The sequence below is a fragment of the Lotus japonicus genome, chromosome 1 (genome assembly GCF_012489685.1).
Source record: "Lotus japonicus ecotype B-129 chromosome 1, LjGifu_v1.2".
Taxonomy (NCBI): Eukaryota; Viridiplantae; Streptophyta; class Magnoliopsida; order Fabales; family Fabaceae; genus Lotus; species Lotus japonicus.
In genome coordinates, this window is record NC_080041.1 from 12,689,529 (window position 1) to 12,833,707 (window position 144,179).

Below are 144,179 nucleotides of genomic sequence, written 5' to 3' on the forward strand. Positions count from 1 at the left end.
TCAAAACATTGTAACCACAAGTCATGTGGGAGATGAATCCCAACCGAACCTGTCAAGCAATTCTGCAAAGATAACAACGCGTGGTTTCTAACCTCCTCTCTCTGGTCCAAACATAGTATTCTTAGTGCCTGTAAAAGCCTCAACCACATGTCCCCAATATCCTGCAACATCTTTGCCACTTCCTCTTCTTTCATTGCTTGCTTAGCATCATTAGCCCACTTCTCTAAGCAATTGACAGATCCTGCCATAAGATCGAGCGCCACTACAGACCGCTCTACCTGTCCAACACGAGATTCCGCAAACTGCTTCGCAGCATCTATACAGAGAACATAGTTAGCTGGGAGCAAGTAAGCTCCATCTGACATTATGAACAACAATGCATCAAATCCAGCCTCAGATGATTCCAGGTGTCTAGCAGTGATGGAAAGAAGAGATGTAATTGTCCGCCATCCTAACTGAGATCTAATATGAGAAGCATTTGCCTTTACAAGGTGACTAACATCCTGTGTAATCTGCTCATAGTATGTGTCAGCAACACGTGCATCAAGCTTCAAGACAAGTTGTAGGGACCTCAAAAGTTCATCAGTCATGTTCTCTTTGTAGGGAAGCAAGCGATGACAAATCCTTAGGAGTCCAAAAACAGCCTTCTCTACCAGTGCACAAGGCATAACAGTTGACTGCACAATGTTGGAAATATGCTCATAAACACCCTGCCAGAGAAGTTCAATTCTATCCCTGTTATTCAAAGTGATTGCTACCAGTAACTCCAAACAGAAAACTGAAGTATCTTCATCCTCAGGTGTGCTGTGCCCTTTCTTAGGTCGCACTCCTGCACTATTGAGTGCTTTTACTAGCTGCAGTAGAGATTCAGCTTGCAAAAATTTACTTTCAGTGAATATGCTGTCAATGTGACACTTCTGAATTGTTTCAAAAGCGGACTGCTGAGCAGCATGTTGTTCTTCAGATGGAACTGATCTTGACTCTTCTGTGCCAAGATATAAGAGTTGGCTAAACCGGCTCATTAAACCTAAAGATCTTTTCGGAGTACTAACAGATGGAACATGAGATGAAGATAAAGAATTAGCACTACGCTTCCCATGCCCAGTTTCTGAGGAAAGCTCTGACTCTTCAGCCGCATCATTGGCCATACGAGCAGGAAGAAGACCTAACTTTTGAAATTTTAAGATACAATCAAGAATATTCCTCCACCCTGTGCGGATGTAATCACCATATCTATTTGCAATAGTGAAAATTGTCTCAGTTGCCATTCTTGTTTTTTTGTCATCTACAAAGGCTAGAATCGACTCCTCAACAAAAAATGGATCCAAAATTGTAACAAACTTACAAAGTGACACAACCAAATCATCCAGTATATTCTCAAGATGATAGTAAGCTGATATCTTAGCAACAGCTAAGAATCCATCCACACATGTTTGGTAAACCTCTTCATTTTCAGCATTATCAAATACAACAGAAATGGCAGCAATAGTTGGACCAGACAACATAGCAAACATATCATAATCAAGGTATGCTCGACAATCAGAAACAATGAAGGGAGCAGTTTCTTTTGACTTGTGCATGAGATAAATCCACCGACTTGGGGTCATTTCAGGAAAACCAGAACCTTGCTCAGGAGTTGTCCGGATCTCATTCTTACAAATTGAATGGAACAGTTCTGACAGGAATTCTCGAGGCAGATCATTGCCACCATTTATTCGCCTGTTATTTCGGATAAATTCCTCTTCTGTCATTCTCTTTTTGACCTGCTTATTGTGCTGATCTGTGTTAAGTATTATAATTGAGTAGGATAACACCAGAGCAGCATCCTTGTCAGCTAGGATTTCTTGTGACTGCTCATAATATCTCTCTGAGAAAGCTTCAACCACCCTTTGTATCTTCTGTGCTTCTCCAGGCAGTCTGAAAGTCTCCAAAAATAGACGGAGGGCAGTATCTAATCTCATGCCTTCAAAATCAAATGTTCTAGCGAATTCATGAAGAACCTGAACACAGAACTCATCATGGTTTCCCAGGTAATCACCAATGAGATTCTTATCCAACCCAGCAGTGTGTCTGAGAATGATGGCAACACTTTGGGGATCAAGTTTCTCAGGCAAAATATGTATTCCTTGGAGAAACTGAAGACCTTTCTTTATGTCACGATTAAAATGATCGGCTCCAATCAACAATTTATTTTTGAAGTACTTTCTTCGACAAACAAAAGGAACCCAATTATTTGGATCACTGATATTTTCACACTTTTCCAGCCAGAATGGAGTATACTCATCACAGTTCACAGGAGAATGACCTGAACTTAAAGATCCATTGCCTATCCTTTCAGCCATTCCTTGCATGACAGCAATAAGACCATCCAAAGCAAGAATATGCATGGAAGACAATGGACTGTTCACCGGAAATGCACTTTTGGACAACAAATTAGCAATGTCTTCAAAGATATTATTGCAAGTTATGTCACAGTCAAAGTTAGCATACATCTCCACCATGAATGTTTTTTGCCTGCAGAAGTCGACAAGGGCCTCCATGGCAACTTCCTGTTGCTGATATGAAGCACCATATTTGCTTTGTGCAAGCCTCAAAATAACACAAGAAAAGAATGCTTCTATCTGTAACTTAAGTTCTGTTCGAAGATGGTGATACAAATTTAGAACAATGCTACATACCATGGAAAGTACAAGGGGGCTCATTGACAAACCAAATTGCATAAGGTTGCAGAATAATTCATCCTGAATTAAGCTCAGCAATCTAGGGTGTCTGTGAAAGGAAGGCCCTCCCAACTCTATAGCTGAATTAATCAAAGTCAAGGCAAAAAGAGGAACGTCTTCATCAAATGCTATTGTGTTTGATCGAGGACTCATTCCCATATGCTCAACGACATTCAACAAAGAACACAAGAAGTGAAATATTTCCACCATGCAGGGAATCCCATACGGTTCATTCATGAGATGCAACTCATTCAGATCGGTCTCCTTGGCAGTGCTAGGTAAAGCTGTGTTTTCATCCACTATAGCAGCTGTCACATCATTCACAGTACTGGAAGTAATTCCTGTGGATAAGGATTGACCGTCACTTGCAGAACTCAAGCTCCCATTTTCCAATTGTCTGTTGGCAGAATTATGCTCATTATTTAGCCCATCAGTCTGTCAAAAAAGCCTATCAGTGATTATAAAATGTCATGAACCAATTATTCTAAAAGCTTAAAATGTTGGGTAAAAGACTGAGTGATTTCATATTATATTTTTAACACAACCCCTCACTCAAGAGTCCACTTGGGCTTGAAGCGTGAACAATGCACAGGCTCACCTACCATGTGCAGAAATTCCACTTTTTTATTAGATTAATGGGGTCAACAAGAGGATCGAACTCTAGTCCACTTAGTCATAGAGGCTCTGATACCATGTCATAGACCAATTATCCCAAAAGCTTAAGTTGTGGGGTAAAAGACTCAAAATGTTTTATATACATGTCTAACATAAAAGTTTGTACATGTACCCACCAGAAAAATAGTTTATTTCAGTAGAAAAAGTAAAAGATTGCCTTTGAAAAATTGCAGCATTGACTGTAAAAACATCAGTATTTGAAATGATGCATGAAGACAAAATCTCTACCTTCCTGAATAATAACAACACATGAACAGTCTCTCACAATTATTCTCTCTTTCTCTCTCATGTTTTACCCTTTTGTTAGAGGTGCAACAAGGAGATACAATAAGACCAGGGGTCAGTTATTGTTGGGGGGGGGGGGGAACTCGCACATACAGAGCACCAAAATGGGAACACGACCAATACGTCTTTCTTGTACCCACAGAAATGCCTCGACTAAAGTATTTACTATCATAATTAAAGATTATAAGTTCCCTGACAAACTTAAAAGCCCATCCCATACAAGGGTTTTTTTTCATTACAAGTTCTTTGCCAGTCTAGCATTATTACACCTACACAAGGGTTTTTTTTCTTAACAATAATAAAAAAATACGTACATAATGGCTTGCTATGTGTATGATGACATACAATTACATTTCACTTAATATCATTCCTACTAAATTTCATGGTTTCCTGCTAAGCTCTAGAGGATCCACCTAAAAGATCTCTAGGTCCTGTGCTAAAACAATAAGTTAATAACTAGCCTTAGTAAGGCAGGTCTGAGTTCATTGGTCGTCATACTATAGACTTAGATGCCAAATGTAATCAGGTGACCAAACACAATATGGCATCTAAAAGTCCAAGATTGTTGCCATACAATTTGTTGGGAGTAATATGATTAATGGAAATTGGAAAGTTGAAACAAGTAATTAACAGTAATGTGAGCAGAGAGAACAAGTTGAGGAATTATTTCCATACCAATGATTTAAGGTTTTGTCAGCTGATATCAGTGAATGAATAAGAAACAATTGCATAACAAAATTTAGAGCATGAGTTTGAATCATATCCCCACAAGGTCCCTTGATATAACTTAGACGCAAGAAATTATCTTTATTGATAAATTCCACTTGAGAAGTTCTTCACCAAGATGGTGATGAAATCCTAAATGGGTAAGAATACATCTACAACACAATTTCTGGCTTTCGAGAGGCCAGATCTCTCCCAGTTACAAGAATTCCCACAAAATGGCATAACCCTCTACGATACACTGTTGTTCTGTTCATAATAGTCATAACTAACAACAGCTAAAAGCCCATTAACAAATATCAACCCACTAACTATAATTAGTTTTAACTAACTAGGGAATGGGTCTATCCTTTTCCTCCCTAGCAACTCCAAAACAGTCACATTCACACACATAAGAAGACAAATAAGATGGCAACCAAAAGGACAAAGGTAACAGAAACGCTATACCTCTTGCTTTAAAGCAGTGCTCCCATTTACCAATGCATGCTCTGTATTATCAATATCCTGAAGGTGAGAGAAAATACAGCGAACAAGTTCATGCATTGTATACCGTGCTATCCGCTGCAACAGCTCACTTTTGGTTCCTGCTTGATGAACTATACGGAAACAAGTATTCACTATGGTGCAAATATGTTGGTTACTCAGCATTAGAGATGCTTTAATTTTCACACATGCTAGAAGAACTTGTAATATCTTCATTAATACCACTTCTTCTGATCCAGGATCAGTCACCTCAAATCTACAACTTGTGACAGCATCAACCACCAAGTGCATGGCATCCCCAACGTTGACAGTGTTTTGATCAATTACATCCAGGGTTAAGATCTTGTAAACAGATGACAAAGCAACACCAGTAATTGGTGCGCCGGTTTCATCTGATTGAATGACATCCAGAAAAGGCTGGAGATACAAGGCAGGGTTTATGACATGCCACGGACTCTGCCACGAAAATATTTGCCTCCTTAATGCCTTCAAAGACTGAACAAGGGAGTGCTCCAGCTGATCATCATCTGACATATAATGAACTCCCCATCTAACATTTCTTCGCATGACTGCCAAAACAGAACCAATTTCTGCATTGATCATGCATGCTACAGTAGTTTTGTTAGGATTTACAGCATCACACTGCTCAGTTTCCCCTTCCATTGCATTGATACCAGTTTGCGTTTGCAACTTCAGATGTCCCATTTTGCCAAGCAGACCTGCTTGACATTTACCAATCGAATTGGCTGGGATGAAACACAGCCCTGGGCAAAGCAACGATGAAACAGACAACCAATACAAAGTTATTAGGGCATCCAAATGTCAAATTGAAGCACAAGTAACACAAATATTCTAACTTCAACACAGTTACAAACATACGAACACGACTCGAAGGTCTACTACAAGTCTACTACAACTCGAGAAAAATTCATCATGCCAGCATTTATATGGTGAATTGGTGAGTAACACACGAGCCAACCGTATAAACAACAGACATAGATAAGCTATTCAAAAATTTTATCAGCACAACTCCATCATTGATCCCATTGAAAGTACACATAGTTGGCAAAAATTCCAGCCACCATGAACAAGCTACTCTTAGCATCAGCTACCACTCACTGATTGATTCCTCTGCCAAGATTCAACCTTTGACACAAATTCTCTAATTTAGCACAACCACAATCCACCCCAGTCCCCACCCACCTAAAAAAATCATAGATCTACAATCAAAATTGACCCTTTTGATTGAATCAATTTCGTTGCAAACTAACAACGATCTAATCCATCTGGGCATGACCCATTTGGAAGATTGAACTCAAATCCAATATAAGGGGTCTTAGACAGTATATTAAGCCTTAGATTGCAACAATGGCATGAAGAAAACGAAAATTGACATTGAAAAAAACGATTTTTATTTCATTTGAAACACAGAAAGTGGCAATGAAAATTGAAGCAGATTGAGATTGCGGTGGCGAAGAGGAAGAGGGAAAGCTTACCCGAGATCGAGTGTGTAAGGGCGTAAATCGGAGCTGGTTTGTCACGTTGAAATCATATCATGCCTTGTATATGAAATGAAATCTTCCTATGAAGTTTCTCTCTCTCACTATTTGCATAAAATTATGACAAAAAAGTCACTAATTTAATTTTATTTAATTTTTGGCATTTGGCCTCTCTATAATTTCTGCAAGAACTTTATTAGTTTATTTTGTATATACTAGTTTGGTACCATTAGCATTGAACTGACCGTCCAATAAAAAAAAGGTTTGAATTATTATTTCATGTTTTCATGTAAATCATTTGATATACAATAGTCAAAGTAAAATTTTTATAATGATTATTTCCCTTAATTTAAGTTAATCTAAACATATGAGTAGATAACCTATACCAAAAATTATATAAAAAATAAAAGTTGATTCACCAAGATAATACATGGAGTCATGGACTCTGAATTAGATGTGTTTTTGGTCATAGTATTTCTTTACGACTTTGATACTATACAATTTATATTTCATCTCAATTTTACATTCTTTTTGTTTATGTATATTTTTTTTTTGTGGAAAAATAATCTCTTCACACCTCATTCCCACCATGTTTTTGTCGATCCAAATAGTTAAAAGATTTGATATCGTATTGGTCGGCCTAGAGGATTCACATTCAAGTGAACGCCGTGTTGGGTGACGAAGACGACCAAATTGAGACTTTATCTCGTCTAGTAATTAGTCCAGATAAGACAAAGTTGACACGATTAATGATCTAAGGGTTGCTCAAGTGTAGTCATCGTCTGAGAACCTACTCACGATGACTTCACTAAGGCTAAGTGTTCCCATTACAATTCATATCTCTATAAATACAAGTTTGTCATTTTAATTACATAACCATTACTCATTGTTTTTTATTACTCTTCTTAGACTCTGAGATTTTTTTTTCTCTTATCTAAAACTGACATGAGCGTCGAAGTGCCTTCTCCGGATATCTTTCCCGCCATGGACATTCACCACACCACCATGCATTTACCTTTGCACCACCTATGTGTGACCATAGGTTCACCATATTCATTTTCTAAGAAGAGCATACCATACAATTAGAGAGATATATGAATAGAAGATAGAGAAGTGATGGATATGATGGTTGATGTGAGTGGAAATGAGATAAAAGAAAAAAAGTATGTGAGAAGTTCAAAATTGTTCTTCTTTTCTCATCATATTATTTATTGTATTTATTTTTTTCCTCACTCCAATTGTGGGTGAAAATAGGGTATCGAGATAACATTAGTAACTTGGCGTAATCATACTTTTACTCCTCCACTTTACACGAATGTTCAAACAAGGTTTCTAAACAAAAATCTTTGTTTTGGTCCCACATGTTCGATGTCGTTTGAAGTTTTGATCTCGTCGTCTCTTTTCCGTGAAAAAATTAATGTTTTTTTTATGATGTAACATTTTTAACTATAGTTTGATTTTAAAAAACTCATTTTTTAATTAGATAGTGTGAGATGTTGCACTTTTGGTCCCCACCCTATCAGGCATCAGTCACCTCACCCTCTCTCCCTCAACCGCCACTAATTTACCAAAAAAAACCGCCACAATTAACATGATTTTTTGACGTGATGTTTCAGGAAGCTCCATTCAATTCTATCATAGGTTATAGACATGTCCAACTTTAACGCAGTATAATCTTTCCTCCTTTTTTTCTTCATATAATGAAAAACCTCAAAGCTTGTAAGTGCATTATCTATGATAAGATGACCTGGAATAAAAGTGGTTTGATGTTCTCCTACCAATTCCCAAAAAGGGATTTCCATTAGTTATCCGCTTATGACTAGTTTCATGATTATGTTACATAGACTAATTAATAGGTCTTAAATCCTTAGGACTTTCTAGCTAGTGTTTTAACTTCGGGGATGAAAATAGATAAATGTTTGGCTAATGCTTCACAGGTCCTGACCATAATTGATTATGGACAACACCTTCTTGATTACCTCATCTCCTACAATTTGCTAGTATCTTTGATAAAATAGAGCAAGAAAACCATCTCTCTTTTCTTTTTCTTTTTTTAAACCCAGCAAGAAAACCATCTCGCCCAAGTGTTTTGAGAGGATGTATATGGTTTAGAGCTTACTTAACTTCCTCCAACAAAAAATGTCTACCTGGCTCCTCCACCATTTCCTGATCCAACCTATTAGACAAGTTTTGGCATGCGCATCATGTATGGTTGTGGGCTGACTACTCTGAAACACGTTTTCAAAATACACTCACTTGGATTGTTTTTGAGATCCTCTCTTACTATACACTCTGATTATTGATAAAGTTTTTGAAATAAATTCAAATTAGTTTATATGTAGGCATATATGCTTATTTTTAAGCTAAGATGAGAACAACATATAAGTATGTCTTAAACTATTTTGATAAATTTATCCAACACTTATATAAGTATTTATGGTATAAGATAAGATTAAGTAAATTTTTCCGAAGAATCATAGAATGAAAGATGTATTTCGAGTCTCAAAATGAATAGAACACACTTTTACTCAACATAACTATGACTATATTTTTTCTTTAACAAGACTTTTTTAAAAAATTACTTAAAATAAAAAGTTTACAAATACAGTTTTACTCAATGCAAAAAATACAAGAAGATGATAAAAGCATGGTAGTCAGTATCGTGCGTATCGCACGATACGTATCCCGATACGATACGAAAATCAACCAAACGATACGTATCCCATGTATATATCTTTTTGTGTTCGTATCGTGACCTATATCGCACATATCGCATGAGTATCGCACGATACGTATCCCAATACGATACAAAAACAGTTTTTCAAATGCCGTTTCATCTTACTCCCCTAGAAAAATTAGGGAGTGGGCATTTAATTTCATTAAAAATTAGTAAATTGCTCTAAAAAGTGATGTTTTCTTTGATTCTTTCACCCTTTCACGTTCAACTTCACTTCAGCAGCCCTTTCATGTTTCACGTTCAACTTCAGCAGCCCTTTAATGGCTTGGAATTAGGGAGTGGACATTTAATTTCATCTCTTTGATGTTTAGTACTTTAGTTTGGCTTATGGCTTGGAATTAGGTTGAACTTGAACTTTGTGAGACTACTTTTCTACTTATGACTTGGATCTTTGATTATTTTGAACTATATTTAGATGATATATTAGTATATTATTTAATTTATGACTTAATTTTTTTTGTGTCCGTATCTTACGATACACGTTACGATACGATACGCGACACAGAATTAGGGTCTAACGATACACGATACGTATCTCGATTTGACTACCTTGGATAAAAGTTACTATGAATTTAACAAGAATAATATTTTGTTGAGACTTCATAGACACCAACATTTAGTGAAGAAAGGAAAGAGAAGAAAGATGTGATTGATGGTGTAATAGAAAGATGTAAGAGGAAGAGGAAGTGAATTGAATGTGAATACTCTGTTTTCCACATGATATTGCAATAGAAACACTCTCATTCCTACCTTGCTTCATTTTTCACATGTATGGTTTAGATCCTTTGATGGCTAAAAACAGAGGGTACACCCTGTCTTATCCACAATACTTGAGAAATCTTAGTTCTGACGTGGCCTTATCCAAATCCATCTTCTATTTATGAAACCAAGCTATGTGTCATCGTTGATATCCAATAACTCAAAACAGTTTATTCAGTTCTCAGTTCAATTCTCACTTTCCAACTCTTACCACATTCTTCACTGTGAAAAGACAATTTGCTTGGAAAGATCATGGCATCCCTGATTCCCCTGCATACTATCATTCCCAGAAACACCACCGTTTCCAAAACTGGACTCTCATCTGCAGGCTTAACTGGTGTGCCATGTAGCAGGATTCAGAAGAACAAGAATAGAACTTTAACAGTGGTTTCTGCCGTTGGAGATGTGTCTGCTGATGGTAACACTTACCTCATTGCTGGTGCTATTGCTGTGGCTCTGGTTGGAACAGCATTTCCTATCCTCTTCTCTCGCAAAGACACGTATGTAGCATCATCTTTACCAAATACCAACCTTTTATAGGATTGATTTAGATTCAGTGCACGCAGTCACTTTGCAGTCAAGTTTATTTTATGGGAACTGCAAAACTTGACTGCAGTGACAGTAGGAACCAACACCAAGAGTAAATCCAAATTAGATTGTTTTTCATGCCTTCAATTGCTCTTTCATAATTGACCAGTAAATAAATGATTGTATAGTGTAATTGTAGATGATAATGAATTTTGAAATTAATATTTTAGTGATTGACAATGAGATATATAGCAACACAACCCTATGAATTATAGAGATGACATGAGAGAGCTATCTGCTTTTAAATTGTAATTTTTGTCTCATAGCATGTATGGATAATTTCTTTTTCCTCATAATTAATTCTGAAATTCATAATTTACTCACAGAAGTTTCTCCTCAAAGTTGATTCTCCCTTTAGAACTATTTATATTAAAATATCCAAGCATACACCAAGGAATAGTTGTAGACTTGTAGTTGCATTCATTCTTAAAAGCTTGATGTTTACTCTTGGAGAAATCATTTGATAGGCATTGTGTATTATGCACTCAAATACATGTGGTAAGGCATTTATAGAGATAGTAGCAGTTTTAACATGACTTTATTATTTATTTAAGCAACTATAATAGGTTATTTTTATCTAAGAACATCTTGAAGGATTCCGTGTCTTTCATTGATAAACAACTGAGTATTTATATACAAAGGTTCTAGGCTAATAGTTAACTAGAGAATAAATCTAAGAGAGAGATTACATGTGTAATTACATCAAAATAAATCAAGAATAAATATTATAATATTCTATTCTAACACATCTAATCTTATTCTCATGTAAACATTTTTGAAATTGACAGTAATTTAGTATGCTTAGTGATTCTAGTTTGGGATGGTTTAAAATTGTCAAAATTGAAGATACACAGTATGTGCGTGCTGCTGAGGGTGATTTACAGCGGATCGATTTTTCTTTTCTCAGAATCAATTCTGAAATGTAGAAGCTATTCAGTATTCACAGACGTTCCCCCTAAATTGATTGTGACTTTAGAATCAATTATAGAAGAATTTCAAAACATGCACTTATAAATGATATGTATGTTGCAGATGCCCTGAATGTGATGGAGCAGGGTTTGTTCGGAAGTCTGGGAAGACATTGAGAGCCAATGCAGCGCGAAAGGATCAAACTCAGATTGTTTGTGCTAACTGCAATGGTTTGGGCAAACTTAACCAAATTGACAAATAAACAGATTCACCTGCTTTTCTCTTCTCCTCTTGTTTTCATTTGCAGTTATTAAAGGTTTTGCTCCCCTCCTTGTATTTATTCCCTTGAGATGAACATCATAAGTGTCATGTTTGGAGGGAAAGACACAATTTTCCTTGTTCAGAAGCTGAAACTTTGCATTACAAGCCTAAATTGTTTTTCTCTCTCCCAGATCATGATATCATGGTGTTCCTACAAAGATTCCAATAATTTTTTACTATGATCTTAAATATGATCTTGATGTTCTTTCGCCTATTTTTGACTGAGATCTGATTAAAATAAATTCTATATATTTTTAAATAGAATATTACATCTATAACACTATTAGTGTGTGTGTGTTTGGATATAACTTGAGTTAATGTGAAAGCACATTCATCTCAATCTATCAATTCAGTTCTTTTCACATTTTGACTCGAACTGGGTGTTAACATGAAGGTATCCAAACATACTAACTATATAGGTATGAATATGTGCCTTGATAAATTACATTCAGGGACATACCCCAAACCAGCACATAGGAGAATCTAATACCCCAAACCTTGAGGTGGCATAAAGCAGGATGAAGAGAAGGATCTGAAGAGTCAATGGCAAAACCAACGTAGAGGAAAATGAACATGCAAGCAAAACAAAGCAATAGAAGAAGTTGCTGAAAATTAAATTCTACAGTCTCCAAATAGTAGTTTTCTATTTTTTTTTTCTTCATCGGAAAGTGAGTAGTTTTATGCTAAAGTGGGCATTTCGTAAGATTTCTATGCTAAAAGTACTTAAAATCAGAAACATTAAAGCCATAATCCTATAAAATAAGCTCTTGTTTCAATAAGGAAAGTTCCAAAAAAGTGATACTGATAACCCCAATTTTGGGAGGTAAATAACCAAGTCAATATAATACTAGTGTTCTTTACCCGTGCGTTGCACAGCGATTAAATTTATTGTAAAGATGAATCAGTAGAAATATGTTTTAACTTAGTTAATTAGGCTCTTTTTAGTAAGTTGAACATATATGAAACCGAACATATGTTACAAACATGTAGATGAGTGGACCACAGTAAATATATTAATTTGATGAGGTTGTATAGACCTCATAATGGCAACACTTGAATAGTAATAAGAACTCAGTTTTTAAGGAATGCATTACATTGAAATTGAAATAAGATAAACATAACAATGATAACAACATGAACCCTTATTAGAAGTTGTAGTCCATGATTAATGATAAAAAATTTATAACCAATCTTGTTGTCAATAAAGCATATTTGAGCTATAGAACCTGATCAATTGATGTGTCCTTGATAGCGCATAAGCAAGACTGGGTTATAAGGAACAACAAAACCATTATCGAGAGGAACTCCTTTCTTCAAAATTGTAATCCCAGTTCTTCTTCTTTTATAAATTGGATAACCATAATCATCAACTATTGTGCAATTCTGAATTTTTTTTGAAAAGTGTTTAGAACACTTTCCATCGACCATGCAAACTGACTTAGGGTCAACAACACCACATGGACCATGCATCATGTATGATGATATTGCCTTGTATAAATTTGGATAAATTTTAGGATCATGAAGCTCTGTAGAAACATGTTTGTCTATATCCTCAATTTTTTTAATTTTGTGTTGAGGTTGAAGCCACAAAAGTATGTGTGGGGGCAGCTTCTTCTATGAGAGGATTAAAAAGAACCTTTGTAGATCCATAAACATTTTGGAGACTTGTCTTACCTGTAACATAAAAATTATGAATGCTTTCAAAAAAATTGTCACTGCACTTTAATTATTTGACATCAGATGAAAGTTTAAAATACCTTTAAAGGACTTTACTTTGACACAACTCACAACAACAACAACATTAGTTGCATCAACATATCCAAGATAACCAACGATCTCATCAACATACTTTCCAAAAAAGGCGCATTCAACCCGAGCCCTATTAAGACGCATGAGAAATTATAAAACCGTAAAAACTTAATAATTAAAGATGTATAAAATTTGAATAAGCTTTGAACATTGGGTGTACCCATCTTGGTCAAGTTCAATAGTAATTCTTTTCTGCTTCCCACCATCTTTTTCGAATTCTTGTTCAGCACTTGCACCAGTGAGAATTCCAATCACATCTGCAAAATCATAGAAACATTAATCCAAAACCCAGAACAGTAATTTAAAAATAAAAAGGTACAAAAAGAGTATATACCAATAAGAAAATACGTATCAAGATCCTTGAACATTATATCAGATATTGACAAAAAATTGTACGGGCTTAAGTTGATGGCCTTGTTGGGAACCAAGCGCACAGATGTATGAATATCAAAGTTGATCTTGAATGAATGTGAGGTTGGTAGGAAATCACGACCGCTTTCACCAACACCAAAGAACGAAATCTAATATACACGTCCTTCACTTAGCAAAGATTGAAATCGGTATATCAGAGTCTTCCTAATCGAAGCATGAATCTTAACACCCTGAAATTCAATAAAAGAAGAACATAAGCGATTTATAGTATAAGCAAAAGAACGTAAAACATGGTGTTTATGTGAAAAATTGATTTACCTTGTCATCCATAAGAATCATGTCCATGGAAAATGGAAGCTTGGATCCATATAAGCTCGGACTAAGCCACAAACGGTTCACCTTTGCAACAATAGACCAGTTCTCTTTGGAGGCATCGATGGTGGCGAGGTCGTCGATTGCCATTAGAACACGGTATATTTCAAAGCTAATAGTTGGTGGGAATAAATGATGAAGTTGAAGAATACCATGAGGTGTTTATATAGGAATTTGAGAATTAGGGTTACTGGTATATTCATCTTAAAAAGGAAAAAAAAAATAACGACTGATGTTTATTTGAAATATGCGTAATCAAAGCTTCATCTTCACTCTTGACTTTTTTGTAACGAATAAACGCAAGGCCCTTTAAAATGACGGTTCATGGTGGAACGAAAAATATCAAATTAATGTGTAGATGCAAACCTTTCATGTAAACCTTTCATTAGAATTCTTGACTTTGTGAGAGTATTAAAACCAATTTGTTGACTACTTTAATCTCTGATTTTGCTAACCTTTAAGAGTATTAAAACTGATTTTAATTCTTGACTTTTTGTAAGAGTATTAAAACCAATTTATTGACTTTTTTGTAAACAGTAATAACACGAATTAAATGCACCAAATGCCTTGCGTGAACTACTCAATCTGATTCCCTATTAAAGGAAAATAGGGAATGCAATTAATTAGGGGAGGTATTTGAATTTTTTTGAAATAATATAGTATTTAAAAAATTAGAGCATTTATAGAAAATTATGCTTAAGCATGAAAATAGCTGATTGTTGTTTTTACAATGTAATTAGCATTAAATGTATATTTGAACGGATTCGAATTTTCCATTCTTACACAGAAATCGAATTTTCCATGCAATTAATTAGGGGTCATAAAACTATAAAAACTAAATCATCATTCTTTGAATAATCATTCTTTGAATAATGAGCCTCCATTAAAAAACTGAAATAAAATTGGGCTTCTAGTATTTTGGTCCAAAACAATCAGAATGTGACACTTGTCCTGTAAAGAAAGGGGTGATTAAGAGTAATTCTTGGAGTGTCAAGTCATGGAGGTGAGGCTCACAGCCTTCCTCTTTTCTAAAGTATATAAATTTGAGCTCTTTACCTCTCTATTCCCCCATTTCTACGCCAAATGAAATGGTAATTGATGTTTGGAGGAAAATATGGTCTACCTACAAGACAACATAGTTGGACTTTTACCCTGGCTTTTTTCATTTGAGCAATGATACACTTGCACTATCATTTACACCCTCCGGTCACTATTATAAGCAAAAGTTAGCTTTTAAGATTAATTGAATAAATGATGTATGTGATCATTAATAATGACTAGATACATCATTTATTCAATGAATCTAAAAGTTGATTTTTGCTTATAATTGTGACCGGAGGGTGTATCTTTCATTTTTTTTTCACTCATATTTTCCTATTTCACTCTATTTTTTATCACATCATATATCATATCATTGAATAATGTTTGGTTCACACCTTAAAGTAGAGGTGGAGGGGGAGTGAGATAGGAAGAAAAGAGAGAGAAAATATAAATGTGATAGATGATTTGATTGATAAAGAAGAAAGAAATAAATCGAAAATAAAGGTGGAAAAGAGGTGAAAAGTGTGAATGTATCATAACTGCATATCATTCATTTTTCTCCCTTCTATTTCTATCTATCTCTTAAAAGTGTAAGGTGTAGATGTGTTAAGAAAACATTTTTTTTTATTGTCACTATTTATTTAACCAAACAATAGGAGTTATTGTCCACACCACTCTTTTTATTTTCTTTGGTTATGTTTGGCATGCCTAACTGATAAGCTAGCTAAAAGCTGAAAAACTAGCTGATAGCTGAAAAGCTAGTTGAAAGCTGATAAGCTAGTTGAAAGTTGATAGCTGAAAGCTGAAAAGCTACGTAATTTGAACAAAAGTGTTTGGTAAAACTAGTTGTTGAACAAGCTGAAATTGTAAAATGACATAAAAGGACATACTTGTATAATTCTTTTTATATTTAACATTACTTTATTTTCACATTAATACCTATATGATATTAATATTAAAATTATTATAAATATTTTAATTTCACTCAAGTTATTTATCATCTGAAAAATATAATATTAATTTTTAATTATTTATTTTTCTATATTTTTATTAAGTTAAATAGAATAAAACAAATAATTTATAATTTGTAATATAAAATTATTTGTTTTATTCCAAAGTAGTAATTATTTATGTGCGGGAGAGATGTGCATATGAGACAAGTGTGATAACTGATAAATACATATATTTAATAAAAAACATAAGACTAAAGGTGAAATTTTAATAAAATAATAAGGGTAAAAATGAGAATATATTTAATAAGCTGTAAGCTACCTGAGATAGCTTATAGCTTTAAGCTTTAAGCTACTGAAATAAGCTCATTTACCAAACACTTTTATAGAGCTTTTAAGCTAGTCAAATAAGCTATAAGTTAGTCAAATAAGCTATAAGCTAGCTGAAATGACATGCCAAACATAGTCAAATTTCTTATGTTTCTACTATACTAAACAACTTTCAAATCTTCTCTGTTATACCATTTTTTTCTTCTCAGATTTAGACCTTATACGTTCTCTCAATTATCTATCTCTAACAAATAGACATGAATTTTTTAAATTTAATGAATTTTTTTTTGATAAATCTTATTGATTACAAAAGTCCTCGTATGATAGCTCAAGTGGTAGGAGCCGAGGAACATATGAGTTGGGTAGGGGGAGGTCCAGAGTTCGATCCTGACATATGCAATTTATCTTTCCGATGTCCCAAAAAAAAATTATTACAAAAATTAATGGCTATGATTGTGCTATAGAGAGATGGAGACAAATAAATCACGTTGCAGATAATCCAAATTGTCTTTTCTCTTCTTGTCTTTTCTCTTCACAATTTCTTTTAGAGCATCTCCAATGGGGGTTGCTTAAATCCAGTTGGCAACTTAAGCAACGTTGTTTATTTTGAAGCACCACTGGAGCAACATGACGTGACAGTTGGGTTGCTTAAATTTAAGCAACGGTTGCTTATTTAAGCAACGGTTGCTTATTTTCTCTCTCCTTACTTTTTGACTAAAATTCATATTTTATCTTTCATTTATGTACTTGTATAGTGTCATTACCTTGAAATAATATAAATATAAGAGGTATAATGGGACCCAACTTAAAGTAAACTAAGCAACCGTGGTTGGAGCGAATTCTGCTTGGGTTGCTTAAATCCTATGTGTCAGTCTGGACCCACCGAAATAGTTTTTAAGCAACCCAACTAGCAACTATGCATTGGAGATGCTCTAAGCAACAAAGCAAAATGTAAGAACATCTTCAACGAGTGTATGTCATGTCAAATACATACTCCCACATATATCTATTACCATTGGAGCATATTCTTAATTTTAACATGGTTAGTGAGAGTATGTGAGAGTAGATCATCAATTTAGTTATAAAAAGTGTGTTTGCATTTATTATTGCTTGATGCAAAAGGTTTAAATAAAACTTGCAATTAATAAAATTATTTTTTTAAATAAACTTTTAAGAGTTGTTGGGTTGAAGTAAAAATTAATAAAATGATGCAAATGATGTGGCATTATTGGAAGTCGTAAAAAGTAAAATGTAAATATTTTAGTGAATATCATGGTTAAAGATGCTCTAAGAACCACTAGTAAACTTTAATGAGTTTTATTCACCTAGTCTCTCTTCATTAGGGGTGTTGTGAGACGGATTGAGACAGATTATGTTTGACTTTCACTCCGCCCTAAATATTGACTGAGCCAATTTTAAATCCAAATTTGTTTCTAAGAAAGATTGGACCACAAATTTCCAATTGTATTATAAATTATAAAAGAAGCTACACATATGTTTTAATTACACTACAATGCATTTAATATAAGTATTCATGAAATAAAGTTGGGACATATATATTGTGTTTATCTTTCACCGGGCCCTCTATATTAAATAAGATAATTTTCTAAATTCGAACTCATCTATACATCTAAAGAAACTGGTTAAATAAACTTGAGCTAAGAAGAGTCAAAAGACAATGTTGGACTCTTGTACACCCTTCCTTGTCATGGATAAATTGAAATGATGATTATTTGATCTTTTCCTAAATTCAAACGGACCAGTGGAATATAAACCGAATCGATCATCATAAAAAGTAAAAACAATGAAATTTGAAATCTTGTGTGATGGACCCTGCACGTTGCGTATTGCCTTTTATGTGTGTATTGTTGACTCTCTCAATCACTTTCGTTTTTCCTTTTCGGGGCCAATTTTCGGTATGCACTCACACAGGGAACACTTTTTACTCCGCATGGGGTTGGGTGTGTTGTCTCAACTCTCATGTTGCTATCTCTCTTTGCCTGCACGTGATTCACTTCAAAGGTGTGAATATGGCATTACAATAATACACATGACTTAAATTATAAGTTCCCAAAAGATTGTTTTTAGTCCTAAAAAATGTAATGGGGGAGGCCAGGATATGAGGTAAGTGAAGACGGAGAAGTTGACAATTGACACAAGGAGATCAAATTGACAATTGAAAAATTAAGTGCCACTTAAGTGGGCACATTACCCCTCCCATTTGGCAAAGTAGAGACTAATATATATAACCCGTAATATATCATTGTCTGGAAAACAGTTGCATGTTCATTTCAATAAATGTATTATCTAAGATTAAAGCTTATAATCTTATTCTTATAGTGATCAGTGGCGGATCCAGGACCCTAAGGTCAGGGTGTTCAAATTTTTCAAATGAATACATCCGTAAAAATATAATTAAAAACAACTTTAATATGTTTATACATCAGAAATTATACAAGTCATAGTTTTCCTCTACGTGATTTCATATTCTGAAATCGTTGAACATTAAGCTCAGGGTCAATGTTATTGAATACATCACTCTTAATGTATGTAACTAAACAATCGTTCATCAATGTATCTCTAATTCGGTTACGCAGCATATTCTTCACAATTTTCATAGCAGTTGCTACTTATTTTCCAAGTTAGCGACTGATTAAGGAGGTAACAAGACACTTAGTACTGTTGTGTTGGTGCATACTAATCACGATCAACAAAGTTAATGACATACAAGGCATAAATTATATCAGGAATATAGCCCAAAATAGTAAGAAGCAAGCAAATGATGAATTCAACGTGCATAAAACCAATCACAATCACCAATCTGTCATAAATAAATACCAAATCCAACAAACTAATAGTCTAATACTATCATATAACTTCAGATTGGTCAATTAATATCCAATTAATTAAGAACTCAATTTATTTCACAGCTTCCATAATTTTAATTCACTCAATATTCAGATCAAAACCCAGAAAGGGGAAAACTGTGAAAGAGATAAAAAAAAACCGATTTTGAGAATGGAAAAAGGAAAAACAAGTCAAAGGGGTGTTGATATGAAAAATTGGGACATATTATACATCCAGTGCACAACAACCCATGAAGATCGACGAGTAAGGAGAGTGGGAGGCGCAGCGTGACGGGTGAGGACGAGGAGGGAGGCGCAGTGGATTGGTTTGGTGGCTTGGTGGGTGCTTGGGTAGTTGGGTGGGAGTCTGTGAAAGACTTAGGATACGCCGTACGCGAGAGAAAGAGAGACAAAGTGATAGAGTGAGAGGAATAAGCGAGTGTGAGTCTTTAGTGCAAATAGATGCAAAATTTGGTATACTAGTATAATTTAAAATTTTCAAGGGTTCAAAAAAAATGTATATACAAAAAAGAATATTTATATAAGGGGTAAGTGCAATTTTTTTGTTTGTTCAGGTCCGCCCCTGATAGTGATCTATAACTTACTTACCATTAGACTAAAAAGGGACTAAAAATACTTTCTAAGTTCTAACTCTATAAACATTCACACTTTGCTTTTACTCCATTATTTTTACATAAACCTAGCTCTTAACTCTATAAACATTCACACTTAGCCAATCATGCTCCCAGATTTTAATAGGAGAACCATCCCCCACATGCCATTTCAAGCCATCCAAAAAAAATTTAGGCAACTCTTTAATTTTTCCCAATTTAAGCTCAATTAAGCTTGCCTATCATCCAATTGTGGTCTTTTAATTTCCCTATCATTCTCAAACTAGATTCAAACCCGCACGATGCGCGGTGGAATATCAAATTGATTTCATTTTATTTAAATTAATATTAATGTAAATATTATATGTAATTATTTAAAAAAATAGTTTTTGTATTGAAAAGATGGAAAAGAATATGTGGGATGATATTTGTTAATAAAAATGTGAGTAAAATATGTTCATACACAATATTTTTTTCGGGGGATAGACATTTTGATGTCATTATTGTTTTTATGTTTGTCCACCTTCAAGCATAATTTAGTGAACTTGTATTTTAGTTGACACGGTTCTCCTTAATGTTGATATATTACTTTGAAGAAGACATTCTTCATATATGTTCTTTTCTTAATAGATAATTCTCGTGCTTCTATAAGATTAACATGATAAGAAAATTCTTCCATATGATACTATAATCAACATACAACTATGGTTAGAAGTTATTGGAAGTCTGAGTTGTAAATAAGTAACTACCTGTCAACTTTCATGTGTGGAATAGAGCAAAAGGATAGTAAAAGACGACATAGGTGGTGCCATGCACCAAAAAAACAGGGACCGGAAAGGTTGAGGTAAAACTTAAACATATTTTCTAACTCGAAAGTACTATAAAATTTAGCACGCATCAGTTATGCTTAGGCACCCAAAAGAACCACTTGCTCTAGTTTTGACATTATTGTCGTTGTTAGATATTGCATCAAGCCAACAACCACAACAGAGATGCTAAAAATAATTAAGCACTAAAATAGGTCGTGCTCACATGCTTTACCATGATGGTATCTCCGCTATGTGGCTGCAATTGTACTGGTCTTGTATCTCATTGAATTTCATCCCTCCCATGCAAAACTTCTTGAAATATTTGTAAAAACAACTTTGCTATGCAATTCAATTCCTCTGCTGCCGTTTTGTGAGATTGACTGAAAATAAATATTGCTTTGGAGATGTTAGGGGTTATATAGCATTTAAGAGGGATGGAGAGAGGATGCTCATTGTGAATGAGTATGAAGGGTTGAGAAAATAACTGTTCTGTGAAATGAATGAGTGTTGAAGGTTTTAATGCCTAGTGGAATAATGGCTTTAAATTTGTAACATAAAGGAATAAAGGAACAATAGTGGCACAATATTAACGGTATAATTAAGTTGAGTTGGATAGGTGTGTGGAAAAATGGAAGATGGAGGGAGTGTGTGGGATTGTAACCTTTTTGGATGCTAGAATGGAGAAGCAGAGGATGGTGTTGCAAAGATACAAATTGATTTCATTGAAGAGAAAGTGTCATGTAACACCCCGATTTCGGTGACGTCACTTTAGTAACCAAAAGTAAACTTAATGCGGAAAAACGTGAAATATTTTTTTTTTCCGATAATAACTAAGACAAGACTGAATTAATTAAAACCCAAAAGCGAAAAGTAATAGAGCTAATATACAATATATAAACAGCCCCCGCTGTAAGTAACAACCTCGTCACGAGTAACCTCCAGTGACGGAAAGAAAAGTGTAGCGCCCGAAGGCAAAATGTACAAACCAAATCTAAAGGTAAGTGTCCGCAACACTATCCCTCAAAACTGAGAATAAGCTGGCCCATCGGCCTGAAACAAGACCTCCTAAGTCCAACCAACTCTCTGTGATTCCCGTAAAGAAACCACACAAAAAACTATAGGTGGGAAACTACCCTGTCCCGAATGAAACAAATAATGTTCAGAGCTAAGACTCTACTCCTACACTAATCCCATCTCGAGGAGCTCACACTAACACTCAATCCTACATGCTGGCATGATCGTCGTCCGAATTCGAAATCCAGAACGACCTAGTCTATGTACACCATCCGTCCTCCGCTCGCTATCGCGATGGGCTCCTGTTCCAGCATCCCAACTCTAGTTTCCCCCGAAGGGTGAACCGTCGTGAACCAGTCCGCCAAAGACATCTGACAAAGGGCGTTTGTCCGCCAAAGCACACACAGAAGACGCGAGGGTCAACTCCAAAGAATTACATAAATAATAGCACCAATAGATATAGATAAGTGAATAGCCACTTAGGCTTATAGCTAGGGATAACATCCTAGGGTTGCATTTTCCATAATGAACTTAACAGCAATAATAACAATTAACATGTTCCAAATAGGATTAACAAATAACAATCACACTCGACAACTAAATCAGTATGCATGAATGCAGGATGATTAGTCAAACAACGTCTCCGACTCTCACTCGACACGTCGCCACGTGTTCTAGGTAAATTAAAGTCTCTAAAAGCTTACCCTAAGGTAAAGTCGATTCTGCGACAAAAGACACTTCTTCACATCAACATAGTAACTCATGATGATCTCCGGATCATCCGACTCATCTCAAACCGATGGTCACAACTGCTCAACAAGCAAAGAGTATCACATACTCGGAAACTACCGGTTTCCCGGACTTATCCCCAGGATAGCCAAACAATTAGGCATGTCAAGTCGATCCAACCCCTTGGGTTGAACATACGGACTCGCACACGCAACTCCCACAATTAGGCATGTCGAGTCGATCCAACCCCTTGGGTTGAACATACGGACTCGCACACGCAACAAATGACAACGCCAAGTCGGTTCACTCAAAAGAGTCGAACATACGGACATTGCGCGTGTCCAATGACTATCGCCGAATCGATCCAATCCATCGGATTGAACATACGGATCCGCGCGAGTCGAAGGGTTATCGCTGAATCGATCCAATCCCTCGGATTGAACATACGGATTCACGCGAGTTAAAATGGCAATCGCTGAATCGATCCAATCCCTCTGATTGAACATACGGACTCACGCGTGCCTGAGTGACTACCGCCGAATCGATCCAATCCATCGGATTGAATATACGGATTCGCACGTGTCGAAAAGTTGTCGCTGAATCGATCCAATCCCTCGGATTGAACATACGGATTCACGCGAGGTAAAATGACAATCGCTGAATCGATCCAATCCCTCTGATTGAACATACGGACTCACGCGTGCCTGAGTGACTACCGCCGAATCAATCCAATCCATCGGATTGAATATACGGATTCGCGCGTGTCGAAAATTATTGCCGAATCGGCCCAACCCGTCGGGTTTGGACATACGGATTCGCGCCGCAAAGTCGAAGATACACCCAACAACATAGCTGCTCCAACAGCACAACCACAATAGCTGCTCTAACAGCACAACAACAAACGCTGCTCCAACAGCACCACAACATCTACATACTCGAAGCCCCTCAACTTTCTCAATGCTGGGATCCGACGACACTTCTCGTTTTCCAAAACTATGATTTGCATCCAAAGCTTCCTTCCGAGATTATTACCATTACTTAAAGATTTAGAGGTTGTTTAATGTCTTATGAGTTTTCTTTACAAAATAATTATCCTTTTAGTCTTATCGCGAATCCTATAAGTTCTCGGGATCTCCTAATCCCCAAATGACTCCAGAGAATGTCTCGATCCATACAACACCACAACAAGGCCCGAATCTCATTCGTCCTTTCAAGCTTTCTCAAAACTCTCAAAATAAAATCGGCATGACCTGCCCGCTTTTCTCACCGTTCAGAAACTCAGATTATAGTGCAAAAGCAGAATTAACTCATCATAATCAATCAACATGTCATATGTCAATATCTTAAGCAATAACCACATAGCACCTAGCATATAAGGCATGCACCACACATCCTAAATTACCCAATTAGCACTTAGCATGTCATTCACTCATCAAAAACATTCAGTAGATGCATCATCTACATTGTCAGCCGAAGCCTCAGAAAACATTTTCCAATCACACACAATTCCAGTGCATAAACAGTAAACAATGTCGAAACATCGACCCTAAGCATTAACTAGAGATTCAGTGAGAAGCCCTCACCTGTAGATTCTCCAGGACGATCTCCTAACACTCGTTCACAATCAAAGGCTTGCTCCTCTGGGAATTCCTCAAAATCACCTTTAGAGCAAAACCACAGAAATACTATCAGAATCTATCGAAAACTAAGTTATCGATACTTACTAAGGTTACTCGAAGTAATCTATACTCTAAGGTACGATAATCTAGCGCGAAAGACAAGTTTTCGGAAAAAGAAATTTTCCTCCTCCTCCCCTATAGGGCTCGGCCACTTTTGGTAATTGTGGGGCTCGATTTTTCTTCGATCAAACTTGGTTCCTATGCTTTCATAAGCCGTAACTAAGGGTATTCTGAACTCGGAAAAATTATCGGATCAAAAACTGTCGCAGGGGTATTTTGGTCATGATTTTTAACTTAGGATTTTCAAAACTGAAATCCCAAAAATAAAATTTTGCAGGGACGTCACCAACGACGTTTATGACAACTAATCCTACTAGCACTAAGCTAAGGCGATAGTTTTCAGCCTAAAGGTTGAAGCTTTACACCAAAAACTCCAAAAATGGGTATTTTAGGCTCAAATTGATTCCGGCGGAATTCCGGCGACATAACGGAAAATCTAATCCGGCAGAAGTGATCTTGGACGCATAAGGAAGAGGTTTAGAATCAGAAATGAAAGATTAAGGATAGTTTTGCAAAAACCCATAAACTATCCGCTCAGAAAACTCTACAGAAAAGCTATGGAAAAAGCGATCAGAGGTAAGGATTAGCGACTATACCTCGAAGCCTTGAAGTAGCAACTGATTGATCGACGATCAAGCAAGAAATGAACAAAAGCTCTTCTTCCTTCTTCCTCTTAGCAAATTCGCAGGTTTTGGAGAGAAATGGTGGAAATTTGTGATATTTTCTCATTTCTTGGCTATATATAGAGGTTGGCAAAACGCGGTAAAATGAAAGTTTCGCGAATCTGATTTTTCCGGCTTCATTCTCCATGAATTCTAAGATAGGTTTTGGCGAAAGAATTCCAAAACTAAAATGAGGTCTCCTTATATTTTAGGTGACTAATGCAAAGTCGGTGTAAAACTATTTTACCCGATAAGTTACTTTTTGCATCGAATGTCGGAATGGAAAACTTCCTTCTGAAGAAAGATTGAAATCATCAAGAGAAATGGGTGTACGCGTGTAGAATCTTCATTTGAAGCTCTGAATAGAAAAAGTCTTCATTGACGGTTGATTCTAGGGTTTTGAAAAACCAGGGATTCGGTTTCGGCAAACTTCCGATGATTGGAATCGGACGTTCGTAGATCCTAGAGTTTCGCCTCGAAATGATTGTGATATATGGAAAAAGAGAAGTTCTAATATTTCTCTAAAGATTTTTGGACTAAATTCCTACAGTGTTCCAAAGTTGGAAGTTTGTTGGAAATTATATTCCTATAGTGTTCCAAAGCTGGAACATAGTTTTGTTTCCTAAGGTTCTTGTCCTAGGTTTTAAATGCGAATATTAGTCGTGCTATAACTTAAATCGACTTCGATACAATCCTTAGACTTTTCCTGAACTTTCTCCTTCATACATTTATTTCATTTACTAAACTCTTGTTCAGGTTTCCCTTCGCCATGCATCAAACCTTTTGGTGAATAAGAATTTATTCACTTGGTATAAACTGAAAAACTTGGGCCTTACATGCCACGTAAGATAAAAAGCTGATATGACAAATTTTAGAAATAGAAGGAAAAATGAGTTGGCAGCGTCATATTGCGCGCTTCACAATTCCTATATTATAATAGATAGATGTTATAGCTTGTTCGCTAAATTCTTCCAAAAAGGAGAATTGACTTGCAAAGAGCTTATTAGCCTATTTGTCTCGCTGAGTAGTTGTCCATTACACACTTCTCCAAGCATAATTTGGATAAAACCTCAAATTAGCATCATATTAGCCAATTTGATTCTTAAAGACTATAGTCATCATCCTCTATCAAGTTCCCCTAGCGATTTTGACTTTGAAGGGCATTACATTGTGATAGTAAATGACATCTTCAACAATGAAGACAGTTTAATCATGGTCTTATCGGAATAGAGGCATCTGATTGTAGCCTAAGTATGTTTTCATGAATGAAAGGAGGGAATACAATAGAGAGTCGTATACATACATACATCATTTTCCACTTGATTTCTTTAGCAACAACGTATTGGATAACCAAATGGCGTACCATACTTCTCATATGTATGTGATCATGCAATAATTCTTTCACATTCTCTTGGATCGTTAATTGCCTTTCCAGGTTGATTTCTCTCGTCTTCTCGACTAATGGCTTAAACCTTGGGTTGACGAGTAACCTATGGAAACTTTTGTTTTCATCGATCCCAGACATTTCGACTTTTGTTCAAGCAATTAAGTCCATGTTGACTTTGAGAAATTGAATAATCACTACAAGTAATCACATAATTACCGACTGCCTAAATGTCATCGATAACATGTTAATTTTTTTTTTTTATAAAAAAGTGTACCAAAGAGTCAAGGCCGTAAGTATTTCAGTAGGATTAGTTACCGATAACTGATTGACAACTAAGACCGTCAATATTCTGAAATGATCGTCTAATTATCAACAACCTAGGTCATGAGTAAATTAAATAAATATATAGCGTGTTTGAGTTGACCGTGGACATATAATTCAAAATTCTAAAAACTATGCTTTATATAGGGGCTCTCAATTATATACAAGAGTCTTCATTGGTTTGGGTTGATGTGATGCGTCGATGATCTAAATGTAACAAATGTATTTGGTTCAAATTGGTTTAGTTACTCGGTTCACTTCACTTTAAGTTCGAACCTAACCAATTGTAGTTCAGTTCTCTGATATTTTTTTAATTTGAACCAACTTGATCCCCCAATTAACTTTTTCATAATTTTTATATATTTATTATAGTACATTAGAAAGAAAAATTGCACCCTCCAAGGATTGATCTCTGAACCTCTCGCACCCAACCACATGTCTCATATATAGCTCTTACCATTTGAGCTACCATTCATGAACAATTTTCATATATTTATACTTCTTAAACTTTATTATTTACGCACTTTGAACAACTCATTTTTAATTTTATCATTTTGGTTTTCAAGTGTCTAGTTAATAGTATATTAACAATACCAACAAGGTCTAACACAGTTGGCGGAAAGCTGAATTTGTTAAGTATGTAATCAACGATTCGATCTCTAAACATGGGAGAGACCTACTCAATACTCACTTAAGGTGATATCTGAATATCGAGGATTAATCTCATATTGCCGGATGTAGGATACCTTGGTAAAAAAATTTGCATTAACCATTAACTAATGAATAACACCAAGTTATAATTAGTATAAATTAAGGCATGTTTGCTGTGCTGTATAGTCTAAGGCCTGATAGTATAAGACCTGATTGTATTAGATCTGATAGGATAACGTCTGATAAAATATTAATACTATACAACGTTTGATCATACATTGTATAATTTGGTCTCGATAATGGTGGTGGTACATGGTGGTGACGTGCGGTGATGGTGGTAGTATTAGTAGTGACGATGGTGGCAGCGATGACGATATTGGTGGTGGCGGTGACGACGATGGTCGTGGAGGGTGGCGGCGGCGGTAGTGGTGGTGGTAGTGGCAATAATGATGACGATATCAACGATGGTGGAAGTGGTGGTGGTGGTGGCGACGACGGTAGTGGTGGCGGCGACGGTGGTGGAAGTGGAGGTGACGGCAGTGGTGGAGCGTGGTGGTGGTGGCGGCGACAATGGTGGTGGCAGTGGAGGGTTCTAGTGGTGGCGGTTGATTAAATATATTCAAGTAGTTTATACAACTATGTGAGCTACTCACCCCACCCTCTGAAGACACTTTTGGTAACTAAACCAATGACACTCTTTGTTGCAATGTTAACTTTAAAGTTTAAACCAAACGCGGATAACACGTTAGCCCTGAGGATTCGGATAAAAAGTAACGAGAAACGCTTCCGCGTTCAAACTCAACACACTTCACCTCACCTCTCCCACGAGGTACTCGAGCCACTGTCTCATCCCATCATCATCAGATATATAAGGTCCATAGTACACATTGCCACCAACTCATCAGTTTCATTTACCCACTATTCAATCCAACTCATCCATTCATTCATTCCCTCTGTTTTTTCCTTCAATCATCATCATATCTTCACGCAACTTGGCCTAATCTTCTTTCCTTATCAACCAGCCAGAGTGTGCTAGTCACTCATAAACTTTGAACCCAACAACACAAGAACAAGCATAGAAAACCGCACCATCATCCCCCATTTAGCTCAAAAACGCTACTAGGATTTCATAGGATGATGCCCCTCCAACTAGGCCTCAAAACAGGGGTAGCTTAGCTAGCAGCAGAGAAAAAAAACGCTCTCTCCTCTGAGCCTTGGAAACAACAACACCCCACAAAACGTTTTCATTCATTCTTGTCAAGCAGAGCTGGTTTTTTTCATGTGAGTGTTCTGTAAGACGGTTTCTTTTTTTTGGGTATTGTGTTTGGTCAAGATTTACACGCAATAAACCCATCTTGGTTTCTGAATCATGCAGGTTCCTTGAGGAGTGATATAAATTTGGATAAGGTTTTGGGTTTGCATCACTTGCATTCTAGAGTGTTCTCTCCACTAGTGATCTCAATGAATATCCATATTAAAGACAAGTAGGGACAAAAAAAGGTTGAGAGTTGAGACACATGCTGTAGTCCATTTCACCTTAAAAGAGTGAAAACAAACTTCTCAAAAATCTTGTTCTAGATTTGCTTGCTGGGTGTAGAATATGGCGGCGAATCGGTGGTGGGCTGGGAGCGTGGGGGAGGGGAATCCTTCTTCTCCGGCGGAGGAAGAACCGAACAGGGTCGCGTCGAGAAGGGAGCAAGAGTTGGTGGAGAACAGCAACAACAGCTACAGCAACGGCGCACCGTCCAACAGCGGCAACAGCAACACCAACGGCGGCGGAGGGGATGATGAGGAGAATAACAACGACGAGCACACTCCGGGAGGTGGAAGGCGGCCGAGGGGGCGTCCGCCGGGGTCGAAGAACAAGCCGAAGCCGCCGGTGGTGATAACCAAGGAGAGCCCCAACGCGCTTCTCAGCCATATCCTGGAGGTCGCCGGCGGCAGCGACGTGGCGGAGTGCATCGCCACCTTCGCCAACCGCCGCCACCGTGGGGTTTCGGTGCTGAGTGGTAGCGGCGTGGTGACTAACGTGACGCTCCGGCAGCCGGCGGCGCCTAGTGGGGTTGTCAGCCTGCAGGGGAGGTTTGAGATACTGTCGCTCTCCGGCGCGTTTCTGCCGCCGCCGAGTCCTCCGGAGGCAACTGGGCTGACGGTGTATCTGGCTGGTGGGCAGGGGCAGGTGGTGGGTGGCACGGTGGTGGGGTCGCTGGTGGCTTCAGGGCCTGTGGTGGTGGTTGCTGCAACATTTGCTAATGCTACTTATGAGAGGCTGCCATTGGAAGATGAACCAGGGGAAGAGGAGATGCAAGTGCAGGAACAACAAGAGGTGAATGAAGGTGTAATTGCAACTAGTGCAGAACCTTCTTCTTCTCAGGGTTTGGCGCAGCAACAGGTTGCAGTGTACAATTTGAATCCTAATCTGATGCCAAATGGTCAGATGCCTCATGATTCTGTGCCCGTTTGGAAATCTTTCTACAATTAGTTCTAGAGTGGGAATCAATTTTAGGGAGGAGTAGCTTCTGAGTTTCTGAATTGATTCTGATTAAAGAGGAACTGATATGAACATGTTATTAGGCTTGTCTTAGAAGTAGCTTATGAGTTTCTGAATTGATTCTGAGAAAAGAGAAACTGAGCTGAACATGTTATTAGGCTTGTGGTAGAAGTAGCTTCTGAGTTTCTGATTTGATTATGAGAAAAGAGAAACTGATTAGAACATGTTATTAGGATTTCTCTTAGAACTTAGAAGTAGCTTCTGAGTTTCTGAATCATGAGAAAAGAGAAACTGATTCGAACATGTTATTAGGCTTGTCTTAGAAGTAGCTTCTGAGTTTATGAATCTTTAACTGGTTCAAACATGTTATTATTAGGCTTGTCTTTCATTTTGTTCAATCTTTGATCTTAACTCACTTGTACTTGTGCATTGTGGTGCTGACAGTTCCTTGTTCTATATATCCTTGCAAGCCAGTTTCTTTTCTTAACTCACTTGTCCTTGTGCATTGTGGTTCTGGGCTTCTGGCATCATATTATTAGGATGTTTAGTTGATATTTAATTACTCTTGGTGAACTTTTCTGATTGTCATTGTGTAGGCAAGGGGGGTGATTGAAAAGTTAATGTATGGTGTTAAATTATGTTGCAGTCTATGTCATGAGTAATTGTTAGTAATACTAAATTAGTCACTCCTCATATTCCTCTCCTCAAGGTTGGACCCTTCATTGATTAATAAAGAGAGTACACCATGGTCCTCTGAGTTAACCCTTCATCTTCTAAACCTAGAAATTTAACCATTTTCTTTATCTTCAAAACCCAGGCACCCATAATTCCCTTCATCTTCTTCTTCCTTCTTCTCATCCCACTCCCACCCAACACCACCATCACCAGCGAACCCCCACCGCCCCCCCCCCCCCAGCACCACCACCGCCAACCCCTCTCACCCAACACCACCAGCAGCTCCTCTAAAACTTCCCAAAACCCAATCTTCTGCCCACCCCAATTTTTTTTAGCAAAACCCATCTTTCACACACAGATCTAAGGTGTCTTGCCCTCTTTTCTCCTCCACAAATCCAAGCCCCAAACCATGAAGCCAAACCAAACAGAAGATGAAGTCAATCCAAACAAATTCAGACCCAAATCAGAAAAATGAGATGAAGCATAGGTGACAGAGGGATGGATCTAGAACTCGTCTTAGTGGCAGAGCAGATCGTGAAGGAAGAAGACTATGATGGAGGAAGGGAGATCGAGGGTGAGAAGACCCACGACCACAGTGGTGGCTCCGGCGGAGGCGCGACACCCCTGCCGTGGCGTCGCGGTCGAAGCTCGGTGGTGATGGCGGTGGAACAAGCAGCGGTAAGGAAGAATCTCGATTCATTCTGGTATTGGAGTTTGGAGTTGTTATTCCTCCTTCATCTCTTTTCTGATCGTGGCTTTGAGGATTTGGTTGAGGGAATTTTATATAAGAAGTCAATTTTGGTCAACTATGATTGGCGCCTACTCCAGGGAGAAGAGTTGGGAGGAGGTTGTGGACCTCTTTTATGACATGGTGCAGCATGGTTTCTTGCCTGATGAGCTTTTGCTTTCGAAGATCTTGCAAGTGAGGGAAGTGCGGGGATTTGGAGACCGGGATGCAAGACTGTAGCAGGTTCATATAGGTGCCCCCATCTCATCTATCTTCCTCCTTTAATTAGTGTATCTGTTTGAAATGTTTGGATCTGGTATTATTTGGCTAGAAAGTTGGTGAAAATCAATAATTGAGGATGAAGGTGATAACTTCTGGATGAAGATGATGATGAACAGTTTTTTTGTTGTTGTTGAAAGTGATGATGTATCAGATTAGTGAAGATAGATTAATTAGATGAAGGAGAGATTTTTTTAATTTAAATAAAAAAAATTATTCCACCTGGCGTCATTAATCTGACGTGGCAATGCCACATGGGCCACCGGAGCTCCGGTGTTGACCCAAAGCTCCAGAGGGACCAAAACCAAACCTTTTGACAAAGGTTAGGGACTTAAACCCACCTTTACTTCGGCAAGGGACGAAAACCAAGCATTTGGTAAAGGTTAGGGACCAAAAACTTATTTAAGCCTTTGCAAATTTTATCTGCTATATCTTGAAGTAGGTAAAACTATATTCTTTTTTTTTTTTTTTTTGAATTTGGTAAAACTATATTCTTGAGTTAACTCATCAATTGTCAATTTTCTCACCATTGTAGGATGGATTCCTCATATTTTTTCCATCCATCATACTTCTCAATACAATATCAAGTAGGGCAGGACTCAAGTTAATGTTAGATGTGCAGGACGCAGTATACTATTAATAATTAATAATGCTGAATAAAAAGTGATCTCAAAAAGAAAAATGTTGAAAAAAGTGAGAGACAGGAGAATGATAAAATGAACGGTGATAATTGAATTTATTGGAGGGTCGTCTATGCAAAAGTAGGAGTGTTAATTATATTTATGCAGGAACCATGATGGCATGATGTACCCTCTCAGTTTTGGTGCAAGGGTAAACTGTACTATTGTCTACCTAGTTGTGACCCTTCTTGTCTAGCTGTATTCTGCATTTGGCATTTCATCGTAAGCTAATAATTGAATTGGTTGAAACTCATTAAAGTTCAGGTTTAGGCGAGACCATGGTATTTTGTTGTTGTGGTAATTTGTTCTTGCAAATCTGATCAGGTGTGGTGAAAGTTAAAGGTTTTCCTAATAGTACAATTCATAAGGATCCAAATTTCAATTAAGGAGTTCAAACTTCAAACCATGATCTTTAATCATTACAAAGTACGAACAATCGGTACCAGGATCGCGACCAATCTTCTGATTTGCGTGGGGATTCATCAATACGAGAACGCTCCCCACGCCCCTCTCCATCGGTGGCTTCTCATGGTGGGGGAGGTGGTTCGACCTCTGCTCCAATTTTTAAGCCGGTGGCTCCTTTGGCTGAGGGAGACCCTACTAAACTCCCGGTGAAGCCTCGCTGTGGTGGTGATGACCAAGGTGAGGACTCTGGTTATGGATCAGTGACGCTGCCTTTGTCTAAGAAACGTAAACAAATTGCTGTTGTGTTGTCTGCTCCTGATGGTAATGCTACTGAGAGTGCACATGATGGTTTTCTAAGGACTGGTGCCAGCTTAGGGGATGTTGGGTCGGACTCTCTACCCCCTAGGAAGATTCTCTTTGATTCGATATCGGCGGACGCTGCGGGACAGCGTCGCCGGGAACAATGAAACTCTTATCGTGGAACTGCCGTGGGCTTGGGAACCCAGAGGCAGTAAGGGCTCTAAAACAGCTCATCCACTCAGAAGGTCCCGATATGGTTTTTCTTATGGAGACTCGTAGAACGGTTGCAGAATGGCAACGTGCTCGTGGCTCTTATGGTTTTCCTAATCACTATGCTGTGGATTGTAGAGGTATGGGTCGGTCTAGAGGTGGTGGTTTATGTTTGTTGTGGAAGGAGGAGATGGATGTCACTATCATTTCCTCTTCTCCGAATGTTATTAATTTTCATGTTCCAATGGATGATAGGACCTCGCATGGGCAGATATCAGCGGTGTATGGTTATCCTGAGTTGGCTAGGAAACACTTGACTTGGGCTTTGATCTCTTCTTTGAAACCGGCTGAGGGTGTTCCATGGCTTTGTTGTGGGGATTTTAACGATGTTTTATCACCAGAAGCTAAAGAGGGAGAGGATCCGGTTGATGTGGGTCGCCTTCAAGAGATCCATGCTTCTCTAGCTCTTTGCTCACTGGTGGATGTGGGGTTCTCAGGGTTACCGTTTACATGGTCTAACAAGAGGACAGATCAGAGTTCTATTCAAGAACGGCTTGATTATGCTCTCGTTAATCCGGCTTGGATTGAGGGTTGGTGTCAGACTAGGGTGGATCACCTTCCTCGCCACCAATCGGATCACAATCCTATTTTGGTTTCTTGGACAGCTGGTTTTGGAGTGGACATCCGACGGCAGCGTCGACCTTTCCGTTTCGAGCAACTGTGGTTGGAGGATTTTGAGGATTGTGAGGAAACTGTGACTGCAGCATGGGCTCAGGGTTATGGTTCTTGGATTTCTAGAGTTGACACTCTTGGTGAGACCCTCCGCGAGTGGGGGAAGGTGAAATATGGGCATTTTATGCGTGATATTAAGACTTTGAAAAAGAAGTTGTTGGACCTTCAGCAGATGAACCAGTCAGAGGAGGTACTTTCTGATATTTTTAATACTGAGAGAGAATTGGATAATTTGTTACACATGGAGGAAATTTGGTGGTCTCAACGGTCCCGTGCTTCATGGTTGAAACATGGTGATCGTAACACACAATTTTTCCACCGAAAGGCTTCTCAGCGCCAAGCGAGGAACTCTATTGTGAAGATAAAAAATGATGCTGGAGCTTGGGTTCGGGACTTGAGGGGTATTGAGCGAGTTCTGAAGGGCTACTTTGTGGATTTATTCTCTACTTCTCAACCCACTAGGATTGATGAAGCTACTGATTTGGTGCGTGGTCGTCTCTCAGACAACCACAGACTCTTTCTTTCAGACCCATTCACGGCTGATGAGGTTGTTTGTGCGTTGCGTCAGATGCACCCTACCAAGGCTCCAGGTAGGGATGGTTTTCCAGCGGTTTTTTATCAGAAATTCTGGCATGTGGTTGGAGATGACGTTCTTCGGTTAGTTCTGGGCATCTTGAATGAGGGTGCCTCTCATGAGGTTATAAATCAGACATTGATTGTTTTGATTCCAAAAGTGAAGGATCCGATGTATGCGAGCCAGTTTCGTCTGATAAGTCTTTGTAATGTGGTGTTTAAGCTGGTAACTAAAACGATTGCTAATAGGATGAAGGTTGTGCTGCCTGATATAGTGAGTGAGTCCCAGAGTGCTTTTGTGCCTAATCGTCTGATCACTGATAATGCCTTGGTTGCTTATGAGTGCTTTCATTACATGAAGAAGAAGGCTACGGGACATCAGGGGACTATGGCTCTCAAGCTTGATATGTCGAAGGCCTATGATCGAGTGGAGTGGGATTTCCTTGAGCAGACTATTGCAAAGATGGGGTTTCCGGATCATTGGGTCTCTCTCATCATGGGATGTGTTCGCACTGTCTCTTTCTCAGTCATGCTGAATGGCAGACCTACTTCGTCATTTCGTCCGCAGAGAGGGCTTCGACAGGGTGATCCTTTGTCTCCTTACCTGTTTATTCTCTGTGGGGAAGTTTTGTCAGCTATGTTGTCTAACGCGTGCGCGGCTTCCAGTTTACATGGGTTGAGGGTGGCTCCTGGGGCACCGGTGATATCCCATCTGTTTTTTGCTGATGACAGTGTTATTTTTACTCGTGCTTCCAGGGAGGAAGCAGCTATGGTTTTGTCTATTCTTGCTTTCTATGAGGACTCTTCAGGTCAGAAGATTAACTTGGACAAGTCTCAGCTTTCCTTGAGCCGAGATGTGCCTACTACCAGATCTATTGAGCTATCGAGGCTGTTGAGTATGAAGGCAGTGGAGAGCTTTGACAAGTACTTGGGTCTTCCGACGATTATGGGGCGATCAAAGAAACAGGTTTTTTCTTTTGTGAAGGAGCGAGTTTGGAAGAAGTTAAAGGGTTGGAAGGAGCGTGCTCTCTCGAGAGCAGGCAGGGAGGTGCTTGTGAAGGCGGTGGCCCAAGCGATCCCTACATATGTTATGAGCTGCTTTGCTTTGCCTGGATCTTTGTGTGATGAGGTTGAGCGGATGATTAATCGTTTCTATTGGGGTGGTGATGTCGCAAAGCGTGGTTTGAATTGGGCTCGTTGGGACCGTCTTGCACAACCCAAGGATCATGGGGGTCTTGGTTTTCGCTCATTCAAATCCTTTAATATAGCTTTGTTGGCTAAGCAATGGTGGCGTCTTATGAAGAATGATGGATCCTTGCTAGCACGTGTTTATCAAGCTTGTTATCATAAAAGATTGCCTTTGTCTGCTGCAAAGTTGGGCTCGCGGCCAAACTTTACTTGGTCTAGCATTTTTGGTGCAAAGTGGGTAGTTGAGAGAGGAGGATATTGGCGCGTTGGTTCTGGTCGTAGAATACGTATTTGGGATGATTCTTGGGTCCCTTCGAGTACTGGATACAAGCTCTATTCTGGTCGTCAGTATCAGCAACAGTTCACGCATGTTGCGGATTTAATTGATGAGCAGCGAGGTGTGTGGAATACTCACTTGGTTAAGAATTGTTTCTCTGCCTATGAAGCCTCGTTGGTGCTGAGTATTCCACTCTCCCACTCGGTGGTTCATGATGTGTTCGTGTGGGGCGGAACAGATGACGGAAAGTACACCACAAAGTCAGCCTATGATTTTATTATGCAGTTTCGTGCAGGGTCAGTTCCTTCCTCATCTGATGTTGGTGTTCCGCCTGGGTTTTGGAACCTGTTATGGTCTTCAAAGGCTCTTCCGAGGTGCAAAGAGATGGTGTGGAGGGCGTGCACGGGGGCGTTGCCGTCGCGACGATCGCTGGCTCGCCGGGGTATGTCCATTGATGTGGCTTGTCCGTTCTGTGATATTCAGGTAGAGTCTTCAGTTCATGCTCCTTTGGACTGTCCTGAGGTTCGTTGCATTTGGTTTGGATCCTCTTTATCGGTGATGCCGCCGTATGATGTGGTAGGGACTGCTTCTCTTTGGGCGTGGCTCTACCAATTTTTTAAGCTCAAGGATGATGCACTTACTGAGCAAATCATTACGCTGCTGTGGGCTATATGGTCACGTAGGAACAAGTGGGTTTTCGAGCAAGTGAAACTGTCCCCGGAGCAGACTTGGCGCTTGGCCTCTTCGGTTCGTGTGGTGATGGCCACTGATGCGGGTCCACTACAGAATGGTGCTCGAGCTGGGAACGAGAGAGCTCGCCTGGCTGCATGGAAGCCACCTCCAACAGGGGTGGTGAAGGTGAACACAGATGTCTCTCTTTCAGGATCTGGTGAGTGTGGTATGGGACTCGTTGCTAGAGATTCTCGAGGTCGGGTGCTTGCTTCAGCTGCTGCTCGACAATTTCATTCTCTCACTATTGCTGTGGCTGAAGGTATCGCTGTCAAATGGGCAATTAGGTTGGCTTTGGATTTGGACTTTAAGGATGTGGTCTTTGAAACTGATAACATGCAAGTTGTTGGTGCATGGTCTACGTTTTCCTCTAATTTTTCGTATTTAGCGTCGGTAGTGTCGGATTGCGTAGCTTTGTCATCTAGTTTTAGTTCTTTTAGTTTGAGTCATGTTTGTCGCGGTGCGAATAAGGCCGCTGATTTTATGGCAAAATATGCCTTGTCTGGTCAATGTTTTGTTTGGATAGGTGATGCTCCTTATGCTTTAGAGAGCATTTTATCCATGGATGTTGCTGCTATTTCTTCTTAATGAATTTGACCTTTTATCAAAAAAAAAAAAGAAAGCAAAAATATATTAGGGTCCCGTTACTGTGGAGCCCGATTTTTCGAGCTCTAAAATTGGAGCCTTGTTTTTGACCAGACATCTCGCTTCATTTAAAAAAAATGATTTAATTAGAAAAATGTAATAAACAGTTTAAGTTAATAACAATCTCATTTGGGAAAAAAAAAAGTTAATAACAATCTCTTCTTCCTCCTCTTCCACCTTTATCTTCATCCCCAAAACTCAAACCCAGAAAATCATCAATGAATGAATGAATCTCCAGACCCATAAAATTTTTGCTTAAAGGAAAAAAAAAAGATGAATCAGATCGAGATGAACATAAAGATGCTATCACCATATCGAAATGAACACTAAACTAACAGAAAAATCAAATCTTTTTAATAAAATATCAAATATGGGTTTCATCATATCTGAGTTCCTCCTCCATCTGGGCTCCTAAACCGCGAAGACGGATACGAAACGGTCAAAGCGAAAGACATTTAAGTTTCATAGCAGAAACAAAATGAATATGGTTTGCTTCAAAATAAAGCTAAACTCCCATTTGACACATCAAAACCAGCATGACAATAAAGTTCAATGCTTTTAAACTCGAAAGAAATACGCAAACGAACTACAATCAATACAACATTAAATCCCCAAAATTTTCCAATACTCAATAACAATAGAAACTTTCCCAAATTCCTGAAGCTCGGAAGAAACTAGTGTATCACACCCATCTCCTTGCCATATCAATCACGACTCAAACAACTCCTTATTTAGTAGATCTGGACCAAATCGAGTTGAATAGGATCAAACACACTGAAGAACAAACCTTCCTCTTGCCCATGGAGTTTCAGATGCGCCAAGACCACAACCTCTCCATAGCAGCCATCAAATTACCTTTGATCCAACCAACTACTGCCACTCCACAAACATCTGAATTCCTCAACCCTTATGGGTTTCATCAGATCTGAGTTCCTCAACGGCGAAAACGATGACGACAGTGAAGGTGACCGCGCAAGAGACCATGCGCCGCGACGCCGGCCTGAAGCCTGGTTCGTCAAGATCGTTTGCACCGTTATTCATCAACATCTTCATCGTGATGTTCATCTTCAAACCCAGAAGAACTCCTTCAACCTAGAAATTCGAACCATCTAAACCGAAAATCCCAACCCAGAAGCTCCTTCAACCATCAAATCCAGAAAAGAAACCCAGAAAAGAACTCACCCCATGAAAGATCTGTGAACCCGAGATCTAGATCTCGCGCATCCATTGACAAAATCGACCTCATAATCAAAAGAAGAAAGAGATGAAGTTTGATCCCTTAAAATCAAAAGACAGATCTGTTAGAATCAAGCCTCAACCAATCGAACCCATGACATATCTGTGAACCCGAGGTCTGGATCTCGTGCATCCATCCTCTCGATCTCTTCTCTTCTCTTCTATCTGACGGGTGATAGCGGTGGTTAGATCGACAATTTTTTTTCTTCATGTTCAAGAAGATGAAGTTGAAATGTAGTATGCCGATGAAAAAAAAGTAAGAAGATGAAGGTGTTGGGTCAATCTAATCTAATTAAATTGGAATTTGTTTATTAATTAAGTTTTAATGTAAATTAATGAATTTGGAATAAAAAAATTGAAAAATAAAATTACAGGTGATCACCGGTCAAACACAGGGCTCTAAAATTGGAGCCCGAAAATCGGGCTCCATGATATCCGAATCCAATATATTAATATAAGACTCAAGGTAGGCAATTCTTCTCAAATCCAGAAGAAAAAAAATGAGGACAACCCAAAGATATCAACTCAGCTTAACACCCACAAAGTAAAAGGCACAAGAAAGGAGTTGTGGTCATGGCAGAAAAAAACGTTCAAAGTAGCAGATCAGGAGATTGCTAAACTGAAATTCAAATTACAACAAATACAAGCAAGGCCTCACAGGTTTATTGATTGGGAAGAAGTCAGCAACCTGAAAAAGCAGATTAATGATTTGTGGGAACAAGAGGAGAAATTTTGGGGTGCCCGCTCTCGCCTCAAATGGGCCCAATATGGAGACCACAACTCCAAGTTTTTCATGCGCCAACCATTCATAGACGTAACAGAAACATAATAGAGAGAATCAAGGGGCCACATGGAGACTGGCTGGAGGAACACCCCGAGCATCTCCAATGCTTTCACAAACTACTTTAAGGAGATCTTCATATCCCAAGACCCTCAAAGAATTTCTGAGTGCTTAGAGGATGTTCCCTGCAAAGTAACAGAAAACATGAATGAGACACTGACAATGGAGATAACAGAAATAGAGATAACTGAGGCAGTAAATATTTTAGGGAGCATGAAGGCTCCAGGCCCTGACGGGCTGAGCGGGTTGTTTTTCAAAACTCATTGGGTTGTGATAAAGAATTCTGTCTGCAATGCTATCAAAGACTTCTTTGACTCAGGAAATATCTCTGATGAGGTGAATGAAACGATTGTTGCCCTAGTCCCCAAGATTGCCAACCCTGAGGAAGTCACGCAATTTCGACCCATCAACTGCTGCAACTTCATATTCAAGGTCATATCTCGCATCATTGTCACAAGACTCAAGAGCTACTTGGACCAACTCATCACTCCCAATCAGAGTGCCTTCGCGGGAGGTAGAACTATCCAAGATAACATCATCGTAGCTCAAGAAGTCTTTCATGGCCTTCTTAACCGAGGGAGGGAGCTAAAGGATTATCTTGCTATTAAGCTCGATATGAGCAAAGCATATGATCGCCTGGATTGATCGACTTATGAAACTTGTGAGAGGTGCTTCATACAAGCCGAAAATAAATGGGCATCTTAGCCGCAAGATCCTGCCAGAAAGGGGCCTGAGGCAGGGGGATCCTCTATCCCCCTACCTCTTTGTGTTAGCCTATGATGTTCTTTCATTTATGCTCAACAAAGCCTGCATTCAAGGGAATTTGGAGGGCCTCAAACTTGCGGTTGGTGCCCCCACCTTGACACATCTTTTTTTCGCTGACGAGTCCCTTCTTTTTGCCAAAGCTTCTCCACAAGAAATCTCTCAAATCATCCAGATTCTGAACCTCTACTCCACAGCGTCAGGTCAACAAATTAATGTAGCCAAATCGGGTGTTATCTGCTGCAAGTTCACTCCCAGCAATGTCAAGCGAGAGCTTTCCCGAATGCTAAACATGCCTGTTTGGGATGACCCAGGATGCTATCTAGGACTGCCGACTGTTTGGGGCAGAAACAAATGCTCTTCCTTGAACTGGATAAGGGATCGGGTCAAAGAAAAATGGAGGGCTGGAAGGGTGCTCTTCTCAACCAGGCTAGTGCTAATTAAGGCCGTAATCCAAGCCATTCCTTCCTACGCCATGGCTATTGTGAGCTTCCCCAAGACCTTCTGTTCTTCGCTGAATTCTCTTGTGGCAGCCTTTTGGTGGAGGAGTCATGGCAAGAACGAGGCATCCACTGGAAGAGTTGGGGGAAGATCTCTGAGAATGAAAACAAGGGTGGAATTGGCTTCAAAGACTTCAAGTGTCAAAACTAAGCTTTCCTAGCTAAACAAGCCTGGCGGGTGCTCACAAATCCCTCAGCTCTTTAGGTCCAAGTCCTCAAAGCATGTTACTTCCCTGATCACAATTTCCTTGAAGCACCGATTGGGAATAAATCTTCCTGGATGTGGAAGAGTCTTGTAGAAGGCAGGAATTTTATCAAAGAACATGGAAGGTGGACTGTGGGTAGAGGCCTGGCCATCAATGCTTGGAAAGACACTTGGATTAGCTCGGGACTCAGACTTACACAACAGCCCCATCACCATGACTTACAGGTCTCGGATCTCCTCCTTCCTCAGAGAGGGGGCTGGAACAAGCCTTTAATCACACACCTTTTTCCCCCACAGATTGCCTCCCAGATTCTAAAGCTTCAGCTTCCTGGATGCTGACGATGTGCTTTACTGGCCTCATGAGAAAATGGGACATTTCTCAGTAAAGTCTGGCTACAATGTAGCAAGGGCCAATCACAAGTAACCACACCTTCTGCGACAAGCTCCCATGTAGTCCCTGATGACTTTTGGAGCTTTATTTGGTCATGCAAAGTGCCCCAAAAAATCAAACTCTTTCTCTGGAAAATCAGTCAAAATGCATTAGCAGTCAAAGATAATTTGCACAAAAGGAAAATTGCCACATGCAACCTTTGCCTGATATGCAAAAATGCCCAGGAAACCATTGAGCACTTGTTCTTCCTCTGCCCCTAGACAAGGGTTGTCTGGTTTGGCTCCTCATTCCAGTGGGCCATCCCAAGTACGGGTCTCCCTCCGGCTGATGTCTGGATCTATGAGAAATTCCAATTCCTCAAAGCAGTTTCCCAGGACTTTGACAAGGACTCTGCTACCTTAGCTTGTACTCTTTGGTGCCTCTGGAAAGGGAGGAATAGAGCAGCCTTTAATATGGAGATCCCCAATCCTTTTATTACCCTGGAACAAATCAGAAGAACCCTCAGCACTGCAGTACTAGCTCATACAGGGAAGAAAAAAGAGACAAGCACAAAGAACCCAAAATCTAAAGAAGCTACCTTATGGGCCCCCCCCCTCCGGATACCCTTAAGGTAAATGTGGATGCAAGTTGGGTACCTGGACACCCCTCCTCCTCAGTGGGTATCATCATCAGAGATAACTTTGCCTCTGTTTTAGCTGGAACCCACAGAAGACTCTCCTCCCCATCTCCACTAGTCGCGGAAGCCATGACCATCAGAGAAGGACTTGTGTTAGCGACCAACTTAGGCTGTACCAAGATTATCCTCGAGTCAGACAACCTCCAGTTGGTACAAGCGTGCAGATCATGACACACCCGGAGAGAAGCAAGCTCGATCCTCCTGGACATCAAGCAACTTATGTCGATGCTCCCATCTTGTAGCTTCCACTGGGTAACAGAGAGAGGAATCAGACATCGCACTTGATTGCTAAGCTCAGCTTTGAAGAGAGTCTTCCTCAAGACTGGACCTTCAACCCTCCTTCTTGCCTCCGTGCTGCCCTTGTAGAGGATGCGAAAGTGGCGGCGACCACCTATGGCTTCCCTACACCGACCACCACACTGTTGTAATCTTTGGTGCGGCGGGGAAGCTATCCCCTTTGGGTCTGTTCAATTTTGGTTTCCTTTAGGATTCGTTGATTGCAACCCTAGTTTAGGCAAAGAGGAAAGTTATGCTCTTTCTCTCTCCAGTCAGATCATTTTCTTTAAAAAAGCATTTTGTGCTTTACACTAAGCTTTATTGTACTCTTAGGATTTGATGTTGTATTCCTCGGGCCAGGCCCTTTTTCCAGTTTAATCAAATTTCCATTGACCAAGAAAAAAAGCTTAACACCCACAAAGTAATAGAGATAGCAAACCCCCAAAGCCAAACCGAACAAACAAAATAGCAAAACCCCAAAACCACCTATAAAAAACTTCAACCAGATTCTCAGTAAAGAACATGATACCCGTTGGGATTAGCTCATTATCTTATCAGTTATTTGAATTTTGATTTAAGGGGATTGTGATATAGGTGTTGAGGGATTCTATCTTATCCTATGGGTTTAGATAAGACTCTATCTTATCTTATGGGTTTAGATAAGATTCTATCTTATCGTTTTAGATTATATTATCTTGTAATACTAAATTTAGTAGTGTCTTATAAATAGATAAAGTCCCTAACCCTAAAAGTGTGCTAGTGTGCACCAGGTGTGTGCGGAGTGCGTCACAATTGGGTGGTGTGCAAGTGCACCGCAATTCGGCGATGTGCGAGGGTACACAACAATTGGGTAGTTGAGAGAAACTGCTATTGTAAACACAATTGATTATTGAGAATTAATAAAGGGAGCTATAGCTACTCTATAGCCGCAGAGGTAGGCACAATTTGCCGAACTGCGTGAACAAAGCTTCCTGTGTGGTTTCTTCGTCCTTTCTCACTCTATCGTACTGTCTGAATCAAGTTGTGCATTTTTCCGAACAATTTGTATATGAGCGCCTGGCTCGCGGGATCGAGGCTGGTGTACCGAAAGTATCCCTTGACGGTGTGGTCAGGTGGAGTGTTCCGTTTCTCACGGTGGAGCAAACGACGGTGCAAGGTTGGATATCTTCCGCTGCGGATAAAGGCCATGAGGATTGCAGAAGTCATCGAGAGGAGAAACTGACGGATCTAACAGACACAGGACAGGGTGTTGAGCGAGGTGGAGTTCGAGTGTCAGAGTGCAACAGACATGTTGACTAAGACAGTCACCACCAATCCCGAAAATCAGAGTCAAGAAACTGAAGCAACAGATCATCACAAGGGAGTTTGGAATTCGCCAAGGTGGAGATTGTTAGGAATTTGCTCATTAGTAAAATCTTGGGCCCACATATTTTATTTTGAGGCCAAATATTCAGTTTATTAAGATTTGATTTAATGGGGAACACAACCCCGGAAATCATGATTTTGGAGCTGACTAGTTGATTTCACGAGGGTTCGAGAATTCACCAAGGTGGAGATTGTTGGGATTGGCTCATTATCTTATCAGTTATTTGAATTTTGATTTAAGGGGATTGTGATATGGGTGTAGAGAGATTCTATCTTATCTTATGGGTTTAGATAAGATTCTATCTTATCGGTTTAGATTATCTAATCTTGTAATACTAGAGTTAGTAGTGTCCTATAAATAGATGAGGTCCCTAACCCTAAAAGTGTGCTAGTGTGCACCAGAGGTGTGTGTGGAGTGCGCCGCAATTGGGTGGTGTGCAAGTGCACTGCAATTTGGCGGTGTACGAGGGTACACAATAATTGGGCAGTTGAGAGAAACTGCTATTGTAAACACAATTGATTATTGAGAATCAATAAAGGGAGCTATAGCTACTCTATAGCCGCAGAGGTAGGCACAATTTGCCAAACTGCATGAACAAAGCTTCCTGTGTGGTTTATTCATGCTTTCTCACTCTATCGTACTGTCTGAATCAAGATGTGCTTTTTCCCAACAATACCAAAGAAACAAAGCATCCCAAAGCCTTCCAAAAAGAGACCAACGAAAGCAAAGCCCAAGGGCGAAACAAATCATAACGTTTCAAAAGACTCCAAAACACCCTCAACACCCGATTGCGTTGAATGCAATCACACCCAAAAGCAACAAACAAGTCAACTCTCTATTTTTCCTCAACGTAATTTAACATCGTAAGCAAGCGACAAAATGACCTCCTCTCCATAGCACTGAAAACCACTCTAACCTCATTCCCTACAATAAAAAATGCGCTTAACTCTTGTCAAAACACCATAAGAGAAATAGGCCTCCGGCAAAATTGAAGGGTTATCCATAGAAGGAGAAATCTTTGGTGTCTCTGATGGATCCGAAGCCACACTACATACAAAGCTAACCTATGAAGAGCTGAAACGTTGGGATGCCTTGACTATGCCTCCAAATCTTCCACTTCAAGCTCTTAAGTATTTTTCCATTTTCTAAATGTCTAAATATGCAAGAGATGTGAAGAAGTGCCATGAATTCGAGTTTTTGGCCTTATATAAGCTTTTTAGAACCCTTGGCTTGCTTGAGAGAGCTTTGATCACTTAGCGAGACCTTGCTTCCAGCTTGGGTTTCCTTGCTGGCTTGAGTGAGTTTTAAGATTTTCACTTAGCGAAAAGGCTCTTTTCAAATTATTTAATCACTTTAACCTCGCTTAAGCGAGGCAAATCTCACTAGAACGAGATCATTTCTTTAAAAGTGGGTTTCCTTAGTATTTTTATGCTTAGATCTTCTTGCTTTTCTTTGAGCTTCAGACCTACATAAAAAAAATTAGGAATTAGAGTTAAATTTACATATATTCTTTACTAAAATTGTAAATTTACTAAAGTACTCAATTGATGGTTAAAACAATGTACTATTGAATGTCACATGTCACATAAGTGTCTAGAATGATATTTAAAAATAAGTAAACTTAACACTTATCAACCCCAACTAACACTTTCTTTATTCTCAAACAAAATGTATTGACTGTCATCAAGCATGGATGTATAAATTTTCAAAAGCTTCGATTGCAATATTTCTAAAAAATTGAAGAAATTATCCGGAATAAAAGTATGATGCCCACAATAAAATTCACAACAATGATACAAGTGCTTATCTATTATGAAACTCAATAGGGTTGTAATCAACTACCATCAATCCATCAGGGAATACTCAATCACACCATGATATAGGTAAATGTTTCACTCAATCACACCAATGAATCATAGGTAAACCAATAGTGTTTAAAATGGTTTTAAAAAATAGTTTTTAAGATAAGTGGTTTAAAAAATACACTCACTTTTTACTTGAATTTCTATAAATAGTACTATTAGAGCATTTCCAATGCAAGGTTCTTAGTTCTTATTTTTGAGTTAAGAACTAAGAGCATCTCCAATGCTAGTTCTTAATTCTTAGTTCTTAGCACTATTCATGTGGGCCCGTATTGCCACATATGCTTAAACAACTCTCAAGCAATTTTGCTCGGACCGGCCAGTCCGACCGGTTGAACCGGGACTCGGTCACCTGGCCGGTCCGAACCTCATAACGGATCGGTTATGCAGTCAAACTGGTGGGAACCGGTACGGCTCGGCCGGTTTAATGATTAAACCGGTGACTCGGCCGGCTTTTAATTGAACCGGTGAGTCACCAGTTTTTTTTTTGCAACAACTATTTATTCTTTAAAAATATTAAAAAGGGAACCTGGCCAGGATTCGAGCCCGTTCCTTGGAGGAAGAAAGCAAGGAAATCCACCACTAAGCTAGACAACTGGTTTGGTATAATTTTTTTTTTTGAAATCTGGTTTGGTATAGTTATTACAACTAATTATATATATAAAATAAAAAATGAATAAATTAGTAGCAATAACAGTATAACAAAATCTCTTTTACGAAAAAAAAACACTATAAAATCTTTTGAAAAATATAGATAAGTATTGTTTATCATAAAACTAAAATCACAATTCCAAAAGTGACAATATTTACTTGTGTCATTTATTTTAATGTAAATATTTAATAACTATAATTTAAAATAAGTTATTTGTATGCTTTTTACTATTATTAAAAAATGTAGAACCTATTTTTAATTGATACTTTAAACTTATATGTAATATTTTGTTGTAGTTAAATATTTCTTGTTGGTATTTTAATTAGGTACTTGTGTGATGGGAATGAGTTTAAATTTAGAGTATGGAGTTAATAATTAGTCTTAGCTAGTATATTATTAATTTTTTATTTTTTTTAAAATACACCGAGTCAAGCAATCGAATCAGTGACCCACTGGTTCGACCAGTGACTCAATGACTCGGTACCCCGACCGAGTCGATGACCGAGCCGAGTTTTAAAACACTGGATGAGTGAAATAATATTTTTTTATGCTAAGAACTCAAAAGTAAAACTCCTTATATAAGAACTGAGTTCTTATTTTTAAGAACTAAGATCTTCACGTCATTCTCTCCAATGGTTAAGAACTCAGTTCTTAGTACTTAACTCAGAAATAAGAATTAAGAATCTTGAATTGGAGATGCTCTAAGAAGTTTTACTTTTTGAGTTCTTAGTATAAAAAATTATTTTTTTCTCTCTCATTCATTTAATTTAAATATTGAATTAGCATTTCAATTTAAATCAAAATTATATGAAAATAAAAAATTAATATAATGGTATTGTTGGACCGGATGAATAATGCTAACTAAGAACTCATGGTTGAAGCAAAATTTGCAAAAGAATTGTTTAAGCACATGTGGCAGTACGAGACCACATGAATAGTGCTAAAAACTAAGAACTAGCATTGGAGATGCTCTTAGGCCACTTAGCATGGGTTATACATCCACTTAAACTTTATAGTCCCAACCCATTGCTAAAAGATTGGCTATAAAAGTTTCTTGATCCATCCATTCACCATGTCCCATGTTTCCACCCGAGACAAACCCTTCTTTTTTCCCGTTCATTACATTCCCTTCATACCAAATGCCAAAGCAGCCAGCATATTAGTCCAAAAAGAAAAGACGATTGAAACTAATTAATTATTAATTTTACATAGTAATGATTTTCCCAAATTCCAATCACTTTAGTTACAAACCTTTACAACTCAATTTATATCCGTTGATTTGCTAAACATTCTACAGTGATTTTGTCTTTTTTTAATTGAAATGATTGCGCGAGTAGCATATTTTAATCTTACATATACAGTTACAAATCTTACCTAGGAACTTCATGAGCAGTTTCAAAACTCTTACCTACGAACTTAATTATATTGTAAAATACACATCATACAAAAGTTAATTTTCCAGCAATCATAATCATGCGCAACATGTTTTGATTTCCGTTCAAATCTTCCAGAATTAAGTTCACTACCACAAAAGCAACTAGAAATGGCTTCTCCTAGAATCAATTCTTCATTCAATCTGAAAATCTATTATGTACCTAAACATGCATGCACTGAGCCAGGTCTAGCAACATATTTAACATTCCTGATCGGAACTTCCATTACCTAAACATGTACCTAATTCTTTATGTCTATCCATTATGTTTGAACCAGGGGTGGTGCACGAAGACCTCTTGGTCAATTCCTGATAGGAACTTCTCAAATGGATTGGAGTTGAAATCACCAAATAAAGGCTCTTGTAGTGCATGTGCATTAGGAGGAAGCTCTGTTTCCATCTGTGAGTTTACACTTTGGTATACTACTGAGGCACTTCCTTCTTGTGATGAAAGAAAATTAGCTAGTTGATTTTGATGATATGGTGTCCTTATTGTAGCATGATCATGCTGCAGAAGATACTGTATTTCACTGTTCAAATTCACTGGTACTTGGACACCGCCACAATCAACACTACTGACAAATGAATTTGCTATTTGACTTCCAAGTAAATTATCTATTTCCTCTTGCAAGCTAGCAATCTGCACACAGCATGTTTAAAAGTTATATAGGAAACACAAGACTTATTTATTGCATGTTTTGACAAACATCATCAGAATAAATTGTGGATATAATTGATTTTGTTAAAATTAATTTGAAGAGATTTATATTTACATACATTTATGTGAGAAAAATGATTATGTGTATGGTTGAGTTTGTGCTCAGACGGGGAAATGCAATATCTGAATACTATTCTACTAAAGAAGTTTTCTCTTGGGGGTTGTTCGATTACTTGTGGTTCTGTCTCAAATACTATGTCTACGGCAGAAACTAAGATTTATAGCTTCGTCGTAGACTTAATTTTAGAACTAGAATCAATTATGAAAGAAACATCCAAACACAAAAGATATTGATCTGGTGGAAGAATCAATTCTAACACTTGTAAAAGATGGTAACAGAGATGCCCTGTTACATATTATTGTGTGATATATCAGGTACAGCATAGAATTTAAATAACCTGTTGATGCAATGCGTAGATATGAGCAACACAGCCATATATAGGATCCTGCATACGAGCCAAGGCTTCATAAGAAATGGTGATGGCAGCATCACTTCTACTCTGGATTGGAAGATGTGAAAGTAGCCTGGATACATTACTGGCACCATAAACCTTATGCACCGCTGCAAAATGGGTTGCAGCCTGGTCATAGGAGAAGTAAGGAGCAAAAACACAATCACTTGCACACTTTCTCCTGAGGAACTTGCATGCTCCACATGATGAGCCAGGCCCTGTCATTGTGTCAATAGTGCAATAAGAGTAGTACTAGTTTGGTCTAAGGAGAGAGTATGAGGTTCTAACACTTTATAGCCACCACCTGGGAGTGTACATGTGAGTACTTTTGTTGTGTTCAAGGACATTCCCACCTTTACTAATAAAGTCTTGGTTAAAGTGGAAAAAGCACAGGTCTCTTAGAGCATTTTTTCAAGTTTTTACACCAGTTCTTAAGATTAAGTGATGGGGTTTTTTTTTTTTTTTTCCATTAAAGCACGTTTGTGTGGAGTTGTTTGCTGCTTAAAATTAAGTAATAGTTGCTTCAACAATGTCCCCGTAGGATAGCTCAAGTGGTAGGAGCTTGGGACATATGATTGGGTAGGAGGAGGTTCATGGATCGATTTCTGGTGGTGCAATTTATATTTCCGTCGTAAAAAAAAAAACAACAATTGCTTAGCCAATTCTTTAAAGTTCTTTATTAAAAAAAATTCTCTCACATATTCACAATTCAGTCTCTCTTTTGCATTAAATTGAAATATAAAAACATAAATATATGAGTTGTTTATGGAAAAAATTTAAGAATCACCATTAGAGTAAAATCTACGTGAGTTGTTAAATCTTATGCGGCATCTGAGACTTATAGAAATAGTGTTAGCAACCACATTTGTGTATACTTTTAAGAGGTTGTCTAAATAACCCATGATAAAGTTTGAGTTAAATAACCCATCATCCAATCACATTGGAGATAAATGAGTTGGAAATAAATTAATAAATAAAATATAGAAATTCCAACTCACTTATCTCCAATGTGATTGGATGATGGGTTATTTAACCCAAACTTTATCATGGGTCATTTAGACGTGTGGTATTGTGTTCAATCTTTGAATCCATGTGTATGGAAAAACAATTCGGAGGATCCATATTTTAGTGTTTAATAGGGTGCCTAGTAGGGTGGACCATTCATATTTTGGTCAACCAATGCACCATAATTAAGAACCATTGGATTTTAGAATCTTGAAATATTATTTAGTTGGACGGTTAGAATTTATTGAATACTAAAAGGGTAAAAATGTAAAGTGACCCTTCTCTCAGTACCTTTCCCTTCCTATCGAACCCCCATTCAACCACTAGCCTCCATCATCAAGACCTCCATAACGACCATAAAAAAAGACCTCCATAACTACCCCAAACTATGCCTCCTTCAATTGCCCCATTCAACCTGCACCCTTCAAGAACCCTGCCTCACCAACAAGCTGTGACCACCTCCCATCAAACTAGCCAACAAATTTAACACACCAAAGCAGGGCCGGCCCAAGGGTAAAGCCACCCAACCAAGCGCTTTAGGCCTCCCAAAAAATATTCTTTTTACTAAGTGAAAAATGCCTCAAATTTTTTTTTACTAAGTCAAAAAAATGCCTCAATTTAAAGTTTGCTTTAGGCCTCATTTAGTGTTGGGTCGGCCCTGTACCAAAGCACCATTTTTGCCATCAGATTCATCAACATCGGAACCCCGGACCACCATATGGCTCCTCTAAAACGTCATCGTTAATGTAACTTGCACTGTTATGGGACCAGATCAACACCGTTTTTGAAGGTGCGAAAAACACTAGAAAGGGGGGGTTTGAATAGAGTTTTTGTACTCGGTTATACTTTTGGCTTTTTCAAAACTCAAAGATAAAAACTAAGTGCTGAATAATAGAAAGTAAAGCACACGAGTATTTTATCCTGGTTCACTTGAGATAAAAGCTCAAGCTAATCCAGTCCACCTGTGAAGGTGATTTCTTCCTTCTTCTGATGAAGGCAATCCACTAAAATCAATGAGTGTTACAACTGCACTTTGCAACCTGCTAAGTGACTAACAGTACACTGATTTTCTCACTAGTATCCTCTTAAGAAGCTGATCTACCGATCCTCTTAAGACTAGCTAAATACTGAATCAGCCTTGATTCAGTCCTCTCAAGATCCGACCAACCTTGGTCTCTTGATGAACTTTACAATATGATGTAAAAGGTTTCGGGTTTACAATGAGTGCTTCTAACAAGCGAATAGTAAACTCAGATGTTTAAGAACAGTGAAGAAATAATGCTAAGAGAATGGTTCGTTTGTGTTGAATATTTTCAGCAAAGTTTCTTAGCCTCTTTCTTCTTTCTTCAGCCTTTATATACTCCAAGACTTGTGATGTAGCCGTTGCTAGGGTTTTATCCGTTAGAGTGGCAATTCTGTAATATCAGACTGCTAGGCTGTACAAGGTAGGTGGCGGACAGACTGAGACTTGTACGACGTTGTACTGTGATAGCGACCTGTCCTTTCACCAGTTGACTTGTGATGAAGGAGCTTCAGATGAACGTTGATGAAGCTTCTGATCATCGTCAGATTGAAGCTTGGATTCTTCTGACCATACAACTTCTGCTTCTGAACAAGTTCCTCAGAACTTCTGATGGTCAGAGCTAGAATAGCCTGGGTCTTCAGAACCAACTTCTTGCAAGTCTTCAGAACTTGAGTCTTCTGCTTCTGGACCGTTCCACTGGAACATCTGGTCTTCAGAACTACTGACTTGAGTTCTTCAGATCTTCTTGAGAGCTTCCATCTTCAGAGCTTCTGAAGTATTTGTCACTGTTCAGAACGAACATGGTAGGTTAATGAGCTCTCTTTTTAGTAACCCTTGGTTCTTCTTCTTCTGAACGAATAGGCTTGGGTCAGATTCAGAACTTGTTTGTCACAACTTAAAAAAAACAAACGTTAGGGTACCACAATTGTTCATCATCACAAACCTCAATTGTAATCATCAAAACATAGAGATGCAACCACTGATCAAACCTTGATCTTACAATCTCCCCCTTTTTGATGATGACAAAACAAGTATTTTGATGAACAATTTTTACACAATAAACTGAATACACAAGAGAGAAAAGATCAGAGAATAAACTTATCCTTGTGTAACAGTTTGCTATGCTCTTTCTGAATCTAGGACAGCACCTGTTTCTGAGCTAGGGTCTCCTCCTGACTCCCCCTGAATCTATGACTTGATGAATTTGTGAAGATTCTAGATTCGGAGTCTGGTTATGTGATCAGAATTTACGCTTGAAGAGATGTATACTCATCAGAAGTTATGGTTTCAGAACTTAGCGTATCTCACATAATAACATAGAGTCTTGTCTAGATATAATTGGAATAAAGCGTTAGAGGCAAGATTAGTTCAAAATGTATTCCTTATCTGAGACGCTTGACAATATCTATGTGCTATAAGTATTGATACTTATTCTCCTCTACTGGTTTTATGTAATATAAAAATTTATCAAAACCAATTTATGTACTCCCCCTTTTTGTCATAATCAAAAAGAGTGAAAAACAAAAATTAACAATAACAATAACAAGGAAATGATGCAATGAAGATATGTTATTATTTCGGAATGGAGAAGAAATACAAAGGATCGAGAGGAAAGAAGAAGACTAAGCCTAGACAAACAGGAAAGCTCGAGAATTCTTCATGGAGAGAAGTTGAAGGTGGAGAGGACGAATGTCCTTATCAATTGAGGCTAACTGAGTAGCCAAATCTTCCTTCAAGGCAACATTCTCCTGGACAACCTCTTGATCTGCTTCATGATTATCTGCCTTATATTCCAGAAGCATGCAAATACCCTGGAGCTGAGCGTCGATGTCCTCCTGGCGATTGGTCAGACGGAGGAGATCATTCAGAACATCTTGAAGGTTCTGAAGACAGTGAGTCTGATGAGAAGTGAGCCAACATGTCAGAAGATGCTCAATCTTCTCAAGAGCTTGAGAGATCTGAGAGGAAGAGAGATTAACACTTCATGGAAAGACTTGGTCAAATACCATAGTCTTGAGTTCAGAAATTAAGTCGACAGAAGTCATTCTTGAACAAGGGAGAATGAAGAGAATGAGAAGGAAGTGAATTGCGTTGTGATGGAGAAGAAGGATTGCGGAGATTATAAGGAGAGAAGGTAACAGAAAATCATGCATAAAACTGATTAAATCATAAAGGCATGTGAGTTACTAAATGGACGGTGCATTGAATCAGATAAGAATAATTAAGCATAGTTAGCATAAAATAAATGCAGTCATAACAATTAAATGTATGCATGATAGAGATGATGAATTCAAGGCTTGGAAGAGGAGGGAAGGTTGTCCATGAGGTACTTCATGATTGCTTCCATTTTGCCTGAGGACTCTTGAATTTGCTTGCTTTGCTCATTTTGAACTTGTTCCTCAACCATCTGAAATAACCTCTGCTAATCATTCTGAATTCTGTCAATTCGGGCAGCAAGAACTTCAACTTATGGAGCTGGATCAGATGTAGGGACTTCTGGAGCTTGAACATGAGGAGCAACTTCAGCCTCTGATGACATTGCAATATCAACTTGAATTGGCCCTTGTTTCTGAACATCATCAGCATCTGCATCGTCCAGAATGACTATGCCATCTGTGCTTTCTTCTTCTTCCTCTGTTGAGAGCATCACAGCATCTTCTGAGGTACATTCAGAGACAACACATGGTCTTTCAGCCACAGCTCTTCTCAAGGGTTCACAAACCTTGTGCAGCACTCTCTGCCTTTGCTCATAGGCCCTCTCAGATGCATCATGAACTCTTAGTCGTTTTTCCCTGCTAAGTTGCTTCTGAAGTGCATTCCCTTTGCCTTCTGACCATCTCTCAAAGGCAGACCATAGACCATCAACAAGAGAGGCATCAAACTGATTATCAGTTACCTGATACAGCCATTTCAGTCTTCTGGTGGCCTCTTCAGAAAACTCCTGAATGAGTTGAGTAAGGTTCTGAGGATGGAAGGAGGTGGCCAGGGTCAGAACAGGCTGAGGAGCTCTGGCAGCATTGGAGCTTGAAGCATTTGATTCATCCATGTGCTCAGAAGGAGGGAAATCAATCTCATGGTCCTTCTCGAAGCCTGAGTGATCTGATTCAGCCATGTGCTCAGCTTCAGAGATAGTATCTGGCCTTGAATTGACAGTCTTCTCAGGTGAAGTGAAGCTCATATCCTGTGAGTTGACTGCTGAGTAATTGGACAAGGATACATAAGAAGTCTCAGCAGCATCTGGAATCCGATCTTCAAAATTTGAAGCAATTTGTTGAAGGGGCTTCACATTGAAGGGCGGCTCGAGGATCTGGACATCATCATCTTCCTTTTCTTTCTCAGTAGGGATCTCACCAGTCTGGGTTATGAGGAAGGTGTGTGGAGTGGATGCAGGCTTGGGAGAGAACTGTTGAACTAAAGTTCTCAGAGTGGCCTCATGTTGAACAATACCTTGAATGAAGGAATTGAAGGGGGGTATTGGTTCAGTTGGGATGGATGGGGAAGAGGTGTAAATTGGAGTTGAAGGGATGGCTGTGGTAGCTGTTTGGATGGGAGATTTGGTAGTTTGAGGTGCAGCTTGTGTTTGAGGTTGTGTTTCAGGGTGAGGTTCAGGTTGAAGAGGTTTGGTTTGGTTTGGTTTGTGGTAGGCAGAGAGGTAGATATAGGCAGAGGTTGCTCAGGTATAACTACTAAAGCAGATTCAGAATTAATGCTTTCAGTAATTACCTTACTGGGGCTTCTGAAGGGTGAGGTTCTGGTGAGACTTGCAGTCCTTGCTGGATCAGAAATGCGTTTAGATCTTCTTTCTCTCTGAACTTCTGAAGTTGGTTCAGATGGTTGTTCTGCTGCTGGTTCCTTCTGCTGAAGTGGTCCCCTCAGAGGAAGCTTCCTTCTCTTTACTAGGGGAATAACATCAGAATCAGTGGATTCTTCAGCATCTGAAGCTTCCCTTATACCCTGAATCACATTCTGGATGATCTCATGGTCATCCTGCTCATCTTCCTCTTCCTCGAGAATAATTTTGCGTCTCTTAGCCATAGGCATGTCTTCATCTTCAGTCTCCTCACTTGAGGAGTCTTCCCATGTGTCTTCTGAGCTTTCAGAATCAGACATTTGTTGTTGTTGAGCTGAGGTTCTCTTCAGAGGCCTTTCAGGAGATGGTTCCCTGATGATCACTGTCTTGGAAGCAGCCTTCTTCTTTGCAGGTTCCTCTATCAGAATCCCTTTGCCCTTAGGATCTGAGGGCTTGCTGCTTGTTGCTCTCCTGGATTTCCTGGTAGTCAGCTTAGGAGGACTTTCAGGAAGAGTGTTAACAAATTCTGTAAGGGTGATAGGATCTCCTTGTCTTCTGAGCATCCTTACATATTCCAGAATGCATGCTGGATTGTCCTTCTTGGACCAAATGGGAAAGTCATCAATGGGGTAATTTCTCCGACGAACTTCGTCAGAGGTGTCTTCTTTGGGAGCAACTTTAATCTTCTCAATGATCTGCATTTTCTTCAACTTTGTGCCATTGAGAGCATCACCAACTGTCATGGCCAGATCTTCGTGAAGTCCAAGATCTGATAGAGTCTTGACAAGCTTATTTTGGACAAAGATGTCTGACAGCAGCCTTCCATACGGAATGTAAGAGATGAATCTTTTGTTCTCAGAACCAGTTGTGGTCCTTGATTTCTCAACACACTCCTTCAGATAATTGAAAAGTAGGAATGACAGACGTATAAGCTCACCAGTTGAAATGTAGTACATGATTACCTTCTGAGTTGCATTCAGGTAATCAGTTCCTCCAGTTCTGGGGTGAATACAGTGCATGAAGATCTTTTGCCAAATCTTCATCTCAGACTTCAAGTCCTTAATGTTGTACTTGGTTTTCTCGTAAGACCAGTTATCATAGAGCGCCTTGTTGACCACGGTCCTCATTCCAGCAACATTTGCTTCAACATTCTTGATCCTTTTTCCCTGCTGAAACTCCATACCCAGCAGTTTTGCTATAGATTCTTCAGAGATCACAATTTTCTTGTCCAGTACATGGGAGACGACGTAGTAGTCGTTGCAAACTGCGTTCTTCCAGAACTCGACAACCAATTTGTGATAGATTGGACCAACGAGCCTGTTGAAGTACCCAGACCATCCTTGCAACTCGATTTGGTTCCTAATATCAAACCCATGTTGAGCAAGATTATCAAAATCAACTCTTGCTTCGCAGCACACACTCAGTTCTTCCACTTTCTTTGCACAGGTGACTACATTTGGTGCATTCAGAATCTTCTGTGCTTCCTCGAATCTTTGCTTCTCTTGATCTTTGGCAGTTTGTGTGGTAGAAGCAGGAACATTCGCCTTAGGTTTCCTTGATTTGCCCATGATTCTTAGAGATGGAGGTTTAGGGTTCAGAGAGAGGAGGAAATGTTGGAGGAAGGAATATGAATGAATGCAATGCACACGGATAGTTTCAAAACCGTAAGTGTAAGTGAGTGGGAGATCGTGTGTGACAGTGCATATAGTGGGTTTAATGGTAACCGTTGACAGTTTTTCTAAGAAATTAAAGGCAAAATCAACGGTTATAAAATATATAGTCTGAAAATAGCATAGTAGAGGAGAGTAGACATCATCATTATAGCAGATATACCACGCGACTCAAGGAACTATGTCACAAATGAAGTGACACGTGTATTGTTGTCTACCACAGAAGTTTAACCAGTGGGTTAAGTGCTTCTGATCGAGTAACTTTTGAAAGGGGTAACATCTGATGACTTCACAGGGACCCTGGTCAGAAGTTCTGAAGAAAACCTTACTCTGGACAAAAATCCATGTTCAGGTTTTCAAGAATAAATAAAAACCTATCTTCTGCCAAGGGCTTAGTAAAGATATCTGCCCACTGATGGTCAGTATCAACATACTCTAATGATAGAGTACCCTTCTGTACATGATCACGAATATAATGATACTTTACCTCTATATGCTTTGCTCTTGAATGTAGAATAGGATTCTTGCTGAGTGAAATAGCAGCTGTGTTGTCACAGTAGATAGGAACCTTCTTCATAGACAATCCATAGTCCTCTAGATGGTTCTTCATCCATATGGTTTGTGTACAGCAAGTGGCAGCTGAGACATACTCTGCTTCAGCAGTTGATAGAGCAATTGTGTTCTGTCTTTTGCTTGACCAAGATACAAGATTTGATCCAAGGAAATGACAGCTTCCAGAGGTGCTTTTCCTTTCCACTCTATCTCCAGCAAAGTCAGCATCACAAAAACCTGAAAGTATATACTCTGATGTTTTTCTATACATCAAGCCAAGGTTAGTAGTTCCTTTCAGATATTTGAGGATCCTCTTAACAACAGTTAAGTGAGTCTCTCTAGGATCTGATTGGAATCTAGCACAGAGATGCACACTAAACAATATATCAGGTCTAGATGCAGTTAAGTAAAGAAGAGAGTCTATCATTCCACGATAGAGCTTCTGACAAACCTTAGAGGAAACTTCCTCTTTCTCAAGAATGCATGTTGGATGCATTGAAGTCTTTGAGATGTTGCAGTCACTCATGTTGAACTTCTTCAGAAGTTCCAGGGTGTACTTCTTCTGATGGATATAGGTGACTCCTGGTCGTTGATCTATTTGAATTCCCAGGAAGTATTTAAGTTCTCTCATCATGCTCATTTCAAATTCAGCCTGCATTAACTTAGAAAATTCCTTGCACAAGGAGGGATTAGCAGAACCAAAAATGATATCATCAACATAAATCTGAACTATAAGAATGTCATTCTTATAGGTTCTGCAGAAAAGAGTATTGTCACCTTTACCCCTTACAAACTCATTCTGTAGAAGAAAGGAGCTGAGCCTTTCATACCACGCTCTGGGAGCTTGCTTCAATCCATAAAGTGACTTCTTGAGCTTGTAGACATGCTCTGGGTGTTTGTCATCTTCAAAGCCAGGAGGTTGCTTGACATACACTTCTTCTGAAATGTAGCCATTGAGGAAGGCACTTTTGACATCCATCTGATGGAGAATGATGTTGTGATTTACTGAGAAGGAAATCAGTAGCCTTATAGCTTCAAGCCTTGCTACAGGAGCAAAGGTTTCAGTGTAATCAATTCCCTCTTGTTGACTGTAGCCTTGAGCTACCAGTCTTGCCTTGTTTCTTGTTACTTCTCCTTTTTCATTCAGCTTGTTTCTGAATACCCACTTGGTTCCTATGACATGGAAACCTTTGGGTTTGGGCATTAAGGTCCATACATCATTCTTGGTGAACTGATCTAGCTCTTCTTGCATTGCTTGAATCCAACTTTTGTCTTCAAGAGCTTCATCAACTGATTTCGGCTCAATGAGAGACACAAGTCCCTTCAGACTCAGAAGAGTCTCTTCTGAAGGTTTGAGCATAGACCTGGTTCTGACGGGAGCATCTTTGTTGCCAATGATCAGTTCTTCTGGATGAGAAGCAACTATTCTTTTCTTCTTCTGAAGTGGATCAGAAGTTGTTGGAAAATCTTCAGATGCTTCTGCCTCTGGAGCAACATCCTCTGGGCTTTTCATTGGTTGATTTGCTTCTGAACAGTCAATGCTTAAATCTGCAAATCTTTCAAACAGCTTTGACTTTTCTGAGCCAAGCTTATCATCAAATCTAATCTGGATGGATTCCTCAACAGTTTGATGAATAATATTATAAATTCTAAAACCTTTAGATCTTTCAGAATAACCAAGAAAATAACATTTTAAAGCTTTGGAATCGAATTTACCCAATTGCTCCTTAGTGTTGAGCATGAAGCAAGTACTTCCGAATGGATGGAAGTAAGAGATGTCAGGTTGTCTTCCTTTGCATAGCTCATAAGGAGTTTTCTCCAGAATTGGTCTAATGGAGATTCTGTTCTGGATGTAGCATGCAGTGTTGACTGCTTCTGCCCAGAAGTGCTTGGCCATACTTGATTCTTGCATCATGGTGCGAGCCATCTCCTGAAGAGTTCTATTCTTTCTTTCAACTACTCCATTTTGTTGAGGAGTGCGAGGACAAGAGAAGTTATGAGAGATTCCTTGAGAGTTGAATAATTCTTCAAAAGCTTTGTTCTCAAATTCTCCACCATGGTCACTTCTGACAGTAATCAAGGAAGATTGAAACTCCTTTTGAACTTGGGTAATGAAGTTGGTAAACACAGTATGTGTTTCATCTTTGTGCTTTAGGAACTTTACCCATGTCCACCTGCTATAATCATCTACAATGACTAACCCATACTTCTTTCCTCCAATGGATTCAGTTTTCACTGGTCCAAAGAGATCAATGTGAAGTAGCTCAAGGGGCCTTGTTGTAGATACTACATTCTTTGCTTTAAAAGGCTTCTTGGTGAATTTACCCTTCTGACAAGCTTCACATAGAGCCTCTGATGAATACTTCAGACGAGGCAATCCTCTGACGAGATTTAGCTTGCTAAGTTGAGAAATTTTCCTGAGACTTGCATGTCCTAGACGTCTGTGCCAGATCCATTGCTCATCATTAACTGACATGAGACACTTAACCTTCTGAGATAGCAGTTCAGAAGATCTGATTTTGTAAATATCGTTTTTCCTCTTCCCAGAAAACAAAACAGATCCATCTGTTTGACTAACAGCTTTGCATCTGGTTTGATTGAAGATCACATCGTAACCTTTGTCAGCAATTTGGCTTATGGAGAGCAAGTTGTGAAATAATCCTTCCACCAGAAGTACATCATTGATAACTGGAATTTTTCCATCTCCTATGAAACCTTTTCCAATAATTTTTCCCTTCTGGTTTCCTCCAAAGCCAACGTCTCCTCCTGACTTAAGCGGTGTCAGTTCTTGGAATATAGACCTTGTGCCCGTCATGTGTCGCGAGCATCCACTGTCCAGGTACCATGACAGGTGTCTTAACTGAGCTGCATAAGACGTCTGCAACAGGAATAATTTTTGCTTTAGGTACCCACATCTTGGGTCCTTTCTTGTTAGTTTTCCCAGAAGTTCTTGGAACTTTGGGTGCAACAGGAGGATAATGCAAAGGAACTTGAGTATAATATTTAGACATATCAAGTTTAAACTTCCCCTTTGGTTTCACCATCTTTGGTGTAACCTTTTCTGGAATGACAGTGCCAGCGGGAACGAAATGTTTATGCAAGGGTTCACGTTTGGACTGAATTGACTCATCTTTCATGGATTGAAAGTAGCCAAGGCCACTGTTCCCATTTCTGCTCATGCCATAGATCATTGAAGCCATAAGACTTCTGTCTATGCCCTTTGCAAGGAACTTTTGAAACGCTTTCTCATATTTTGTCTCATACTTAACATCAGATGATGCAAGTTGGTCTTCTAACACATTATTTTTAGCACGAAGAACAGCATTGTCATTAACAAGAATATAGTTTTCATCCATGAGTTCAGAGACTGACTTCTCATGAACTTCTGAAGAACTGGTTTTAGCAGCATATTTCTTTTTAAGCTCTTTATGCTTATTTAGCAAAATATCATGTTTCTTCATTATTTCAGATAAAGCAGTTCTTAGCTCAGATAGAGAGAAGTCAGAGAATACCTCATCATCATTTTCAGAGTCTGAATAATCTTCTGAAGCTTCAGCACCTCTGCTGGTGGTAGCCATTAGAGCCTCCACAGCTTCATCTTCTTCTGACTCAGCTTCCTCAGAATCAGTTGCATCAAAGGTTATGAGGGCTTTCTTTTTGAAGACTTTTCTTGGTCTCTTGTCCTTCTTAAGCTTGGGACAGTCACTCTTGTAGTGCCCAGATTCCTTGCACTCGAAGCAAGTGACTTCCTTTCCAGATGATTTCTTCTGACCAGATGAAGATTCATATCTTCCTGAACTTTTCTTTGGTCATTTGCCTTTGCTATATCTGTTCTTCCAGAGTTTGCTTAACCTCTTTGTGAAAAGAGACAGCTCTTCATCATCAGACGCATCTGATAGCTCTTCAGATGAATTTTCCTCTTCAGCCTGATAGGCTTTTGCTTTGTCAGACTTTGACTTAAGAGCAATAGACTTGTCTTTCTTCTGAGGCTTGTCTCCTTTGAGTTCAATCTCATGGCTCCTGAGATGACTCACGAGCTCTTCTAACTTCAAAGAGTTCAAATTTCTGGAGAGTTTCAGAGCAGTGACAAAAGCTCTCCACTCTTTAGGCAAACTTCTGATAATCTTCTTGACATGATCACCAGTAGAGTAGCCCTTGTTTAGCACTCTGATTCCAGCAATCAGAGTTTGAAACCTTGAGTACATCTCCTCAATGGTTTCACCAGATTCCATCTTAAACTGCTCATATTGTTGTATGAGAGCAAGAGCCTTGGTTTCCTTGACCTCTTCATTTCCTTCATGCGTCATGACCAATGAGTCAAAGATGGATTTAGCAGTTTCTTTGTCAGAGATCTTCTCATACTCAATATATGATATTGAGCTGAATAGCATGGACTTCGCCTTGTGATGATCCTTGAAACGCTTCTTCTGAGCGTCAGTCATTTCAGAACGAGGGATCTTCACTCCTGAAGCATCTACTGGATCAGTATAGCCTTCAATGACCATATCCCAGAGATCTGGGTCAGTGCCAAGGAAATAACATTCTATTCTATCTTTCCAGTACTCAAACTTTTCACCATCAAAGATTGGTGCTCTGAGTTGATTGTTGTTGTTGTTGTCAGCGGAAGTATTGGCTTGGGTCATTGCTTGTTTTTCACACAAGGTTCTGGATCACTGAACACTGTTAGGTGTTAAAATCAGAACCGGAGCTCTGATGCCAATTGAAGGTGCGAAAAACACTAGAAAGGGGGGTTTGAATAGAGTTTTTGTACTCGGTTATACTTTTGGCTTTTTCAAAACTCAAAGATAAAAACTAAGTGCTGAATAATAGAAAGTAAAGCACACGAGTATTTTATCCTGGTTCACTTGAGATAAAAGCTCAAGCTAATCCAGTCCACCTATGAAGGTGATTTCTTCCTTCTTCTGATGAAGGCAATCCACTAAAATCAATGAGTGTTACAACTGCACTTTGCAACCTGCTAAGTGACTAACAGTACACTGATTTTCTCACTAGTATCCTCTTAAGAAGCTGATCTACCGATCCTCTTAAGACTAGCTAAATACTGAATCAGCCTTGATTCAGTCCTCTCAAGATCCGACCAACCTTGGTCTCTTGATGAACTTTACAATATGATGTAAAAGGTTTCGGGTTTACAATGAGTGCTTCTAACAAGCGAATAGTAAACTCAGATGTTTAAGAACAGTGAAGAAATAATGCTAAGAGAATGGTTCGTTTGTGTTGAATATTTTCAGCAAAGTTTCTTAGCCTCCTTCTTCTTTCTTCAGCCTTTATATACTCCAAGACTTGTGATGTAGCCGTTGCTAGGGTTTTATCCGTTAGAGTGGCAATTCTGTAATATCAGACTGCTAGGCTGTACAAGGTAGGTGGCGGACAGACTGAGACTTGTACGACGTTGTACTGTGATAGCGACCTGTCCTTTCACCAGTTGACTTGTGATGAAGGAGCTTCAGATGAACGTTGATGAAGCTTCTGATCATCGTCAGATTGAAGCTTGGATTCTTCTGACCATGAAACTTCTACTTCTGAACAAGTTCCTCAGAACTTCTGATGGTCAGAGCTAGAATAGCCTGGGTCTTCAGAACCAACTTCTTGCAAGTCTTCAGAACTTGAGTCTTCTGCTTCTGGACCGTTCCACTGGAACATCTGGTCTTCAGAACTACTGACTTGAGTTCTTCAGATCTTCTTGAGAGCTTCCATCTTCAGAGCTCTTGAAGTATTTGCCACTGTTCAGAACGAACATGGTAGGTTAATGAGCTCTCTTTTTAGTAACACTTGGTTCTTCTTCTTCTGAACGAATAGGCTTGGGTCAGATTCAGAACCTGTTTGTCACAACTTAAAAAACACAAACGTTAGGGTACCACAATTGTTCATCATCACAAACCTCAATTGTAATCATCAAAACATAGAGATGCAACCACTGATCAAACCTTGATCTTACAGTTTTGACCTTTATGCTCTTCAGAACATCGCTCATGCCGCGTTTGGTACATCACGACCAGAGCCACTGCACCTTTACGCGCCCTTCGCCCTTCCCCGCTCCATTCGCCACGCACAACCTCCGTGATGATCCTGTCGAAGATCTACATTTGAATGACCCAAAAACAAATTCGACCTCAACCGATCTGAAACAAGAAATTGAAACAAAGAAACATTCGATTTGAAGATGAACTAGTAATTTCGACCTCAACCAAGAATAGATTGGAAGATTTGAATAAGAAATCTTATTTAATCTGCGGTAACTAAGGGTGGATGAAGGTTGGGTGATGGAGATATGTTAACAGCAGTTCTTGGAGCCCAAGAACTTATCCCTCAATATTGTTATGTAGATCTGGTCAAATTGGAGAAGGAGAGGAGTTGGGATGGCGACGGTGGTGGATTGATGGTTGGTTGGAATGGGGTGGGAGGGAAAGTGTAATGGAGGGAAAAATACATTGATTTAAATTGTTAAAAATACACCTCTGAGTGCATCGGTAGACTAAAATATAAATTGTCCACCTTAGTGAGCACTGTTTAATAGTATATGGGGATTAAGCTTTCAGCTATCGGATGAGATAATAGTTTGATAAACCAAAAAAGGACATTCTCACCTTTAGAGGATGTTCTTCTGGGTCTCTTTTATGGCCAACATATTCATTGGCAGTGAGGGAAATAATTTCCTCTTTTGTGCCTCAAAAGGGTTTGATTCATAAAGTTTTTTTCCTAATGCGACTGTGATTGAATACCCAATCATCATCATTTGTTGGGGATTGTAAAAATGTGATTACTATAATAGCTTTATGAGTACATAATGCATGCTTTACCTAAGCTAGTTTCTTAGCATAGAGTTAATGAGTCATTGCGGCTTTTTTGGCTGGATATTGTTAATGGTGACTTTAATTCAACTAATATAATGTCTTATTTATCTGCCAGTTGCTAAATGTGAACATATTATAATCCCACCATAATTCAGGTTTAGTTGTTGGCCACTAATTAACCATGGTATGAGGCCGGTCTATTAGATGATTAGATTAGATTATACCTCATATTTTAATGTTTTATTTCTGATGTCTATTTTTGGGACGGAAATCTTCTGACCCCATTTGATTTCTCATTCAATTCTTTAATCCATCAATAAAATTATGTTATGTGAATATAAACTGTCTATATGTGCCATACCCATGATTTTTGTACTTGATATAACAAAATTTTACTGGTGAAATAGAGTAGAGTATGAGACACTAAATTAGGATTGGAAATTGTTAGAGTCTTACATTGGCTAGAGATGTGGCCAAGCAATTGCTTATATAATATAATGATTGGGGTTAATGAGGTGAGCTTGACTACTCTAGCAGCTTTGTGTGGTAATAAGCTCTTTTTTCAAACAGAGCTTTTATTAGTTGGGTCAGAAATAACTAGTTTCATTATATTGCTCCTGAATGTAAATTTAAAAACTTCAGATTTTTATTATATTTTATGATTTAAAATATTCACCTTTCATTCCTTAAGTGAATAATTAGTATATGTTGTATTGCTTCCATTGTGAAATGCTAATAATAAAATTGATCTAAGTCTTTTTTTTCCTATCATAGAGCAGGAAAAGATTTATGAATAAGAGATCAAAACGGTTGATGCAATGTAATATTTGTCTGAGTAAGCGGGTCGAAATTCGCGAGCCGGCCCTTGCTAGCTCCTAAGGATCAAAACCTCCTTCTTAAGTGAAGGAGGCCTAACTCAATCCAAAAGCTAGCTTAAGAGTTAAGGTTTGCACAACCATATATAAGCAATTGCTTAGCCACATCTCTAGCCAATGTGGGACTCTAACAGAAATTTTAGTCCTCTGCTCTTCGAGACAAATCAGTCCAAAAAGAATGAGACAAATTAATAATATACAAGCTCATAAACACACTACACATACAAACAATCAGCCACACAGTTTTAGAAAGTAGCTTGATGAAACAAAGGAAGGTGCAACAAGAGTTGGGAAACAGGGACAATATATATATACCATATTCACACTACTATATGACTTTCTGGTTTCTGTCACTTCAAAGCTGTGAAACTTTTTTTTGTCTTTGAGACATGACATGCATGAGAAGGGAGAGCTATAGAGCTAGTGGATGATAAACTTTGGGCTTTCGAGGTTAACGATGAAATTGTCTTTGTATATCATGCATCAATCATCATTGTTATCTCCTGAAGCAGTGTGCTCTCTGCGATCAAAATCTCCTTTCATGTGCTAACGTGATTTATCTTGTTGAAATTTTAGCTTAATTGTACTTTTGGTATCCTACTTGATACAAAGGTGCAATCGGAATCCTTAAACTTCAAAAATTGAATTTTTAGTCCCAAATATTTAGAGCTGGGTACATGGGATGGTCCGCCCCAGGAAGGGCCACAATTTAGCGGTCATCTATTTTCCGGGCTATATAGCCCACACTAATCCGCGGTCCTGCGGGCCGGCCTGCAGACTTTAGTCTCTCTTACCCCTTTTTCGCCCTCACTGGCCCGCAGTTAAGTAGTCATTTATTTTTCAGGCTATAACCCGTACTAGTCTGCGCGGTCTCGCGGGCCGGCTCGCGAATTTCGACCCGCTTACTCAGCTCTACAAATATTACATTGCATCAACAGTTTTGATCTCTTATTCATAAATCTTTTCCTGCTCTATGATAGGAAGCTAATTCCTATCAAAGAAAATCATTAGGAATCCTAAAATCTAAACTAAGAAAAAGGTAGAAAAGAAAGACTTGATCAATTTTATTATTAGCATTTCACAATGGAAGCAATACAACATATACTAACTATTCACTTAAGGAATGAAAGGTGAATATTTTAGATCATAAAATATAATAAAAAAACTGAAATTTTTAAATTAACATTCAGGAGCAATTGTTGAGCCAAGATCTCTAACGCTACAATTATCGACACCTTTGTTAGGAGGATGACTCCCCGACAAGAAGAACCATGATGAAGCTTGAGGCTCGTCAGGTAACACTCTCCCAAAGTCAAGGAAGTAAAGGAAAATTCGACAAATCGACAAACTCGACGAAGGAAGCAGTTACCAAGTGGTGAGCAACTATCAACACGTGTGCATACCCACGATGCCACAAATGGCGGCGGTTACCCACAACTCAAGGCCACCCACGTCGCAAACAAACCAATTAAAGTCACGTGCGCAAAGCTACCGGCTAAACGTGGGGTGAGGCGCTAAAATTCAAACCCACGAAGCCATCATGCGTTGAAGAAAAACCGCCAAGAACGTGGAGGAAGAAACAACATTATAAATAGGAGAAGCAGCAGCAGAGAAAGGGGTTCCCAACTCAAACTCTGAAAAATTCACCAGAAAGCTCTAATGTCCGCATCAATGAGACTCAAGGAGCAAGACGTGATGATGGAGGAGTACGTTGCAGAACCGGCATTTTAGTTTTCTTGCATTAAGCTTGTCAATTTCCAGTTCCTTTGTGTAGTTTCTTGTCGAATTCTACGTTTCTCGTAGTTTTCATGTTACTTTGATTTGTTTGACTTCTTTGTAATTGACCCGCGTTTAATGAAATCCAGTTTCACCTGAATTGTTTGTTGTTGTCGAAAAACACTCACTCACACACAACACTTTGGCAAAGCGTTTTCTCAAAAGGACCCTGAATCTAAACTTCCTTTAGTCGAACTAAGAGGGTATTTGTTTACCAAAAATCAGTGTAAACAAATTGGCACGCCCAGTGGGACCGTTTTTGTGAAAACTAAGTTTTACAGAAGCGTTTTGTGTGTTTGGTGTATTGCATGATATCTGGTATTTGTTACTTGCCTTGATTGTGGTTTACGTTTTATATGCACCTGAGAAGTGGTAAGACTGTAAGTATGGCAAGCAATCGAGGAAGAACCTCCCCCCAAGGGTCTAACGTGGGCAATCAGAGCAGCCCCGGGGGAAGTAGCGGTAACAAAATGAAGAAGTGTCTACTGGGATGGGACCTGACACCACTATGCCAACCCAGAACGTGGCAATTTCTGCAGTTGCAGACATACCTGTATCTACATCAGTGCAGGCACAAATTGTTCCAACTATTACAAGAGGAGACATGCCTTATGGTATGCCTACATCTGTGATGCAAGGCATACAAGGCACATATTCGACGTTCCCTGAAAGTGTTCCTCCATTCAGCATACCCCCCTTTGGGGCAAATGGGACAATGCTAAATTTAGGGAGTCGAGTTAGTCCTCCTGGCCCTATCCCTGGGTCCAGTTCACAAATTTATTTGTCTACAGGTATGAACACTGGTTCACTTCAAGCCATTAGGCAGCAAGTAGATGATAGTAACCATGAAATGGTTAGCATGCTATCTCGTCAGATAGGTGAACTAATTAACCCTGTGCTCCAAAATAATAATGCCAATAATCAGCATTTGGCACGTCAGATGGATCGTTTGGCTACAGCCCTGGGGGCACCAGTCGAAATTCAACCAGCAACAGGGGTTAACTAAGTCCTATTGCCTAACCATGTCCCTGCCCCTGTGCGCTATCAGGCGCCACCACACCAAAATATGGGGACAAACCCTTTTGTTTAGGGGAAACGAGATAGTGCAGCCACCATTGCAAAATGTGTATATGGTGAACAGGGAAGAACACGCTGATGGCGTACTAGAAAGAATTCGACACCAGAACGCTGGGGGCAACAAAATGTTGCTGCTGTAGTGGAACAATTGTTGAACCAGCATGGCTTCAACGTAGGTTTCGTGAATAGGCCCCATTTTGTGTCGGCCTTTACAGAAGAAGTTCTCGAATCAGAACTTCCTCGAGGCTGGAAGGTCCCCAAATTCACTAAGTTCTATGGGGATTCAGGAGAGTCCACTGTAGAACACATAGCCAGGTACCAGATCGAAGCAGGGGATTTAGCCATCAATGAAAATTTAAAGATGAAGTACTTCCCGAGTTCTTTAACTAAGAACGCATTTACCTGGTTCACCACCCTCGCCCCTAGGTCAGTCCATACGTGGGCCCAATTGGAAAGAATTTTCCATGAACAATTCTTTAGGGGAGAGTGCAAGGTGAGTTTGAAAGATTTGGCTAGTGTCAAAAGAAAGCCAGCAGAGTCCATTGATGATTATCTAAACAGGTTTAGGATGCTTAAATCTCGATGTTTCACTCATGTCCCTGAACACGAGTTAGTTGTTTTAGCCGCTGGTGGTCTAGAGTATTCCATTAGAAAGAAAATCGATACTCAGTATATTCGAGATATGTCCCTACTCGCAGACAGAGTGAGACATATCGAATTACTAAAGGCTGAAAAGTCTGAAGAAAGGGCCAAGACTACTAAGTGGCCAAAGAAGGAAAAAGTAGCGTACATAGACACTGACCCAGTGTGAAAGTCCATGTGTTTATCGAGAAGTCCCTACAGACGTCGACATAAATGATGTCAATCTGGCTGAACTCCAGCCAGGCGATCCTTATGTTTGTAAAGCATTAAAACCATATGAAAACAAACTTGGGGAAGAAAGCCCCAAGAACACAATTCCTGCAGTAAAAACTTATACTTTTGATGTGACCAAATGTGATGCAATTTATGATATACTTGTGTCTGATGGTTTGCTTGTGGTCCCTAAAGACCAAAAGCTTCCTTCTCCTGAACAAAGGAAAGGGAAGAAATACTGCAAGTATCACAACTTTTTTGGTCATTGGACCTCACAGTGTGTTCGTTTCAGGGATCTTGTGCAGGGGGCATTGGATTCAGGAAGACTCAAGTATGATGAAAAAGCCAAAGGCCAAATGAAGATTGACTCTGATCCGTTGCAGGTAGATGAGGCCAACTATGTAGAACCTTTCTACATTGGCATGGTCGACATTTCTGAAAAGCTAGATCTGGGCTTGACACTTGGAGAGGCAAAGGAGGAAAACATTGCTGTCGAAGAGCCAGAGGTCGAGAAGGAGGTGAGCTTAGAGGAGGTTTACCTCAAGGCCGGAGAAACTCTTGTTGAGTTTCTGTCCCGGAGCAAAGATGGCGAGAAAGAAGTCATGCTGTGCTCTCGATGCAGCGCCGTTTTCGACAAGTCTGCAGCCAAAGCCTACCAAGATTCTGAAATGAAAAGGCATTATCAGAACAAAGTGCCTGTGTCTAGGAGGTTGAAATATCCCCATGAGGAGTGGGTTGAAAGAGGCCAGGAACTCGATGGCCATAAAGGCCAGAAGTCGAGAAATAAAGACAAGACTTACGTCCCTGATGCTGGGTTGCCAAAAAACCAATGGTTCAGACCAGCACCCCCAAGGCCAAAACAACACCAGAAGTGGCAGAAAATCGACCTGGGCCAGGGATCCTCTTACATCAACAATTCTCGTGTGTCGCGAAGCTACTCCTATGGCTCTGGGAACTACTATACTCCTGAACAAATGACCAGAACTCAGTTCAGACGCTTCCTGAGGAAAAGGAAAGCAGAAAGGGAAAGAGGTGGCAAGTTCCGTTCACTTTGGGACATAAAGCCAGAAGACAACCTTCGCAATGAACCTAGTATGGCGTCGATTATCAATCAGCTCGACCACGCCATTAAACAAGGAACAACTGTGCCACCAAACCCGGCCAAGGAAAAGGGGAAAGAGGCTGTTGAGGATGAGGATGAAGACATGCTCGAAGATTTCGACGACAGTGATGGAGAAGACCTCAATATCATCTGCATAGTGTCTATCTTACCTGCTGAATTCGACAGAATCTCAGAGGTTACAGAAAGCGAAGAAGATTACTATGTCGAGGAAGAACCAGATGACAACCCTTTGTGTTATTATGTGATGCAGAGAGGATCTGTCGAGGATGAGAGAGCTATTTTCCAGAGGCCAACTGAGCAGATGAAGAGCCATTTGAAACCATTATTTGTTTGGGCCAAAGTCGAGGAGAAAGGAGTTAATAAAGTCCTTGTCGACGGGGGAGCTGCAATCAACCTGATGCCTGGGTTTATGCTCAAAAAGTTGGGTAAAACTGAAGCAGATATAATCCCACATGATATGGTACTTTCTGATTATGAAGGAAAGACGGGTTCTTCCCTGGGGGCAATCATGCTAAACATAACAGTAGGAACGGTGGCCCGCTCCACACTGTTCATTGTGGTCCCTTCAAAGGCTAATTACAATTTGCTGCTGGGAAGAGAATGGATTCATGGCGTGGGGGCAGTACCCTCGACTTTGCACCAACGTATATCCATTTGGAAATCTGATGGGGTCGTCGAAAATGTACAAGCAGATCAAAGCTACTACTTAGCAGAGACAAGTTACGTTGGTAAGAAGAACTTCGAGAAGAGCCTAGCCACCATAGCTCCTTTGGACACAGTGGCTAATCAATATTTCAACCTATACTCAGAGTACTCAGTGACACTGGATCCCATCCGGGGGCTAAACCTCAATGAAGCATGCAAACCTGATGCCATGAGTGGATGGCACAGCGATGAAGAAAAAGATGCCAGTACTGAGTGGCAAACCAGTGGTAAAGATGATTAATTCGAGCATAGCTCGAATTTCGGCTTACGCAGCCGAAAATAAAATAAGAACGGCCTTAGAGGCCGAAAGAATGGCCAAAGAAATGGCTATTGAAGAAGCTAATGTCTCAATTCTGCCTGTCGAAATGACATCTCGGGAGGAGGCAACAACGAATAAGGATAATACGCGCTTGGAAGAAGACGAGCAGAGTGTCGAAGAATTTGAAGATCTCCGTAATTTAAGGCTGGATTGCATCTACGATGATAGCCCATTGGGTTTCGAGAAGCCAGCGATCGACATTTCCAAGAAAATGGAAGCACAGGACCCTTTGGAAGAAGTGGACTTGGGTGATGGCTCATAAAAGAAGCCAACATACATTAGTGCTCTTATTGACCCAGAGTTAAAGGATAGGATGGTGAAATTACTCAAAGAATTCAAAGACTGTTTCGCTTGGGATTATGATGAAATGCCAGGACTTAGTCGAGAACTGGTAGAATTGCAGTTACCCATCAAAGAAGATAAGAAACCAGTCAAGCAATTACCTAGGAGGTTCCATCCAGATGTGTTGGTAAAAATCAAAGAAGAAATCGAAAGGCTCCTCAGGTGCAAATTTATCAGGACAGCTCGATATGTGGATTGGTTAGCCAACGTGGTCCCAGTAATCAAGAAGAATGGGAAGATGAGGGTTTGCATTGACTTTCGAGATCTTGCACAGTCGAATTGGTAAATGGGCTTTGGCCCTAACCGAATATTCACTAACTTATGCCCCACTAAAAGCAATTAAGGGGCAGGCAATTGCCGATTTCTTGGCAAATCATACCTCGCCTAAAGAAATCGTAACTTATGTGGGCATCCAACCTTGGAAGCTATTTTTCGACGGTTCCAGCCATAAAAATGGAACCGGAATCGGGATGTTCGTAGTATCCCCAGGGGGCATCCCTACGAAATTCAAGTTTAGGATTAAGAGTAACTGCTCGAACAATGAGGCTGAGTATGAGGCGTTAATATCAGGCCTCGAAATCTTGATAGCCCTTGGGGCAAAGAATGCTGTCATAAAAGGAGATTCTGAGTTGGTGATAAAGCAACTTACCAAGGAATACAAATGCGTTAGTGAAAATCTAGCTAGATACTACACGAAAGCGAATAATTTGTTGGCCAAATTCGACGAGGCTGGAATAGGCCATGTTTCCAGGATAGACAATCAAGAGGCCAATGAATTAGCACAAATCGCGTCAGGATACGTGGTCGATAAATTTAGGCTGAAAGAGCTCATCGAGGTCAAAGAAAAACTAAACCCCTCTGACCTCGACATCCTGATCATTAACAATATGGCACCTAATGATTGGAGAAAGCCAATTGTCGATTACTTGCAAAATCCTGTGGGCACCACAGATAGAAAAACAAAGTACAGGGCGATGAACTATGTCGTCATGGGAAACGAGTTATTCAAGAAGCACGTCGACGGAACACTACTGAAGTGTTTAAGTGAAGACGACGCGTTCATAGCAATCGCAGCTGTTCACGATGGGTTATGTGGTTCCCATCAGGCAGGAATCAAGATGAAGTGGATCCTATTTCGACAAGGGATGTATTGGCCTACTATCATGAAGGATTGCATGGAATATGCTAAGGGATGCCAAGATTTCCAGAAACATGTGCCAGCAAGTGAATTGCACTCAATCATTAAACCGTGGCCATTTAGAGGGTGGGCTTTAGACCTAATTGGCGAGATTAACCCATGTTCTTCTAGGCAACATAAGTACATAATAGTGGCCATAGATTACTTTACCAAGTGGGTAGAGGCAATTCCTCTACAAAATGTTACTCAGGACACGGTGATCGATTTCATTCAGAATCACATAGTGTACCGTTTCGGGTTACCTGAGTCACTCACTACAGACCAAGGCACAGTATTTGTAGGTAAAAAAGTGGCATCATTCGCAGAATCTTGGGGTATAAAACTCCTAACCTCGACTCCTTATTATGCTTAGGAAAATGGCCAAGTAGAAGCGGCCAACAAAACATTAATCTCCTTGATTAAGAAACATGTTGGTCGAAAACCTAAAAGCTGGCATCAAACATTGGGCCAAGTGCTTTGGGCTTACAGGAATTCGCCTAAGGAAGCTACCGGGGCAACACCATTTCGACTAGCGGACGGCCAAGAAGCGGTGCTGCCAGCAGAAGTGTATTTACGGTCATGTAGAATCCAAAAGCAAGAAGAAATTCCAAGTGAAGACTATTGGAATATGATGCTTGATGAATTAGTCAATCTCGACGAAGAAAGATTATTGGCATTAGATACCCTAATAAGGCAAAAGGATCGCATTGCTAGAGCTTACAATAAAAAGGTTAGAGTTAAATCGTTTATGCCCGGTGATTACGTGTGGAAGGTTATCTTACCAGTCGACAAAAAAGATAAACATTACGGAAAGTGGGCCCCAAACTGGGAAGGTCCTTTCGCAATCGAGAAAGTACTTTTAAACAACGCTTACTCGATTAAGGAATTAGGGGGTCGAAATCGACAAGTGACAATAAATGGCAGATACTTAAAAGCGTATAAGCCAATGTTGCATGAAATAAACATCGAATAAGGAATAAAAATAAATTGCCAAAAGTCGAATGTTTTATTAATTGAAATGAAGCATTACAGATATGGCAAAAAACGCTAAAAGGGAGGGTTGGCCCTATAACTATTGTATCTAGCCCTTAGAGGCTCCATGCGCCTCAGAACATCTTCTTGTTGAGATTCCAGTCGCAATTTCTCCTGTCAAAGACCCAGCTCCTCGCGAGCAGTAATGGAAAGCCTGTCAACCAAGGCTTTCAGAGCTCCCACACTCCCCTCAGGGTCCACTTGATTCAAAGCAGCCCTCAACTCGTCAAATTCCTCCATCTTCTCATCAATTTGGTGTTCATCAAAGAACACTCGAGCAGTGAATTCCCGGTGTTCTTCATACAGAGGCACTGCTTCATGCAGAAGGCCCAGAAACTCCAGGAGAGGAGTTCTCACAGAGGCAATAATATTCCGCTGCAGAAGTTGGTTGATGAGCCCAGTAAGCTCTTCAGCCAAAGAAAGGAAAGAATGTAACTCCCAAAACAGGTCTTGATCAAAGGCCAAACTCCGGATTTGATTAAGAATACGACGGCTAGCCATGGCTGAAGGAGTTTGTCAAAAACAGGAAGGGAATTCTGGAAAAGAAGTAAGGAAGAGTTTGAAGAAGTTACTGAAGAGAAGTAACCAAAAACGCTCTATTTAAAGTATAACAACAAAGGAGTGCATTAATTAATGGCAATCAGTTGCCAACTCTTCATCTTATGGTTACAGGCCACGTAAATTACCACTACCATCATAAATAGCTTTGGCCTTTAATGGACAAAGACTTTCATTGAATCAAGAAAACGTGGTATAGGATTGCAATAAATTGGCCTATTTCCCAGAAACCAAGCAACGACTGCGTAAAGGGTGCGATGGAGTTTGAACGGCGCAACAATAGTAAATAGCCGTCAGAATAAATGCATAGTGGAAACTGAAAAGACTTGGCAAATTAAATGTCAAATTATATGGCCTAAGTGCCAGAAACATTGTCGAAAAGTTACATGAAACTTGGCATCAAAGGCCATGATCGAAATAGTGCCATCATTACACATTGACAAAAGGAAATCTTAAAGCAGAAATTTAAAAGAATTCAAGCGGTCAGCAAAGGTAGCAATCTTAGCGTCGAGATCCTTCTTCACAGCCTGGTCAACCTCCAAATTCTTGATAACCTCTTTTGTCGAGATGATCAGAGCTTTGGATTCCTTAGTAAGCGCATCCAACTGAGTCTTCACAGCAGGGCCTTCTTCGACCAAATTAGCTCGTTTCTTCTCCAACTTGGCAATCTCTCGATGCAGCTCCTCAAGTTTAGTGTCGACATCAGAAATTTCATCTGCAATTAAAACCTTCCTAGCAGTAAATTTCTTGAAGTCTTCTTTCATCGCTGCAACCTGAGCTTTACCAGAAGAGACTTTTGCTTCCTTGAGGCTAACAGCTTGGCCAACGTCCTTGGCTTGATGAAAAGTGGCTAAAGCATCCATCAAGAAAGATTGAAGGTTGGCCAGAGCAGCAGCCTGATGAGAATCAAGCTTTTGACCAAGCAGGAAGACAAGCAATTCCTTAGCAGCATGACTCGTTTGAGAGTCAACTCGAATCCGGTCGAGGAATCCACTGTCGAACACGATAGCCTTCAGCCGACCCATGCTCTCCTCAATTTGCTGAAGGTTGGCAATTCCACTAGACTGAGCAGTCTCAGCAGTAACATCAGCTTGATGGGGTGGAGAATCCCATTCCAAGGTGCCATCGAGAAAGCCATCCAAAGCTGCCAGTGGGTCTTCCTCAAATAAGGTGTCAAGCTTTTCACTAGACACATGAGATGAAGAGCCACCCTTGGCTTGAGGCGAAAGCTGCACAATAGCAGTCGACTTTGGAGGAGGCATGGGGTTAGCATCCTTGCCAGGAAGAGTTTCTGCTTCACGAATGGGAGAGGTTGCACCTTGAGTTTCCTACAAGAGAAAATCAGGAAAGCCTTTTTAGTGGCCTCTTTAATAAAATAAGATGCACAGTCAAGGAACCACCAGAACGTGGAAAAGTTATAAGGGTACCTGGCAAGTAGACCCCTTGGAAGGGCTTGAGTTGGTAGAGCTCTTGGAACGGTGGGGAGATTTGTGACCAGATTTGCTCCTAACCTTCCTCCTTCCCTCAGACGTCGAGGTCTTTTTAGCCAAGGATGCAGCCTTGGGAGGCTTCTCGACGCCCTCAGCTTTGGATTTTGCAGGGTTGGGAGCTGGAGAATTTTCACAGGATGGAGGATTGGAAATGGAATGCTCATGGACATCAGCCTGAGGAAAAGAACAAAACACGACCAGATTAGAAAATCACAAATTAAAATGTCACAAAGTACTCTCGAAAATGAGAAACATACCTGAATAGCGGCGTCGCCACCACCTTCTTTGCCATCGCCTTCGGGCTGAGCATCAGACACCAATGTAGAAGCCTTGCTAGCTGTAGAAGCACCAGCCCCTGTGGCTTTCTTTCGGCTAACCGAAGCGGCAGGCTTAGCTTTCCTTTTTCGGCCCTGTCGAAGAAAACATTAGTCGAGACTCCAAAGAGGCCAAAAAGAAAAGGAAAAGCTAAAAGGAAAATACCTTAAGTTTGTCAGCAAGGCTGACATTATCATCCTCATCATCATCATCATCGTCCTCAATCACAACTGGCTTGTCCTTAGAAGAATGAGCCACCAGAGAAATAACTTGAGGAGTCGGTTGGGTAATGACTTCAGCTGCAAATAAAAAGAGAAATTAAGAGGTAAAATAGGAAAATCTAGGCCAAGTCGAAATATTACCTTGACCAATAAACATGTTCAGCGATATGTGGTTGAAGATTTCGACGGGCACATGATATGGAAAGTTCCATAAGTGGTACTTAGTCCAAGTCACTCACTTTCGAGGAGGAAGAGCTTGATTGGCTAATACATTTATATTTACATGGTCAACCCATTTGGGCAAGACCGGCGGAAAAGCCAATGCAAACCTACTCGTAGGCAAAGATGGGAACCCAAAGCCAGTTTTTCGAATTACAAAAGATAAACCTTCTTCACCAGGAGGAATAACTAACTTGGATTTTTTGGCTTTGGATTCCCATTTTTGCCTTAATACTTGAGATGCCCTCGCAACCGTATCTCGAAGGCGAAGAGTTGGATAATATACTACACCAAAGAACTCTTGAAAAGATCGGATTTCTGCTAGGTGCATACCTTTGGTCTTCTTGAGGTCCTGTTTCTGCAAAAGAAAAGCATCCGTCATGCATTGAAGACAATCTACGAGGGGCTTCGAAATTTGGGCCCAATACTCAGACCACCAGGCTTTGAAAGCACTAGTGGCATAATACGAAGGAGCGTAGTTGAAGGGGCTCAGGTTGAGGAGTTTCTTGTTATAAAAATGGACAGTCGTGTCAAAAGCAGAAGCCCTCTTAATAGCCCCGGGGTACAAGACAAGACTCTTGTCGAACAAGGTGTTGGGCAGAGCTTGGCTAAGCCCAAACTGTCGAGAAACCAATTGAGGGTTGTAGCCACATAAAGTATAATCACTGCTAGCAAAGCCTACAGTTAAAACCCTAGGCGAAAGGATGGTCCTCCAGAGCGTAATATGATGTTCTTTGGGCAATGCAGAATCACAAGCGTTAGGGTAAGAATTCCTCAGCCAGAAGGGGCCACGAATAGCCTTGCTATAAGAAGAGAAACTGGAGCGATAATGCTTCAGCTCAAGAAACATGGTGAAATATTTTCTGAAATCAGCTTCAAAGCTCGACGCATCATAAGCCGGGGTCAGGGTCTCGAGCCTGTGGGCATCAATCCTGGTGTTAGAAACAGCTGGGGGATCATGTTGTACCGGCAGGAGAGATTCGAAGACCGCATTCAACCAAAGTTGAAATAGCCAAAGAGGTCCAGCCGCATTCAGAGAAACGGTCTTGGTATTCCGGATATCCTCGACAGCTTCATTCAGCATTTGGTAAAGGTTGCCAAGAACAAGCCTAGCCATAACAAGTTGTCGACCCTCGTGGAGTAAGTTGGCTAAAGGTAAAAGCTTGGCAGGTATACGCAAAGACTTGGTACAAAAAACATAAGCAGACAGCCAATACAACAAGAATGCGACATGTTCAGCATCAGACACCTCACCACTCTCGACATAATGGTCCTTAATAAATCGACTAAATGAAATATTGTCAGTAGGAATCGAAATGGGGTTAGCAGTTGCGGGCGCGGAGTGATAATCATCACCAATGGGCCATAATCCGGTGATGGCAGCAACATCCAAGAGGGTTGGGGTAAGCATGCCAAAGGGAACATGAAGGCAATTAGTAGACCTCTCCCAAAAATAAAGCGCACTCAATAGCATAGCAGGGTTATACGAGATTTGCGATCTCGACAGCTGAATCAAGTCGAGAATCCCGACATCCTTTCAGTGTTGCCTCTTGTCTTCCTCAAACCTATCTAACCATTTGAGGTAGGCTTTGTCGTTAGCAGAAGGGTTAGGAGGAGCTGAACGAAAAGCCCGTTTTGGGTCGTTTAGAAATGGCATACGGTAAGAAGGTTGGAATGCCAAAATAAGCTCCTCTCCCCTAACACTAGGGTGAAATGATTCATGTTCCTCATGAAGACTATTAGGCCTATCATGCTTCACTGCTTTCAAAGGACCCAAAATGGCGCGTAAAGTACCATTAACAGAGAAAGTAATGAGTACCTGGGATTTCCAGATAGCTCTCTTCTCCGCTTCGTTAGGAGGTTCCGGGATTGCTACGCGTTTGGATTCATCCAATTTAAGCTTAGTGGCCAACGGAATGGTCTGCTCAGGGTCGGAAGCCATTGAAGGAAATGATAGGTATTCCGAAGAAAACGGAGGAAGTTGAAGTGAGAACTTTGGGGAAAAAGCTGAAAGCTTGGGGAAGAAAGTAAAGTTTGAACAAGAAATGTTAATAGGATATTTATAAGCAGAGAGGCAAACGGAACCCAGGCCGCATTATGCATTAATTTATAAAATTTGGAGTCCAAGTGATTATTTCATTAACTAAATCATGTCATTTCCCAGCTTTTTGACATAGATGAAATCATGGCCCTAAAAAGGCTATAACTGTCAGCTAGTGGAAAGTCATCAGACGTTATGGCTACTGATTGGACCTGAGGATCGAACGGTCAAGAGCACAAAGTATTTGAATCGTTGAGATTGAACGGGTGCGATAAAAAATGCTTGGTGTCTTCAAGCTAAAGCAGTCGACAACCAACATTTTTGGGGGGGCAACTGTTGAGCCAAGATCTCTAACGCTACAATTATCGGCACCGGTGTCAGGAGGATGACTCCCCGACAAGAAGAACCATGATGAAGCTTGAGGCTCGTCAGGTAACACTCTCCCAAAGTCAAGGAAATAAAGGAAAATTCGACAAATCGACAAACTCGACGAAGGAAGCAGTTACCAAGTGGTGAGCAACTATCAGCACGTGTGCATACCCACGATGCCACAAATGGCGGCGGTTACCCACAACTCAAGGCCACCCACGTCGCAAACAAACCAATTAAAGTCACGTGCGCAAAGCTACCGGCTAAACGTGGGGTGAGGCGCTAAAATTCAAACCCACGAAGCCATCATGTGTTGAAGAAAAACCGCCAAGAACGTGGAGGAAGAAACAACATTATAAATAGGAGAAGCAGCAGCAGAGAAAGGGGTTCCCAACTCAAACTCTGAAAAATTCACTAGAAAGCTCTAATGTCCGCATCAATGAGACTCAAGGAGCAAGACGTGATGATGGAGGAGTACGTTGCAGAACCGGCATTTTAGTTTTCTTGCATTAAGCTTGTCAATTTCCAGTTCCTTTGTGTAGTTTCTTGTCGAATTCTACGTTTCTCGTAGTTTTCATGTTACTTTGATGAGTAAAATACACTCACCCCCCTCAAGGTTTGTAAGAATGACACTCCACCCCATTCTTTTTTTAAATCTACACTCCACCCCATTTTTTATAAAGGCAAAATTTAGTGACGAAAACAAATTCGTCACTAATAAAAAATAGGGTTAATCCTCTAATTGGTCCCTGTGGTTGTGTGGCCGTCTGAAATTAGTCCCTCCCGTAAAATCTAAGTCCTCGTGTTTGGAAAGTGTGTGGAAATTAGTCCCTCCGGCGAGGACCTGCTACACACACTTTTTCAAACACGAGGACTTAGATTTTACGGGAGGGACTAATTTCAGACGGTCACACAACCACAGGGACCAATTAGAGGATTAACCATAAAAAATAATTACAAATTAGTTAAAATTTAAATAAGTTTAATGCATTTACACTATCATACATTAATTTATGAAAATAATTTTACTGAATTAAATTTAAAAAAACAATCCACTCTGTCTGTTAAGTCCACGTCCCATCTGTCTCCAAATCATATTTCTCACCACAAACGGTCACCACCAAGCCTTTGCTCCCTTTAACACGACGACCACTGTCCCAGAATGTGAAACCCCATGGCACCACCATGCATCAAAGTTTGCGACCTGAACCACAGAACGTGAATCACACATTCCCAAAGCTACCTGTTCAACTACTTCTTGTGAACTTCACCCCCTTTAAGTTGCGAGCGAACGCTCTGTTGGTTTAAGATGTCGTTGGATTTTGTTAAAAACGGTGCTCCACCGCATCGTTGGGTTCTAATAACCTCCGATTCACTTCATATTTCTTAATTTTGTTTCTCTATTTTCTTCACCCATTTGTCTTGCTTTTTGGGTCTACAATCCAATTTTCAAAATTTGAGGTATAAAGAGATTATTTTGATTAAAATTGAATTATTACCAAATATGAAAACACAAGCATGTTTCCCTATGTTCGAGATATGGTTTGTAAACCGGTCGGGTGTGTTATTGCAGAATTTGCATTGTGAATTTACGGAGGAAGACCACGATTGAGAGAATGAGGAGGACTGTGATGTTTTCATTTTTAAATTTATTGGATTATATTGAAAATATTTTTTGAAATTATTGATTAACAATTTAAATAATAACTAATTATTAATGAAGAATATTTTTCGTCACTAAATTTGCATCTATATAAAATGGGGTGGGGTGTAGATTTTAGACAAGAATGAGGTGGAGTGTAATTCTAATAAACCTTGAGAGGGGTGAGTGTACTTTACTCTACTTTGATTTGTTTGACTTCTTTGTAATTGACCCGCGTTTAATGAAATCCAGTTTCACCGGAATTGTTTGTTGTTGTCGAAAAACACTCACTCACACACAACACTTTGGCAAAGCGTTTTCTCAAAAGGACCCTGAATCTAAACTTCCTTTAGTCGAACTAAGAGGATATTTGTTTACCAAAAATCAGTGTAAACAGCAATATAATGAAACTAGCTATTTCTGACCCAACTAATAAAAGGCCAGTTTGAAAGAAGAGCTTATTACCACACAAAGCTGCTAGAGTAGTCAAGCTCACCGCATTAACCCCAATCATTACATCATTAGCTTCTGTTTGTTTCACCAGAAGAAAAGAAGTGTTTATCTTAGCAAATGTGTTAATATATCTGTTGGCGAATTTTAGTGGTGTAACAAATGTATGGTTCACATTACTTCATTCATATACAAGTTGAAAACACTCACGTTATGTTAAAATGCATTCATAAGGGTTTTTTTCCTTTTCCCATTCTCGATGCTCAAAAGGCATCATATATATAAACTAATGTATTAACTAAACCAACCATGATATTCTTTTTTTCGTGTGTTAAATTTCTCACAATTTTGAGTTAGGTAAGACTATTATATATGTAGCAAAATTTTCCAATTAAAGTATTAAAGGCAGTTTTATTTACAAAGACTCAAACCGAGATCTCTACTAAGTCTTGTGTACTTAAAATGCAATACATCTCAATAGCGTAATTCTACCCGTATAACCGACTTCATTTTGTAGAATAACAATTTTTTTATTGTTGTTGTTAATGTAAACGATCTTATATCCTATGTGGTTATCAATTATAGCTTTTACGATAATAACAACTTCAATTAATACACTAGTATATATCTGATACCTTTTGGGCACCGAGAATGGAAAAAGAAAAAGAAAACCCTTATTAGAAGAGTTAGTTGCGGATGTTTCCAGACTTGAATATGAATGAAGTAATGTGAACCAACCATCAAACATATTAATACACATATGGTAAGATAAACACAAATTTTCTTCCAGTGAAACAAACAGAAGCTAATGATTGGAGTTGATGAGATGAGCTTGACTGCTCTAGCAGCTTTGTGTGGTAATAAGCTCTCCTTGAAACTGATAGAGCATGCAGGAAAATGATTCAATCCAAACCGCAAAATCTATGACTCTAAGTGGCTGAGATCTTCCAGGCACTATTTTGTTGCCACGTGGCTTTAAAGCCATCCTCATTGTGTGGACGTTATGGATTCACAACTAATCTTTTGGATATGAATTTCTGTACACTCAACTCAGCCACTGCTATAAGTTCTGCTTCCCTGTGGTTTATTCTGCTTGCCTCAAGGGACCATATCTGCATTTGTTTGAAGTAGCTCTCTTTCTCTACACAGTCATGGCTGCCTCAGTCTCTACTATTGGAGCTGTCAATGGAACTCCAGTATGATGTTTTTCCCTTCTTTTTAACCTTATTAGTTGCTCTTGTCCTAACTTCTCAAATCATTCTTAGGTAAAATTTAGTTACTAATATAGATATGTTTACATTATTTAGATGCCAATAACAAGTCTGGTAGACCTTATTTATCTAATGGAGCATGGTCATTATTTTGTGTGTCTATAAATATTACTGACTCTAACGTGAACAGACTTTTATCTCGATCCATAAAAAGAATTTCACTCGCTTTTTACCGGGAAGTGAGTGCTAGTATCTCTTTAGCTTAGTGCGTGCGTATTCCAAACATAGTCTTTGAAGTTCTTGATCTAAGAAAATGGAATCCTACTTTCCAATACAATGAAAAGCATTTGTGTCACAAACCATATACACACTAAGACGTTTTGAAGTACTTGTTTAATATTTTTTTGTATGAGTATGTTACATTTTCAAAACCAAGATTAGAATAAATTTGAAGAATGAGTTTTTTATAGGAAAAAGAAACCTACTCTTAAAACTTTTTCCCCTCATTTATACTGGCTTTTGTTGCTGTTCTTGTATAATGTTGATGACTTGATTGTAAGCTCACTATTAGTAATTTGGTGTTGTGTAATATAAAAAACACAATTATGATACCAAGGTAGAGAATAATTACTATGTGAGAGGCAAGCTAATTGGAAATTGGAACCAATGATAAGTGAGTGCACTTTGGACATGGATCCCCCCTACCATAGGAAAATCCTAAATTTCAGTCAGTGAAGGAATCTGACGGTCGTTTGATCTAAGTGGAATATTTTAACCATCGGATCTTAATTGAATGACTCTGAATCACTAGATGCGTGAATTTAGGATTTTTCTGACTACAGTTAGAAACCAAATCCACTATCTAAATAGTTTGAATAGTAATAAAGGGTTTTTGTACTGTGATATTGCAGCTCAGCTTGAATAGCTCTGGAGCTGGTGTTTCAGTTCCTAGTTCAGCCTTCTTTGGTAGCAGCTTGAGGAAGGTTAACTCAAGGCTTCCAAACTCCAAGGTTTCCAATGGAAGTTTCAAAATTGTTGCTGCAGAGATTGATGAGAGCCAGCAGACTGACAAGGACAGATGGAAGGGTTTGGCCTATGATATATCAGATGACCAGCAAGACATCACAAGGGGGAAGGGCATGGTTGATCCCCTCTTCCAAGCTCCACAAGGTGCTGGAACTCACTATGCAGTCATGAGCTCTTATGAGTACCTTAGCACTGGACTTAGACAGTGAGTGACACAAGATACTAGAAATTCTATACCAAAATAGTGTTTGCTTAGGTATCGAGTTCTAGTTGTGTGTATGAAAAATACCCTCCCACCAAGATGTGGATGTTCCCAACTTGAACAAGAGTATACCTGCATTAGACAAAAAAAAGTGTTTGCTTGTCATTTTCTTTAGTTGAAAAAAAAAGTGTGAAGTCCCCTTTTGATCTAAACCTGGTCATGATGATGTTGTTTCAGGTACAACTTTGACAACACCATGGATGGGTTTTACATTGCTCCTGCTTTCATGGACAAGCTTGTTGTTCACATCACCAAGAACTTCATGACCCTGCCCAACATCAAGGTATGTAAACAGATACATGATTCCTGCGTATACTTCCTCAAGGATTTGATAAACTAGTGAATCATGTTTAATATTTTCATGATCTTTTTTCCAGGTTCCTCTCATTCTTGGTATCTGGGGAGGCAAAGGTCAAGGAAAATCTTTCCAATGTGAGCTTGTCTTTGCCAAGATGGGAATCAAGTGAGTTATTGTATTATTAATTCTAGGCTTTCCTTAATGATCTTTACTACTATAGAACACATCAGCTATTTCTGTTTGCAACCAGTTCAAAATTGAAAATCTCCCTTGGAATAATTCTTATATGAACATATGTTTATTAGGTACAGCCAATCAATACTCAGGAATTATTAAATTAATAATGTTTTGACACTTCTAAGTCAAAAGTGAGTGAGTCATTTGTAAAGTAAGTCATTAATATGCTGGTCAACAAATCTATGGTCAAGTTTTTAAGAAGCACCATAATTTGTCATACATGTACATATATATATCATAATATATGAACACAATCAAAATCGCTATTTCTAAATCAATGGATGTGATGATTTACTTGACCCTTTAAAGTGGCTCAGGAGCAAAATCCATAATTGAAGACATCAAAACTGATGTTAAAGTTGTTTTAATATCATATGGAACTTGTACTTAATAGACTAATGGAGGCATTGCTGGTATCTTTTGTGCTTAATATTATCGTAATAGACTCATGTTTGGAAATCCTTCTACAATTGATTCTAAAGTTGAAAAGTTATGGAAAGAAGTTTTGATTGTAAGAAGTAATTCTGAGAAAAAAAGAAGCTAATTCAAACATGTTATTGATATTTCTTTGCTGCTTACTAACTTCTAGTCCCTATGATTTTCTTATTACAGCCCCATCATGATGAGTGCTGGAGAGCTAGAAAGTGGAAATGCAGGAGAGCCTGCAAAACTGATCAGGCAAAGATACCGTGAAGCTGCTGATATAATCAAGAAGGGGAAGATGTGCTGCCTCTTCATCAACGATCTTGATGCAGGAGCAGGTCGTATGGGTGGAACCACACAGTACACTGTCAACAACCAGATGGTGAACGCCACCCTCATGAACATTGCTGACAACCCGACGAACGTGCAGCTCCCTGGAATGTACAACAAGGAAGATAACCCGCGCGTGCCAATTATTGTCACTGGTAACGATTTCTCAACACTCTACGCTCCTCTCATCCGTGACGGGCGTATGGAGAAGTTCTACTGGGCACCTACGAGGGATGATCGTGTTGGTGTCTGCAAGGGGATTTTCCGCACTGACAATGTGCCTGAAGAAGATGTTGTCAAGATTGTTGACACCTTCCCTGGCCAATCCATTGGTAAGTTCTCTCCCTGCTATAAATTGTTTACCCAAACATGGACTGTTGAGACTATGAGACTAATCGGCATTCCATGTATGATTGCAGATTTCTTTGGTGCACTCAGGGCAAGAGTATACGATGACGAAGTAAGGAAGTGGATTTCTGGTGTTGGTATTGAAACAATTGGGAAGAAGCTTGTGAACTCAAAGGAAGGACCTCCAGTCTTTGAGCAGCCCAAGATGACTTTGGCGAAGCTCTTGGAGTATGGTAACATGCTTGTCCAAGAGCAAGAGAATGTGAAGAGAGTCCAGCTTGCAGACAAGTACTTGAACGAGGCTGCTCTTGGTGATGCTAATGAAGATTCTATTAACAGAGGAACTTTCTACGGTTAGATCCCTTTGTCTTGAGTCCTTGATTGGAACTTCACATGTAGCTTTATATTAATTAGCCAATTTGACATGATATGATTGAATGTTAACAACCTACAACCAAACGAATACATTAACCAGCACGAGGTTATTTTAGCTTAAGTATAAGTCTTGGGTTCGAGTCATGCCCAAGTTAAATCTTGATAGGAAGAGCTTTGTCGCTCATCATGGTCCTACCTGACTCGAACATGAATAAACAGTGGTTCAAACCAAAAGAAAGCTAACAATTTAAAACTTTTTGAATCAGTTTTTTTTTCCTAACCAATTAAAGGCTATAGCACTTAGCTAGAACTTAGAAGCTACAGTAAAAATCTTCTCCCGGAATTGATTTTGACTTTATAATAACTGTAGAAAATTTTCTAAACATGCTTTAAATATACCTAGGTCTAAACTTTTTGTTTGTTTCATTTTTTATGCAGGCAAAGCAGCCCAGCAAGTAAATGTTCCTGTTCCTGAAGGTTGTACTGATCCAAATGCCAAAAACTTCGACCCAACTGCTAGAAGTGATGATGGAACATGCTTATACACATTCTAGGAATCTATGCATTCTCCACCTATTAGGTTAAAGGAGAAGCTGAGACTTGAGATATTCAAATAAATTTTTATCTTGTTCATATATTGGATTGTCAGACTCTGTGGTTTTGAGTTGATTGTGTAAAATGTTATCTTGTTTTTCTCATTTTGCTAATGCATGTCTACGTTCTTCTCCTCTTTCTCTCAATCCCAGTAAACTCCAAGCATGAAAGATCATTCTTTGATGGGTTCAACTTCAGCTAGGAACATGAGCATAAACGGTAGTGTAGTGATTGAGCACAACGACCTCCTCCGCCTCATAACAACACTCTATACTTGTCAGTAAGGTCGTCACAAGATCCGTCACTAACTTTGTTACAAATAATCGACACAGAATCCGTCACTAAATTTTGTCAAAGAAATCTGTCACTAATAAATCGGTCACAGGATCCATCACTAAATGCTTAGGTTTTCATTTCTAGGTTTTATTTATTTTGAGGGTGGTTTAGTCTAGGATTTTGAAGGATGAAGAGAAGATGAAAATGAAGATGAAGATGGGGATGAAGGATTAGAGATTACTAGTTATTTAGGTGTCATTTAATTCTGATATTTTTAATTAATAAATTTATTTTTACTAGTTATTTATGTGTCATTTAATTCATATATTTTTTAATGAATAAATTTATTTTCACTAGTTATTTATGTGTCATTTAATTCTTAATTGAAAATATAAGTGATCCACTTCTGCCTCATTAAATGACGTGTATGTGACCACTCCATCCTTTGTCAACACATAACCAACTCATGCTTCGATGATGACTAAAATCAGGAAACTCAAAAGTTTTAGGATATGGTGAGAAACTAAATTCGGCCGACGATATAGTTAGAGAGAAAAAAAAAAGGTAACCTATGTTTGGACTTCGGATATCTAAGTGCTAACAAACGTTAGCCACACACTTCAAGATAATAAGTAAAAGAAATTTTATTTATGAATTAGGATAAAAGTCTGTTCACATTGTATTCAAGTAATATTCAAACTCACACATAAAAACCTATGTTAGGAAGAAAACAAACATGGTGGTTGGTTTTTGTTTTCTCAATTTTATTTTCAGTTATAGTTTTATGTATTGTATTTCATACTTTTAAAGTTTTTTTTGAAAGATATTGTGAAAATAAGAAACATAATGAAAATAAGATTATATTTCTAATTTACTACTCTCTCCATTCCTTTTTAAGTGTTGTTTTAGCATAAAACTCTCCAACCAAGATAGTGGATTGTTAGAGTTTTTTTTTCCATTCTACCCTCTCATAAAGTCATAAAGCTTTCCAACCAAGATAGTGGTTTGTTAGTTTTTTTTCACTTTCTCATATCATTAAACCATTTACCTTCAATTCTAGTAGCAAGTTAAATGCCTTAACCATTAAAGTTATTGAGAAAGGAGAATTTTATGGCAAATTTGAAGTGGAGTTATTGAAAAAGTAAGGGTATAATTGACAAATGGTAACCTTAAAACATCAAAATAACAGTTAAATAGGAACAAAAAAAAACTTCTAAAACGACACTTAAAAAGGAACAAAGGAAGTAATAAACTAATATCTAATGAAGTTCTTTCTACTCTTTGAATGAACAAGGATAATGGTTTTTTTGTTGTATATAGCTTTGATCGTTAACAAGTAGAGATGACAGGAAAACCCACACCAGCGGGACACGACCCGAACCCAACCCGAAATTTCGGGCGAAACCTGATTTCTTTGAGTTTTGGTTTTACCCAAATTTTAAGACATGTTTGGGTTCGGGGGTGGGATTGATTAAACCCGCACCCAAACTCAAACCCAACTCCGAAGCTTTATGCATGTAATTACCAGCCCTTATAAATATTATTAAAGTTACTAAGTAGAGTTTTCTTTAACGTAAAAAATCCATGAATTATGCTGTTTATCAGCTTATGTTCATGAACTATATTTTTTCCGTCGTATTGGAAAGATGATGAAGTTTAATCAGCTTATGTTCATGTTGTTCTCTTACGTACATGTTGTTTCCGGGTCGGGTTTTTGGGTTTTTTGCGGGTTCGGTGCTCACATCGAGTTTTGGGTTTGGGTTCGGGTAACCTGAAACCTAGGGGTTTGGGTTTGGGTTTAACTTTTGCACCCATATTGGGTTTGGATTTGGTTTGGGTGTTAAGTTCGGGTTCGGGTGTAGGAATGGTCAAACTCACACCCACGGGACGGGGCCTGTTGCCAACCCTATTAACAACATGCTGCTTGATTTGCAGGCCTTTAAGTATCTTAATCAAGTACTGAATTGGCTGAAACAACTCATGTGTCCATAGCCAGTTACTGCCGGAACAAACATTAGAAGCTCTACTAGTTTCTTTGTCCTGCTTCTCTTAGTTATGTAAATCTTACTTTCACAAAATAACTTATGTTTTATAGTCAGAGACAATGCAAATAAAACTAGGTAAACTATTTCTCTTTGCCTGGGATTTCAAACTTAGATAAGGTCATTATGCGCAGTAAAACTCTTCATTTAACACAGCTGCACACTAATGCTCGAACTTGAGACTTTTGATTAAGGTGCACCAACTCAGGCCAACTGATCACGCCCTCCGTGTAGCAATGACATACTTAAGATTGACTAATTCCGTTTGCCATATACTTCCTATACTAATAACATGTTTGGTATCATAATTTGCATAGCTTTCAAAACACATTTACGCAGAAGCTATGACCAACTTGTAAACCACAAGTGATTTTAGAATATTTCACCACAAAACCAAACATGCTATAAATAACAAAATGTCAAGATGGTTGCTACTTTTAGATGTTGAAGAATAACTTCCAGCAAAAAAGAATACAGGTAAAGCTTTGGTAGTCATTTCAATGATTTACGTAGTGGTGACTGGTGATTGATTATGAAGAGCCTTAATTGTGGAATTGAAGAATTCAATAATCAACTCCTATTCTATGTTCCGGTGGTATTGTTTAAAGAAAAATCCTACTTTCTAAAAGAAAATTTTCAAAAGTGATTTAGAAAAACGTAAACAAATTTTATAAGCCACGATAGAAAACTCCCTTTTTTCAGCTTATTTTTCCCGACTATGAAGTTTCAAAACATTGATTCTGACTACTAAAGAGCTTATACAAGAGCTACTAACAAAGCTTCTCCCGAAAATAGAAGCTTCACTTGAAAATTGATTCCGACTTTAGAATCAATTGTAACCGAATTTTCAAACATGCATCAAGCATAGCGATTTTTTCAAGCAAGAGGCAAAAATGCGGGAAACAAAACAACAACAAAGATTATCCAAAGAGCATCCTCATAAAGAAAATCCTCAAAAACATGTTTGCATCCGGAATACAAGTGCTCCCATAACCAACCTAGGGAAATTTGTACAGTCAAGACCTCTCTGTACAACATTAAAACTAGCTCATAAATATATCTATGCCGCAAGCGCATCAGGCATAATTTACCGACTGAACCTGAGCCTTCGCCTCCTCAGCTAAACTGATTCTAGGTATATCCTCAAACTAACAAATGTACAGTTTCAAGTACAACTAACAATTTATTAATTAATTCCAATCAAGGAGAGAAGAAAAAGCAAGCAGTTGCTTATTACCCTCAGTTAGCTGTACATAACTTCATTTCCTATACCACCTGTGCAGGATTTAGGGTCAGAAAGCTAATCCTCCTCTCTGCATAACATGAAATCAAGCATTTTATTAGTTATATACACATAATGAAACATTCAAAGAAACTCTATAAGTCACTTCATGAAACTTCATCATCCAGCTTAAACAAAACCTTAAAAGCTTGTTTGATTCTCTTCTCAGTTTTCTAAATTTAAAAACTATTTTCAGAAACAATTTTTAAAAACATGTTTTTCAGAAGAAGAAAGAGAGCAAAACTGTTTGAGCGATATGTTTTTCAAAGTTGACAGACATGTGTCTTGAACTCTAAATGGAAACATAAAACATCTGCGGGATGATGTTTTGTGATTTCAGTTTTAAAAATGCAATAAGAACAGATTTTAAAAACTAAAAGATATCAAACGAGTTTTCTTAGTTTTCTGCTTTTATGAACTAAACTATTCTACAAACTGGTAACTAAAGAGATTTAGAGTTTAGACGCATCCTTTGGCATGGCATGAAAAATTAAAATCATTCATCATGCACAGCAGTAATGAGAATGACTCTTCATTTGCTAAACATTACCAGACTGACAGATAATTCTACATCATGATGCTAGTTGTGAATAAAATAGCAAATAATCAAATTTCATGGTTCAATGGAAAGGAAACCTTTTTTTCAATTTTTGTTTTTCGATGTACACAAATAATTTGTGAAAAATGTCAAGTGAGACCATGGATGAATTTAAAGGGAACTCAGCTATTAAATTAAAGTTGAACATACAGCACTTTAAGAATGGAAACCAAATCATTGCATACTGATTTCATGAATACACTATAAAAAATCCATGTTGAGAAAATTGTAAGAAATGTAACCTACGAGTCAAATGGAAGAGTAAATTTATGAGATTGAAAGTACCTCCAGCAGCAACCAATTTCTCTACACGAGCAACAATGTGCTTCCCATAAGTATACTTCTTCAAGGCATTCAGGTGAACCTTAATTCGATTAAGGATTAGCTCCAGCTGCTGGTCATCACAGGTTTCCAACACTTTCTGTACAACATAATTTGCAAACTGATCCTTCATCATAGCCTAAAACCAAGAAAACACAAGCAAATTGTAAGAAAACGTCAAGTAATAAAACAAAAGGAATGACAGTACCTAACTTAAGCCAGATCTAGTTTTTTTATTGGAAATAAGAGCTAACTCCTAACTTAAATAGGCTAGTCTGTTCAGCCGAAAAGGATTTTTGAATGGCCAAGTCTAACCTTCTTAGCTAAATAAAGCTTTTAAAAAAACCTTGAGCTGAGTTGTTTAGTAGGCTATATAGCCTATAGGCACCCGATGAGTGGCCTAACCTATTTATACCCCTACCGGACATTAACTGATACAATATGAATGGCTTAACTTGTAAGTTCTAACAACTAAAAGCAAATTTAATTATTATAAAAAATTTCAACCATCTTCAAACTCTAGAAATAAACATGAAGAGCATTAAATGGATATCTCCCTACAATCTGTAATATAGTGGAAAAAACTTACATAAATTCCGTGTATCTTTGCTATCAAGTTTTCCACCCAAACAATGACACAATGGTTTTTATTTCCAACATGAAATGGCCTCCATCAAGAATATGTTGCTGAGTTTAAAAAATTATCCATGTGTCATTATTTGAAAGGAGAACTTAATAATGGATTTAGAAAACTTAGTCAAGTTTTGCCCATGTATAGTCGTATCTTCTAATCTTTGTGCATACAGCAAGCCAAGATTAGATTCCAAGAAGGAAAACAATGATGTGAAAAGATAAGCCAAATAATTTTCAACAATACGATTGAGCTGTGATAACAAAACTGAAGAAACCATCATCTTATAAATTGTTTTGTCATTGTAGATTCTAAATAGGTCATGCACAAACCTGTAGGGGCTCATTTTCATCAGTAGAACCAAGCATCTCATTTACAAGGAATTGACGCTCTGCAGGTGTTCCAAATGATAGACACTTCTCTATGACATTGGAGGCAAACTTCTGCTGGCTCATCTGCACTATTTGCCCAGTTAATTCTTTTATTATAGCCGAACGCTCATGTGGCTTGCCATGCTCCAGCACATGCTGAAATGTTTAAACAATGATCACTGACTAACGCAAATGCGCTAAATCTAAAGAGGCAATAAAAAAATCATCCAACAAAAAAACTCAAAGCACAACACAAGTTACGAATTAACACCACATAAGCTCACTAGTATCTCAATTGCGAAAACTAAGGCTAGAAAAAGTAAAGAACCTATGAAGTGCCAGCAGTTAAGCCACAAAGCCACGCAGGTATATTTACCATCCATTTTATAAAATATTAGACTATCAGAATTGCAAAATAGAACACAGTTAGAGCCACCGTACCTCAAGCATTTCAATATCAACCTTGCTCAATTCCAGTACAGACAAAATGTTACTATCATTAGCTTTTAAATCAAGGGATTTCACAATTAATTCAATGTTTCACATACTCAATGATTTATGATACCGATTGGCCATAATTGATCACGATAATACTTAGCAAAAGAGCATGGGACTACTGCCAACATGTAGAAAATAAAATCACAACTTGTAAAAAGCAAAAAAAACGAAATGAGATATAACAAACCTGTACAACATAATTCCCATATTGGTCTTGTGCTAACATGCAGACAGACTGCAAAATCTCATCCATCATAATCTGCTGCGTTTTGGGATCATGGCAGTACTCCAAGACTCTCTGCTTATAGAAACGTCAATTTTAGAATTATAATGTCTATCTCGCAAGCTACTAATCAAGCAAATACGTGTTTACACAAATTAAAGCAAAAGATGCATTTGTGACCTGTATAACTCGGCAACCATATGGATGAGTTGACAGTGTCACAACTTGGTCATAAAAAGTCGACACAATGAATTGGATTGAATCCTCAGGTACACATTCAATACACTTCTGGATGACATGGTTCCCATTTTGATCACGAACACAACGCATGATATGACCATCCAGTTCTGCAACCATTTGAGTCTGCTGATCTAAACCAACAACTTCTATTGCCTGGACAATTTAGAACAAAAAACAAGATGAATAACTGTTAAGTTTACCATCAACCCACACTAATCAGAGCAGCACTTATCACTCACACCATAATAATATGTCAAAATATCAGTCTCAAAATAAATGAACAAATGCGCACACACATGTAGACACACTTTTGTGGAATTTTGGTGCGATATGTTCCTCACCTTTCCACGTAGACAAAAATAAAATGAAAAGAATTGCTTTACACACCTAATTTTTACATGGCATACCATAGTAGTTAATGCTGGAAAGGCAGAAACTTGTAGCACATGAAAGAACTACCACTATACAAAAGGTAGCTTATACATTACAAATAATTTATAGTACAAATAAATGCTCAAAACTCAAAAAGTAATAAAAAATAAGACATATACTCAACTAATAACACTGGTCGTTTTAAAATGTGTACCGTGTCTCATAATCAACACTTCCAATTTTTTTAATAATAATATTTTAAAAAAGCACCATTCATATTAGTAATCATGAAAATTTTGAGTTGCTAACAACAAGTATTGAAAGCACACCCAAATATACATAAATAAAAGAAAAAAGAAACAATGATAAAGAGGGACAATGACTGGAATTACCAAAAGAGTAGGATGGTTAATGTCCTTTTTCGCTGAATATGTTGTACTCTATGAACAAAATGTTTTTAAAATAAGGAATTGTCGAAGAGCTATGAAGCACCGACTTTGACACCAACCCGGACACGACATGGACACCGTGATACGACTAACATCCCAAAAGTAGGACATTGGGACACCGTGTGTGTGTGTGTATATCCACCTTTTCAAAAAGAAAAAGAAAAAGAAAAATTTGCTCAAACACTGCGAAAAGGTGTTTGACACGTGAAGTACGGGTGTCGAGGTCGACAAGTCGTATCAACACCGGGACACTCCTTTCAAGACAGGTTTCCGTGCTTCATGATGAGTGTCCTAAACGTGTTAAGGAAACAAATAAAAGTTATTATGAAAAACAATATATTAATTACATTGATATTTCAAAAAAAAAAAAACTTGTGCTTTCTTGAGTTTCTTCATTGAGCAATCCAAAACATTTAATAGCAGGAATTAATCAATTAAATGCACATAAACCAGGGCATTCAGAGCACTAATCAGCTAGGCCATTTAAAAAAAATACAGATTTGGAAAACGGACATTAGCTCAGTACAAAAGAGGCCCCTCCAAAAGCTGGCATTGAAACTGCCAGGATTTGGTCAGAAGAGAGGGGCCTGTCCATTGCCATGGCTGTCACAGGCTCACAGCCGCTACATGACTGACTGCAATCTTAGCCGCTATTGCCATGATGGAAAAATGTAATGCTATGCCGACCTTAGTGACCAGAGGCCACAACATTGACACACTACTCTGTTAATAAACTACAATGCTCCATAAAGAACAGTAAAAAATTGTAAAACACACATAAACAGGGTACGATTATGGTATGGTAACAAATAACAATCATAAGGTAGGAAAAAGTGATGAGCAGACCTTCTGGATAACTCGGCAGCCATACATTTGAAGACTTAGGGTCAGCACATGACTGGTAAGTTGGTCAGCCAGTTCTCTTATCTGCGCCGGCGTTCCATGCTCAAAAAACTAAACATGATACCGAATAAGTTAGGCATGTATAGAACAAGATAGAATTTTTTAGCTTTATGTAATGAATTCGCTTCGCTACCCACTTGAACATACTAACCACAAAAATGTGATACAAGTCCAAAGTCAAGAACATAAATACCTTCTGAATCACATAATTACCAAAGACATCAGTCATCAGAGAAAGAGCCTGTGGCATGATTTCATGGAAAACCATATTTTTCTCGTCCATTGTGGCTGTCTCAAGTTTCTGTTGGATAAAACGGCTTCCATACTGGTCAGAACTGTAATATACAAACATGAGTTAGCTAAATGTTCAGAGTCAAAAAGCAAAACATAGTATGAGTGTATGACAAGCATTATGCACCTGAAGTCAACAACATGGCCAGCAATTTCTGCAAGTTCAAAGCATTTGGTTTTGTTGCTTTTGAACTCATCGAGCAAGGAAGATGGAAAATTCTCATCCAAACTTCCAACAGTGTTCGCTTGCCAAGCTCCCATGACACTGCCAGCCACATTCCTCATTCCAGACAACCGCATATTCCGTTCACTTTGGCTCATAGGACTACTGGGTCCATAGAAGGAGTTTGGGTAAACAGAACCAGCCAGTGGACTTCCTGGATATGTCATACCGAGACCATATGATGGATTTCTGCCAGAATTAGGGCTCAAGCTGGCTGACTTACCAAGGTAGGGGGCACCAAAGTGCGATTTTTGGGGGACAATTAAAGACTCCAAATAAGCTTTCTGGAGGCTAGCTAAATCTCTAAATGAAGCATTCAAGTATTCCCTATTTATTGCCGATTCATTTAGGGCTGCAAGCTGTGCAGAAGAAACTTCCCCTGATCTCAGGTATTGAAGATACAAAGGATCCATCAAGGGCATCTGATGAGTGCTACCTGCTCCATGACTTCCAAACCCTCTCGCATTCTGTAACTCCGACGCAGCCATCAAAGGTCCTAAAGTTGCACCTCTTCCCAAGGCTCTAGAGTCCATGGCATTCACTCCTAGTGCGGGCAAAGCAGCAGCATGTTCATAGAAATGAGGCAAGTTACCGTTCCCAAGCTGGCCTGCCATCATGGATGGTGATGACGGATTGTTGGCGTACCCAGCCATGCCATAGTTAGCATACGGAATACTCAAGTCATCAAGATTCGGATAGTGAGCAGCTGAATTACCTCTGCTAGTAAAATTTGGTGTAGAAGGTCCTTTCAAGTGTGAGTTAACAGAAACTCCACCAACCCTATGAGATTCTAGCAGTTCGTTTGCATACAACGATGAGTTATTCAGATCCAATCCAAAACCGCTACTTCTACTAGCTTTTAAATAGGGTTGGGTAGCAGCAGAACGCTGAAAAGGCAAAGAATCAGACCTGTTTAAGTATGCATGCTGTTTAACATCATGAGTATAGTCAGATTCATTGTGCCTCGGTGACTGGGGATGTTTCTCATCATCTATTACATCATTTTGGGACAGATTCATGCCAGCCAAAGCAGATACCAAATCAGAAGGCTCATTTAAATTAGATGAGATGCCATTAAATGAGTTTTGGCCATTGGAACTTCTTTTATCTACGGAGCCGGACCTCCCATCCCCAATTGGTGGAAGGCAAGGACTAGCAGCTCTAGGTAGAAGTTGAGTGTCAGGGGTGCTGCTCCTCGACAGCGAGGCTCCTAAAGCAGAAGCATAAGATTGAGATGCTGAACCGAAAAGATTTTGGGCACCGGATATGCCCCGCTTATTTCCACCGGACTGCAAAGCATCCAATTCTTGCTGCAGATAAGCATAATGGGACTCCGATTTTCCAGGAATATCATCAAACACATTACCGACAGGCAGATGATGTGGCTGCTGGGAGGCCGATGTTGCACCATTCATCTCGCCCTGCTTCAAAAATATGACAAAGAAAACATCAGATGCAACATAACTAAATATAATGATAATATGATAAGTGAAGAGTAACAGAAAATATGACAAGGTAATCAAAATTCTCAGTTCATGATCACTATAAAAATATAAATACAATAACATCACTTCATTGCAAAAATAACACATGAATAAGAAATTTCAAACAGAGAGAAATGTATCTTCAAATTTGGTCTGCAAATTCTTCGAATTTAGCTTAAATTAGAACATCAAAACTGGTTAGGAAAATTGAATATTAAAAGCTAAACAAGAAATGTGGTGATCATGCCCGAGTGATTTCAAAGCAGTGTTGTCAAATAGCGGATATCGCGGCGCTATAGCGTAGCGCTCTGAGGGTTCACCGCTATCCGCCATTCTCCGCTATTTTCCGCTTTGAGGGCTTGACATAGCGGATTTCTGGCCTTCCGCTGCGATCCGCGATTAACAACATTGTTTCAAAATCCACAAAAACATGTGCATAGACAGGTCATCTATCAGTCAGAAAACAAGATTAATAAATTAATCATCTAGAAATCTCATGGCTATAGTCCATGAAGAATAGATAAAGTAGACAAAAATGTTACACATTATTTTCCATCCTAGGAGAACAAAGCCACTCCTAATCATTGTTTTAAATCAAGGTCCGCGACCGTGTTTCTGAATCGTATCGTAACGCAATTGTGATTTCAGCTGCGACAGCCACAATTTTCAGCAATACAAATGGCCGCAACGCAACCAAGACCACGACCGTTACCGCGCTGCAATTTCGCGCCACAACGGAATTTCGCGCCACAATTTAAAACTCTGCACATAAATATACTTCCAAACCTTGCACGTCAAACTCTTCAATCAGCACCAAACAATCAATCATTATAAAGAATGGAAATAAACCTATAAACATAGAAACATAAAAATTTCAAATTTAAAACACAAAGAAATAATTGGCTTAATTCTCACCTGACATACCTCTGCAATGCTCCTCTGCCTCCTTCCAAGCCCCAATGCCGGCAAGCCGATCAAGCCATCGTTGCCGCCGGCCCACTCGGCGGCGCTCCTCCGCTGCTGCTGCTTCAAACCACCATCATCCTTATTAAACCCAGCACGCTGCTGCATAGAAAACAGTGACATGTCTCCATTACCACCATCATCATACACCCTTCCACTCAATGTCCTCCGATCCCCGATCCCTCCAACCTTCGAGCCACCCTTCATCTGCTGCGCGAACCGCCAATCCTCCTTCGACACCAGAGGCGGCGGCAACCGCGGGTTCAGATTCGCGCTCGAGTAGTAATAATCAGCATACCCCGGATCAGCACGAATCTCATCCTCATTCCCAAAATACCTTCCGCCGCCACCAGAACCACCGTACAGCCCTCCAACCGCCGTCAACGAACCATCCACCGTAGGAGGCGCCGACCCACTTCGCAGCATCGCGAGTTCTCTCTCCCTCTCATTCGCCTCCACCTGCTGCCGCCTCAGCGCCGCCAAATCCTCGCCGAAATCACCGTTCTTCATCATCGATCGAATCGCCACATCAGACATCTTCTTCGACGAGTAGCTATCACTAACCATTAGATTACACAAAACTCCACTCAAAACTCAAAACTCAGTGAACACAACAACCAAAAAAACCAGAAACAAAAACGAAACAATCACTCACACTACGACAAAACCTCAAACCTTTGCTTTCAAAACCAGTTTTCAAACACACCCCAGAAAAAAACTCCACCGACCCAGTTGAGAATTAAGCAGTGAAGTTGGAAAAAGCAGAGTTTTTATTGATGGGGATGATGATTGAGATAATGGGTCGGAATTGAAATGAGGATCAGAGTGATGAAGATGAATGTGGAGGGTCGACCATGTTAGGAGAGAAACAGAAACAGTGGGCAGAGTGTGCGAGAGTGAGAAGATGGTGAGGAGTGTAGGCAGTGATAAGCACAAGCCCTTCACCTTGTGAACCGTTGGATTAGAATCAACGGTGGAGATTGAGTTTTGGAAGATTTGTTATTACATTCGGCATTAGGGTTTATATTATGTCTTATTAACACTGTGGCGTTTGTTTGTGTTTTGTTTGGATGAGAGAGAGAGGAGAGAGAGAGAGAGAGATAACAACTAAATCAAAATAAATCTCATATTGAATATTCGGCGTTAAAATAAGTTTGATTTTTCACACGTTGCTTTTTTGTGGTACAATTTTGTTACCTTTGAATGTGGAGGTGGTCAAAGATGAAAGTAGTTATGTGGAGTGTTGTGTTGTTTGGGGAGATTAATGTTGATGTTGTTGTTGTTGGTGTTGGTGTGGTGTTCTACTTTGGATGAATGGAGGAGGAGAGAATGTGTAAAAGAAGAAAAAAAGTGTATGGTTTTGCCTAATTGGGAATAATTTACCTGCACCTATTTCATGCTAGAATGCAACTTGGATGAAAGAAATTTTGGTACCTTATTGTAGGGGAAATCTTGTGAGATTCAATGTAGATACAATTTTTTTTTCATTGGTTATGCTTAAATGAATTTCATATCAGTAAGCACTAAAGAGGTTGAGATTTACCTCACACATGTGTAGTTTTATTTTACCTCACATCACATGTGTATTTGATCCTCATTTAAAATCATGAAAGATATTTGTTCTGGTACTATAAATATGGACGCATAACGTGGATATCTGCTTTTATATTTGATATTTGTTCTGATTTTAAATTTGATAACACCATACTTAGTACTTGTGTGGATATTTGCTTTTTATTTAATTCGTATAATTCTCATATAAATTTATTAAATATATGTTATAATTGGAACAAATTTTTATATTTTTCGCAGATTTTTAATTATTTCATATTTCTTAATTATCGAGATAGGTGAGCAGAGAGAGCGTGCATGGTCAATGTTACGTGAGGGGATGGAGGGAGGCACCGACTCTCCTTTTGTGATCTGATTATGGGCATAAAATGATATATCGTCGAGTTGTCAGCCTAAGTTGGACCTAATTTCTCACAAGCTTGTTCGCGTAGAGGATGAAGGTCGTAACATGCTTCTACCTAAGGTGTTTGCAGCTAATTTGGTTGTAGAGGAGTTGAGTAAGCTTTGGAAGGAAGCTTCGGTGGTGAAGGTTTAGGGGAGAATTTGGGCTACTGGCTAATGAAGAGCAAGCCATGGAAGAAATTGAATAAGTCGTGGACTCTGGAAGCCTCGTGTAGGGTTCAGTATTTTGGATAATGATCATGGGTTATTATGGTATAATTTGACAACGTTGAGGAAAATGAGAAAGTGCTGCATGGGGTCCATGCATGGACGTTCTTTGATTACCGTGTGGCAGTTTCGTTGTAAAGTCTGGTGTGTGCCTCATGCTTCCATTATTCAGAAGACTATAGTCTAGATCATATTTCGTGGTCTTAATCTCACTTTCTATGAAGAAAGCTTTCTTTTAGCCTTGGCATTGGTGGTGGGAAAGATGGTTAAGGTTGACATTAACACATCGCAGATTCATCGAGGTCAGTATACTCGTATGTACGTTTAGATAGACTTGAGTCAACTTGTCGTGGGAAGGTTTGGTTTAGGGACCGATGGATGAATGTCGAGTATAAATGGTTGCATCTCATTTGGGATCGTTGTGGTTGATTTGGGAACCATGGGCAAAGCTGAGGCTTGGTTATCGAGGTTGATATGGGCTTTGTTGTCACAACTGTGACGTTGAAAAATTCACGAATGACAGCACAATACATGTCAGTGCATGTTCCTCATGTTAATCCTAGAGGTTGCTTCTCATTCTACATATAATGCTACGTGTCCCCAACCTATTATTCATTATGATTATTAGCTCGTTGTAAAGAGAAATAATTCAAAAAAAGAGGAATGTTTCAAAAAGGGAAAGGAAGGTAATACAGGTAATACATGTAAGGCTCATCATCGTGACAATTAAGGGGTGGTTAAAACGGCATGTCGGCACATTAAATAGCATAGTGTTGTTAAGGAAATGGATCGCATTAAAGAGCTTGTTGTTAAGGAAATGAATCCCAATACTCCTAGTATGACACCTGCAACTCAGCATCGGACCTCTCCCACATTGACACCATTGAAATGACGTAGAGAGATTGAAGGAAGTGTGATTGGTACATCTCAATTGCCTACGGTATACGTCAGCAAAAGAATTCCACGTTAGACCAACCGAAAACTATTTCTCGTTGTTTTGTGAGAAAGCCAATGTCGAGCATGGGTAGGGAAATTTTGTGTTCCAAGCTTCACAACCTATCTCTAATCCTTTGTCTAGTATTTCTTTGTTGATGGATGGATCAAAAAAGAAGTATTTGGGTAAAGACATGAACAATCGCTTTGATATGTGTGGCTTTGCTAAGGAAACTTGATGCTCATTTGTGTTTCACTTCCAGATCCCTTTATTTCTCAAGATAAAGTTAAATATTTTTATGTCCTGTCTTAGAATATTCTAGGCGCTGCAACTTGCAAGTGCAACTGTGCAAGTTTGAAAAAGTATTCATGTTGCCTCATGTTGAAATATAAGGCTTCTTTGATTTCTATTATGGAACACCGTGTTTTGTTTATAAGGTGTAGAGCTTCTAGAACAAGTTGGGTTTTGTTGTACTCATTATCGTTGAGGGTCATGGTCACTCTTATGATTGTGGTGTTTGGTACCACCTCGTAGTAGTTTCCATTTTGCTACTTATGAAGTCTTTGGTTAGCCTATTTCTATGGAAGTTCGGGTTTCAGTCTTAGGTTTGTACATGTGTGCACGCTAGCCCGATCGTTTCTGTCTATTGCACTTGGTGGAGCTATATGAAATCTCTTATGCAACATTTGAGTCAACATTGGTTGTTAGTGTAGATTTCAATGAATCCTTGTGGAGTTTTGATCAAAGGGGTGGTAACTTCATTCAGTCTTGTGCATATCTGTTTGTCTCTCTTCTTCAGGGTTGTAACTATTGTTTATTCATATTGCTGGTCCCAAATTTACGTGGGTAAGGAAGCGTGTCACCCTTCCCATTTTGTACAAGATGTTGGATTGGTGCCCTGGAGATTAGAATTGTTGTGTTGGGTTCCTAGATGTTGTGGCGGATAATTTGATTCATGTGCACTTTGATCATACCCTTGTTCTTGTTAGGTGTTTAAGAGGCAGTCGCACGATCGGGCATGAGTGCTCGGAAGTTCTCATTGTATACTCTCGCAGGTCGGAAGGCGGCGGGGGGAGGAGGAGTTTTATCGAGGATTGGAGAGGAGTGGTGGAAGAAAAGGCTCGGGATGGATTTAGGAGTCTTTGTGTGAGTCGTATGCGGTGAGAGTCGCACATACAGTAACGAGGGGTTAACCACAAGAAAGACATACTCTATTCTCTTAAAATCATTATTATCGGAGAATCTGCACATTGCTATAGTCATTGGCTCTTTTGTTCGGGGTGTGCATCTGTTCAAGTTTTATAACAAATTACTAGTTATATAAAAAATTATATAGCTTCATGTTTTAATTTGGATCATTCATGATTAAGTCTAATGGTCGTGATTTATTCTCATATTCTCACATAAAAATACATTTTCATAAGATCATTCAATTATGATTTAAAAATATAAATTTGAAGAGTGCATAAATTTACATATATACTTAATTATATTTTACAAAAAATTAATTCAACTGTGATTTGATGGTAAAATTGGATGTTTGTACAATATTGTTTATACTTAACTAAGTCTAGAAAAATTAAACACGGATGGTGAAAACTGAAAAGTCATGAATTAAGAAATTTTTAGTTATTTGAAAATACTTTTTACGAAACTTACAATTTTTTTTTATTTGTATGACTATTTTCAAATTAGAAAAAAATGAAAATAACATATAAATAGAATATACTTTTTCTGTTACAGGAGGTAAAATTAACAGAAAAAGAAAGACTAAACTAACTGCATCCAAAAGCAGTGATGCATAAACAAACTAGCGCGGGTTCTTCCACACTTGAACTGGCGAACCAATCCTGCAAGCCTCCCTTGCTAAATTATCTATTGTGTTATTTCTACTCCTCTGAATGTGAACGGACATCCTGAAATTTACCCATGAGCTCACGCACACACATGAGATCCTCCCAAATAGAATATACTTTAAAATACAAGAGATATATTTATAATTAATTTAGAAAAGATTAAAATAGAATATATGAGATTCAGGTTGAAAAGACTAATATAAAAGTAAATGAAAAGGAAATTTTCTACAAACTTTAAATTTGGAGAAAAACAAAAATAATAGAAAAAAAATTTATCTTATCATTTTGTATCTTTAAAAATAAAAACTTATGTAGACGGTGGCAAAAATTAATGTATAAAAAACAGAATTTAAATTATTTTCACTACACAAAATTAGAGTTATGTACCAAAAACACAAAATTAATGATTTTTATACAAGATGTAAAGCCCTCAAATTAGCCCAAACAATTTAAACAATTTAAAGAGAGTTGTATCTAGGAAATTAATGAATACATGCATATAAAGAAGTTTTACGCTAAGAATCACATTATGTCACATATAATTAAGCAGTTACATCACAATTTTCTTTAAATCAAAATAAAAATAAATTTTTGATGTTTTAGAAAATTAATTGAAAATATGTAAAACAAGTCTTCAGAAAAGGGGTTTAAAAAAAAAGTTTTAGAAAATGTATTATTGGAGATCATAAGTTAGTTTGTAAGAATTTTGTTTATGTACCATTTTCTCATAATCTAGTGTGTGTTTGGATCTGGAATTAACATGATTCAAGTCTCCAAAGTTGAGTTTTTCACAAGCTACGCTCCCTCAAACTTTTGAGATGATGATAAATTGAATTTCATTCATTACTTCCATGTCTGTTTCACATATTTACTCCTTTTTCTGTAATGGCCAAAGAGAAAGTGATGTCATGAAAGAGCATATGGACAAGGTGATAAAAGTTGAGGTGGTGTCAAACGGTGGTGCTCACTACATGATGAAAGTGGTGGTGGTTGGAGAAATGTGACTTCATGAATATTTATTATGATGACGTGAGAGTGTAATATGTTTTTAATAGTAAATGTTTTTTTGTTGAAAAATATGTTTGTACTGAATGATATATATATATATATATATATCAAATATATATAATGTTACTATTTGATTTAAAAATTAACAATAAAGATGTAATAAAGGTGACTTCATGAATATTTATGGTAATGACGTGAGAGAGTAATTTGTATTGAATTATATATATATATATATATATATATATATGTAATGTAATGTTATTTGATATAAAAAATTAACAATAAAAATGTGATAAAGGTGACTTCATAAATATTTATGGTGATGACGTGAGAGAGTAATATGTTTTTTCATAAATAATATTTATTATTAAAAATATATATGTTGGTATTAAATTAAATATACATATAATTTTATTTTATTTAAAATAATAACAATAATAATGTAATTTAAACTTTCTAGATTCTCATAAGTATAACATTTAGATATTGTTACGAAGTGAAATCTAAGAAGTAAAAAAGTAGTCCAAATCAGAATCCAAACTCTAATCCTTAAGAATACAAAACTTGAGCTTGTTTTTACCAAATGATCATCCCTTTTTATACATGGAGTTATCTTAACTTATTTTTTTCGAAAGCAAAAGATATCTTGATAATATAAAAAAACGAGCAACAAATGAGCAACCATCTCAAGAAAGAGAATGATTGCTCGCCCTCACCAAAAAATCTATATACACCACCCACAACTAAAGCCCAAGCTCCCTATACAACAAAATACCAGCCAAAACAAAACTCCTAAAAGCTCAAAACAGCAACAACCTCTTATCCCTCAAAACCCCAAAGAAACACCCACCCATCACAAGAACCGCACCAAACAAACAAGCAATCACCTACCAAGAAAGCTAGCTCTATGATGCTCCACGCGCCGAAATCTGAGCCGCAATCTGGTTCAAGGCCACGTCATCAGAACAAGAGTAAACAAGGCCCAACTATTTCCCCATCAAAAGGGCACTCCTTGCCCTAGTCAAAACGCCTCGCGGTTCTGAGAATTCCGCTGGCAAAAGCATCAATTGGAGCCCTTCAGAAGAGTCCTCCGGTGGCAAGCTATAAGAGGTTGTGCCCGTGCTCAACTCTTTGTCTCTGTTCTCACCCTTCCTGGGCCGACCTCGACGACGGGCACTCATCGACTCTGGTCCTCGATCACCATCTGCACAGCCAGCAATCATCTTCAACTGGGCTTTGCAAACCAATTTTTTGGGTCGCCCCCGCCCCCTATGCATTAGCAAAGCCGCCCCCTCTTGACCAGGAAAGGTACCCTCCATCTCCTCCCCAAGACTGGCTCCAGCATCAAACGCTCCAACCTCGTGACCACCTACAGAAGGGAGAGAGCACCACAGAGAGGAAGCTGCAGGGGAACTTTCCACCTCTGAGCGAAGAGGCCGAGGGATGATCTCTGGAAAAAGGAAATCCACAGGAGTCCTTTGCACACAGCCATTGACATGGACCAGACAGCAGAACTCATCAGAAGTAGAAGAAAAGGGGCCCGAGAACTTCCCCTCTAGCAGGCCCGTGCACCCTCCTTCTCTGCGAACTCTGTGCTTGAGAGGTTCAACCTCCAACGCCGGCGAAGCCTTGGCGCGGGCAGCCTGAACAGAGCCAAGAGGGCCATCCCTTGGAAACCTGGCCGGTGCCACAGAAAGGGCAGCTCCACCAACCCTGAGGCCGTCCAGAACGTTGGAAGCTGAGACAGCTTGCTCCTCAAAGAAGAAGCGAACGAAACCGAAGCGAAACCGTCTCCCTAGCTTGCTTTCCGTTGAACAAAAACATTTGAAATCTGTCCAAAAAGAGAGAACAGACCTCGAATGTGGTGGTAGCCAACGGCCTCCTCAATGCCATCCACGAACAGAGTAGCTTTCCGCCGCCATAATCCGCCGTTGCTGCGATTTGAGCCACCCACGTCAACCTCTATCTCCCCTGTTCCCATCGCAGGTCCAGCACCTTCCAAATCCCGAATTGGAACACCCATGGCACCCTCTAACTCGTCCTCTTCCACTGCGCTTTCCTCCGAAGCCTCTCCAGCCACCGCTGTGTCTGCCTTGGTCGAAGCAGCCCTAACTGAGCCTTGCTTCGTTCTGGGTTGGTGTTTTCGAACAACTGGGAGCAGAGAATCGGAAAGAGGCAACAGAGACAGTGGGCAAGGGTTCGCCGCCCCTGTTCCATCGCCTTCCTTACCCAGGTCACCCACTGGCTCGTCCTTCTCCATCTCCTCATCTTCTTCCGCCGCATCTTGCCCGGAATCATCACCAGCCGCCGCCATGCCTGCCATGGTCGATGGAACCCTAGCAGAGTGTATTTCTCAAACCAATGATTTAAAACTATTTGATGTTTCTTTTAGTGGCAGCTTATATCTTAACTTATAAAATGATTAAGTCAAATCTCATATATATAATATCGCTATACAATTCCATATAAATCAAGGGATATATCATCTTCGACCTATTCAAACTTAACATATCATTATCAAGGGCGGATCCAGACGTTACATATCAGTGTGGCTAAATATAAAAGAAATTATAGATTAAAATATATTGAAAATATAATGAAGTGTATTTAATATTTATAATGAAAATCGTCTACTATCCATTTTTTGAAAATAAGCTAAAATAACATCATCGTTAATTATTCCAAAAACATATCTTTCTATAAAAGTTACAAGATGATCATTTAACCATTAATCACCCATTTTGTTACATAACTGACTCTTCACAAATTTCATAGCTGCAAAAACACGTTCCACGTTTGCAGTTGCTACCGGCAAGACTATTGTCCTTTTTTGTTTCCACAAGTTTTGCTCAAAGATATGAAAGTCCTTTTAACGTGGCAAATTTTGGATCACATCGAACATTTCTAACATAATTCTGAAGCTGATGTCGCACTACCACTTCCGTCACAACTACAAAATCATTTGGATAAAGTTCAACCATCCTCAATAATTTTTTTACATCATAAGCTTCAAATGAAGATGAGGGACTCAAACATCAAACACATTGTAAAAGTTCAGTATTCTCTTCAAAATGTCAAACAATTGTCATAAAACAGTTATATATTATTAGTGTTCAAAGCCATGTTGGTTCATTTGACACACGTCTAGTAGTATATAACTGTCGGTCCTGGGGTGCGAGTTCAAACCCCATCTGACGCGTTTTTTGCTATAAACTTGAATTTTAGAAACTCAAAATAATAAACGGTAAAAAGAAAAAAACCAAGATTTGAACCTACTACAAAGAGGTAGCATAGAGTGTTGCCTACCCACTAGACCACAACACTACATTATCAAGATGCCGAACATTAATTAATATATTCAATGATACAATTCACATTTCCAATCATATTTTGAAAATATTTCTCACAAAAACTAGTGTGGTTATAGCCACACCTAGCCTATGAATGGGTCCGCCCATTATAGTTATCTTAAATACAAGTGTCTAATGAGGTAACCATCTTCCAAAGGCATCAAGATAGAGAGTCTGGGCTCCCAGTTTGGCTCGAACATGTCGCTCAACACATCACTCTCTAAGTCTGAACACAGAAGTCAATGCAATCGCAACATGATCAGATTGATCAAGTATTAAAGTCGGGTGCCTCTTCACATAATCAGGTCAGTTGTTAAAAGAATAAATTCTACATTTCACCTACGACATAGCTTTCTACGGCCAAATTTTAAGGCCCCGTGACCTTAATTGGTCACACCGGTCGACACGCCCCCAAGACTCCATATCTTAAGTATTGATGCGAAGTGTGTATTTAATTACTTGTGTCTTTCTTTTCAGTTTTCCCTTCATGGTCGACAAGCCTCTAAGACATCAAGTTCTATGTATTGAACACAAGCGTGTCTTTAAATTCCCATGGATCGAGATCTTTTAAAGTCTGATCAAGATACCTCAAGTAAATCATCTACTTTCATAGTACACGAATTCTAGTCTTTTAAGCATTTGTGTGTTGGAATTTGTGTGTTGCATTTTCGTATATTGAAAAACATTCATTAAACTTTAAGTGATATTAATTGTAAGCAATCAAAATTAATTACGAGGAGTAATGTCGCTTTCATGGGATCTATATCTATATACTTTAGAAAAGAGGAAGGTTGTGAGACCCACCTAGCACATTTGGCACTCCAAGAATAACTTTCACACAACCCCCTCTTTACCTGACAAGTGTCACCATGACATTGATTTGGACCAAAGTATTACAAGCCCATTTTTATATGAGTTTGGTATGGAGGCCCATTAGTTGGCAACACATTTATTCAAATTAAACCTATTTATTTGAATGCAATGCCAATTGATTCCACTCATTTATTTGAAAAAGTCAAATTGAAGAGCCACAACTATAGAATACAAACAGCATTCAAAAAATTGCCGAGTTTAATTATCCTTCTTTAATGCTACAATTTTTAAAAAATATTCCAGAAGGTTAGGCTAAATTGAATGAAAAAATTAAAGTTTAGTAAATTTACTTCCTTTCTCAATGAGTCAAAAATTCCAACTGTCACACAATTAATTTACAGCCAAAATTCCAGGAGTATTGAATAATTGTCGTCGATTGGGGCAATTATATAAAATGAATATAAAATAATAAACCTAAAAAATCAGCATCCTTGATTATCCTTCTTTAATGCTACCGATTTTAAAAAAATTTCCAGAAGGTTAGGCTAATTTGAAGGAAAAATTTAAAATTGAGTAAGTTTATTTCCTTTCTCAATATAAAAAAATAAACCTAAAAAAAACGGTTACACATAATGCTGACCTATATCAGTTAATGCATTATGTTTTTAAAATTAGGTATTGATTTGTATCTATCTATTTATTTGATTTAATTCTCTTAAATAAAAACTTCAAATTTGAATGATGTTGTCAAATTAGCATTGATTCTATTTACTATCGTCCAATTTGACCATATGTTCGACCAAATTAAAACCACAAAATGCTGAGGAAAATTTGAATTTGGATTGATTACATTTAATGCTATCAAATGTTAGGATATTTTCGACTGGAAATTTAAGATTTATTCATCTTATTCAATTCAAATTCGAATATTCAGTTTTGTAATAGGAATCATAAGAATTACTATAATACTCGAATAAAAAGTCAAGGGTGTATTCTTTGCACCTTTTCTTTACATTGTGAGCCACACTTATCTGATTTCTATATAATCACCTAATGTTATTCTTCACTATCATCGGTCCTTTCATCATCCATCAATTAATTAGCTTTGAAATATACTTTGTTCTGATCTCATGACAATTGACGATGTTACCACCCTCGATGCCTCGAAGGAGAATTAGACTATTGTGGCAAAGGTTATTCGTTTATGGCATAGTTCAAGCTTATATGGCTCAAAGCTTCCATTTTCCATGGATATGATTCTTATGGATGATAAGGTATAACTTTTTATTATAATCACCATGTTTTAAGTTAATTTCTTGAAATGGTTGGTAAATCTCTTATGTTCTCTTATTGTTGAATTTCAGGGTCATAAGATTCACGCTTCGGTAAGAAAGACTCTTATATACCGATTCCAATCTATGCTAAGTGAAGGTCGGGTATATCAGATTTCATTTTTTGGTGTTGGTGAAAGCGGTCGTGACTTCCGTCCAACCTCGCATCCATGGAAAATCAACTTTGACATTCATACTTCTGTGAGATTGGTTCCCAACAAGGCGATAAACTTAAGCTCTTATTCTTTTGTGCCACTCTCTGATATAATTTCTAAGGACCTTGATACATCTTTTCTTATAGGTATATACTCTTTTCAAATCTTTTTGCTTTTAAATCACTGCTCTAAAATTTGGATTAATGTTTTTTTGATTGAGCAGATGTAATTGGGATTCTCACTGGTGCAACTGGTGAGCAAGAATTTGAGAAAGACGTGGAAAAACATAAGAGAATTACTATTCAACTTGACCAAGATGGGTACACTCTTGAATTTAAATTTTATTCACATTTTTTCATTATTTTATTATTATTAAATCATTTTTATATTTTCCTAAATTTTTAAATAGGGATAGGGTTGAATGAGCATTTTTTGGAAAGTATGTTGCGGAAATCGTAGGTTATCTTGCATCGGGAGATGCAACAAATACTGTTGTGGTGGTGCAATGTGCAAAGATCAAGCCCTTTAAAGGTATTGAAAAGTTTGATCTGGTGTCGAATGATCAAAATTTCGTTGCGCATGTTATTTTCCTTTATTCTAATTTTTTTTTACAGGTAAGACAAGTCTCCAAAATGTTTATGGGGCTACAAAGGTTCTTTTTAATCCTCTCATACAAGAAGTTGTCCCTCTCCGAGCTCCGTGAGTTTTATTCTAATTTTTTAAACCTCTTTCATTTTTTCTAATCATAACAAACTATGAAGTCAACGATCTTCCAGGTTCTTGGAATCAAATGATACTGCTGCACAAGTGATTAGCCCGCTGCAGGACTCGGCAAAAAAATCTACCCCTGAAGATGATTTCCTAAAACTTATTGATGGGGAAACCATTGAGCAACTCAAAAATCTTGCTGAGGTATACTTTTGACTTTACAATTCAATAATAATTTATATTCCACTCCATTTTTAGTTACAACATATATTACACGTTTTGATTTCCACATTTAATTTAGCAAAAGTCCTATTGTATTGTTCTTGGTACGGTTAAGTATATCGCAGAGGGTATGGATTGGTATTACCCTGCTTGCAAATGTAGCAAGAAGATGAATTAATTTTTTAGACACAATTATTAATATTTAATTTTCTGCAATCTTTCATTTCTTTTAATTATTTGTGGTTCATAGTAGACAAATGAATTATTATTCTTTACATATTTAAGTATTATTTTTTATTTTAGAATAAATATAGAAAATGAAATGATGACCTAGATCAGGTTTAAATTGGGAATTTCGTTAATGTATTATGTTTTTTTCCGTTAATTTAAAAAACGAAAATGATTTATTATTCCTTGCCTAATTCTGCTTTAAATATTAGGAAAAACTTTGGGCATTAAAAAAAAAAAAAACTTTGGGCATTAATGTTTGATTGATTCCAACCCATAAAAAAAGAATTTGGTTAATCAATGTGATAAATTGATAAATAATCAGTATTACCTTAAAGATGTACAAATTTTTTTTTTATATATTTTATAAAAAACTGTATTAACACTTTTTCCAAAATCAAATCTCACTATTATTTCTTTCAGGTTAAAAAAAAATCCAGAACAAATCTATATTAGAGCTTCACTAAGGAAACCCATTTACGTGTCAATTTTTTTTTTTAAATGTTTTATCCATGAGTATCATGTTAACAATACTACCATTTTTTTAAAATATTGCAAATTTGATTACAAAATTTTGGTAAGTATGATTAGAAGGAAAAAATTGCACTTGATTAAATGCATTTTCTTTCTAAAATTGAAAAAATAAAATCTCAATATTTATCATTTAATATAAATTTCTTATTTAATTTAATTTCCTTATTTCATTTAATTTCCTTATTTAAGTTAATAGTGTAGATTTTAACCCAACACTCAATATTTTTTTAAAAAAATATTAAGTAAAATATTGAGTGTATATTCGTAATCTATTATTCCCAAATTAATCACTTCATGAACCCATAACTGCTATTAATTTTCAGTTTTAATTTCGTAAAAAAAAATTTGTGATATTCCATACACTTTTAAATGAATTTAAGAGCATTAATTATTTATTATGAGTAACATCATTCTCTTCATTATCAAATATTTTTCAAACTTATAGAAATATGAAAGCATTAAATGACTTTTAAAATAAATTAATACCAGAAGATTCATACCTCTTTTTAAATTATTTAAAATGGAAGTAACTACAATTATGGACGAAAAATTATAGCATACATTATAATCATTAATAAATTATTCCCTGCTGTGAAAACAAAAATAAATTATTCCCAAATGTATCACCGCATTAACCCATTGCTTACGAAGGTATAAATGCTTTTAAATAAACATAATTAAGGCACTACGTAATCCTTCCTAATTTTTGTTGTTTACCAACCTGATGTATACTGATACATTGTGCTATCATTGAGATCTTTGTATAGAGGATGAAGAATTACAGAACTTATGTATGATTGAGATTGAAAAAATATTGCAAGGCAATGGAAGGTCGCTAAAGGAATTTCCATGTTTACCATACTCAAAATTTTCAGAAATTCATAATTTTGAAAATAGATTCGTCGCAGATGAGTTGAATTATAATAGGGATGAAATGGTAAAGATTCATGATGAATTGGTCAGTTCTCTTACTTCGGAGCAAGAGATTGTTTATAAGAACGTTTTGGATGTTGTTTTATCCGATAACGGTGGATTCTTTTTTCTATATGGTTTTGGAGGAACTGGAAAAACATTTGTTTGGAATACATTATCTGTTGCTTTGCGTTCAAGGGGCCTTATCATCTTAAATGTGGCATCTAGCGGAATTGCATTGCTATTGTTACCTAGAGGTAGAACGACTCATTGAAGGTTTTCTATTCCTATTTCAATAAATGAGATATCAACCTGTAATCTTCGCCAAGGTTCCCCAAAAGCTGAATTATTGAGAAAAGCAAGCCTAATTATTTGGGATGAGGCACCTATGTTAAACAAACATTGCTTTGAAGCTTTAGACAGATCTCTAAATGACATTATGAAGACTCAATTTACCCATGGTTATGACATTCCATTCTGATGTAAAGTTGTGGTACTAGGAGGCGACTTTAGGCAAATACTTCTAGTTATTTTCAAAGGAAGCCGTTCTTAAATTGTCAGTTCAGCTATCAATTCTTCATATCTGAAGAAGCATTGCAAGGTAATGAAGTTGACTGTTAATATGAGATTGCAAAATGCTACATCGACTTCTTCAGCAGCAGAAATAAAAGAGTATGCAGATTGGTTGCTTCAAGTGGGAGATGGTACAGTTAAAACAATTGATGAGGAAGAAACACTTATTGAGATTCCTCAAGATATTCTTATTGAACAGTGTAAGGAACCGTTGCTTGAATTAGTTAATTTTGCATATCCGAAACTTGCGCATAATTTGCAAAAAAAATCATTCTTTCAAGAAAGAGCGATCCTTGCACCAACACTTGAAAGTGTAGAGGAAATCAACAACTTTATGTTAGCAATGATTCCTGGTGATGAAACAGAATATTTGAGTTGTGATACTCTGTGCAAGTCAGACGAAGATTCGGGTGTCAATGCGGAATGATTTACATCAGAATTCTTAAATGATTTCAAATGCTCTGGAATTCCAAACCATGCGATTAAACTAAAATTTGGTGTCCCGATCATGCTCATTCAAAACATTGACCAAGCTGTAATGGCACTCAAATGATAGTCAAAACATTGACTAACTATATAATTGTTGCTACTGTTTTAAATGGAAACAAGATGGGCGAAACAACATTTATTCCAAGGATGAGTTTAACTCCATCTAATTCTGACATTCCATTCAAATTTCAGCGCAGACAATTCCCAATTACTTTATGTTTTGCAATGACTATAAATAAAAGTCAGGGGCAATCTTTATCTCATGTTGGACTGTATTTGCCAAGGTCTGTCTTTACTCACGGACAGCTATATGTTACACTTTCTAGAGTTAAATCTAGAAAAAGGGTTGAAGATGCTCATCATAGATGACGAAGGAGTTGTATCTAACACTACACGCAACGTGGTGTATCAAGAAGTCTTCGATAATATTTGACATGTAAGTGCTTTTTTATCTTACAAATAATTTCAAATTAAATTTCATTAATAGGAAAACTGATATGGTTTTTAATTTTATTTTTGACAGCATAAAAAAATGCCAAGCAGCTTATTGATCATCTAATTTGAAGGTTTATTGACACTTTTATAAGGTTTGTTTAACATTTTCAAATTATACAGTTTATATTTGTATTGGTTAATTATTATTACTCTTATATAAATTTTTGCCTTTGTAGGTTCTATAGTTCAAATTTACTTGATTGACAACAAGATCGATTATGGAGTTTTTATCATTAATCATGGACTGCAACTTCTAATAAGCGTTCATGTCGTTGTCATTGTTATGTTTATCTTATTTCAATTTCAATGTAATGCATTCCTTAAAAACTTGGTTCTTAATACTATTCAAGTGTTGACAGTGTGAGGTTTATACATCCTCATCAAATTAATATATTTAATGTTGTCCATTCATTCATCTACCTGTTTGTATCATATGTTCGGTTCCATATCTGTTTTACATACTAAAAAAAATCTAAACTAAGTTAAAACATATTTCTACTGATTTATCTTTCAAATAAATTTAATCGCCGTGCAATGCACGGGTAAAGAACACTAGTATTGAATGATTCGAACAGGCGTCACACGCGCATTTTTAAAAAATGAGAAATTTTCTATTTAAACCTCTCATTTCTCATTTCCTTCATTTTTCCCGAGAAGTCATTGTTCACCATGTCATCCTCTTTGTTACTCCTATCATCCGTGAATTGTCTCCGACTTTCTTCGCGACGTGCTCTCCACCCATATTTCTTATTTTCAAAACTCCAATGAGTGATTGTTGCCTTCCGTTCATCTATTTACGTACTTCCATTTCTGCAAAACCTACATGCACGAAAAGATCTTACACATAATCAGTTTAAAAAGTAACTTTTAAGAAATGATTTCCGTGTAAAAAAATTGATTTTCATAAATGTTTCCCCATGAAAGGGTTCATCATGATAGACCAAAGCGCCTCTGGCTCCATGAACCCTATGGTTAGAAATTAAATGACGCTTCTTCCTCTACCCCCGATTGACATTTTCTTGGTGAATAAAGAAATTTCAGTGTGTTACTTGAAATATACAACTACAACGGATATTATCAGTTTGATGAGAAGCCTTGCCTTTTCTCACGATGGTTATGATGATTAGATGATTATCGAAACATGTCAAATGGGCGAGTCTATTTGCCTTGGCTGATTTAATGACTTAGCTTCGCACCTTACATATATGTACGAGATATTTTTTAACGCTCTAAGTGTTAGGATTCCATTCAGAGTTTAAATGCTCTATTCTCCAACTTTTGAATGTTCTCCTTACTCAACTTCATCCTAATTTCTAAGCCTTTATTAGATGTTCCAACATGTTATGCAATGGTTTTAATATTTCTCCCACCATAATTTTTTTTTCTATTTGTTTGAAATTCGATTGGGACCTTTGCTCAAAGTTGGGTAGGATTCCTTAAACAATTGTGCTAGTAAAGCGAGCTTCACCTTGTATCAACAATCCTATGAATTTTTTAAATGAATTTGTTTAAGGTAAATAGTGGTGAGAATTTCCAAGGGCACCAGTTACCATATAGTGATGATCTTCGCCAACTTTTCAAATTTAGCATCCATGTCATGGTCAACGCTAAATCAACATATTTTTAAGTAGTCACCATGTTAGACCATTGTGCACTCGGTGTGGGAGATTGAGATACCTGAGGTGGTGATTTCAAAGATGGAAGCCTTGGGGAAAATCTAGTGGTCTAGCACGCCATTAGACCTGGAGTGATCCCAGGGCTCGACTAATGCTATGAGAAAGACTCATAGTATCTGTATTTTTCTAAATGAAAGATAATAAGGTATTACAAAGCTCGGTTAGATGATAGTGGTAGATCAGTGACCCTTGAGAGAAACCAAAAGTTATTAAGGCATATGAAAAGCGTGGGGCCCAACATACATGAATTGTGATACATGTTTGTATCAATTATATTATCATTTTGCTCGTACATGTAAGAGGTGAGAGATAGAATAATTGACACTAGAAAAGGTGACCTTCTTAGCATCCATTATATTGAATTAATCCTTATTTCATCTTGAACATTCTGATTGTGCTCTTGCCATGTAGTTGAGTTAACATAATTTCTTTTAGAATGTCTTTACAGTCTTGTCCATGTATATGTTGTATGTACCTCACCCTTGTGGTGGTTATTTCAGTTATTGACATGTATACCGATGGCTTTGCCGCTTTCCGAGACCATCCTTGCTGATTTTGTATCACCTTTGGGATGAGACATTGGTCCCGCATCAGGACTTTTTACATATGGAGGTATGTCCGTGTTTTGGTATCGTCTGTCAAACTTAGTATCATCTGGTTATCTCAATCCACTTCCTAGATCATTCTCATCCTATCTTCCACCGCACGCTTTTAATCCTGACTATGTAGAGCCCTTTGCACCACCCCCACCATCCTCACCTCATATGCCTCCACTTGTACTACCACCAGCACCTGCCTCAACTCCCCACCATCTATAACATCCTCTTGTACATTTTGCCTACACATACTTCACAAATCACAAGTACCCGCTGGAAGTGGCCCTAGGTTCATCACCACTTCCAGAACGAGGGCTATGTTTACTAGGGAAGAGAATTTTGGTACTTTTAGGAATCCTATCATAGTGGATAGGACCCTTAGCGTTGCAGAGACTGATGGGAAGGATAAAAAGAGCAAAGAGAGAGACAACTGCTCAATCAGACCACTTATGTAGTACTTTGATTAGATTTCCTTTTCAGATGATGAATAGATCTAGTGTCTTCATCTGGTCTTCACTCTTTGTGTTTCTGCCATGTAGCCACGTGTTTGTAATCTTCTCTAGACTTTTATTATGTATATATTTAGTTTTTTTTAGTGTAGGAAATACTCAAAACGTATTTTGTTTACATTATCTTTAAATATAACATTATGCTTGCGAATTAAAGTAAAAAAATTGCAATTAAAGGAAGTAATAATGATATTTCCAAAATTAAAATAAAATATACTTTAAGAATATTCACCTTTTATGATCTCTTTTAAGAAAAATGTTCTAAGACTTTGCGAAAAATTAATGAAAGTTAACACCATAGCGGTGGGTTCACGGAGTAAATGAGTACATATTTATTTGGGTGTTTCAAGTCCAAATACTTCATGGTTTTTGGACTATATTACACGCCAACTCTCTAGTCCCAAAACCTTCAACATAGTTTTGGGCCTTGCATGCATCAAACCCAACAAATTGTATCTGAGCTCACTTGCCTAACAACCCACGATAAAAAAAGTTAAAAAAACAAAAAAATGGACTAAAGAACAATCTATCAAGAACAGTAACTAGAGATAGGTGAGGACTGATTCATAAATTTACTTTGTGGGGGGTAACATTACATGTGATTTTAACACATAATTTTTTTTTTAAAAAAAAGGGGGTCAAAATTTTTAAACTAAGGTAGACATTGTGAATGAAATTGATATCTACAATCCCAAAGAAGATTATCTAATACAATGCAAACAAAAATCTAGCTCATTGATTGTTCAGCTAACCGGCTAACTACTCTATTTCGTTCTCATGAAACATGATAACATTGAATCATGTTCCTCTCAAGTGTCCCCGAGGGTTAGCTCAAGTGGTAAGAGCCAGGGAACATAAGGGTTGGGGAAGGGAAGGTCCGGGGTTCGAATCTTGAAAGGGAAATTTGAAGGGATTTTCTAACTTACTAACAACTAACCACTAACATTTGCGTATAAAAATTAAAGTTCATCTCAAGTGAAAATTCTCTTATATATGTTCTCTCATTGTTACCTATCTCTCTCTTCATAAATATCTAATAGGTCTCACCTATATCTTTTTAATTATTACATACATGTGAAGATTGACACAATTTCAAGATGAAAATTTTTTCACATGTGAAAATTTCAACGTGTGAAGTGACCGGAAGTTTGGAACTGCACTAATACTAATAAAAAATGATTAATGTGATGACATATAAGTGTGCGGGGCATATGATGTGGGGGCAATTATAATATTAGTACAAAATATATTGGTACCAATAAACTATTACTATCATATATTAGTAGAAGAATATATGAAAATGTCGTGGGGACAATTACCGCCCTCCTTTTTAACATAGATCCACCCCTGACTATGAGCATCTATGACTCAGATTCACACAAAAAGAGCACAAGCCAACGACGAAAGCCTTAGAGATTTCACTTGAGTACAAACCCAAGCAAAGCAAATTTAACTCGACTACTCCAATTAGACTTGAGGGGGTGATGAAATAACAATAAACTAGTCCCACACTATTCAGTTCAAGAGCTATTCAAAAGTTTATCAGTGTTGGTGTTGGGGGTCCAATTGCCTTAAGGTTTTTGGATTGAAGCTCACACCAAACCCAACAAGTGGTATACACTATACAATATGAGTGGGTTCACCAAGTAATTAAATAAGTGTTTACTTATGTGTTCCAAGTCCAAATACCTTAAAATTTTTAGACTACATTACACATCATCGCAATTGTAAAACACTTCACACTTCATGGCCTTCACCATAGTTTTGGGCCCTACACGTATCAAATTCATTAAAAACAATACAAAAAAATGATAATAGTTTTAGATTTATTTCATTGTAGAGTAGACGAAGTAGGAGATCCCCCTTCCACCCAAACTCTTAAAATTTGCAAACATGCGAGAAAATGTATAGTAAATATTACCCTTTATGGTTCATATATATAGAAAATGGACACACAAAAGAAATCCATGCCCGCAGCAATACTATATATCAATTCTGATGTGATGATAAATATTAGGGTTGCCCTGCCTACAGATCCCTATTCTTCGTTATCTCCTCCAATTAATCTCCATAGCGGTACTTGTGCATTAATAGTGTTTCGTGTCAGTCTTAGTTTTTTTTTTTCCCATGTCTTCCCTGGATGCACGCATTGGATAACAATGTTTACAGTTTTCAAAGGTATCATAAAACAATACATTATCAGATTCTGAACTGAAGCTGCTTTGTTTGAATTGCTGACAGAGTATCACGTGTCAACTTAATTAATGTGGATCTTTTCTTGCTTAAGCCTTATATTATAAATTTGGCATTATATTAATTTATAGTGATGTGTCTGAACCACATTCTGCTACACGGTGGTACAATGTCAAATTTTAATTGTTTGTTTATTTCACAATGCTTGTAAATCAAGAAATGACTGCCCTATAGAGTTTTTAAGAGGAATCTTCACAGTGAATTGAAGAACAGGGGCCATGCACTTATTGCATTTATCTACACTAATTTTTTTCATCTCATTTTCACTTAATTTTTCTTCATATATATGATATTACACACAACAAAAGAGTGCTTGATTAAGCCGATTCCCTCTATTTAATTGTAGTTCATATTTTTTTAATAATATACCAAAAACAGAAATTAATAAGCCAGAAAGAGATAACAACATGTCTTGAGTGTCCTTTGCTTAACTTGTTCATTATTTTTTCTTCTTATCTTATTTTATGTTTGAGTGGAATTGAAGTGTGAATAAAGTATTATTCTCTTAGTTTTAATTTATTGTAACATTTTCTGTGCAATTTGACTCTAGCTATCTCCTTACATCTTTCTCATTTCTTAGGAGGGTGGATGCATGTGATTCCGTACAAACTGAGAGGACAGAAAATTTACTGATTAAATAAATTTGGAACATTGAATTTCAATAAACAAGTTAACCATTAAACTACAATAAAACAAGAGTTAGCATAACAGAACAGAGGTTGAAAGGCTAACTAAATTTGTATAGCCAGCATATTGAAACTTTTGGTAATTACATTTTAAAACCTTTATAGCAACAAACTTTTAGCATAGCGAGTAGCATATTTCTAACTAGAAATTCGTCTCTTTTCTTGGCAAGAGCACATGATATTTACTAGCAATAGGATTTCAACTGAGAATAAAGAAGGGGTATAAATTAAATTATCTCCTTTTCACATATAGTAACCATGCGAACTGCTAATCTACTTTCTATTTGGTAGTTCTCCTTTATATAGGACAATTTCTGATCCAAGGTTGGTCTAATATGGGCGAATCAATGTATCTGACAATTGGGCTGACCAAACTTATGTACTAAATGGGCCGGGTAACCCATGGTCCAATCGGACTAAAACCCAAGCTATAAATAACAGGCACCGCCCAAGCGGTAGGGGACCTATCATTTCACGCATTTTACTTGTTTGTTTACTTTGTATTCGCTCTCTAGTTTTGATTAGCCCGTTCTGTGGTTCCATACCGGAACATTGGCGCCCACCGTGGGGCCGAAGGATACTTTCCTAGGCTTCATTTTTCACTGCAATGGTGACTCGATCCGGGGCGAACGGATAGAGGAATAATGTCCAACCAAATGATGTTCCTCCCGATGTTCTTCAGCGGATCATGGATGATCTCAATGATCTCCGTCAACACAATCAACAGTTACAAAATCAACTTACTGATCTCAATCAGACTCAGGGGTTACGGGAGGGCGATCGACGAATGGCTGAGATGGTGGTGGATTTCCAACCTTTCACAGAGGAAATAGCAAACACCGCCGTCCCAGATAATTTGAAGACGCTAAAGCTTGATTCTTATTATGGCGATTCAGATCCAAATGACCATTTAGTGTATTTTAACACAAAAATGGTTATTGTAGGTGCATCAGACGCGTTGAAGTGCAAAATGTTACCATCAACTTTCAAGAAGTCAGCAATGATTTGGTTTACAACTTTGCCTTCAAGGTCAATTGTCAATTTCAAGGAGTTATCAACAAAGTTCTTGTCTCAATTTTCTACCAGTCGTGCTCAAAAGGTGACTCCGGCGACATTATTCAATGTTCGTCAGGGACCAAATGAGACTTTGCAGTCTTACATGGGGTGTTTCAATCAATTATCTGTTCACTTGGAGGATAAGATGCCGGAAATATGCATTGCAGCTTTTGAATTGGGTTTGAAGCCGAGAGGTTTAAACAACAATTTAAGTAGAAAACTTGTGGAGACAATGGCGCATTTACGTGAAAGGGTACAAGGACACATCAGGGAGGAGCAGAGCGACCAGATCAAAAATAACCGCCCAAATGCAGCGGTTACAGGGCAAAAATAGCAGTTTGAGGCGAAGAAGGGAGCAGTTACGGATCAATATTCAAAGGGATGGACTGAACGTGGAAATACAGGGTATAATAATCGCAACCGTTATGACAGTCGATTTGATAACCGTTCTAATTTCAAAAATCGTGCTCAACCGTATGGAGTGCGTGGGCCAGGACATTCGATGACGTGGACTCAGAATCAAAATGACCGTGCAGCACCTTTGGCGGTTAATTTAACCGAAGCTTTGCACACGTGTTTGGAGGCGAACGTTATCCGTTTTCCTCGGCAACCAAAGCCGTCAACAAGTTATGTGGATAAGAAGAAGTGGTGTGAGTATCATAGGATTTCAGGACACAATACTGATGACTGTTTCACATTGAAGAAAGAGATAGATAAATTGGTGAAGGCTGGATGCATGAAACAACTTGAAGGGCGAAACAATTCAGATGAAGCAGGAACTTCAACAAAGCGAACTGGAGATGGAAAGGAAGTTGAAAGTGATGGTCAAAACAGACAATCAGAGGGGAAAGCGAATGAGCGAATGAGCGAATTCATTCTATCTTTGGTGGATTCCGAGGTGGAGGAGTAACTAATTCAGCTCGAAAGAGGTATGTTCATTCAATCAATGCTGTTTATTCTAATGATTGGGGGGAAGTTGGGCAACCAACCAGCCAGATATTACTTTTACTGTGCGAGATTTTGAGGGCGTTCAGCCTCATGAAGACGATCCAATTGTGGTGATGCTGACGATCGCTGAATATGAAATTGAGAGGGTATTGTTGGATCAAGGGAGTTCAGCAGATTTAATTTATGGAGACGCTTTTGAAAAATTAGGGCTGACAGAATCTGATTTGCAACCTTATGATGGATCTTTGGTGGGTTTTTCTGGCGAAAAAGTGTTTGTCGGAGGTTACGTGGAGTTGAGTACTATTTTTGGAGAAGGAAAAAATGTGGAGACATTTGCTATTAAGTTTCTAGTGGTAAAATGTACTTCACCATACAACGTGCTTATTGGGAGGCCTTCACTGAATAGATTGGGGCGATCATCTCTACCAGACATTTAACAGTCAAGTATCCGTTGAGCAAGGGAGGAGTTGAAGTCTTAAAGGTTGACCAAATCGTAGCCAGAAAATGTTACTCTGAAAGCTTCAAGCAGTATGGTCATATGGGAAATAAAGCTGTGAAAGAGGGACATCGGGTCCATGAGATTGAAATGAATCAGGGCGAAACAAGTTTGGATCCTCGTGATGGGTTTATAGAAAGCAAGATGATGTCAGAAGAGGAAACCAAAGTAGTGGCAATTGGTGAAAGAAATTTGAAAGTTGGCACGAGTTTAACAGCAAGTCAGCAAGACAGGTTGATTAAACTTTTGGCTGAAAACATGGATTTATTTGCATGGAGTGCGAAAGACCTTCCTGGAATTGATCCGGAATTTATTTGTCACAAGTTAGCCTTAAATCCAAGAGCAAAGCCAATTGTTCAGCTTAAAAGAAAGATGGGCGAAGAGAAAGCAGAAGCTGTAAAGGTAGAAACTAACAAGCTGTTGGAAGCTGGATTTATCAGGGAAGTAAAGTATCCAACGTGGTTGGCGAATGTCGTTATGGTGAAAAAGGCTAATGGAAAGTGGAGAATGTGTACTGACTATACGGATTTGAACAAACATTGCCCGAAGGACTCTTATCCTTTGCCAAATATTGATAAACTTGTGGATAGGGCGTCTAGATTTGGAATGCTCAGCCTGATGGATGCATACTCTGGATACCATCAAATCAGAATGTATGGACCGGATGAGGAGAAAACAGCTTTCATGACGAATCAGGCGAACTAGTGTTATCAAACCATGTCATTTGGACTCAAAAATGCAGGAGCAACTTATCAAAGGTTGATGGACAAAGTTTTTGATAAACAGGTGGGGCGAAACATGGAAATTTATGTTGATGACATGGTGGTGAAATCAAACGAGATGTTAACGCATTGTTCAGATTTGAGAGAGGCTTTTGGGGAGCTCAGAAAGCATAATATGAGACTTAATCCAGAGAAGTGCTCATTTGGGATTCAAAGTGGAAAGTTTCTGGGTTTTATGATTACAAGAAGGGGAATTGAAGCAAATCCTGATAAATGCAAGGCCATTATTGAAATCCAGAGTCCCACCTCAGTGAAAGATGTGCAAAAGTTGACGGGAAGAATTGCAGCTCTGGCGAGATTCTTGCCATGTTCTGGAAATAAATCAGCTCCATTCTTCCAGTGTTTGAGGAAAAACAAGGCGTTCCAATGGACAAAGGAGTGTGAAGCGGTGTTTCAAAGTTTGAAGGGGCACTTATCAAAACCACCAATTTTATCAAAGCCAGTGCCAGGTATTTCGCTGTCAATATTTATTTCAATATCTGATAACGCTGTTAGTTCGGTTTTATTGCAAGAACTTAAAGATGATCTGAGAATCATATATTTTGTGAGTCATGCACTCCAAGGGGCAGAATTGAGATATCAAAAAATAGAAAAGGCTGCTTTGGCCCTGATTATATCCGCCAGGAAGTTAAGACCTTATTTTCAAGGCTTTCCAGTGGTAGTTAAAACTGACTTACCACTTCGCCAAGTGTTACAAAAGTCTGATTTAGCAGGAAGGATGGTTTCATGGGCTGTCGAATTTTCTGAGTTTGGAATCTCATTTGAGAAGAAAGGACAGGTTAAAGCACAAACTTTGATTGATTTTGTTAACGAAATGTCTCCAGACGAGAAAGGTGAAGAGTCAGGTGAATGGAGTTTGTCAGTTGATGGTTCGTCCAATATTAAGGGTAGTGGAGCTGGAGTGATTTTAGAGGGACCAGGTGGCGTAACAATTGAACAGTCCTTAAAGTTCGATTTTAAAGCCAGTAATAATCAAGCAGAGTATGAGGCTATAATTGCAAGGTTGAGGTTAGCAATTGAAATGGGCGTACAAAGCATCAGGATCAAGACAGATTCATAAATAGTGTCCAAACAAATCCAAGGAGAGTATCAGGCGAAGGATGCACAGTTAGCCAAATACTTGGTGAAGGCTCAGAATTTGATGAAGCAGGTGCCGAGAGTGCAGATCAACCATGTTCCAAGGAAAGAGAACACGAGGGCTGATATCTTGTCAAAGTTAGCAAGTACCAAGAAACCAGGAAACAACAAGTCAGCGATTCAGGAAGTCTTAAACAGTCCCAGCATTGAAAATGAAGAAGTTATGGCAATTCCAATAGTGATAGATCAAGATTGGATGGGTCGAATCAAGTTGTGCTTAGAGGCTGAGGGGGCTGATTTGCTTTTATTTACTAAGGATCAGATTCGAGAAGCAAGTCACTACACCCTTTTGGGCGATCAATTGTATAGAAGGGGAGTCAGAGTTCCACTGTTGAGGTGTGTTTCCAAAGAAGAGGCTGGCAGAATCATGTTTGAAGTGCATGAGGGAGTGTGTGCAAGCCACGTAGGTGAAAGATCTTTAGCAGCAAAAGTCTTAAGAGCAGGGTTTTACTGGCCAACACTGAGGTCAGATTGTATGGAATATGCAAAGAAGTGTGAAAAGTGTCAGATGTATGCAGATTTGCATAGAGCACCGCCGGAGACGTTGAGTTCAATGAGTTCATCATGGCCATTTGCAATGTGGGGTGGGGATATCTTGGGGCCTTTTACTCCAGCAGGTTCACAAGTTAAATTTGTCTTAGTGGCAGTGGATTATTTTACTAAATGGATTGAGGCGGAATCAATGGCGAAGATAACAGCAGAAAAAGTTAAAAAAAATTATTGGAGGAAGATAATTTGCAGGTTTGGTGTGCTAGCTACAATCATTTCAGACAATGGGACACAGTTTACTAACAGAAGTGTGAAAGATTTTTGTGCAGAAATGGGTATTGAGATGCGTTTCGCCTCGGTGGAACATCCACAATCAAATGGACAGGTAGAGTCCGCAAATAAAGTGATATTGAATGGAGTTAAAAAGCGTTTGGGCGAAGCAAAAGGGTTATGGGCAAATGAATTGATTACCGTCATTTGGGCGTACAATACAACTCCACAGTCTACAACTGGCGAAACACCTTTCAAGTTAACTTATGGGGTTGATGCTATGATTCCAGTGGAAGTTCAAGATGTAACGTTCAGGGTGGCAACGTATAATGAAGAACAGAACGATATGAATAGACTTGTTGATTTGAATTTGGCTTATGAAACTCAGGCAGAGGTTCGTTTGAGACAGGCAGTGGTAAAGCAAAGGTCAGAAAGGCGATACAATACAAGGGTGGTTCCAAGGCAGATGGAGGTAGGAGATTTGGTGTTGAGAAGAAAGACAAGAGGACTAGATGATTCAAAGTTGTCACCAAATTGGGAAGGACCTTATAGAATTCGGAGAGAGTTGGGACAAGGGGCGTATCATTTGGAAGAATTGTCTGGGCGAAGGGTACCGAGGGCTTGGAACGCACAACATCTTCGTTACTATTACAGTTGAAGTGCAAGACGTTCGTCCAACTCGCTTTATGTTTGTACAATGTGTTTCAGTTTGTGTATGTTGAAGACTATGTTAGTTGTTTCAGTTGTGTGTGCGACAGACTATGTTGGTTCTCCATGTTGTTTAGGATATGTTTGTTGTGTAAGACTAAGTTTGATGTGCTCTTTTCTCTACCTGAAAAGGAGAGTTTTTAACGGGGCATCACATATTAATGAATAAACAGGTATGCACTCTTTTCTCTACCCCAGGTGGGAGAGTTTTTAACGAGGCATAACCTTTTAAAAATGTTCAAGGGCGTAACATTTTTTTCCCCATAGCGGAAACTTATCAACTAAGGTCTATCAATTGGGCGATGTCAGACAATTGAGAAAAGAGTAAGTCTCTTAAAACAAGAGCATTTGGCCACGAATTCATAAGCACAGCCTTAAATTGGATTTAAGCTTGTCCAAACTAAGCACAAGTCTCCACGCGAGCATATTAATGAAATCAAATATCCTGACTTTGATTTCCATGAGTAACTACGTCAAAAATGAAAAATTTGACTAAGTTATATACACGAAAGCCTTATGATTCCAAAGTAGTTGATTAAGTTTAAACTTTACAAAATTTTTGAGATTCACTCAGGAGTATTTTACTATATACAGTAAAATAAGAAAGCGATGTGCTTGAATAATGATGAAGGCGGATCAATTCTGATGAAAAGGTTAGTGAATGAAATTTCCATTAAGTTATGTTTTGAACTTTAATATTGAAGTTATATGATAGCTTTGGTGACTGTTTAAAATAATGCCTAGTCATAGAATTAGTTATTCTTGCGATTCTACGTGTGAATGAGGAAATAATATTATTGTGGAAGACATGAAAGTTTTAGGCGAAACAATTAGAATATGTGAAAATGTTGGAGGGCAAAGAATTTAAGGCATTCATGTAATACTGAAAGGAAATTCATAGCATTAAGGGAAAAGTTTGTTACATAAAAGCAAAGGTAATAAGGGAACGGGAAAACTAAAAAGACCTCCACCGGAGGTCTTTTACATAATTTGTTAGAAGGAAAAGGCACAAGACTTGCAGCTAGTGGTTTTCTCCTTCTCCTTCTTTGGTGTTGACATTTTCTTCTTCTTCTTCTTCTTCTTCTTCTTCTTCTTCTTCTTCTTCTTCTCCTTCTTCATCTGCGTTATCCGGGCTAACCAGTTTACCATCCACGATACGAGCATAGGGGTTTGAACCCTCAAAGTTGATCGCCAGGTCAGGATTGAGGAATGAGATTTGATTCAGTGCTTTGGCGAAACCAGCCTCGAATTGATCCAGAACAGAGCATTTTAATTCAGCAATCTCTGTTTTCATCTTAGAATTCTCTTCAGAGTTTGGTTGTGCACAGTAGTCAGTTGAGTGAGATCAGCCCTTATTTTTTCATTATCCCCATTTAATACTTGAATGGAAGCATTGTTTTCTTCAGCAGTCTTCTTCAAATTGGCAACTTCCAATGCCAAATCAGCAGCTTTTTTCTCATTCGCCTTGTTGGATTTGTCCAACAACTTCATTGTAGCCTTCATTTTTTCAATTTCTTTCTCCTTTTCTTCAATAAGTTTGGTGCTGGCAAGACCATCAAACCCAGCAGATTCTAAGTCAATCATCTTAGAGATAGCAGCAATCTCTAAGCCTTTAGTCATCATGGCCTGACAAGCTTCCTTCAGGCCAATCTTTCTCATCTTTTCTCGGTCCGCTTCAAAAACTAAATTTGTTTCCACCAAAGAGTTGAAGTCAATCTTAGAGTCCCACAGTGAAGTCACTTCAGTGGAGGATAATTCTTCAAATTCCTTCAATAAGTTTTTCCAGCAAGGGGGTGGGCCGCTTGACGAACAACCTTTGTTTGTCTCAAGAGCACCGCCTTTGCCCATGAATTGTTCCAGAGAAGTTTGGTTGATGATTTTGCTTTTGGCAGAAGCCGAATCTTCGTTCTTTTTCTTCTTCTTAGTGGGGCGACCCGTTTCCGTGCCGGAATGGCTAGTGTCCTGGTCAGCAAGCAATTTGGAAGGATTCAAATTTTCACGAGCAGTTTGTTGCTCGCGGCGGAAACGAAGGATGTCTTCCTCTGACAGGCGAGCCACTTTGCCTGCAACAAGTAAGAATGTTAGAACATCAAGAAGCATAGTGTGAAACATGAAAGGAAAATGTAAATTAGGATGCCTTACCAATGTACACACCCACTTGATGTTTAGAAAGGGCGGTCGTAAAATATTTAAGGTTTAATCCTAGGTTTGACAGGAATTGGCAATCAACTAGTTCTTCAGGAGTCAAGGCATCATCAGGAATTTTGACGACTACTTCATATTGGTTCGTCCAATAAAAGGGAAGTCGAGGGCTTCCGTCGTCGAAATAAAATATATCCTTACAGCGATCAGATTCGCGAAGTTTGAAAAAATTTCCCTTGAAATGTTTGTAATGACTTTTGAAGAGGGTAAATAGCCCCAAACCCCTAGCAGTAGCGAGCGAAACATATTCGCCTCTAACATTTCGCCCACAGGTTTCAAAAAAGTAAAAAAATTTGTCGCTAGTGGGTTCGATGTCTAAGGTCAGGCAGAGAATTTCAAAAGCTTTCAGGTAAGCCCATGCATTACCATGAAGTTGGGTAGGAGTGATAAGTGTCATTTCTACGTATATTTGAATTCATTTTTAGGCACTTATCTTAAGTGATTCATGAGAAATCCTTATTAGTTCTCCTCATCTTGATTGGAATTTGTTATTTGATTGAGAATTAAGCTCAAATGTGTTTTATGATTGATTATATTCTCAAATTTTGATGTAGGGTCTAAGTTCTCAAGGAAAAATGTATATTTTCATGAGACTTGAAGAATTTTTGAATCATCAAGGTGCCCAACGCTTGTCAGTGGCCGCCTAGCGCCTATGACGGTTCCAGAAACCCAACCTTGAAGTAACTGGGCGCCCAGCGCCCATAAAGGGGCGCCCAGCACTCTGCACAGATGCAGAAATCATTATAAAAGGATTTTTCTTCAGTTTCAAAAGGAAACTCGATCTTGATCAGAACAGAACCCAAACAGAGGGGAAACACAAGAGAAACATGGAGAGAGGCTTAGGAGGCTAGAGAAGAGGCTTGGACATCGGATTCGGCGGCGAGACATCGCGACGGTTTCGGTTCTTCTCATTCTTCTTCTCTATTTGTAAAGTTATCCATGAAAATGGATAGCTAATCTCTCTCTTTTGTTGGGGTTTGATGTAATTGATTGATACTTATGTTTTCTATTTGATTCTCCTTGATATAAATCATGTTCTTTGTTTATGAGTTAGTGATTCTCTCTTGATCTTCATGTTATGTTTTAGTTTGCGCATCTAGAACATATATCCTTGATTCGGCGTGAGAGCGAGAGCTATATCGCCTAGAGTCCGAACTAGAGTTAATCACCTAATAATCCTAATTGCTAGACATAGAGTTAGGTATGTTAGTCACTTAAACACCTAAGCTTCATGATAACTATCTTTCTTAATCATGTGAGACATCAATGTTTAGGATTAGAGAGTTATTGCTATCCACTCATGCGAGACATCGATGATGTAGGGTTGAACTGGTGTAGATGAGTCATAAGCATAGACTTGGTTGTATTTGAATCACTAGAAGGCACAGAGGTCATTCAATGAAATCTCATCCCAACCATTCCTCATATCTGTTGTTTCTCTGTCATTTTATCTGTTTTCCTATTTACTTTTATGTTTTTAAACAAAAATCAAACTATTGTGCAACCATCATTTAAGCTTGATAACTATTGAACGGCATAAGTATTACACCTCCCTGTGGATACGACAAAACCCTTTACTATACTACAATTGAGTCTTGAGAGATTCAAACGTAGAGTGGTAAAAAATCTTTCAACAATTTGGCGCCGTTGCCGGGGAGGTGTGTCATTACTTATTGCATTGCAATGGTTTTCATTCTTGAATGATTGTAAATATCGTGTATAGTTTTCGTTTTCAGTTTGAATTTCCTTGTTGTTACTAATCTCTTGCGTTAGCTTGTGTTTTCATTTTCATTCCATCGACTAGTCAAAGACAAAAGAGCAACAAGAAGCTTCTGAGTCGCTAACTTCCAAAAATGCAACAACCATCTATAAGAGATCAGGTAATATGGTGTGATATTTGTTTTAACACTCACCGTGTGGGTTATTGTCCTTTTCAGGAAGTACAGGTATCACCACCACCATATCAATCATATTGTTCCCCAGAACAGGATAGGATTGCTAAGCTTGAGGATACCTTGGTCCAATTCATACAGATTTCAATAGTTAACCAAAAGAATACCGAGGCTTCCATCAAGAACCTAGAAAAACAAGTGGGGCAGCTTGCAACACAACTAGCTGAATATGATAAGGTGGTTGTGGAAACAAAAGAAAATGAGGAAGAAAGTGAGGAAGAAGAGAAAAAATCAAAAAAAGAAGAAAATGGTCCGACCCTTCACCACTTACCGACTCCTTCAAGCCCTCCAAAGGTAAAACATGAAGTGGATGAGGTAAGCTTTAAAGATTTTGATAGTGTATCACATCACCAATGCAATGATGAAATCCTTAATGTTGAGCATATAGGCTTTGTGTTCGGTGATAGGTATGATGAGCATATTGCATCAATTTCTTCAAAGAATTGTAAATTTGCATTCATTCATATGCATGTAAATAGCTTGACATGTGATTTGAATGTAGGTGAACTAAGTTGGACCGTGAAAAGAAAGAAAAAGAAAGAATTTTTGATGGCTTGGAAGGATTTTGGTAGAACATTTGATGAAATCCAAGTCAAAAGGCCTAAGAAGAGGAAGGGGTTATATTATAACCCTTGTTTATGGTCACCTTGATTGTGTTTGCATCAAGCTAATGACGTTAAACAAGCGCTTTCTGGGAGGCAACCCAGTGTTTTTATTGCTTTTGTTATATTTATGTGTTTTCATGTGTTTTTAGAACTAGTGTCGTGATTTGGTGAAGCTTTGTTTAATTATGTGTTTTAATATGCTTCACAAGTTTTGATAGATATATTGAGTGTGTTCAAAAGCTTTGGTGGCAATGAAATGTTGGGATTGAAATATAGGAGCGTGACTTATGGTTTTTGCATGAAAACTGAACTAAATCTTGGATCTTGTGAAAATTTTGTTGAAAAACTGCATTTGAGAGTTGTAACAGGTCCAAATTATGGTTTATCATGCATATGGATGGTTGGTGTGTATGCCTTGAGTGTTTTTCAAAATTTGGGGTTTGTGGTTGTGAGTTTCGGATGAAAAACTAGTCTCTCCTAGCCATTTTCTGCATAAACTGTAAAAACGTGCTTCCAAATGCTTATGAACCATCTCATGTATGAATCAATGTTGTTTCTCAAGTTTAAGAATAGTTTTGTAGTGAACCCTTTGATGATGTGATGAAATTTCAAAAATGAAGGTCAATTTGCTCTTTTATGGATTATAGAGTGTCATGAGAAGATAAGCTTCAATTGTGTGCTCTAAGGCTCTCCACAAGTTTTAAATGACATGAATGAGTGATTATGAGGCCTAGAATGCAAGGAATTTGAGAAATGAAAAAGATAAGGTGTTGAGTTTTGAAATCATGAAATTTGACTCCTAATGGAATCTAGAATGACTTTTGTGCTAAATGTGCTTCAATTGCTAATTTTTAGGTATGTACAAGTTCCATAGGGTATTTGAATGTGTTTGGACCAAGCGGCATGTGCTAGAAGTGAATACATAAAAATATGGCCTATTGAGTTTCAAAAAAAAGCATAAAAACTTGTCTTTGAAGTCTTGCATTGTGAATCTTTGATAAACTGTGCTTGATTTTTGAATTTTAAGGCATGAACATGTTTGTAATGATATATGAATGTGTGTAAATCAATTGGCGTGACCGGGAAGTGTAAAACTCAAAATTAGACCAATCCAGTTGTGGTTTTTTAGTTTTCTTGAGCTTTTACACTGCACAGGGCGCCGGGCACCCATCTGATAGCGCCCAGCGGTCTGCAACTCTGATGCAGACCGCTCAGCGGTCTTCAGAGGCCGCTCAACGCCACCCCTTATCAGCAATCCACTCTTTTATTCAAATGAGCGTAACTTCTTCATTTCTTATCGAATTTGAGCAAATGACCACTCTCTGGAAAGCTCTTTAAGTCTATTTTCATATGGACTAGGGTTGGAATTGTTTCAATGCTTTTATTTTCTCATTTATCCCTTGAACTCTAATATGTTTTTCCAGTGACTGTAAGGCAGATTAACAAAAGAATCATACAATTTGGCCTGAGGACAGTCCAATTCTCATGGAGGGAGAGAGAGATCAAGGATATAAGTAGAGAGCTTGGGTTCAAAGCATTCACATCATGAGGGAGTCCTTTTCACTTTGTTTTTAGTGTCTTTTTAATAGTATAGTTTTATATATAGCACTTGTGTCTCGGATTTCCATGATTCTCTGACTGTTTCAATACTTGCATGACTATTGTAAGAATTGCTTGATATATGGTACGAAAATGAATGATTCCATGATTGAAATTGTGCTTGCACTCATTGATACCATGACTTGATATGATTGCATGATTTACTTGGAATTCTTGAAGCATAACATGAAAATTACTTGAAAATCAGGGTTATTTGAAACTTTTTAGCCTGTGAGGGAGTGTTCCTATACACTGTGAGTTGAGAGAACATCACTGAATTATATGGTTAACTTTGTTTGAGTCTCTTACAAACATTGGTTTCATGGAATTTCTAGGAAAGGATCAAGGCATGTGTTGTTCTGTATATATAGCTACTTAGCCAAATAGCCTACCTATGCCAATTAAAATCCATTTGTTACCCCTTTGGGCCTGAAATTTGAAGATTTGTGTTTTGTTCATGATTATGACCCTTAAGCCTAAAAGAAAAACAATGACTTTCCTAAGCTTAATAAGCAAAAAGAGCATTCTTAGTGTGGGTTGTTTGCAAGTTGGGGGGAGAAGGCTTTTGTGCTAAAGTTTTTATGTGATTTGAATCCAATCTCTTTGTAAATATTGTCAAATATGTGCATGCTTCCAAAGAAAAAAATGCAAAAAGAGAAAGAAAAAAAAAAGAACAAAAAGAACAAAAAGAGAATAAAGAAGAGATTGATGAAAAACAAAGGGTTGAGTTGAATTGAAAATGGTGAATGAGAGTTGGTTTAAAGCAAGTTCAGAGGAGTGAAGTGAAGTGTGATTGCTCTCTTTCCTTGTTGAGTTTCTTTGCATATCTTGAAAAACCAAACTCTTTGAAGCCTAGCCTCGTTACAACCTTTAAAAGTCCTTAGTGATCCTTGATTGCACATGTGACTTTGATGATTGAAGAGACAGGTAACAATCTTGACTTCTGTGATTCAGTGATGCATATGAGTGAAACACAGACCTTGCCTGATTTACATGCTATATCTTGGCTTGATTGAGTGATTCCCTGATCAAGAGTAATTGATTGTATGTCTATTGAGTTTCAGGTTGAATAAGTAGTTGTATTAATGTTATGCATTCTCTTGTGGGCATCATGTTTCTCTTTTGGATCATTGATTCAATCTTTGTGAGATCTTGCAAATTGAGCTTTGAAAAAGTTTTAGTCATGCTTGTTTGATTAAAGTCTTTACCTTTTGTTTGAGGACAAACAAAGTGCTAAGTTGGGGGGAGTTGATAAGTGTCATTTCTACGTATATTTGAATTCATTTTAGGCACTTATCTTAAGTGATTCATGAGAAATCCTTATTAGTTCTCCTCATCTTGATTGGAATTTGTTATTTGATTGAGAATTAAGCTCAAATGTGTTTTATGATTGATTATATTCTCAAATTTTGATGTAGGGTCTAAGTTCTCAAGGAAAAATGTATATTTTCATGAGACTTGAAGAATTTTTGAATCATCAAGGTGCCCAGCGCTTGTCAGTGGCCGCCTAGCGCCTATGACGGTTCCAGAAACCCAACCTTGAAGTAACTGGGCGCCCAGCGCCCATAAAGGGGCGCCCAGCACTCTGCACAGATGCAGAAATCATTATAAAAGGATTTTTCTTCAGTTTCAAAAGGAAACTCGATCTTGATCAGAACATAACCCAAACAGAGGGGAAACACAAGAGAAACATGGAGAGAGGCTTAGGAGGCTAGAGAAGAGGCTTGGACATCGGATTCGGCGGCGAGACATCGCGACGGTTTCGGTTCTTCTCATTCTTCTTCTCTATTTGTAAAGTTATCCATGAAAATGGATAGCTAATCTCTCTCTTTTGTTGGGGTTTGATGTAATTGATTGATACTTATGTTTTCTATTTGATTCTCCTTGATATAAATCATGTTCTTTGTTTATGAGTTAGTGATTCTCTCTTGATCTTCATGTTATGATTTAGTTTGCGCATCTAGAACATATATCCTTGATTCGGCGTGAGAGCGAGAGCTATATCGCCTAGAGTCCGAACTAGAGTTAATCACCTAATAATCCTAATTGCTAGACATAGAGTTAGGTATGTTAGTCACTTAAACACCTAAGCTTCATGATAACTATCTTTCTTAATCATGTGAGACATCAATGTTTAGGATTAGAGAGTTATTGCTATCCACTCATGCGAGACATCGATGATGTAGGGTTGAACTGGTGTAGATGAGTCATAAGCATAGACTTGGTTGTATTTGAATCACTAGAAGGCACAGAGGTCATTCAATGAAATCTCATCCCAACCATTCCTCATATCTGTTGTTTCTCTGTCATTTTATCTGTTTTCCTATTTACTTTTATGTTTTTAAACAAAAATCAAACTATTGTGCAACCATCATTTAAGCTTGATAACTATTGAACGACATAAGTATTACACCTCCCTGTGGATACGACAAAACCCTTTACTATACTACAATTGAGTCTTGAGAGATTCAAACGTAGAGTGGTAAAAAATCTTTCAACAAGGAGCTACGTTTAGAAGGGTTAGAACAGAACAAGTAAAGTCAGAAAACGAGAGGTTGTACTTCATATCGGAAAATAGGCTTTCAAAGAGGTAAGTGAAGTTTCGCCCTTGGTTGTCTGGTTGTCCAAAACAACATGGTTCGTCGGGGGAACAGGGAATTATGTCTAGGTGAGCATCTAGGCAATCTTTCCTAAAGTTATATTTGGTAATTAAATCTACGACAGCTTTTGGGGTATTGATTTTAGAAAACTGTTTTTTGATTTTACTAGCAACCCATAAAGAGTCTGCAGTGGTTTGAACATTAAGCGCAGAAGTTTCCCTACGAGTTCGTTTGGCAGCCATTTTTTCAGAAGGAATCCTGAAAGTAAAATTTTAGAAAGGTAAGATGAAGGTAGAAGTTGGGTTTAAGTTGTAGGTTCGAACATGCAAAAGATTCATAACAAGTTTTTGGGTTGAGAAAAGTTTAAGTTTCTGGGTTTGAAAATGCAAAATGTTCATACAAAGTGTAGTGCGAGATTAGACATGTTATGTATATAGAAGGAAAAAGGGAAGGGAGATTTACCTTGGAAAGATGAAGACTTGAATGGTTTCTGGAGATGTTGCCACTGAATGTGGGTGGAAAATGGTGGGTGTCGTGTGAACTCGGTGAGAAAGGACTAAAAGCTTGAATCTTTGTTAGCTATGATAAAAAGAGAGAGTATGGATATGGGAAAATGAAAGTGTAGAAGAAGGATAGGAATGTTGGACTTTATATAGAAAGAGGAGTGAAGATGAAAAGGTGAGTGAACGGACGCGTGCCTTCATACGTGGGCCCGAGGCACGAGTTCTGACAATTGGATCAAAAGGACACGTTGGTCTGAGAAATTTGAATTTGAAGGGATGTGATTCGTTGAAAGGATAGATTGAGGGGGTATTTCAGTCTGGGGATGTGACGCTTCAAAATTAATTGTGTTTCAGGAAAGGGTATGACTTTTCGTTTATAAATTTAATAGCACATTTATTACATTTACTTCCGTCTTGATAATTATGTTAGTGGAATTTTAAAATGCACGATAATATTGTAGCACTAAGTTCCCAAAAATATGCAGGATATCCACTTGATGTACTTATGGCAGGTAAAGCAATAATGACTTTGAAATTTGCCACGGTAAGGGCATATGAAGTGACAGCTGAGGGGATCTGACAAGTTTGATTCAACACGCAAAGATGATTATCATTATCTGTTTTGTCAAAATTTACAAGTATTAGAATTTACATGCCCTTTGTTTGCATTGTATGTGATTTAATAGTTGAGGGCTTATTAAAGACACATTCGCCTTATACTAAGTCTTAGTGTCTTGAGGGCTTGTGGTTTGATATGGGCGAATCAATGTATCTGACAATTGGGTTGACCAAACTTATGTACCAAATGGGCCGGGTAACCCATGGTCCAATCGGACTAAAACTCAAGCTATAAATAACAGGCACTGCCCAAGCGGTGGGGGACCTATCATTTCACGCATTTTACTTGTTTGTTTACTTTGTATTCGCTCTCTAATTTTGATTAACCCATTCTGTGGTTCTATACCGAAACAAAGGTGAAAACCATTTCCCTCGTGGTCACCAGCCATTGTGGTCTAACTTTATTTTAAACAGTTGCAGAGTGACTCACTCATATAACTTCTTTCCTTTTTTCCCCTCACATGAGTCGATGCATGAAAATGAAACATAAAGGACAGAAATATATTAACTTTCATTTATTAGTTCTGTTAGATGATGCTGGCATGGAATTGCTTTTTAGGGAACTTGCCTGCTTTGGAATTAATTAAAGACCTAACTTGTTGTACAATATTATGGACTTTGATTTGAGCATATACTTCTAGTAAAACATTGCAATTTGATTTGTAGATACATATCAGTTTCAGCCGATCAGCCCCTATTAAAGATAGATAGCCGGCCACAATCTTTTTTATTTTCTTAATCAAGTATTTTCAGAGCTAGCATGTGTGAGATTAATTAATCGCCCCATAATCAATGTACTAAAACGGGTGGTAGAGAGTTGATCAATAAGTTTTTTCCATTTACATACATTTCATGCATATTTAAAATAATGAGCATTGCTGATATTTTTTTTTCGATCATGTATATTAGTCCAATCAAATACTCAATATTTTTTATGAAATGCGTTCATTGTACATTTAGTGTATGTTTGGATAAATTTTCAACTCTCGTTAATTTACATTTGACCAAAGGTTGGTTATTAACTTATTATACTATGGCGCCTGAGCCCGTGAAGCATAGGCCTATTTTATTTTCAGTTTTTTGTTTTGTTTATATGAAATGAGACACATCCAAATTCCAAACTTTACTTGTTGCATTCTCTGTGGATGAAAAAATGAATTGCAGTTCTTTGGGCCTGGCCCATCTTATCCTAGGGTTTTGCCCAGGATTTTTTGAATTCAGATCTTGGACAGAAAAAAATGAATTGCTGTATTTAAATCTTTTATGATTTGACCAAAAAAAAAAAAAATCTTTTATGAGAAATGTTCAATAGTACAAAACGAATTTTCCAAACACACATAGGGATATAAAATGTAGTAATGTACTCTAACTCATACAAACTTAATTTAGTCTAGAACTTCTCAAGATAGATGCTGTTATTATCCCTCTTTTATCAACTTCTTTGCTTTCTTAGGTTATGTCAGTTTTAAACGATATTCTTCAACCAACATGCCACTCATAAATCCAACCTATTATCAACTTTTATGGGCTAAAAATGTGAAAATAACAAAACATTTTTATTAAGCGAAATAATGATCGGACTTTAGATAACTTAGTCTTAAATGCTCTCATATTACGTCACAAAATCAACCATCTAAATAAAACTTAAACTATTAAATGATACATGAATGATCTTATAATACATTTTTAACAATACTGACGTGTTATTGCTGCACGTGAACTCCGTCGGTGCCGGCGATGACACATGAGTAGGAACATCCCTTGCCGCAACGTCCTATGTTGATCCTGCATAACCCGGATAATCAGATCCCGCATAACCCAGATCATCACCCCGAAATAGCAAGCTGAAAGCACCGCCACCACAACCATCTCGCAATCGGCCATAGCTCTTGTTCTTCTACTACAATTCTCTGTTGGGCAAGAGAACTAACTTATATCATTACATAAATCAAGTGTTTTGAATGCCATGTAACATGCTTTCTACAAACATGGCAAACAAAGTAAACACTCATAATAAAATGTCTTAAATTTTGTTGCATGGATACAAATTAAAAGAAAACCATATATGCCAGCAGCAAAGCTATATATGAATTACCATGTGATCAATGATCATAAATATTTGGGTCGTTTGTTGATGATCCCATTGTTTTATACACTTGATCATTTTCAAGAGTTTCTCCGTATCTTTATAATTCAATCAATATTTCTAGCTCCTTTAAAATTAATTCTTAGAATTTAAAAGCATTCGTCTTGATTCAAGCGATACATCTTTGATTTCTATAAAGTAGGATTTTGATTTCGAGTATTGTGTACGATAGAAAAAAAAAACTCGCATAGGTAAGCTAACTCTAACCAAGTGAATATTGGTGTGTAATGGTTCAACATTTCATCACTTGAGCAAATAGTTGAGGATAGAAATCTCAGCTTTTGTGAATGAAAAAATTCATTAATTAGTCAACCCCTTACCACTTAGAGCATCTCCAATGGTAGTATCTAATGTTAAATACATACTCATATGAGTATCTATTACCATTGGAGTACATATTCAATTCCAACATGACAAAGATGAGTATGTGGGAATAGATACTCCACACTAGACTTGAAAAATGAGCTTGTATTTATTACAAGCACTTACCATTAAGAGCATCTACCTCCATCATATTTAAGTTGCAAATATAATTAATTAAAATGGATATAAATAATAAAATATATAAATGTGAAGTTGATGATGAGATCCACTATAGAAACTTTTAAGAGTTGTTGGGTTGAAGTAAAAAGTTAGTAAAATGTTGTAGATGATGTGGCTTATGGGGAATTGTAAAAAATGAAGTGTAGATATTTTAGTGAGTATGATGGATGTAGATGCTCTTAGTATGTTAATTGTGGAGCGAAAGATTAATCTCATGATGACGACACTGGAATTAATACGTTAGTAAAGACTAAGAAAACAAAGAAGAACTAGCTAATTGTGGGGCGAGAAATTTATCTAGTGATGACATAGAATACCTGAGTTACATACACTAACCAATTTCCATTACAACGCTTAGTGATTTTGATTTTTTAGTATTAACAACCACTAGCGGTTAGAGACCTTGGACAAATGAATTGTGGCATTGATGCGCATAGAATATACTTTTTGGTTGTCTTATTACTTAGTACCAACAGAAAAAAGAAAAACACCACAAGTCCACCATAGCTTCCTTCTCAAGATACAAAAAGGCCTTACGTTTCACATTCCAACCAACCTTACCTAATTGGGAGATCAAGAATTTTCAACAACGACAACAATTAGGTAAATGGAATGTGAGTTAGTATACATATCCACAACTCGTGATGTTGATAAATTGAATACAAAAACAATAATTGAGGTAACCGAATAAATTGAGCAACCACGCACTTGTTAACAAGTTACAAATCTAGAGTCATTTTAATTATATTGTTTGGTGTTAACCATAGTCCATAGATTTCTTCTATGATCTCTAGAGTTGGTCTCTAACGATCACACTTTCAATTTCAAAGGTTCAAATAATCACTTTAACCACTGTGATCTGCATTTATTAAGTTTCATACCTAATTTAGTTGAAGTATAAAAAATATTTGAGTTCTCTATAAATTTCTCGTAATCCAATAGAGAAGATGTTAGTTGAGTATTATAGTTTTATCTTTATCTTACTCAATCGGTCTCTCACTCTTAACTGGAGCAGGGATGGGAGAGAAAAATTCACCCTGTACCATTGTCATGCCTATGCAATAAAAACAGAACATGTATTTTACATAAAAAAATTACTCATTGAATTTTATTTCTGAGAAGTATATCATTCAGAAAAATTATTTCACAAGAAAAAATTGAGCAAATTTTTCCATTGTATTACTTTGATTTTGCCGTGACTTAATTATCTAAAAAAAGCATCTCGGAGTATTGAGTAGTGGGGTGTTGGGGCCGCGGGAAGCAAACTATTTATTGGTTTGACTTTGAAAGGCTCAACTTGTTAATATAACGCCAAACATTGAATAAAAGTTAGAGAACTACAAACGTAAGGGAAAAAAAGTTCGAGAACTAAGATAGGAATAGGTAGCTATGCAACTATGCACCTACGTCTACATATGGAATTTAAAAAGAAAAACTTGCTTTGTCTGATAATAGTAACCTTATAGGATCCTATCTAATATGTCGTATAGGGTTTGCGGTGTTAGTGCAGTTACAGGTGATGGTGGTGGTTGCAGCGATATAGGACTTGGGTATGGGATTAAAGTTGGTTCGAGTGGTTTGGGGATGATGTCACGGGTTGATGGATGTCAACTCTGACGAGAAGGTGATTAAGGTTTAATTCAATAGTGGAGGTACTGACTTCGCATTTGGGCCGAGGGAAAGGATTTTGAATATGGGTGGGCTCCGAGCTATATATATGCATGGGTCGGGGGTGGTGTTTGGTAATGCCGAAACATTTTAGTTCATTCTATTGGGGTTTAGGCGTAATAGAAGGGACTATGTTGACCCGAGTTTATATAGTGATTTTTCAGGTCTTTTCAAAGTATCACGCTTAGTATTGTAGCTTTTATCTTAGGTTTATATTATTTATCTTCATTTTAGTTATTTTCTAATGAATAATTGTTTGTTCACACCTCAAAGATGAGGTGGAAAGGGGTGGAGGAGGAAAGAATAGGAAGAAAAGAAAAAGTAAGAGAGAGAAAGTATAAGATGTAATAGATGATAAGAAGAGAGAAATAAAAATAAAAATAGGTAGAAATTAAGTGTATAAAAAATGAGATGTGAATATATCATTGTTGATTTTCTAATTCAGTGACCCCTAATGTGGACCACTTTTAAAGTGATCTAATTTTAGACCACTTTTTTTAACCTACTATAACAGGTTAACACATCTTTTTTTAAAGATATTTAATATATGACAAATTTTTAATGATGTTTTTTCTTAAAAAATATAATGTGTTGACCTGCTATACCCAGTCAAAGTAGGTGGTGTAAAATTACACCACATAAAATTAGTGCATATTAGGTTCTCCCTTCTAATTGAGGTATGTTCTGCATTGCCAAAGAGAAATTTTTACCTATTTTTGTGTTTTTCTTGTACCACTAAAAGTCCCAACACCACCACATTAAAATGCACCAACGCAGTCACCTGCAAATTGCTACAATGGATTCGTTCATTAATAGATTGATATGTACGTGGTGCAATACACAAAGAGATGCATTATATACGATCTGATCAATGATAAGATATCTAAGGTGAATGTTGCAACGTTGGGAGGTAGAACTCGCAACGTTGGAACATTGAAAAACACCAGCATTTAAGTGTTGGAGCTCGCAAAAACAACGTTTTTTTTTTCTACAAATAGGACATTTAGTTTTAGGTGTAGGTCTATCTTGGAAAGTTGGAGAGTTAGAGACTGATGATAGAGCATTGGCTAGGGTTCATGGAGATGTCATGTGACCGCTCCTCCATGAGCCCATTGCTTTACTTCCCCTTTAGTTTCATCTTCTTCTTCATCTCTTTTATGTGTAACCTTTCTATTTATGTTTTTCTTGTATTTTGGGATGATTGAGTTGGTCATGCATGTTCCTTCACGCCAAATGTGCATATGGATCAAGTAGCATATAAATCAAAATATATATGTTGATTTATGGAACATGTTAGCTTCACACTAAATCCACCCACACTCAAATAATAGAGATATGAATAGAAGAGAAGAAAATGAGAGATATGATAGCCGATGTGATAGAAAAAGATGATACAAATACGAAGAAAATGTGGGTAGAAATGAAATGGAAGATAAAGTTTGTGTGAATATGTTAAAATTTGTTGATTTATAAATATTTTTTTTTGGAAGGCGTTGATTTATAAATATGTCCTAGGTATATGGTTGGGTGTTACTAATAAATGAAGGAAAACTTTATCACTTACAAATATTTTATATTTTTAAATTTATTTTTGGTCCCTAAACTATAGCAAATTATTAGTATTATAGTCCATGAATACAAATTTGAATGAAATTAATCCCTAGACTATGGAAATAGTTAGGTTTTCATCTCTCCATCCATCATGATTGCGTGTCAGTTTTAAATGATGTTAATTTTTAAATGGACACGTGAAATACAAATGATTAATTTCGTTGAAAATTTTATTTAAGGACAAATACCAGTAATTCAGTATAGTTAAGGGACCAAAAACATATTTAACTTTTTTTTTGACTTAGGTGTCTCAATCCTCTTCTAAGAAAAAGATGAATGATCATTTGAGAAATTGTGACAGTCTTTCCCAACATATATATATTTTTATAAAGTAAAAATTCTAACTTGTGTTCTTATCCTTACACCGATATATACAGCTTGCTTACCACAAAACAAAACATTCACCTTATTGGCTTACAATTATATTTTATGTGTGGCTACCTTAAGCAACATTATCTCCTTTAATTTAAAGGATACATGAGTTATCTAGCTAAAACAAATAGTATATTATTTTTTTATAATCAAATAATATTTTTAATAAGTGGTTCAGCATAATGGTTCAATACTTCATTTCTTAATTAAACAACTGCTAAATGCTCCCATTCTCAACTCTTTGTGAATAAAAGAAAAAAACTCATTGATCAGCTTCTTACTCCTTAGTGTGTGAGATTGTGTGACGATGAATTAGTCTCATGACTTTCGATTATGAGATATATCGATCAAGAAGAAGAAAAACAATATACGTATGCTCAGTGACGGATCCAGGACCCCGGGATCAGGGGGTTCAAATTTGTTTTACTAAAAATTTGTCCATGACCTTTCTAAAATTAAAAACATACCATAATCAGTAAAAACAGGGCACCACTACTATGTTTTCACAAAATAAAGAGGATCAGAAAGGATGAAAACAACAAAATAAACATAAAACAAGTACCTAAAATTATAGAATCAATTTCAAGAAACATAACTATAAGTCTATAACTATACCTAGGTAAATGCTGATTAAACTCTACTCTAGAGGGGGGGAGGGGGGTGCTTCAATGTCTATGAACATAAATTTTATGTTAGTTTGCAGCTGTTGAACATTTAGAAGAGAGCCTTTAGGAAGTACAGAGAGATGTATCAGAAATTCAGCATTATTTTTATCAAAGCACTGGTCTTGCCTTCTTCTATTCATTCAGAAAGTAAAGAATCCAAGGCTGACACTGCATAAACAAGTGCATTTGGATCATGGAACTACTAGGTTGATCTGTAAAGGATCATCATACATTGATACGTGTGGGTTTGGCCCCAAGCGTTATTGAACAACATGCTACATTTGAATTGTACTTGGCATTTAATCAAAGAAAAAGGGAAAAAACATAGCTTAATCAAGAAACATAACATAACTATAAGTCTATAACTATAAGAATAGTAGTATTCAACAATTAAGAATAGTAGTATCCAAAGAAACAATTGAATTTAACCATGACAAATTTTTTTTTTGATCAACAAAGTTTAAGTATATTAATAAGTATGGGAGTGTTTTGGTCACTCCAAAACCAGTACAGAAAAAAAGATAAAGAACAGAGTTAGAAAAGGTAGCAGTAAGACTACATAGGTCCCCTACTCCTTCAAAAACGCACAAAAGAAAAATGTGCTAACACCAACCAATTCTGAGCCTCACGAAAGCTCACCCCACTCACACTCCTTGCCCATGAATCATGAACACAACACAAAAAATCAGAAAAACCAGTATGCAGAGCCATCCCAGACACTCTAGACAGATTCGAGGATTAGTGTTTACTGTTTAACCATGACAATTGATAGACAAAGAAATCCAAACCTAACACAACAACAACAACGTATCTCAATTGAAGGAGTAGGAATTAGGATTTAGAATTACAACCCAAGGTGGAGACTCTGTGACTGAGTGAGTATGGCAATTTTAGGATTTAGAATTAGGGATTCCAGATTTAGGGAAAATCATATTCATGGTTGCCTGAGAAAATCAAGCTTGAGAAGAGAAAGGTGAATTGGACTGGTGGTGGCGTGGTGGTGGCCGGTGATGACGGCCAGACCTAGTGGTGAGAGTGCGAGAGGGTGAGGGCTGGTGAGCGTGAATCACTGAGTATCAGAGTATGTGAGTGTGTGAGAGAGAGAGGAGTAAGTGGGGTCTGGGTGCAAATATAAAATCTCAGGGGTTCAAAAAAAAAAAGCATTACAAGGGGGTAAGTAGAAATATTTTTTTTTCAGGGGGTTCAACTGAACCCCCTGAGTTTGCTGTGGGTCCGCCCCTGCGTATGCTTCACTTTAAATAACGTAGCCAACCTAAATACTCCCATTTTAGGTGTCCAAAAGTATCCGTCTAGAAATTAAACAGTATTTTTATCGTTGGGGTTAAGTAATCAGTCCTTCCCAATTAACGTTGATTCTAATCCATTTTTCTTCGTCAATATATCCACCCAAAATCAAAGAGACAAGCAATCGAATTAGTAGTGAAGGTAGTTGAAAAACTGATAAACTGCCTTATAGTTATAGCATGCCAAACATTAGATAAGACCGTCCACATAATTACACCCCATTCCCTTTCCTTAATCTCATAACCATAAAACGTACCCAAATATCATAACATATCATCATATCCTTTAAAACGATCGAGTACTGAAACATTAGAAACCTCAAAAATTCCAAAACATAGAACATAATAGCAAAACTTCAAACATTTTCAAATGGAGTCTGTTGTGTCTGAGCTAGAAGGCACGCTTCTGAAGAACTCGGACACCTTCTCCTACTTCATGCTTGTGGCGTTTGAAGCGTCCGGTTTGGTTCGGTTCGTTTTGTTGTTGCTCTTATGGCCGGTGATTCAGTTGCTAGACATGGTTGGCATGGGTGACTTGGGGCTGAAGCTCATGATCTTTGTGGCCGTGGCTGGGGTTCCACGAAACGAGATTGAATCGGTGGCTCGGGCGGTTCTGCCCAAGTTTTACTTTGATGATCTTGACATGGAAGCGTGGAAGGTGTTCAGCTCGTGTGACAAGCGTGTTGTGGTCACCAAAATACCGCGGATCATGGTGGAGATGTTCGTGAAGGAGCACTTGCGGGCCGATGAGGTGATTGGGAGTGAACTCTGCTTCAATAGGTTTGGACTTGCTACTGGGATGGTTCAGGGTGGCTCCATTAGCAACGTTTCTGAAAGAGTTGCAAAGGTTTTCAACAATGAAGGACCTACTTTGGGTATGTCATCAAGGCCTAGTGATGCTTCGAGCTGTACATCCAGCTTCATCCAACTTTGCAAGGTACGTACGCACGTTTATGATAATTTATGATTCACCAAGTTTCCATTTAAGAGACATTAATCTAGAGTTCTTGATTGCAAGTGTTACACCGCATTGATTCACATAAGAATTATTATTGTATATTTGATTACAATTTAAACCTCAATTTGGCACATGTAAGAAATCTCATATGAATAGAGGATGAACAGAAGTTAGATGGAGAGATAATAAAGAAATAATGCATGAATTAATACTCTTTTCTAAATACGTGTACCACCTACACTATATACACCCGTCAGACAACTTTTAATTTTTTTCTCTATTTTTTTTAATATATATATTGCATCATATATCATTTATCTCTCATTTTTTGGTCATCTATTGTTTTTAAATAAACATGTTCTAACTATATCATTTACATGCAGGAACAAATGCAACCACCATTTACAACTGGCCAAAAGTACAACCACCACATGCTCCCGCAGCCAAACCCAGTGATCTTCCACGACGGCCGCCTCGTCAAGCGGCCGACACCCGCAACCTCCCTGCTAATCATCCTCTGGATGCCCTTAGGCATAGTACTCGCCATAATCCGCCTCAGTGTCGGCTGCATCCTACCATTTTGGATCATCCCTCACATGTCAAGGCTTTTCAGCTGCAAAGTTGTCGTCAGAGGCAAGCCACCGCCCCCTCCTTCTCGCGGCAGCTCTGGTGTCCTCTTCGTCTGTACCCACCGCACCCTCATGGACCCCGTCATCCTTGCCTCCGTGCTCGGCCGTAAAGTCCCCGCTGTCACCTACTCTATTTCACGCATATCAGAGATCCTCTCTCCAATCCCCACCGTGAGGCTAACGAGAAAGCGAAATGTAGACGCCGAGAGAATCAAAGAAGAACTCTCCAAAGGAGATCTCGCGGTGTGCCCTGAAGGAACCACGTGTCGCGAGCCTTTCCTTTTGAGGTTCAGTGCGCTCTTTGCAGAGCTTACTGACCGAATAGTCCCGGTGGCTATGAACTACCGGGTGGGATTCTTCCACGCCACCACTGCAAGGGGATGGAAGGGTCTTGATGCAGTTTTCTTTTTCATGAACCCGAGGCCGGTTTATGAGGTGACTTTCCTGAACCAGTTGCCGGTTGAGGCCACATGC

At 38.2% G+C, this 144,179-nt stretch overlaps 9 protein-coding genes across 14 annotated transcripts in view; 5 read left to right on the forward strand and 4 right to left on the reverse strand.

Moving 5' to 3' along the window:
- LOC130733697 (ARF guanine-nucleotide exchange factor GNOM-like) overlaps positions 1–6,534 on the reverse strand; it is a 7,505-nt gene extending 971 nt beyond the window's left edge. Inside the window, exons 1-3 of the mRNA XM_057585933.1 lie at positions 6,383–6,534; positions 4,851–5,650; positions 1–3,155 (exon numbers count right to left, since the gene is read on the reverse strand). The exon at positions 1–3,155 is cut by the window's left edge and continues 971 nt beyond it. Of these exons, the coding sequence (XP_057441916.1) occupies positions 1–3,155; positions 4,851–5,591 (3,896 nt within the window). The 5' untranslated portion in view covers positions 5,592–5,650; positions 6,383–6,534. The remainder of the gene's footprint in view (positions 3,156–4,850; positions 5,651–6,382) is intronic.
- A 3,489-nt stretch (positions 6,535–10,023) lies between these two features.
- On the forward strand, positions 10,024–11,913 carry LOC130733698 (uncharacterized). The gene is made up of 2 exons (XM_057585934.1): positions 10,024–10,381; positions 11,502–11,913. Exons 1-2 carry the CDS (start codon positions 10,134–10,136, stop codon positions 11,638–11,640), a joined length of 387 nt encoding a protein of 128 aa, XP_057441917.1. The 5' UTR covers positions 10,024–10,133; the 3' UTR covers positions 11,641–11,913.
- A 1,347-nt stretch (positions 11,914–13,260) lies between these two features.
- LOC130727344 (uncharacterized) lies at positions 13,261–14,342 on the reverse strand. Its single transcript, XM_057578451.1, has 5 exons — positions 14,280–14,342; positions 13,857–14,029; positions 13,669–13,737; positions 13,457–13,578; positions 13,261–13,373 (listed from the first exon to the last, which is right to left on the reverse strand). Exons 1-5 carry the CDS (start codon positions 14,340–14,342, stop codon positions 13,261–13,263), a joined length of 540 nt encoding a protein of 179 aa, XP_057434434.1.
- Positions 14,343–28,155: 13,813 nt separating this feature from the next.
- On the forward strand, positions 28,156–31,618 carry LOC130733699 (AT-hook motif nuclear-localized protein 15-like). Its single transcript, XM_057585935.1, has 2 exons — positions 28,156–28,623; positions 28,718–31,618. Exon 2 carries the CDS (start codon positions 28,943–28,945, stop codon positions 29,822–29,824), a length of 882 nt encoding a protein of 293 aa, XP_057441918.1. The 5' UTR covers positions 28,156–28,623; positions 28,718–28,942; the 3' UTR covers positions 29,825–31,618.
- A 15,817-nt stretch (positions 31,619–47,435) lies between these two features.
- Positions 47,436–49,204, reverse strand: LOC130731613 (LOB domain-containing protein 33-like). The gene is made up of 2 exons (XM_057583891.1): positions 48,569–49,204; positions 47,436–48,092 (listed from the first exon to the last, which is right to left on the reverse strand). The coding sequence occupies exons 1-2, from the start codon at positions 48,845–48,847 to the stop codon at positions 47,709–47,711; spliced, it is 663 nt and encodes a 220-aa protein (XP_057439874.1). The 5' UTR covers positions 48,848–49,204; the 3' UTR covers positions 47,436–47,708.
- A 31,896-nt stretch (positions 49,205–81,100) lies between these two features.
- LOC130733700 (ribulose bisphosphate carboxylase/oxygenase activase 2, chloroplastic) lies at positions 81,101–85,272 on the forward strand. Its single transcript, XM_057585936.1, has 7 exons — positions 81,101–81,260; positions 82,187–82,506; positions 82,741–82,846; positions 82,941–83,026; positions 83,711–84,183; positions 84,271–84,552; positions 85,013–85,272. Exons 1-7 carry the CDS (start codon positions 81,216–81,218, stop codon positions 85,126–85,128), a joined length of 1,428 nt encoding a protein of 475 aa, XP_057441919.1. The 5' UTR covers positions 81,101–81,215; the 3' UTR covers positions 85,129–85,272.
- A 3,134-nt stretch (positions 85,273–88,406) lies between these two features.
- On the reverse strand, positions 88,407–97,243 carry LOC130733701 (pumilio homolog 1-like). 6 transcript variants are annotated; one of them, XM_057585942.1, is made up of 10 exons: positions 97,011–97,243; positions 96,288–96,894; positions 93,793–95,312; positions 93,568–93,709; positions 93,318–93,425; positions 91,591–91,803; positions 91,375–91,485; positions 90,651–90,845; positions 89,652–89,826; positions 88,407–88,799 (listed from the first exon to the last, which is right to left on the reverse strand). In XM_057585942.1, exons 2-10 carry the CDS (start codon positions 96,870–96,872, stop codon positions 88,753–88,755), a joined length of 3,096 nt encoding a protein of 1,031 aa, XP_057441925.1. In that variant the 5' UTR covers positions 96,873–96,894; positions 97,011–97,243; the 3' UTR covers positions 88,407–88,752. The 6 variants fall into 6 exon arrangements, with proteins under 6 accessions (XP_057441925.1, XP_057441924.1, XP_057441923.1 ...); XM_057585941.1 differs by having other exon boundaries at positions 96,991–97,243; XM_057585940.1 differs by having other exon boundaries at positions 93,793–95,309; positions 96,297–97,243.
- Positions 97,244–122,267: 25,024 nt separating this feature from the next.
- Positions 122,268–123,680, forward strand: LOC130727374 (uncharacterized). Its single transcript, XM_057578486.1, has 2 exons — positions 122,268–122,880; positions 123,034–123,680. The coding sequence occupies exons 1-2, from the start codon at positions 122,268–122,270 to the stop codon at positions 123,678–123,680; spliced, it is 1,260 nt and encodes a 419-aa protein (XP_057434469.1).
- Positions 123,681–142,121: 18,441 nt separating this feature from the next.
- LOC130733702 (glycerol-3-phosphate acyltransferase 5-like) overlaps positions 142,122–144,179 on the forward strand; it is a 2,502-nt gene continuing 444 nt past the window's right edge. Inside the window, exons 1-2 of the mRNA XM_057585943.1 lie at positions 142,122–143,055; positions 143,460–144,179. The exon at positions 143,460–144,179 is cut by the window's right edge and continues 444 nt beyond it. Of these exons, the coding sequence (XP_057441926.1) occupies positions 142,489–143,055; positions 143,460–144,179 (1,287 nt within the window). The 5' untranslated portion in view covers positions 142,122–142,488. The remainder of the gene's footprint in view (positions 143,056–143,459) is intronic.

Bases quoted from the DNA above. Each gene is read 5' to 3' on its own strand.
- LOC130733698 (XM_057585934.1), top strand. From the start codon at position 10,134: ATGGCATCCCTGATTCCCCTGCATACTATCATTCCCAGAAACACCACC. The intron at 10,382-11,501 runs GTATGTAGCATC...TGTATGTTGCAG, and splicing joins CTCTTCTCTCGCAAAGACAC to ATGCCCTGAATGTGATGGAG.
- LOC130727344 (XM_057578451.1), bottom strand. From the start codon at position 14,342: ATGGCAATCGACGACCTCGCCACCATCGATGCCTCCAAAGAGAACTGG. The intron at 13,738-13,856 runs GTATTTTCTTAT...CACTGGTGCAAG, and splicing joins ATGTTCAAGGATCTTGATAC to TGCTGAACAAGAATTCGAAA. The intron at 13,374-13,456 runs GTATTTTAAACT...TTTATGTTACAG, and splicing joins CAAAGTAAAGTCCTTTAAAG to GTAAGACAAGTCTCCAAAAT.
- LOC130733699 (XM_057585935.1), top strand. From the start codon at position 28,943: ATGGCGGCGAATCGGTGGTGGGCTGGGAGCGTGGGGGAGGGGAATCCT.
- LOC130731613 (XM_057583891.1), bottom strand. From the start codon at position 48,847: ATGACAGGGCCTGGCTCATCATGTGGAGCATGCAAGTTCCTCAGGAGA. The intron at 48,093-48,568 runs GTTATTTAAATT...TGCTGTGTGCAG, and splicing joins TCTACGCATTGCATCAACAG to ATTGCTAGCTTGCAAGAGGA.
- LOC130733700 (XM_057585936.1), top strand. From the start codon at position 81,216: ATGGCTGCCTCAGTCTCTACTATTGGAGCTGTCAATGGAACTCCA. The intron at 82,507-82,740 runs GTGAGTGACACA...ATGTTGTTTCAG, and splicing joins CTTAGCACTGGACTTAGACA to GTACAACTTTGACAACACCA. The intron at 84,184-84,270 runs GTAAGTTCTCTC...GTATGATTGCAG, and splicing joins CTTCCCTGGCCAATCCATTG to ATTTCTTTGGTGCACTCAGG.
- LOC130733701 (XM_057585937.1), bottom strand. From the start codon at position 96,902: ATGGTTAGTGATAGCTACTCGTCGAAGAAGATGTCTGATGTGGCGATT. The intron at 95,313-96,287 runs GTGAGAATTAAG...ATATTTTTGAAG, and splicing joins GCATTGCAGAGGTATGTCAG to CAGGGCGAGATGAATGGTGC. The intron at 88,800-89,651 runs GTACTTTCAATC...CATGTTATGCAG, and splicing joins GAAATTGGTTGCTGCTGGAG to AGAGGAGGATTAGCTTTCTG.
- LOC130727374 (XM_057578486.1), top strand. From the start codon at position 122,268: ATGAAGCAGGTGCCGAGAGTGCAGATCAACCATGTTCCAAGGAAAGAG. The intron at 122,881-123,033 runs GTTCACAAGTTA...CAATCATTTCAG, and splicing joins GGGGCCTTTTACTCCAGCAG to ACAATGGGACACAGTTTACT.